Here is a 119,721-nt window from a genome sequence, read left to right as displayed (position 1 = left end):
TATGTGCGTTCAGCAGCACACCGGCAAGACAGAGTTTGCGTACGTAACATACAGCAGCCAGAGCCATTTGCATTTGAAAGAAAGAAGGAGAATTTCTGTAGCAAATCACTTCTTCCAGCTGTGCTTTAACAGCAAAGAGTAAGCCAGTTGTCTGTAGACACAACGTGCACGATGGGTTTCGTGCCGTGAATCCAGTTTAGATTCTTTGCTGAGGAAAGAACCTCAGCCTGGGAGAGAGTCAGGATTTCCAGTGCACTACCTCTTCGGTTCTTCCTTCTGGCTAGGTTAGACATCCCTCCTGCTCTGTGAGCTGACTGTGATTCCCATTCCTGACTGCAGGGCCTGACTGCGGGCCCTGTACAGAGAGGACAAGTGAGCGACAGAAATCTGAAATTAGTGCTGGGAGCTGGACGTTTTACAATCACATACTGATATGCTTTGCTTAAGTCTTTTTATGTCCCCTTGGCAGTATTAAGAGGTTTTGTTTACAAAGAATCAGGATCTTCACATTTACAAGTGCATTTAATAGTTGCATTTGAATGTAATTATTAAAAGGCATTTGAATGTAAATATCAAAAGGCATTTTAGGTTTTTGTATTATATAAAAACTTTTATGGAATATAACAAATTTATGACTTGCCTAAAAAGTTTTTACTATTGGTTGCCTGTTTAAAAATTGTTACCTAGCTGACAAGTCACATTTTCCAGTTCCAGAGTGACGTTTGTTCTCAGTCTTGTGCTGCGGTAAGCTAAATGTGACTTTGTGGCCCTCAGTTCTGCCAAGTGCACAAGCACACAGCGTGCAAACCTCGCCCTGTTTCTTCCTGACATTCACATCTGTGATGCAGAGCAGAGCATCATCACCTTTTAAATGCCTAGCATGACTTATTTCAGTAAACTCTGATTTCTACATGGACTTGAAAATGTGATTGAAATTTGGTGCCTGAATAATTTCAGCCTTGTTATACCACATCTGTATGAAATTGGGAATTTGGCTTACCCCATGTTAGGTAGAGAGGGAGGTGTCTAATGTACCATTGCAGCTAGTGGTGATCAGTTCAATACAGTCGGTGGAGCCTAGGGAGCAATCAATTTCATCCTGAAGTAGACACCTTCATTTGATCATCTGAAAAGCTCTCCAGACTCCGCTGAACTTATTGACTACGTCTCCGTTAGCTGTAATGAGAGCTCACCCGTGGCTTTTAAGTGGGCGCTTACCTTGTGGACTCCCAAAGTTAGGGTGAGCCTCGGGTGTCACGGTTTTCCAAAGTGTGAGGAGTCAGGCTTCCCCAAGGCAGCTACAAATTTCAAATTTAAATCACCTTTATAAAGACAGAAGTAATTATATATAAGTAGAGTAACTTATGTTTTACCTCTGCCTAGCTACACCCGAGCTTTGAAGCGCCCTTGCCTGTGCCTCAGGGCCTGCGGGCGCCGATGGCGCCCTCTGACAGGACCGGCGGCCAGGAGCTGCCCCCAGCCTTACCGCGGGTTAATTAAGAGAATGTATTCCGTCTATACGGGCTCGTATAGGCTCCGCCGTGTAGCGCTGGGGTCAGCTGGTGGCGATCCCCCTCCCTAGCAGCGAGCCCGTCGGGCGGGCGGGGGGGAGGCGAGGGGGGGGGCGGCGGGGCCCGGGCCCCGCCGCCCCCCCCCTCGCCCCCTCCCCGCCCGCCCGACGGGCCCGGCAGGGGGCGCCGGCCGCTCGGCTGACGGCGGCGTTTGGCCCATTGCGGCCGCCTTAGCCGCGCCGTCCCCGGCCCGCCGCGGCTCCTCAGGGTCTGCCCGGCCTCTGGGGGTTCCGCCAGCGGCGCCCGCCGCGGCTGGGCCGGGCCGGGCCGGCGCCATGTTCACCAGCACCGGCTCCAACGGGCTCTGTGAGTACCGGCCCCGCCGCAGCCCGGGGAGAGACGGAGCCGGGGGAGGGCGGCGGCGAGGGGTGTGTCGGCGTCTCCCCCGCGGCGGGTGGCCCGGCCCCCTCCGCCGGGGGACGGGAAGGGACGGGGCCGCGCTGCCGGGGCGGGGGGCGCCGCCGCCGTGAGGGACTTGGCGCGGCGGCGGCGCCGTGACCTCTGAGAGCGCCGCGGCGGGGTACGGGGCCGCTCCCGCCTCCCGGCCTGGGCGCGGCGCTGCCGCCGCCTCCCCCGGGGGAGCCGCTGGCCTCGCTCCCCCTTCCCCGCGGACGCAGCCTGGCCTCGGCTCGACTTTTGGACTCGGGTTTTACCGGCTCTCCCGCTACGCGACTGCGGGCGAGGAGCCGCGCCCGGCGGTACCGGCGTAGGAGGAGCCGTTGCGCTGGTCGCGGCGGTGCCTTCGGCGGCGCTCGGGGGGCTCCGTTTCACGGGCTTTCCTGCCCGGTCCGGCCGGCGCCGAGGGGTTGTGCCAGGGCGGAGCGGTCCTCTCCCGGCACCGCTGTCCCGGGCCGTCTCCCCAGCCGTGTGCGTGTGTATATCGGTATCTGAATATACGGATGTATATCAGAGAAGGGAAGGAATTCTTTTTTTCATGTGAAAAAAAGTTTATTGTTTAAACCGCTTTATTGGTAAGACAGATTAAAGGACAAATACGTTCCCAGCTCTGTTTAACTTTATTTTTACGAACAGCACGTGTCAGTCATTTCATATGCCAGCGTTGCCTGAGCAGGCTTCACAGGCATTGAGGGTTGCTTCTGAGCTTGTTTACCGGACAAAGAATCTGCTGCATTTAGAAACGGCGGTGAGAACTGAACTGGCTGCGGTGTGGACTTTGGCACTACAGTCCTCAGAGCAGGCCGGGACAGAGTCAAAACTTTGCTAACTCGTGCTTCACGCAAAATCCAAATCTGAGTGTGAAAGCACCCTCCGATTAGGGGGGAATAAGGCTGGAATTTAAGAAGAGGTGTTAGTTGTAGCTGTATTCTGTTTGAGGCATCCAAATGAGGGGGGGGAAGTATTTTTGCAGGTGGATCTGGTAACACTGTACTTGATTCGCAGCTCCTGATTTTTAAGTTTTTTTCCCCCCAGTAATAGATACTGTAGAAGAACAACCTTCTGGTGGCATGTGTCTGTGTACAATTCTATGAGAAAGAAGGTGGGGTGAAAAGTGTCCTTGTTTGGCTGAATGGGTGGAAAGTCACGGTCAGTATTTAAAATTTTTCCAAGATAGGTCCATCAGAAGGATGAGTGGAAAATTGCAGTCATAAGAAACATATTTGCGCTAGGAGAAAAACCTAGACAAGATGCCATTCTGCAAAAAGTAATTGTTTTACCTTTTTAAAAATTTTTTCTTCTGGAAAACTGGTACAACGTACACTCTTATTGAACTCACCTGTTGACCTAACGTGGTTTTTCACAATAAAACGTGGCTGGTACAGGTGCACTGACAAACTCTAGTAGAGGCACGGATTTAGGTGGCAGTGGCGTATGCTCACCTAGGGCACAACTGCGGCCATTTAAGATGCCCCTGTGCCCTCAGACTTTTGTTTCTGCCATTGTAGCAGAAGTGGCTGCTGCAGTAGCAGCAGGTATGTAGGTTCAGTCACTGATGTGCAGAATCTGATGGTTTAGGCAGTTAATGAATCAGTGCTTGATGTTGCATCAGGGAAGCGTCCGTGTGCGTCCGTGCTCTGTTCTGCCACTGGGTCTTGGGAGCAGTAACCTCTGGTGGAAGGGCAATGACAAACAATTGTTGGGGCACAGTTGGTGGATAAATGGATCTCTGTCAGAGACCCTAGATAAAATAAGCAGACACCTGGTTCAACAGCGGTAAGAATGATCGTGCCAGGTCAGACTGAAGGCTCCTGTAGCCTGGTGTGCCATCTCTGACAGGCTTCTTAACATCTATAACATTTGGTTAAAGCCATATCACAATACCATTTGGTAAAACTTAATAATACTAAGCTCCTTTTAGCCATGTGTATCTTGGGTCACTTTTTAAAATTACCTAGTTGTTGATTATATTCCTAGTAGATTGAGGGCTTTAGCATCTTCAGACATAGATGCGGTGGTAAAAATGTCGGAGGTTACTGTATTCTTTTTGCCTTGTTTTCACCATTGCCTTGTTTTCACTCCTTTCTGCAGAATTCCCCTCTTCAGCAATGGGAAAACAAACAAACAACAAATTACCCCAGAGCTCTACCACATTTTGGTAATGTGATTCTTACTGGGCTTCTTATGCAAAGTGTTTTAACAAGGGCACCAGAGACACCCTTGTGCCTAGTTTTCTGGAAGCAAGTCTGGGTTTGGCCTTCTCACCTTTTTAAAAACTTCTTTTTGATTTTGAAACTTCTTATCAGAACCTAAATAATTATTTAACTCATTTGAAGTATTTTGGTTCTTATAAATTCTTCTAGTCAGATAATTCTTGAAATCACATTTAATACTTTTCTGAAAGAGATAGGAGAGTCACCAGTGGCTCCTAATGGCAGCAGTTGCAGCTGGTTATAAACTTTTTGCTCCATGTGGTAATACTAATCTAATGAAGGTCGATAGAATCTTGGACAAGGATATTATTGTCCATGTTCTTTGAATTCTTTGTTTATTATTTCTTCTATTAATTTTAGAATAAACCAAAATAAATAACAGTGGACTATATCATATAATTCCAGCAGATTATGGAAACAATATAAAGATTAATTTAATAGTCTGTGTGGTCATTAAAGGTCTAAATGAGGGAAATAACTCAAGAATCCTTATGTTTTATTTGATGCGGTACATAGATCAAATTTGTAATCAATGTCCTATGAAGCCTGTCTTCTTTTGACTGATACTCCATTAGTCCCTTTTCCCCTTCTTGCATCCTGTCTTCTCAGTGCTTCTATGCTGCCTCTCTCATCTCTTGAAGTTTTGATGAAAACAAAACTACTCTTTTAAACTACAGGGAGACTGACATGATTATGGTATTTTAAAGTTGCTTGCTAAATACAAATTTTTAAACTGGTCTTTGACCCTCATCATGTAGACTAATTTAATTAGAATATTAAGTTTTGGGCGTTTTTCATCATACATTATTCCTCTTGCTGTAAAAATCCATGGAACTTCAATTGACCCTATAGTCAATTCTGTCTTTTGTTATGTCCCAGACATGGTAACTGCATGTGCTTAAGAGAAGATAGCTTCTAATTCAAATAAAAAGCCTCTGTGCTGGTTAAAATTAAGTTATTGGTTAATATTACAAACATTTAATATGACAAAATGTGGCAGAAGAGATGACCGAACTTTGGTAGACTGATGCCACTTAGCAGTATACGAATGTACTGTTTCTAGGAAATGTGGGAGGAGGACACTGTAGCTTCCTTTTAGCACAATTTATTTATAACATTTATTTGGGAAAATCTTTGGCTGCATGTATGAACAAAATCTTCAGTGCTAGTGAGTAAATGAAAAACTTGAGTATTTTGATTTCATCAATAAAAGGAATTCAGCTATGTATCTGTGCAGATTACTGAGTAGCTGCATTTCCAACTTTCTAGACCAAGAATACTGTCGGGTTTGTTTAATCTGAATGCATTTTGGTTTTGTATTATAAGGTGGCCCTGACATACTACTGCTGACTTAACAGAGTAAGTTTAGTTATTACTAGCATTATTTACAGTCAGTTGATAAAACGGTCCTAAAAAACATCATCTAGATCTGGCCATAGATGGAGCCCTTGGCTCTTTTTGTGACATGGATCTTCGCTTGGTTGATGGCCAAATTTTATTTCTGCTAATATTCCACTACTATGCTGAACAAACAATATTTTTCAAAGTTGTTAGCAAGTACAAACTGTTTTTGTATTACTTGCCTCTAGTTAGCCTAAAGAGCTAACTTTATGGATCATCTCTGTACTATGGGTGCCAGCGGATGCTGCACTATGTTATGTGCCTACACAGAAAAGTTCAAGTCCTGACTCCGTAGTTCAGTGAGGTGGACGATATTATCTTCATCCAAGGAATATTCAAAACTTGTAAGTTCTTTACCACAGATTCAGCTTCAGGTATTCCCTGTCAGTTTGACCACCTCTATTGAAGTTAGACTTTCTCATAAGTAGTGCATGAATAGCTGGGCCTGTGTAGTGAAGTCCTTGACCTTGTCCGTATGCCTTTTAAGGTGATGTCTCATAACTTTGAGTGCTGCAGTTAAGATGAGTTCTTACATAAAGTCTCTAGTATTTCGTATCCTAATTTAAGAGGTTCCTGGTATAATCCTCCTTCCCACTTCTGTTCAGTACTCTTTAAAATCACATGCATAGGCAGAGAGGTTCTTGAAAAGTGAATAAGAGACAGATACATAATAGCAAACCCCTCCAACAAACAAATGGTCCAATGCTGGGTGCATGTGAGCCAGTTCAGACAAGTAGGTCCTTTGCTAGCAGTGATACGCTGAATTCCTAACCAGCAGTATCAGGTGTAGCAGATGATGACTGTGTTGGGACCTGATAACACACCTACTCAGTGCATGACACACACAATTTTGGATGAGGAGATGTAACATGTACCAGGTATGTTTATTTTTACAACTATGAGATATGGAAGTCAGGAAACAAGGAAGAACACAATTTAAAAGGACGGTTTGCCTTTTTATCTGTTATCTGGAATATTGGAGGAGCTGGTATGCCCTGGGGGGAAAAAAAGCCGATTACTCTGGATAGTAGGAAGCACAGCGTGGGGCGTACTCAAATGATGCAGCAAAATGTTAACCCAGTTGAGTTGACTTGTAAAACAACATCGCAGTGTGTTCAGGAAGCATGCTGCACCACCTGGCTTTCAGGAAGGGCTTGAGAGGTGAGCTGTGGTGCCGGACCCAGACTGGTTTCTTGTGTTGCAGTCTGCCAGCAACACCAGTCCCATGAAGAATGCTGCTGAAGCACTTCAGTGGCTCTGCAAAGGCATGAAGACTGGCACTGGGCTGACTGTTTGATTTATTGTAGTGCTGCTTAGCTGTATTTGCTGCTTGTTCTCCAACATGCTGAGTATAGTAGGGAAACCTATTAAAGCTAGTCTTTATTAAGGTAAAATCTGAGTCCATGTTTTAAAGCCTATCCACTTGCTACATCTGGAAAAGATTTGACTGCTTTGCCTACTACACCCAAGCTACTTCATGTAGTATTAGGGAGTAGAGTCCTTTGAACTTGTGTGCAAGTATTTCTGCAAATGCAACTTATGCTTTTACTTCTCTGTGAACCTTGTAGTGCAGTGCTAGCAATTTGTTAAAAATCCCCAAGGCAAGAAGGGAACGCTGTGCTCCTCTGCATAACCTGCAAGACTGAACTGTGTTGTGCACAGGCATCAGGAAAATAATAAAGGTATGTAATTTTATGCTTTGTGGTACGACTGAAGGGAAAAATGAAGTATGTATTGAATATATGAGACTTCTGTGCATAACAGTATTACGCAGTACAGTACTATATGGGAAAGCAAATTAGCTTGTACATCAGCATGCCACAGTACAACCTGGTTCAAAATGATAGCTTGAGTCCTGGTAGCAGCATAGCTGCATCAGTTCAATTAGCTATGCATTGAACACCACAAAAATGTGGCTATTCTGCTGCTGCTGCAGAGCTAGCTCATTTCAAGCTAGCATGGGGATCCGCACGTGGTGTTGTGGTATAGCCATACCTGATATTTCTGACAGTGTATACAAATAGTAGTATGGTAATATGCTCTGTGGTTGGGAGGAAGAAGAGGCTGCCCCACAAGGTGAGCGTTCTTGTTAACTTCAACCTGTTTCATTTTCTATTTCTTCTCAAATGTTCCTTTTAGAAACAAAGGTTTTCTTCTTTTTTTTTTTTTTTCTTTTTTTCTTTTTGTAGCTCCTCATTCTTTTATAGTTTGTGACCGAGGCTAAACCCAGCATTTTTCTAAACAGTAAATGTATAGGTAACTAGTTTGATTGCAGTCTTACCAGTGCCTTTTAAAAATAGATTTAACACATGATCACAGTTGGTTTCTTTATGGACTTTCTTAGTATATATACTAACGTTATTCACCTCTCAGCTTCTGCATTAAGTTTATAAGCATTTGATGGAAAAACTGTTCCTGCAGTGGTACTCTTATTACTGTGTTCACTTGCAGGCGTCATAATGATTAACCACCAGAGTACGCTGTGAAGTGACAGTCTGAACACAGAATCCCTTTCCTGTGTCTGTGCTCTGTGCCTAGACCAGGGACAAGAGCTGCTTTCCTGACCCGGAATACTTTATGCAGTCATGTAATGCTTTCAGGCAGTGGTAACTTCACTGCTTTTGAAAGGTCCTCTGGTATTGCATGTTTGGGGTTTTTTTTTCCAAAGGATGAAATATTAAAAAAATACTTACACTGGATTTAACTAACTCTAAAAAATCATCCTATGGTTAAATTCCATCCTACCGGTCAGCACGCAGTGTCCTGGTATCTTCCAGATTCCTCAAGCAGTATTACATCTGTCCATATCTCTTGTCATCCTCCTTCCATGGCATGCTCTCATTTGTTCTTGGCTACTGTTCAGGACTCAGTGCATGGTTATAATAAAGACAAACCTTTTACTCCTCAGATGTAGTAAGATTGCTCCAGTCTCCCAAAAGCACACATTAGTGTCTCGGAAGCACTTAAAAATTATTTTTCAGATTTGAATATCTGACAGTGGCTTTCATCAACCATTGCAATAAAGGACAAGCAAGGTTTCCACACATTCAGGAGGAGGTGTTCATGCTGCTGTTTGATGTGTAGCAAACTTGCATCTGAAAGGAAAATAGTAGGCAAGAGTCCTTGAAAACTGACCATTTTGAAACATCACTTTAGGCTGGTGAACCTGCCGCAGGTTCTTGGACAGATCTTGGAATACAATAGATTAATAGCTGAATGATGGCTTAACGGAGGAAAAACAACCATCCAAAGTACAGATTCCATCAGTGCATTTAGGAAGTACTGTGCATTCAGATGTGCATCAGTTATGGTTTAAAAGACTCACAGATCTTGTGTATCAGCATTAAAAAATGGTTTGTGCTTATTTCATGCCATTAGAGTAGCCTCAGCAGTTAATTGGCTGTATGAAAGCAGTGTGTCTGCCTCATAGCAGCTGGGTTTGGGAAGTTTGCAGATGATAATGGAAAAAAAACCTGTTACACAGCATGTTTCATCTGCAGCTGTGGTGTAAGCTCAGTAGGGATCCCCACAGAACATGTCCTGAGCTAATCTGAGCATCGGCGGCCACTGCTCATCAGCTGGCGTGGGCAATGTGGTCCTCTCCCAAGCCAATGCTTGAGTCTCGGGCCCAGAATAGCAGTCCAGAGGGTGAAGTTGTTCCCCGAAAAGCCCTTCTGAAACAGTAGCTTGGTCTGGCTGCCTGTTTTGACATGCTCATCTGCTGTCTCTCTTCACCTGTGAGTGGTGAACAGGCAGGGAACAGGAAATCATTTCAAAAACTGTAGCTGTTGCTGGTACCACAACTTTCACATTCTTCTCACTAGTGCAGTGGTGGCTTCTGAAGCTGCAACTACCTGAGCAGTTGCTCCATAAACCTCCCCCTCTCTTTGTGATGGATGGACACATCTATTCCTTAACTCTCTGTGCCTTGAAAGTGGTACTAGCAGCCAGAAAAGTAGTAGGTTGTGGAAGAAGAGGATTTGTGGGCTTTGTAATGAGTGCAGGGGTGGAATGTGGAGACTTAGAGGTGCTTTTCTCATTCATGTTGCATTTTAGGATCAGTCTCACGTTGCACAGTGGTAGCACAAAGGTTGGGACACTTGCCTGTGAGATTGAGGGCAGTTTTGGGGACAACTTCACCATTGCACCAGGGGGAAGCAAAGATCTGTAGTGAAAGCTAGTTCTTTGCTCTTCATCATAGCGTGGGCACATTTTGCTCGTTATTACAAAATTACCCTGTTCACTTAGATGGGAACTCAGCACGTGTTGCAGCAACAATGCTATTTCTGCCTGTTGTTTGAACGAATTGCCAGTTCAGAAGTACTTTGGGGTTGCAAATTCATTCTGAGGTCTTTGAAGATAGATTATGATATATTTTAACTCTTCAGGGTCAAAATGAGAGTTTATCCTTTCATTCTACTTCCTTTATGTGGCATAGAGGTACTATGGTTTTTCACCTCTTTGTGCACTTTTACATTGGTGCTGCCTGGAGACACTGGTACCCAGTATAGCTTGGTACTACATGTTTCCATCCTGCAAGTGGTTGCAGATCCATCAGACTAGAATTTTGCTTTCTAAATTTTACGTTTGCATTCTAAGTAAGCAATTTGACTTGGATGTCAGAATGCCCAATTGTGCAGTATCTGGGATTGTTAGTCATTTTTGGTCTTACTGGTTGAGACATTCCACAGCAGTGGGAGGGTTGCTCCTTCACTGGTGACCTCGCAGTGGTCCTTGATAAGGATCTATATGCTGTTGAGGGGTAAAGCAAACTACTGCATTGTACAGTGAAACACTTGGAAAAAAACATTTCAGGAGATGCTCTATTTATTTGGAAGGGTTTATCTTTCTCAAGTTTACTGGACAAGAATAAACTTATCAACCGTGATGACGTTTTGAGAAGCTTGAGAGTAGAAGTTTCCGTTACTCATGTGATGTTCCCTGTGGGTGACTGTCACATTAATGGGTTAGTTACTTCTGTGGTTTTTCACTTGGTGACATGCTTAAAAATAAGTACTTGTCCTCTATAACAAGGTTTAAAGTGTCTAAGTTGAAAGCTAAAGAAGGCTTATAATAAAAATGTGTGTTCACGCTTTTGGAGAAAACAGATAGGGTTTTGTTGGTTGGTTACTTTTGAATGCATTCAAATTAGGAATCAGCTTGATAGGATAAAGTATTTCAAGTGTGTATTACCTGTAATGTAAAAATGATCTAATGATATTAAAATTACAGTAAAATCTTAATATAAACATTAAACCTGTATAGAAATACAGAGTCACGGTGGTAAATCTAGTGTTTTGCTTGTCATGTGTTTTGTGGCAATGTGATCCTTATGTGAAAAGTATTACAGAATTAATGAGTTCTTGTAAAAATTTATTTAAACTCATGAAATAACAGAAACGTATTGATAGTAAAATAACAAGTTTTATCAAACTTTGGTTCAGAAATGTCTACTGTTCTGACTACTACTATTGTTCTGATTTAGGCTGTACTTTCAAATATCTGTTGTATCCTGGTTATAAAACTGATCTTTTCACATAAAGAAATGTTAATTTAACTAAGTTAAGTTAACTAAGGGAGCATTGGCTGAGGTTTCAAGTGAATATGTGTGTGCATTGTGTGCACAGTAACTTTCAGGCAGCTCCAGCTTCTTTTTTCCCCCCAGTGTTCTACGGTACTCTGATGGCTTCAGACTTTTTTGAAGCGTCCAACTAAATCAGAGGAATGAACAATTTAAAAAATGGATGTCTAAAGACTGTAGACCTTAGTTTTGGAGAGCAAAAAAATCCAAAGAAAGATATTAAATTGAAAGGTGGATAGTTTTCTTGCATTAAAAAAAATTCAACCAGGCTTTCTGCCCTCCTGATGTCTCACACAGAAAATCTAATCATAAAAGTAGAGCTTATGGTTAGCAGAGTAACGTCAACCTGTGTCAATCCAAGTCACTGCCTAATTTCTATAAAAGGCTAGTTCTTCAAGGCATTAATTGCTTAAATGGAGTAAGGAAAGTGAGTCTGTAAATAATGAACTCAAAGGTATAGATTGTGGACTGAAAGAAGAGTTTTAAGTACAAGTTTACATTACGATACACGTAGGAAGAGATGCTTTCTTCACATGGTGAACATCAGAAGACTGCAGACTTCAAGGTGGTGTGGACTGAGAACAGCTAACAGTGCCCATCAAAGTTGTTCTTGATGTCATCAGTTAGTACTTGGATGAGGATCATGCTTAAATTATGTAGTAAGAACCGTATTTTCGATGGCAGTGGGATTGTGCCATGATTAGAATCTTGGCTTTGGTGCCTATTACCATCTTCCTTTTCTAGCAGCTCACCCTTCTAGTGTGCAGCAGATGTTGATGGAATCATTCATGGTAGTCAGTTTATTTGGATGCGTACTAAATGTTTCCTGTATTACATTTTTTTTAATGCAGTTTTGTTCTTCCTGTGCTCCTGCTCTTTACTTCCCAGCAGTACTTTTAAAGTAGTCTTATTGCTCCTTTTGTTATCTAAGAATAATGACAACAGAGCTACGGATTTCATAATATCCTGCAAAAAAGCAGTTGTCTGAAAATCAATAGGTTCTGTGCAATAACTGAGATGTTTGGAAAGGAAGTAAATGTGATTAAAGTTGCATGTGTGAAAAGAGGAAAAGTCATAGAAGAAATAATATTTCAGAGTTTCTGTATTGGCTTGAATTGTTGGGCAAGAGTTTGTGTTTTGTTGCATCAACTACACCAACAGCTTGGGATGAATTGCTGGGTATACTCCTGCTGGATGTTCCACTTAGCGGTTTTTAGTAAATGTGTATCGCAGCTTTTTCTGTACTCTGCTTGCTTTCTTCTGAGTGTCCTTTCTGAAGGTCATGCTACTAGGGGGAAGGAAGTTCTGATTTCACGAACGTCCTTATTTTATTAATTTCTTTATTAATAATTGTAATGATTGAATGGAAGGAAGATGAATGTCATGTAAATTAACTTAGATATGTTTCCTTGAATGGTGGATCCAAGTGTGGTGAAGAGAAAGTCAATTTATTCAGGACATTTATTCAAGTAGTTCCTGCTTCATAGCCTCTAGAATAAAAGCTAATCTTAATCCCTAACTCAAAGGAAACAAAGGTATTTGTTTTAACTAGATGTGCGTGTATATTTTGCTAGCGAAAAAGAGTGTTTGTTTTATTTCCTGAAACATGATTGAGCTTTAGGAGGGCTGCATAGGAGGGCATGACCTCTATTGGTGCAGAGAGCTTAGGTTTAATTATAGCCAAACAATTAATTTCATGAGAGAATGTTGAAAACAAAATGTCTGATTAATATTTAACTGTCATTAATATCGCCAAAAACTTCCTTTGGTTGGTGTGTTTTTTCTATCTATTTGCAAGTTGTTGAGAACTTGGAAAGTTGTTGAGATAAAAAGTCAAGGTGGTGCTACTGCTATTATGTTTTCCAATCACCTGTTTAAATATGTCACTTCTTAAATATGAGAGACTTTTCTCTAAAATGGCTTTTTGTTTGTTTGTTTTTTGTCTTTAAGATAAAGCACCTTTGTCAAAGAGTCTGTTATTAGTCCCAAGTGCCATCTCGATTCTATTGACTCTGCTCTTCCAACATTATCAGAAGTTCTTTGCATATAACGTACAAGCTATAAAAGAGGATTTTCAGGTAAGAGTCAGTTCATTTTGTGTGGAAAGAGACTGCAAACTATGCTCTTCTATGCAATTTTTTTTTTTCCCCCTGTCTGTTTCTCCTCTGGTTCTTTCTCTTTGTCCACTGTTGTAGACCAGCTTGTTCTTACCTTTTTTACCTTACCCCAGTAGGCCACTTTTTGGAAAAAGTGAGAAAAAACTGACCTGAAACTATATGACCTGAAAGCTATGACTAAACAGCTTTAACTTCTTTCTTTTGTCTGGGAAATGGTTGGGTTTGTATCGTTTTTCCTTCCAGCCACTGGCATTTGGAAGCTTGCTGTGAATGAAGTGTGATTTAACCCATATAATAATACAAGTATTTTGATATGAATGTCAATATCTTGTTGTGCTTAGTTTTTGAGGCTGAAGAGGGCTATTGTGATCAGGTACTCTGATTATATATGATTTATTTTAACAACAGAGGCCGTAACTTTCACTCTGTAACTTCTGTTGTAGTTAGTTGTAGGAAACTAAAATTTGCCTATTGAAGAGAACTGCTGCTTCTAATTCGAAGATTCCAAGTGATGGGGGAGTTTGTCATGCTCGTCAGTAATCTGCTGAATTGGTTAATTATCTTACTAAACATTTCTTGCTTATTCCCAGTTCAAACTGAGATACTTTATCTTTTAGGTATTGCATCTTGTAAGGTTTTGTTCTCAGCTTAATTAAGAATCCTCTAGTATCAGTTGTAATTGTTGAAATAATGCACTTAGAAGTGATTAGATAAGTTTTGTGGGGATTTGTTGTTTTTTTTTTTTTTCTTTTTTGGAAATGGCATACTACAACAGAGAAGTGTCAGCAAATGCCTCTATAACTATGTTATCCCACATGTTTTACAGTTACATCAAAAAAAAAAAGTATGTAGTCAACTTAATGTCTTTGAGGATGCCGATTGTAGCCTATAAGCCTTAAAAAATTATTAGACCTAGCCAGAGATACTCTGTGCTGTTGCACTCTCTGTGATCTTTCTTGTCAAGAGCAAGAGCTTTATTGTAATGATGTAGATTACAACTCTGCAAGAGCATTGCTCATATTTTCCAAGTGTCTTGCTAATGCTGTGCAGCAAAAATATGTCAATTAATGTTTGCCTTTTAAAAACGTTACGACCAAGTGTTTGGGGAGGGAGAGGAGAAAGTCTGAGAAACTATTCAAGTTTTAAATGGAAATTTTGTGGGTTTGGGGTTTGTTTGCTTATTTGTTTGGTTTGCAGTTTATCTTTAGAAGAGTCCTCTCTTTCCATTTGTTTGATCTGCTGAAAAACAGTAGTAGCTGTGTTTTATTCAAAGAAACCATCTTTACTGTGCCTTAAGCATAAACATTTGCAAGTATCTGTAGAAGCTACGATACTTTTATTGTGGTGCACTGTTTTTTTTTTTTTCTTTCCTGAAATTGTCATTTCATTTATTGTCATAGCCTTTGGAGTAAGCTATATACTCTATAATTGTGTACCTCTGAGATCAGGGAGAACAGATCATTTAACTCCTGTCTGATGCTAATATTCAAATGAGAACACTTAAAAGAAAATTTGTTTAGAATAAATTCATCTGGGGGGATGAGTTTAATGGAATGGAATTTTTCCAGGGGCTGAACAGACATTGGATATTAGCACTTGTTAAAGCTGGTAGAGAGCATAGGAAATAAAATGTGCAGTTGCAGAAGAGTGCTTTTGATTTGGAAGGCAAAATACGTACTGTCCAAAACAAAAAGATCCTTGTCTCCATAAAGGGGACCCTCAAGAGCAGTGAAGAAACTGTGTGTAAAATTAAGATCTTGATTACATTAGACCTATGTATTTTTTTAGGCTGGCTAAAGTCAAGCGCAATTAGGCTTAGAAACCTTCCATAGTCTATGCGAGGGCTCTTCCTTTAATGTGTATCATGAAATGTTCAGCTGCAAGGTCACAGCCCTGCCAGTTTGGACTTCAGGAGGGGTGGTACTCAAGCTACTGGCTAGGTTTTAACATTAGGCACGTTGACATGGGACAGCTAGAATGGTGATTTTGATACTTCCCAGTATCAAAGGACTGGGGAAGTTAGAGGATGAAGCATTGGTTGAGGCCTAAAGACCTTGAGAAACATAAAGCTCAGGTAGTGTGTTGGCACTTGGACTTTCACAGAGGGGAGAATGCCTAGCAGGCTGTGGCTTAGGAATGTGTGCTGGGAGAGCCAGAGCTGAGCTGGAAACTAGCGAGGGAGATGAAAGGCAGCAAGGAAGGTTTCTGTAAGTACATCTGTGGCAAAAGAAAGGCTTAAGGAGAGTGTGGGCCCAGTCCTCATTCTGGCAGGGGACCTAGGTGACAAGGGATATGCAAAAGGCTGAGGTATTCAGTTTGTACTAGCATGTTTTGCCTTCAGGCCTCCAAGGTCCCTAAGCCTCCTAGCAGAGTCTGTGAGATTGAAGCAGCATCCACCGTTGAGAAAAATAGTTAGGGATCACTTAACCCAACTATACACACGCATGTTAATGGGGCCAGATGGGTTCATAGAATCATAGAATAGTTTGGGTTGGAAGGGACCTCTAAAGGTCATCTAGTCCAACCCCCCTGCCGTGGGCAGGGACAACTTCAACTAGATCAGGTTGCTCAGAGCCCCGTCCAACCTGACCTGGAATGTTTCCAGGGATGGGGCATCCACCACCTCTCTGGGCAACCTCTTCCAGCATCTCACCACCCTCAGCGTAAAAAATCTCTTCCTTATATCTAGTCTAAATTTACTCCCCTTTAGTTTAAAGCCATTCCCCCTTGTCCTGTTGCAACAGGCCCTGCTAAAAAATTTGCTGCCATCTTTTTTATAAGCCCTCTTTAAGTACTGATAGGCTGCAATAAGGTCTCCCCAAAGCCTTCTTCTCTCTAGGGTTGTCTCTGAGGGTGTCAAAGGAGCTGGAAATGTGAGTCCTTTCTCTAGCATCTTTGAAAGGTCATAGCAATTGGTGGAGGTACCCGATGACTGGAGAAAGGCAAACATCACACCCATCTTCATGAAGGGCAGGAAGGAGGATCCAGGTAACATCAGGCCACTCAGCCTTACCTTGGTCCCTAGGAAGGTCATGGAGCAAATCTTTTTAGAAGCCATTTCTCAACACATGCAGGACACAAAGGTGACTGGGAGCAGCCAACCAAGGTGAAGTGGACAGATCCTGTGGGTCACAATTGGTTGCACAGCTGGTGTTGGCAACAGGGTTTTGGGTTTTGTGCCCATGGGACCTTCTCTGAGGACTGAGGACTACTTGGAAGAGATGGGATCCACCTTACCAAGTGGGACAAAAGTATCTTTACTAACAGGCAGGCCAGGCTGGTGAGGAGAACTTTAAGACAGAAACAACACAGGAGGGAGATGACAACCCACAGTCAAGTGAGGAGGCAGTGGACTGGGTTAGCCAGCAAAAGGTACAGGGTGGTGTGAACAGAAGGGAGCTTGTAATCAACAAAACAAGACTGAAAAGGACCTACTTCAAGTGTATGCAGATAAATAAGGAAGTGCCTACAGCACAGCATTATGTGGAACACTCCCATATGTTTTCTGGGAAATCAGTGTGACTGGGTGCTTCTCTGAAGTGTCTGTACGCTAGTGCATGCTACATAGGGAACAAATAAGAGGAATTAAAGGTCATATACCATCACAGGGCTACGATCTCATTGGGGTCACAGAGATTTGGTGGGTTAGCTCACATGATAGGAGTGCTGCAACAGGCAGATACAAGCCCTTTAGGAAGGACAGGCAAGGAGGGGAATTGCTCTTCATGTGAAAGAGCAGCAGGACTGCACAGAGCTTTGTCTGGGGACATGAGGAAGTTGAGAGTTTATGGGTCAGGATTAGAGGGCAGACCAGCAGAGCCAACTTTGGTGGTGGTGTTTGCTACGGGCCACCTGATCATGAAGAAGTAGATGAGGCCATCTTCAGACACTTGGAAGAAGCCTCACGATTTCAGGCCCTGGCCTTCATGGAGGACTTTAACCATCCTGATATGTGCTGGGAAGGCTCAGCAGGGCACAAGCAGTCCAGGAGGTTTGTGGAGTGCATTGATAGCAACTTCCTAACACAGATGATCAAGGAGCTGATGAGGGGAGGTGTTGTGTCTGGACCTCATACTTACAAACAAGGAAGAAGGACTCATTGGGCATATGAAAATCAGGCAGACTTGGTTGCAGTGACCATGAGATGGTCAAGTTCAGGGTCCTGAGAGGAGGGGACAAGGCAAATTGCAGGATTGCAACCCTGGACTTCAGGAGAGCGGGCTGGCTCATCCAGTATGTAGGAAGTCAAGCAAAGGTGTCAGGAGGCCTGCATGGATGAACGAGGAGCTCCTGACTAAACCCAAACATAAAAATGAAGCACACAAGAGGTGGAAGCCAATCAGGTGACCTGGGAGGAATATGGAGACACTGAGCATGCAGGGATGGATTAGGAAAGCCAAAGACCACCTGGAGTTGAATCTGACAAAGGACATGAAGGGCTTCTACAGGAATATCAGCAAAAGGAAGACTAAGGAAAATGTGGGCCTGCTGCTGCATGGGAATGGGGACCTGGAGACAGAAGATATGGAAAAGGCCGAGGTATCCAGTGCTTGCATTGCCTCGGTTCTTTACTAGTAAGACTTGTTTTCAGCAGTTGCAGGCCCCTGAGATCAGTGCGAAAGTCTGGAGCAATGAAGACTTAAACTCAGTGAAGGAGGATCAGGCTAGGGAACATTTAAACTAACTGGACATACACAAGTTCATGGTACCTGATGGTATACACCCACAAGTTTTGAAGGAGTGGGCTCGTGTCATTGTGAGGCCACTCTGGATTGTGTCTGAAAGCTCATTGTGATCAAGGAAGGTTCCTGAGGACTGTAAGAAAGCAGATGTCATTCCTATCTTCAGGAAAGGCAAGAAAGGAGATTGGGGAACTACAGGCCAGTCAGCATCACCTGGGTCTTTGGGAAGGTGATGAAACAAGTCCTCCTAGAAATCATTTTCAGACACATGAAGAACAATAAAGTGACTGGGGGTAGTCAGCACAGATTTATGAAGTGGAAATCTTGTTTGATTAACCTGATAGCCTTATATGATGAGGTAGATGACTGTCTTAGTGGGTGAGGGGAGAGAAATGGATGTTGTTTATTTTGACCTTAATATAGCTTTTTACAGTCTCTCCCATAACATCCTCAGACAAATGGATGAAGTACAGATTAGATAAGCGAGCAGTGAAGTGGACTGAAACCTGGTTGAACTGACAGGCTCACAAGGTTGTGATCAGTGGCACTTGGAGGCCAGTCGTTAGTGGTGTACACCAGGGATGAATAAGGAGGCCAATACTGTTTAGTGTCTTCATTCATAACCTGGACAGCAGGAGAGTGTGCTCTCAACAAGCCTGAGGATGATGTAAAACTTGGATGAGTAGTTGATACAGCAGTTAGTTCTGCTGCCATTCAGAGGGGAGAAAAGTGTCAACAGGAACTGCATGAAGTTCAGCAAAGACAAATGCAAAGTCCTGCCCCTGGAGAGGAGTAACCCCATGCACCTGTACAAGCTGGGGGCTGACCAGCTGGAAATCAGCTTTACAGAAAAGGCCCTGGGGGTTCTAGTGGAGACCAAGTTGAATGTGAGCCAGCAATGCAGCATTGCGGCTAAAAAGGCCAACAGCATCCTGGGCTACATTAGGAAGAGCCTCACAAGGAGCCCTGTGGGGCGATCCCTCCTCTCTACTCAGCCCTGGTGAGACCACATCTGGAGTGCTGTCCCTTGTGCTGGGCTCCTGAGTACAAGATAGACCTTGACATACTGCAGAGAGTCCAGTGGAGGGCCACCAGTATGGTCAGGGGCTGGAGCATTTGGCGTATGAGGAGAGACTGAGAGAGCTGGGATTGTTTAGCCTGGAGGAGAGAAGTCTCAGGGTGGATCTTACCAGTGTGTGTAAATAACCGATGGCATGGAGCAAAGAAGAGGGAGCCAGGCCCAGTGAAAGGACAAGAGGCAATGGGCATGAATTGAAATACAAGAAATTCCATGTAAAGAAAAAGCTTTTTTACTGTAAAACTGATCAAACAGAGGAACGGGTTCCCCAGAGAAGTTGTGTAGTCTCCATCCTTGGAGATACTCAAAACCAGACTGGACATGGTCAGTTAACATCCTGCTCTAGTTGACTTTGTTTTGAGTGAAGGTGTTGGACTAGATGATCTCCAGAGGTTCCTTCCTACCTCAACCATTCTGTGATTCTATGAAAGCATGTCTGACCAACTGGTTGCTTTCTTCCATGAGGCAAGTGGTGCTACAGACAAGGGGGAGTCAGTGGATTTTGCATACCTTGACTTTAGCAGGGCCTTTAACCCAGTCTCCTGTTGTGTCCTTGAAGCCAAATTGGTGAGGTATGTGCTGAATAACTGAACAAGAAGATGGGCGGAAAATTGGCTGGACTCTTAACAGAGTTATGATCATTGGTGCAAAGTCCACCTGGAAGGTATTAATTAGGGGAGGGCCCCTCAGGGATCAGTACTGGGACCAGTACTATTCAATGTCTTCATTAGTGACCTGGATGATGAGATGGAGTGCACTCTAAGCAAGTTTGTGGGTGATCCAAAATTGGTGGGAATGGTCAATATGTTGGAAGGCAGGGCTGTTATTCAGAGAGATGTTGGCAAGCCCAAGAAATAGGCTGACGGGAACTTCATGAAGTGGAAAGTCCTGCTTCTGGAACAGAATAACCCTAGGCTGCAACAGTGCAGGCTGTGGGGGGCAAGTGCTTGGGAAGTAGCTCTGCAGAGAAGGACCTGTGGATTTTGGTGGACAACAGGAGTCAGCAGTGTGCTCTTGCAGCCAAGAAGACCAACCACCTCCTGGACTGTATTAGTGACAGTGTGGCCAGTAGGTTGAGGCAAGTGACCCTACACCTCTAGCTGACGGTGCTCCAGATGTGGTCTCACAAATGCCCAGTTCTGGGATCCTCAGTACATGAAGGACATGAACACACTGGAGCAGGTCCACCAGGACAGGTTGGAGCATGTGACATACAAGGAGAAGCTGAGGGAACTGGGTCTGATGAGCCTTGAGAAGAGAAGGCAAAGAGGAGTCACCTTATTGCTGTCTACAAGTACCTTATCAGAAGCTATAGAGAAGCTGGAGCCAGACTGTGCTTGGAGGTACACTGAGGTATTGCAAGAGGTAGTGGATGCAAGGTGGAACATGGGAAATTCTGCCTAGATGTAAGGCTTTGATTTATTTTTTTAAATCAAAAATCATCATGGGGGTGGCCAAACACTGGCACAGGTTGCCCAGAGAGGTTGTGGAATCTCCATCCTTGGAGATGTTCAGGACTCAGCTCGACATGGCCCCAAGCAAGCTGATCTGATTAGACCTGCTTAGAGCTGTACATTGGACTAGTTGTTATTTGGAGGTCGCTTCAAAAATTTTTTTTTTCTGTAATTCTACAATTTTCTAGGGTTGTGATTTCCATTTTTATTTGTAAATATGAACTAGGGACATAAAAATGTATTTGACTTCATTTAAATTGTAGATTTATTCTAACAGCTAGACCTCTTCCTTGAAAATACTTTATTTTTAAACTAACTTCTTGAACTTTCCGTAACGTTCTACTCTCTTTATTTCCCTCCTCAAATGTACTGCATTTCTGTTATCTGACTTTGGTATTATACTCACTCTGAGCACAAATTCTGTGAAGAATTTCCTTGAGGGAAGAGAGACTTAACTTGATGATCTTTAACCTTCTAGATTTGGAGACTTGTATGTGGGAGAACAATATGTCTTGATCTGAAAGACACATTCTGCAGCAGTTTGCTCATTTACAACTTTAGAATATTTGAAAGAAGATATGGCAGCAGAAAATTTTCAGTAAGTTCTAGTTACATTTTTTTTTAACAGAAACTGTTTTCTATGCTGTTTAGAATCTTGTAGTCTTGAATTAATATTGCAGTTTTATTACTAACATTTTTGTATAGAAATATATGTTAAAGGGTTCTAAAGAGAATTTGGTTTCCATAAATCTAAATTTATATTGATAATCTCTTTCAATCAGTGGATTATTCTAACTGAAGTTTGCAGCTATATCAGTTGAAAGTTATCAGACCCATAGAATTTAATTTTGGTAACAATCTAACTCTCATTCTTCAGTATCTAGACATGTAGGTCTGGAATTACGTTGTGCTAACGATTTTATTTGTCTTAATTGAATGTGTATAGTGGTTTTCTTGTTTTTTCTTTCATTTTGAGATACATTAAAACTTTATTTTTAAACTGTTGAATTAATTAAAACTCAACTTTTTCTTTCCAGTCCTTTTTACTGGGTGCTTGGATGCTCTCAGCTTTGTTTGATCTTCTCCTTGTAGAAATTGCTGAGTATATATTTGGCATCACCATCAACAGCTTGCCTTCTGGTTTGTAAGTAGTTCCTAATGGGTTGGTTATTTTAGATATAGTTTCAAGGGATTATTTTGTGCGGATTTTAATTTAAAAAAACTTTCTTCGTGTAGCCCTTCAAATTAAATTTAATCCTCTCTTGAACTACAGTATAAAGGTTCTTGGCATAACTATTACATTTTTGAATATCCATTTCCTAGTTGTGATCTGTGGTTAATTAATTTATATTTTATCCATATAATGATTACTTTCCATTCTGTTAGTCCCAGTTCCACTGTCAGCATGACTGAAAAGCCTCTTGCAGTGCACAAATGATTGCCGTATTTGGTTTTGTTCAGTTCAATAAACCTGGTAACTGAAATCAGGTTGGTGCTGATTTTTTTCTTAAATTACAAAGGTAGCACAACTGTAATTCTTATCTTTCTGTTCACTTTTAAATGCATATGCAGTCATATGCATTTCATACTGGTATTTTATATTTGTGTTTCAAAAATGAGTGCTAGAGCATGTTCTTCCTTAGTGTTTGCATCTGAAGTTCTTAAAGCTTTAAGGTATTTAGTGGTTCAGTTTCGCATAATCTGTATTTGAGATTTCTGCACTTAATAAGAGTTGTACGTGTTACAGTAGATCTGTAGAGCTTGCAGAGCCTTTGTGGTTAAGCTTCTGACAAGCAAGATCAGGCTCATACAGACTTGAATTTCCATGTGTCGCATGCTCTGAGGTAATAATAAAAGCTCTTGGAGTGAGATTTTTAATACTAAACACCATACTAGGCTTTTTTTACTTATACTTTTTTAGTGTGTCTCTTGAAAGCAGCTAAAGGCTGATTTAATAAGGAAGAAGCATGTTTGACGTTATAAAGATTTTTTTTTTTTTTTGTAGTGTGTGAGTATTCAACAGGAGTTGAAAGCTTGAGTAGTACTGCAGTTATTCATCATGTTTGCTACCTTGAAGTTTGTTGCTGGGACATAGGCTGCTAGTGTGTCTGGACAAATTCAGTATTTTCATCTATGTAAAAAGATACTTTGTGCAAGAGTAGGGTGTAATAAATGTGCACGTCACAACCACAGGGAACTAATGAACAGTTTGACTATTACACCTTTTGATGGTATTTTTATCTATGACTGCAGAATGTTGTCAGTTACAAAGAAACCTGCATCAAAGAAATTTTTAGTTGAATGAAATATAAATGTTACCTACATATGCTTTCTCTTTAAGTCATGCTAACATTGATCTTGAGAGAATGAAGCTAATTTTAGAAGTGTGGGATATACAGTAGTTTCAGGAGCATTTGATTGTGCCAATATAAAAAATTAATATATACGTTGCATCATAATTCTTCAGTGTTGTCTGCTTTATTATACTAATAGTCACTTTTTCATGTCTGGCAATACTCACAGTCTTTTCAGATGACAAAAGCATTGGAAAGTTTAACACCGATACTAGGTTTTAGTTCATTTCAGATTTACAAAAGCTGTTGAGCAAATACAAAGAGGTGCAATTACTATTCTGCTTCTCTCATATTTACAGTGCAACAAATATATCTGTTACTTCTGGCTATAGAACATTCTTCAGTGCAGTAAAAATGCTAGAATTCAGAAGAAGAATTGCTCGTTTACATTATCAAAGTCCTCTGACGTTTTTTTCTGTTTTTATATCATTTCACTGTTCATATTACTGAGTGATCTTACACTTCCAGTTCTAAAACTTTTCCTGCGCACGCTTCGAAGGTAATTGCGATAAAGGATTACGCTGATGACTCTCGCCTGAAATTGTTTAGAAACAATATAGTACAGTATAACATCCAAGCATGTACTGAGATTCATGAGAAAGGTGGTAAAGGCTGCCCAGGGATTGTAAGTTGTACCTTCATCCTGCAACATCAGGAAGGTGAAGCAAACGTGGAAGGGTACAAAGCAGATGAGTACTTGAGCAATCAGAGTAACTATAATTCTTATGGATCTCTCCTTGGCCTTAGGCTTCAGTTTGGAAGTCTTGCCACGGATGAAATTGTAAATAATGACTAAGTAACATCCCATCATGATAAACAAGGGAATCAAAAAGAAAAAAATCAAGCGAGAAAAGTTCAACGTATTTACTTCCTTTAAATGGATGATATCAAGCATTTTCATGCAGGTGGTGAAATTTGAGGCTTTGTCTGGATCAGATTGTAAAAACAGCAATGGGGACGTTGTTGCAAGGGTCATTACCCAGATCCCAGTGCAAGCCAGCACAGCTTTATTTGTATTTTTTAGTTCTTTGACATGTTTGGGCTGGACAATAGCCATAAATCTGTCTACGCTTATAAAAGTGAGCAACCACAGAGCAATGGCTGGATAAAATACAGTGAAAGCACTGATAATCCGACAGAATGTATCTCCAAAAGGCCATGTTTCTTTCCAGTGGTAGATTATCCGAAAAGGCAAGGAAAGTATAAAAATTATGTCAAGTAATGCCACATTCATCATATATACAGTTATTGTTGTCCTCTTCTTGGTAGTGCAGCTGAAAACCCATAGTGCAGTGGCATTCACCAGCAATCCCACTGTGAATACAAAACTGTAGAAGACCAGTGATGCAATCCTGTATTCTTCAGGGTGGTGATTTCCAGGCATCATATTTTAACTGAATTTAGGAATAGTTGTTGCACTCCATAAATACCCTAAAACTAGATAAAATATGAAAAGTTATTCTCGGTCAAATAAAAACTTTCTTTAAAAACAAACAAGATTGTTGTAGGATGGGGTTTGGTGATGAGATTTTATTGTTTAGCTGTGAAAATGTGCTAGCTTTGTTGCTTTTTCTGACTACAAACACATTATTGTGCTCTGAAGAAAATACATGTACTGTCAGACTTATGAGAAATAGCATTTATAAGCTAGTTTTAATTAAATATTTTTAATTCCTTAAGAGATTTCTTATATAAGGAATCAGCTGGTCAATCTTGACTTTTTACTTTGAGTATGCTTTGGTAGCTGATAATTAGATTGAAACAGCTGTAATTGAGGTAAGAGAGCTATTTTCTAAAGAAAATATTTGTTCAAGTTGTCCCTGTTGAAAAATTAATGACTAAAACTATTTATGAAAAGAAATAAGTGAGCATGGCGTGTAGCGACATTTGGATATGCACAGTGAAGTATTGACTTTGCATTTTATCTGCATAGGAACTACTTAACTCCCAAAAGAATAGGTGCATGCTGTTGCTCATAAAAGACGTTAAAAAGCTATCTTAATAGCTATGTAGCTTCTAATACAGTATTTAATCCCAGGACATCAGAACCAACCACCTGATTTATGAATGAGATGGACAGATTGATAGACTTCTTATTTAAAAAAGTGAAAAGATGGGAAGCAGCGCAGTCTCCGACCAGGGCCTGTGTGAACAGTATTTTTTGGGAGAAAAGTTACTGGCTGGTAGCCAGCTGCTCCAGGGCACAGTTGTGTTGTTTCTCTCAGCTTCTTGGTCATAGGAGTCGGACATCTGAAATGTCATTATGCAGACTAAGGTGATGAGAGCTGAAAGAGATTATCCCCTGCTTTACTTGGGAGCCATCTGAGGATGACAGACCTTACCTGGTGTTTGCATGGGTGCTTTGGTCAACCCTCATCCCCCCGCTTTCCTGGCTCTTGCTGTGGTCACAGTTTCATGACTTTGCATGGGAGGGTTCCTCGTTTGGCCTTTTACCCAACCCTGCGGCAGCTTTGTGAAGAGGAGGAGGAGGAGGAAAGAGTTAGTTGTTTGTCTGATCTTCCCGCTTACGACAGACAGCCAAGTAACTTCTACAGTATCAGGCACCAAAACTGTTCTCAAGAGCAGAAGAGCGCATAGTTCTTGTGTGTTTTATCTCCAGAAGTGGAGAATGCATTAAAAAGAAGTTTATTGTTACTGCTTGTCTGGTTTATGCTTTCACTGTAATATTACCAGGCACTTTTTTCAGTGGTATAGGAATACATAGTGGATTGAACCAGTGTTTATTAATCTAGCATCCTAGTTCGACACTGGCAAATATCAGCTGCTTTTGAGAAGAGTATCCATGGAGTAACTAACTTAAGTATGACCTCTTAAATCTTTCTTCAGGTTAGTTTCTGCCTTGAAATATGAAGTTTGGACTTCTGATTTTCTTACAATTCTCCAGTTTACAGATATAAAAAAAAAAAATTATGCATACAAATATCTAGCCCTAAACTTTTCTCTCAAAGATTTTTTCTTTTTAGCTGTACAAAACAAAAAGCTGTGTTTTCTAATCAGATAAAGTCATTAGAACATGTAACAGAATTTATGTTTTGTATGGGAAAAGCTATGAGTATAATACCGACAAAAAAGAGGTTTGGAGGGCATCTGTATGAATGCCTCTAAAATGCCTCATTGCGTGAAGAACACTAAAAATAAAAAAATTAGAGTGATAGCAGACCTTATTGAAAAGTAGATGATGCATGTGCTACAAAAATTTTCTTTCAAGCATATTTGTAGCACAGTTGAAATATTATCTGGCATACTGTCCCACTTTCATTACTGTTGCACAAAATTGTCCAAATATTGCTTAACACACACACCCCGTCCCCACACACTTTAAGTGTTGGGTTTGCTTTTGTTCGGTTTTTTCCTCTCTTGCTGGTGGTTGTGTATGACATAATGCATGACTACCTATCTCAAGATCCTGACTAATTTAGCAGGTGAATTGAGTAGTAATGTATAGGATAGGTAGAAGAATTCACTTTTTATAGATGAATATTAATAAACAGCATGGAGTTTGGTTTTTGTTTTGCTCTTCTCTTCTTTGGACTTGCAGTGACTGTAATTGTTTCTGGTCAGGTCCTGTTTCTGAAATAACCAGCAGGCTGACGTTGATGGGAAGAGGGGAAGCTGAATCTGGCATGAGCTTCTATCAGGAAAGCCTGTGGTTCCATGCCTTGTTTGCTGGTTATTTCAAGTTTGTGCCAATTTTGAGATATATCAAAGAATGGATCTACAGTAACAAAAAGGGGGGTGGGGTGGGTGTTTAGTTGTTGAAGACACTGTTTCCAAACTCTGTGGGTTTAAATGCATGTCAGTGTTATAATTAGGTATTGCTCCTAAATTAAATTTTTAAGAATCTAAAATTTAACATTTATGTAGGTAGGAAATAATGAGATTTTTTTTTAAAGTGTGTAGTTACCTATCTGCATTTATACACGAATGCAGATGTTCTGCTTTTTCATCAGTACTTGTCTGCATGGAGTTCAGGTTGATATCTCCCAGGTCAGCCCAAGTAGATTTTTGGGTGCCCCTGGGTGGATGGTTTTGCCCCAGTTGCCATTTTTCATAATGGGAACATGTACTTACTGGTATTGATTAAAGCGGTTGCTGAAGAGCCCCTGGAGTCACTGGTTTCCGGATGTCTGTCTGTGTTAATCCTGAATGATTACTCTGTTGTTGGTCCGTATGTTTTATCAATCTGTTTTATTTTTTTAATGATAGCTGAGGTTCTGAATGTCTAATGTGAATTGTGAAGCCCATCTAGGTGCTGCGTATGAGAACAAAGACTTTCAGAACAAAATCAGAATTAAAGCTTTTCCTCCAGATTCTTACTATGAATTACACAACAGTGACTCCATTTAAAGGATTGTGTGTGTATCTCTCTTCCCAATCCCCTTTTTTTTCTTTGGCTGTCCCTTACGTTTGCTCACATTTCCCTGAGGAGGACATGGCTTTCAGTGAAGCACAGAGAGACCAAGCAACAAGATATCCTGGTTTTAGTTTAATGAAAACAAACATTTTTCCTTTAGTGAGAACGTACTTAGCAATGCTTTTAGTTATTGCATATTTTAAAATTTAGTGTTAAAATCCTAAACAACAGTATTTATGGTACTATGCTTTTACAAATGCAATCGTTTTGCTTTAAATGTTATTTATTGCATGCTGCTTGATAGTTTGAAAGTGCATTAAAGAATTAAATTTCTTTTCATTAGTTCTAGAATAAATGCCTGTGTTCAGCTTCTGAAGAAAGAGGTCTATCTTAGCAACATACATAAACATCCAAGTTACTTTGTTGGCATAGCACAATGGATAGTTACTCACCTTTTGTGCACTACAAAGTTTCTTCAGAGATGCTCCTTTCATAGCCCCAAATCTGTAGAAGGTTTAGACTTCCTCTTCTCTGCTCAGCTTCACTTAGCTGAAATAGCTCCTCTTTGCAGGCAGGAAACAATGATGCAATCTAGCTAGTTTGGAGCTGAGCTTTTATTGGTCATACTTAAAAGTATCTTGCTAGTATTTCACGTACATGCGGTGTCTGTGAACTGATATTTCTAGTACCTTTGAACAGGCAAGCTTTTATAATATTTCCAGTGTGGTCAAACTGGGCTGTTGTACTATGTATCTTCTTAAAATACATTTTTAAATGTTTGTGGTATAATGAAAGCATATTTTTGGTTGATGTCTACATGCAAAGGTATCTGCAAGAATACGCATCTTGGTTATGCAAAAGTTTCTAATAAGCACAATGTAAATGTATTTTCTGCAGAGCGTAGTCTGTTTTTTGTGGAAATCCCCATTTTATTTATATTGCCTTGGGTGGTAGTCAGTCTGAAAGTGACAGAAACTCGCTACATTTGAAATGAGAAGTTTGATTCACTTCAAAACAGGGCTTCATTTATGCCTGTACTTACCATATTTTACTAACACAACAGCAATGTTTTTATATTTTATTTGCTGTCTAAAATAATAACATGCCTATTTAAGAGCTTTTTAGAAAAATGCTGTATGAAGAGAGGTTTTAGCCTTTATTAAAATGGAGTAAAATCTCTGAACTGTGTCACTGCAACAGACATCTTTGGTGGGATGAGAGTATTCACAAAGGCTAATAGGTAAAGGAGACTCATTTCCTACGTTTTCTCTTTGTCAACTCGAAAAAAGATCCAAACTTTGAAAGAGCTATTCAGAGAAGGAGATCATTCCAAATTCTCTGTAGAGCGCTTGCTAGCTCCAGGTCTCTGACCATCAGTCTTTGGGACATTGAAGCACACTACAGAGAGTTTGTTACCTCTTGTGGACTCCATTTTTCCCCCCCAAATGAAGCAAAAAGACATGTGTGTTGAGGAAGGGAACAGTAATATTTCAGTCTCCTCCTGGCATGCAGTCAAGAATTTGCCAGGATGTGCACGTGGTGCCAGCAGCAACAAGGTCCTGCAGTTCAGATGTAGCCAGAATCAGGTTTGCTTCTGGGGACATCTTTCTTCATTGACTGTGAAAGTAATGTGGGCAGGTGATTCTCACTTAGTGCTAAAGATAACTTCTGTGAAAAATACCCTCTCTGCTGGAGTCATGTAATTTATCTCAGTTGAATGGGTTTGTGGTAGCGCGTAGGTATTTGCACAGGTCAGTGTGATGGGTGAAGTAATTACAGGGAGGGACCTGGGTATGGTTTTCAGTGTGTAGATTAATAGTATCTTTAAATATTTGGTCTTTCCTGTTTAGGTGAACTAATACCAAACTTAATTTTTATGATCATTCCAAAGACCTCTTAAATGCAATGAGCTGCAAATCCTACCCAGACCATCCTATAGAAATATAAATCTATTAAAAAGTGCTTAATATTTTAGGATTAAGGAGTATCTTAAAAGGACTAACCAGTGTTGAAAACTCTTCAATGGCTTTATCGTTAGCAAAATAATTCTGGAGCATGCTCCAGCAGGATGAGTCACTCATACTGTTTTCAAGTTTAAGTGAAAGCTCATTGAAATTCAGTGACATATGTATTTTTAAAAGGTTTAAAAAAGAGTGTGTGGCTCCTGGAAGAGAATAACTAGGCTTTTGAACTCTCCTAGGCAAGAGTACTTTATTTTTAGCAAAACAATATACGGAAGTCCGTAGGTCCTTTCCAACTTGAACTGCGCTATGAATGTACCGAAACAAGCAAGTGGATAGACAGCGCTCCCCTTAGCTGAAGAGGGAGTACAAAAGTAATTCTGGATTTGGATGAAAACCAGGCAGATGTTGAGGCTGGGATCGGAAAAGCTGTATGCAGTGAACTGCCCCTTGGCTTGCTGTCTTCTTGGGGGCAGGGGGGGTGTCGGAAGGGTGACATTTTATAGCTGTGTCTCTTTTTGTCTGAAGAGGGTGGCTGACATCTTGACCCGACAGGGGAGGTCATGCCTTGTGAGGGCAGCTGGAATCAAGTCACACTTAGCAGTTTACACAGGTGGATAACAGCAGCCCAGTTGAGTTTACTGGCATGTTAGCCATCCAGCTGGTTTGCCATAGCATATACATGTCAGTCTGTGTTCTGCTTGCGCTCAGACTTTTCACATCTGCCTGGCAGAGAAGAGGCAGCCAAACAGCTCTGCTGCTGACAGGCTGGAAGGCCTTCCCTGTGAGTGTGGAGGGGCAGCTCTGTGCGCTGAAAAGAGGTGTTTGCACTACCAGCAAGCATGTGCTCATTCTTGTCTGGGTGCTCAGGCTGGCTGCAGCTGCAGTGATAAACATTTGGATGTGAACACCCCAGTGAAAAAGTTGCACTAACTGTGGTTTGCTAGAGGCAGTGGGCCGTTCTGCTGTGCCGCATTCCCCTGGCGCTTTGGTTTCTGTTGTAGGAAGCACCTGGCTCTATTTTTGTTTTCTTCTCCTTCTGTACTGTTTTATCAGCTAGAGATGAGTGTCTTGCATTGGTTTCCCTCAGATGGGTGAGTACTTCCACCGCTCCAGCTTTTACTGAAATAAATGCTCAGTTCCCTCCAGGGTCTTTTTTTGCTGTTCTGAAGTTTGGGGAGTAAAGAAGATGGTTTTAGTTGCGTTACATTGTGTTAAAGCCGTTTTTGAGTAGTTAAAAGCTAAGCCAATGTACTTCATGTCTGAGGATAAGGCAGAGTGCACATATGGTCTATTATGGCGCCTTCACTAACTGGCGGTAGGTGAGCCTTGGAAGAAATGAGCTTGATCATTTGCAACAATGTGAAAGCGCAGCACTGAAAGGATTGTCTTCATGCTGTTGCTTTTGTAGGAGTAATGTACTGCTGGCTCTTTCTCTTTCAGTGGTTTAGTCATGGTACAGAAAAGTATGTTTTGCCTGTCCACTCTACTGTGTAATGTAAGCTTTGTCCAGCTGATACAGAGAAGTTCTGCACGCGGAAGAGCAGAAGGATCACCCTCTGCTTCAGTTTGGTAAGGAGTAGGCTTGAGCTTGTGTTCTCCTCCTTCCGAACTTTCCATCATTTGGACCTATTGAAAAGAATGAACTGAAGCTTCTTGCACAGTCCAGTGCACCAGTGGTGCAGGAAACAGCTCTCCCATGTATCAGTTTGGTAACTTACCAGCTTGCTGTTGTGGGTGAGTTCACATGCAGTTTGGGTTACTGTTCTCAACCTTGATGAAATTGTGCTTCATTTTTTATTCCCATATTGTGTTGTACCATAGTGAAGGTTTAAGAATAGACTACTGGTTAAAAGTTGTCATGGCACTGAATGCATAAACTTACTGCAATTGTTTCCAGTTTTGCCATATGCATGTTACTCAGAGGCTGTGTCATGGCATAGCTGTCCCTCCTCTCCCACTCCTCAACCTGCAAGTGAGTATAAATGCTGTGTGCAGCAGAGCTGAAGGAATGGGAAACAGAGCAGCTTAAGAGAACTGCAGCATAGTTAGCTGTACCTGACATGTCCTAATTACTGTCACATTTTGCTTTCTCTTCTGTGTTTTGCTAGAATTCGGTACGGTTTGAGGAAGGAGTTCCGGATAGTTTCCTTTTAAAAAAATCAGTAATGAAATTGACATTCCATGTTTCTCCTGGTTTGTTTGGGTTTTTTTTCCCCTCCTTCTCTTGTACAGCCAGGACACACCCTGTGTCACTAAATACCCTAAAAATACACAGTGCATCTGGCCTGCGGTTCATCTGTTCAGCAGCATCAGCCTTTGAAAGAAGAAATACTTCAAAAATGAATTGAAATGAAAGTTGCATCTCTAAGATGTCTGAGAGTGCGGTAGTGGACTGGAGGCAGTGGTTTGTTATGCAGCAGCAATCTCAGAATGTATGTAGTCTAGTATTAGCTCATGGCAAATAGCAGCACAGCTCCGTGCTTGTTGATGAACCCACATTGCCTTTGGCAGATTTCTTAAAATGTTGTATCAGTGTTCTGCTTTCCACCAGTGTTCTGTTGTGTTGGGAAGCAGCTTTTTTTTCCAAAAAGTACAGATTTCTCATGACAAATACTTCAGTTGTTTAAAACCTGCACGAATACTCAGCTTTTTTCTTTTCTTTTTTAAATCTGTATGCGTTGTCAGGAGCTATGCAATGAGTTAGTTGTTCCAGTTTGGAAGTGTCTAGGAGAGCTTTTTCAAATACTCTTTCCTTACTAAGTATGTGGTATGTGATATTTTTACTATTAAGCTGCTCTTAAAAGTCTCAGGTGCGTAGGAGTACTGTTCTGAAACTTGATATGTCTCCTAGGGATAGAGTTAATGTTTCAAGAGTAATGTCTTTATTGGGAGCTGCTTATATTTGATTCTTTTTATGAAGTCTAGTGTAGAAGTAGGGAGAATCGTTTTGACTCCTCCAGAGTTCAGGAGCTTGGACAATCTCTGCTCAGCTACTAGCCTGAGTATATGTAATCAGAAACTAAATAATTAAAAATTGCTACATACGCTTTAGCATGCCAGTGAAGTGTTTAATCAAAATACCTGAAGTGAGAGTGAGCTGTGAAAGTATTTGAGTTAGAATAAGTGCTGTCCTTTAAATTCAAGGGCACCTTGCTGTGTGTTGCATTCCTGTGCGTGGTGCCCAGCCCTGGCAGGTAGCTTGCTTTGATGAAGTGACAGTCTTCTAATGTTGTTCTGCCTGTGCCACCTGTCTCTGGCACAGATTAACAAACACAATAACGTGTTGAGGTTTTGAAGCTTGGTGTGCTACAGTGGAGTTGAGCTGATGTGAGAGGGAGCATTCAAGATGGTAAAGGGGCTGGCATAATCCAGATCAGGACAAAGCAGCTCAATTCCTGCCACATAGCAGTAAATCTGTTTAGTTAAGATCTCTGCAGGGCAGGGTTGCTTGGTGTGTAGGCTCAGCACTGTCCTTGGAGGGAAGTGGAGGAGAAGTTGAGTGTGGGACAAGGCCAGCTGATGCTGTGAGCTGGCAAAGGAAGACAGCAGAGCTGGCTGCAAGCAGATGATTTCGGACAAGTCACTGTCTTTGCACCTGACATACAGATGTGGCATTCTGTCATACCCCTTTGTGGTCTCTCTGCTATGTGAAAAATTCCAAAGCAGGCATACTAGCCACCTGCTCCATGAAGGATGATTATCAGTGTGTCATTCTTTTCTGCTCTTCGAAATGCACTTATCCTTTAGACTTGGAAAGGCAAGAAATAAAGGCCCGTAGCACTTTTTTCATCATATCCCAACTAGGTACAGTGCTGGGTCCTGTCACAGGACTCTATACTTTCTGACAAACTATTAAACTACATACGTCTATATATATATTTTACACACATACTGTAAAGGGAAGGAGCTGAAACTCCTGAACTTTATCTTGACAAGAAGCCTAGCGGAATAAGGCAGGACATAGATTTGAATTTCAGTAATTTAAGCAGGAAGTTTCCTTATGTAGACACAGAAAAAGATGGCTTTAAGAGAGGATGAGCCAGTGAAGCTGAACTGGGACTTGTGTAGCTAGCATTCTCTGACACTTTCATCCTTTGCCTCCAGATCATACTGGCTGTCTGCATTTTTATTTTTGTGCTGTGTGGTGATGTGGGCCACCAAATTCATAGCACTTACCCAAACTGCAGAAATGGGAGGGGATGCACAGCTTGTTTTGAATAAGGTGCAGTGGAAGAAGGAAGGGCCGTAAAGGTGGAGGGATGTGGGACATCTCTGTACTCCTTCTTCTTTCTAATTTGAGAGCATATCGAGGTAACCGTAAGAAATATACCAGCAGCCCATGGCTCACAGTGCTCATTACTGTCTAGATGATGTAGTTTATTTCCAAGACGATGGGGTCTAATCTGTCACAGTTACTGGGTGGGTGCTTGGCGTAGTATCTTTTAGTAGTGATGCTGGATCTGGTTTCTTTTTACCACCAGACAGTTCCTGGCCTGATGCTTATACTGCCCAGTGCTAAGATCTCTGACATTTAAAAATGGGCCTTAGCCTCCAATAAGAAATAGTTTTGTGAAATGCGTTTTGACCTCTGCTGTGGTGAAGATTAATTACTGCATCAATGCTGCCACCTATGGATCTTTAGCTAGCATAGCAACAGATCTTTGGAACAGCAGAAAACAGATATAACAAGGTCATTCCTTTATACACCTGCACTACTTAGCCAGTTGTGCAGGAAAACTTGATTATGAAGAGTGAAAACCACTTTCACTCCCCCATGGAAGGGAGGTACCACATGGCGTGGAAGCTTTGATCATTCCTGTAGTTGTAGAACTGCAAATTCTGTTGTTGCCTAAAGAGTTACGTTTCATACGGGTCTCTCCCTTGCATTTTTTTTTTTTTTTTTTAACAATAAGATACAATTCTGAGAATGAGTTGTAAGCGAAGATTTCCTTACTGTGTATAGTCCAAATTTACCCTGAAAAAGTGAAGAATTAGAAGACACCTAGTGGGGGAAGGAGAAGAAGGACTGGAGGCAACATTTGCCATTCTTATTCTGGCTTTATTATACAACACAAGGATAAAAACTAAAATTAAAAATTGAGCAACCCTGTCTTTTTAAAGCCACTCACCACCTGATTTTGTTGTGTTTTATTTGTCTGATATGTCTCTATCAAAATAAGACACAGTAGCAACAACTTTCTTACCACAGCACTTCATTTTTCTGAAAGAGTGGGGTGTTTGTGTTCTAAAAGTTTTATGATTAAATTATTTCATGAAAATGCCTTCTTTCCTATGTGGGAATAGGGGGCCTCCTTTTTAGGTTAATAGTTGACCCTTGAAGGTTATTTTCAGTCTACGTGGGGATGACCAACTCTAAGAAAATCAGCTTTTCTTTCTGTCTTTACTGGCAGCTTATGTTTTTTTCCCCTCTTGTCTTCCTCTTTCGGGAAGTAGGAACACCTTGTTTGTTCCTCATGTTCAACCATAGTAAAGGAAGACAGGGATGCGGAAGTCCCTTTGGAATTCAAAAGGAAATCCTGCATCTAATTGTAGATGTCTGTGCCAAACAATTCTGTACAAATGATAATTTTGGCTATTGTTTGCAAATTGGCTTACTGTCAGTGGTGCCCCATGTTACTTGATCTGAAGGAAAACAATCTCGAAGTAGTCATTACATCCTAGAAACATCAGTTGTCTCCTATCTGTAGAAGTTCTGCTATGAGCATGGATTGCTACAACATTTTTGTTTCAAGGATCTGGTATCTTTTCATGTAAGGGATAAAATATCCCCCTCCATCGCGGAATGAACTGCCTCCGTTCCAATGATGATCTATGTATCTCTCTTCCTTCTCCTCATATTTGTAGGGCAGCTAATTATTTGATTGGGGTGGAGGAAAAAGGAAGAAAAATGGATGAATAATTCTTCAAAGCAGTTGGAGATGTTATTAGTATGAGGAGATACTGTGTCATCATATTTTTGCAAAATAAAGAGGGTATGATTGCTCTCTTAGGACAAAGAGGAGGAAGGTAACTGAGTAACTTCACAAAGGAGGTCTTGCAGTGACTGATGCTTTAAAGAAACTCCTCTTGATTTACCAAAGTAATGGACAGAAGTTGATTCAGTAAGTTCAGTGGTTTTCTGAGAAGGCACAGTTGTATGATTGAGGCTTTAAAAAACAAATATGCATGAGACAAAAGACAGTGCATATAGTTAGTAAAAAAACTAACGTGATTGCTTCACTGAAGAATTAAGAAATTAGAACGTTTCTTTTTCAGAGTTAAAGGACTTTGCAGACTTTCTGTATAAATAACAAGATTTTTTGGTATGCCTTTCTTTTAAAATTTCCTCTTTGCTTTTATTTTATGCTTACCGAATACTCTCCTATTGTTTAGTCATCACTTTGCTTCAGACACCTTGGTTTGTAGTTGTGAAAAAGGGTTATATGGTGGTCTTAATGGGGAAGTATTTTTTGCAAAGAAATCACTTCTCTGCTACAGCTTTTCTATTTTGTTTCTGTTTTGTCATGAACAAGCTAAACAATTTCCTGCCAGCAGTTTGGGCCTTAGAATACTTACAGAGCTCTCTTTGGAAAAAGGAAAGATGAGCTGCAGCCACAAATCAAAAGAAGGTGTGAGTGGTGTCTTGACCAAAAAAACCTAAAATTGTGGGAAGCGTTTTAATTTTCGAGTATTGTGAAGTAAGCCAAACTGTGTGAGTAAGATGAACATTAAAACCTCTCTTTACTAGTCCTTAGCCTTTGAAGACACGTTATGATGTCCGTTACAATGTACTAATTATAATGTGGTAAAATATGAGAAGAGATTTGATTTTTTTTAATTTTTTTTTTTAACCAAGAATTCAAAAGTAGTTTAAAAAATGGCTCAGCCAAAAAATAATGCATAATATTTACTATAGAAGAGGACTGAGGGGTAGCCAATTACTAGACTGTTCTACAGAATTGCGCTCAAAATCTTGAACAGCGGATATATGAGTCACATTTTGGTAGTTAGTTCCTACTTATTGCCACTTCCATGAAAATAGGTCATAATAAATAAGGCCAAAATAGCTTATGTGCTTTGCAACATAGGTCATCATAAATTGCCATCCTTTGGTTCCATTCTGCGCAAGCTTTACGCTAAATACAGATCCTGATAAAAGATCATTGTTTAGTGCTTACATCAGCAGGGAGCTGGGAGTGAAGACCCTATTCAGCCCATCACGTAATGAGGTGTGCCCTTGGGTTGCTTAGGTGTGGACTGGGTGATGTGCTCCGTATGTGGGATCAGGAGGGTGGAGAGAAACAGGATTTCTGTGCTGCAATGTGGGAACTCAGTAGCACGGTGAGGGATCGGATGTCAGAAGCTGCTCTAGGAAAGGCTGAAGCTCTCATTCACTCGTGGTCCCCACCCCTCCCTCCCCAGCACAGACAGTTGTCACACAGTCAAACTTGTCCATGCAAATGGTTCTGGGAGGCTGATGCTACCCTGTGCCTCTCTCTGCAGCTCCTTTACACCAGAAACATGAAACAGATGAAGTCGTGGGAGGCATAAGTTCAGGTAGGACTTGCACACTTTAAAAAGAAAATATTTCTCACATGAAGTAAGAATGGCTACCAAAAAAATCACGTTCAAAAGCAAATGAAATCATAACTCTTTGAATTCAGGTGCATAACATACCAGGGTCCTGGATCACTACTGATCAAACATATTTTCTCTAAGGCAAGAAGTTTGCAGAATGAAAATTTATGTATTAGATACAGAGCTAAAAGCCAGTCCCTGTTACAAGTTGGTCTATTCCCAGTATAAGGTTCCACTTTTGAGGTTATATGTGTCTCAAGGGCCTCTTGAAGTAAGTGCCTATCTTAAATGAAGTTGCCCATGCTTCTCAGTTCATTAGAGTGGCTCACGAACGGCAGCTTACCAGAATAAGTGTCAAGATCCTTAATAACTGCTAGACAGCTCTCTACTCTTTAGATTCATAAAGATTGAGCTGACCCTCATAGCAACATGAGTTTGATTGCTTCCAGGCTATACCTGTCCAGGCTTGGAGGGCACTTTACACAGGCTGGGATGTATACCCCCATGTCCCTCTGGACTTGTGTAGCTTCAGTGAGCCACTTGGCAGTATGTCCATACATGATGCTTTGCTCATTGCTCGCCTTGCACATAGGCGTAGTTTGAGAGAGCGTACAGTGGCGGTAAGACACACGCCCACAGGCTTATAGCCTTTTGTCTTCAACCATTATCAGATATGTAGTCACAGATTTCTATTACCTAAGCCAGGAACCTTCTCTGATATCTTTGGAGGGACAGAGACCTCGTGTCTTGTGTTTCCCTGTCTGTGTACCAGACGTGCAACAGCTTCGGACTAGGTGGGCTAGGTGATCCTTTTGTCCCTCAAGGTTCAACTTATCCAAACAGTGATAGCTGACGGTATCATGGTGTATTACGCAGACATGAAGGGTGACACATCACACTATTGTTTTTGCTAGGGATGCTGATCAGTTGGTGGAGCTTATTTTACTTATTGGCAAATTGTTGAGTGGGATGTTGAGCTCTTAAGTCAGGTGTGTCACGAGCAGGAAATCTGAGATGATTTCTCAGAGCTATTTTTAAAAATGTTTTCCTCTGTTCTGGAGCCTGTCAGACATGAGTCCACCTTTTCCAATTTTCTGACGTTACAGAGAGATTGGGCAGGATGCAGACGAGTTAGTTATAATGGCACCACTCCATCTGAGAGGCAGCTTTCGTTCAAGACTGTCTCAGATAACAATGCAGTCACCTCCCTCATATCTGCTTCTTTGCTTTCTGTCATTGCTTTCCGGCCTGGGGATAGCTTTTGGGATTGGTAAAGCATGTCCACTAAACCCTGGTAAGAAACAGTCAATCAAGATGAAGCACTCATTCTCTTGCGGTTCTTAAATGGACTTACTTTCCCTGTGGTGTGTGACAAAATAGCTTTCTGTGTTTTAAAACTTTTGTTCTGTTTTTTTACATTTTTATTTATGTCTTGTACACTTAAGAAAATAAAATCGGTTCCATAAAGGGATACTCAGCAGTAATCTCTGTGCTTTTCTGTGGAGAGCTTTTCTGTCACTTGTCACCACGAGTTTTATCAAGGGCTTGACGAGAGATGTGGTTTTGTTTGTTTGTTTTGCCTTCACTTAATGATCCTTTTCCATAATGGGATGTTAGTGTGGTGCGATCTTTCCTTACACTACAGCTCTTTGAGTCTGTGGTCACCAGCTCTTTTCACCTTTTGATGAAAATAGTGTTTTGGTAGCTGTGTGCTCTGCCAGAAGTGTGAAAGAAGATTCAAGCCCATGTGGCTGAAGCAGTGTAATATACTATGCTTTCCCTCTTTTCTTTTTAAGATTCTCCTCAGAATTCATCCCAGATTCCTACATCACTTGTCAGAATATCAGCCTGCTGGTGTTTCATCTAAACCCTCATATTTCTAGAACTGGGGCATCTCTCTGCCTCCTGGACGTCAAAAACACTTTCTTTTTTTTATATTTATAAAGGTCCTTCAGGAAGGTTTCTTGCTTCTTCAGTGCAATAACTGTCTCTGTACAGACTGTCATAGTGAACAGCAGACTGTGAGACGACAAGGGAGCTAGGGGTAAACACCAGGTGTGAGCCCCAATGTCCACAGTGGAATCATTAAGGAATGTTTCCACTCCAGAAGTAAAAACTGGAGTTTTATTTACACCTTAGTGAAAATGGTGCTTTGGCTACAGGCCTGAGACAGCATTTTCAGTAGCTATTGTGCAGTCTGATCTCTCCTAGCCTGAGCACTGCGTTCCTTCTTCAGGTAACTTCTTTGGGCTGCAGTTAAGAGGTGAGTGTTTACAGTAATCCCAGTGAATGTTCATACAAATATTCATTCAAAGGAAAAGAAGGACTGCTTGCTTATACAAGGAGATTGGGATGTGTTATCTATATACATACCTCCATCTTCTTGTCTACCTCTGAACCCCTTCTCTTCTAATCCACCCGAGAGTGCTGAGGGAGCTGGCGGAGGAGCTCGCCAAGCCGCTCTCCATCATTTATCAGCAGTCCTGGTTAACGGGGGAGGTCCCGGACGACTGGAGGCTTGCCAATGTGACGCCCATCTACAAGAAGGGCCGGAAGGAGGATCCGGGGAACTACAGGCCTGTCAGCCTGACCTCGGTGCCGGGGAAGATTATGGAGCGGTTCTTCTTGAGGGCGCTCACAAGGCATGTGCAGGACAACCAGGGGATCAGGCCTAGCCAGCACGGGTTCATGAGAGGCAGGTCCTGCTTGACCAGCCTGATCTCCTCCTATGACCAGGTGACCCGCCTAGTGGATGAGGGAAAGGCTGTGGATGTGGTCTACCTGGACTTCAGCAAGGCCTTTGACACTGTCTCCCACAGCATTCTCCTCGAGAAGCTGGCGGCTCACGGCTTAGACAGGTGTACTCTGTGCTGGGTAAAAAAGTGTCTGGATGGCCGGGCCCAGAGAGTTGTGGTGAATGGAGTTCAATCCAGCTGGTGGCCGGTCACGAGCGGTGTTCCCCAGGGCTCAGTTTTGGGGCCGGTCTTGTTCAGTATCTTTATCAATGATCTGGACGAGGGGATCGAGTGCACCCTCAGTAAGTTTGCAGACGACACCCAGTTGGGCGGGAGTGTTGATCTGCTCGAGGGTAGGAAGGCTCTGCAGAGGGACCTGGACAGGCTGGATCGATGGGCCCAGGCCAACTGTATGAGGTTCAACAAGGACAAGTGCCGGGTCCTGCACTTCGGCCACAACAACCCCATGCAGCGCTACAGGCTTGGGGAAGAGTGGCTGGAAAGCTGCCCGGCAGAAAAGGACCTGGGGGTGTTGGTCGACAGCCGGCTGAACATGAGCCGGCAGTATGCCCAGGTGGCCAAGAAGGCCAATGGCATCCTGGCCTGTACCAGAAATAGTGTGGCCAGCAGGAGCAGGGAAGTGATGGTGCCCCTGTACTCGGCACTGGTGAGGCCGCACCTCGAATACTGTGTTCAGTTTTGGGCCCCTCACTACAAGAAGGACGTTGAGGTGCTGGAGCGTGTCCAGAGAAGGGCAACGAGGCTGGTGAGGGGTCTGGAGAACAAGTCCTGTGAGGAGCGGCTGAGGGAACTGGGGTTGTTTAGCCTGGAGAAAAGGAGGCTGAGGGGAGACCTCATCGCTCTCTACAACTCCCTGAAAGGAGGTTGTAGCGAGGTGGGTGTTGGTCTCTTCTCCCAAGTAATTAGCGATAGGACGAGAGGAAATGGCCTCAAGTTGCGCCAGGGGAGGTTTAGATTGGACGTGAGGAAAAATGTCTTTACTGAAAGAGTGGTTCAACATTGGAAGAGGCTGCCCAGGGAAGTGGTTGAGTCCCCATCCTTGGAGGTATTTAAAAGATGAGTAGATGAGGCACTTAGGGACATGGTTTAGTGGGCATGGTGGTGTTGGGTCGATGGTTGGACTCGATGATCTTAGAGGTCTTTTCCAACCTTAAGGATTCTATGATTCTATGATTCTTTGTGTTGGAAGTGTGAGATGAGCAAATGGGAAAGACAGCGTGTGCTTCACTCCTTCCACATGTTCAGCCAACAAGGGAAGTAGACAGTCAGGAGTCTACCTTACTGGTATTCTTAAGCTAAAAGTCTGTGCCCTTAAGTGCTTAAGTTATGCACGTTCAGACTATGAATGATTTATCCCATCCCCAAAAAATCTTGGGTCAAATATGTGCACCAGTAAACTCAATTAAAGTGATTTCTGCTTAATATAGTAGTGATTGGGAAAAGAGATTGAAGAATAAGGGGACAGGATCAGAAAATGAGACCTAGTGTATTTAGACTCTTGAGGGAACTATGAAGATCTTAATATGTGGGGCAGAAGAGACAGAATAATGGTAGACAAAAAATAGTCTTAACAAATGCAAAGTGACACTTGATCAGTGTAAGGGAGCTTAAGGCACGCGTACTCTGAACAGAGGGCTCTGACTTGTGTTCAACTGATGGAAAGAGCTGGGCTAGTTCAAATCATAAACATAGCTTCCCCAGCTGTATTCTCTACCCCCCTACCAGAGCCTTGTAAAGGAGGCAGCAAGAACAAATGTGTGGCTTTGCTTCACCTGCTGAAGGTGCAGTTTTATAGCAGGGCTGAGCCGGTTGAAGCGTAGGCTGCCGCTTACGGAGCAAGTGCTTGGCCCCAGACTGTACTTTCCTATCTATCACTTGCAGTGCAAGTCATCTGACTTCCTACAGGCAGTGGTTATAGGGGGATAAAACAATGTTTAAAAATAAAACATGTATACATATTTTTTTGCAGGGATCATTTCCCACTGGCTTAAGTTTCTAAACCTGCTCACTTCTGGGTGGATGAATGCCAGCACCAGAGTAAGGAAAGCAATGGGAACGTGTAGCTGGAAGGCAGAACAGGAACTTTCTCCTTCCGTTACTCTGTACTGCAAGATTCACAGTTGATTGATTCAGCCCAGGTTCGAGTGCTTGAGGTTAAGGCATGCATTGCTGTAGAGTCAGTAACCTCTGCCAGAGGAGGGGGGCAGATGGGGCAGAAGGCCATAACCTCTGAACTGGGGTTCTCCACAGTTTATCACACCAAGCCCTGATTTTAATAACTGTAAGAAGAGACCAAAAAGTCATTATCAGCCAAAAGCTCTGCCCTATACAAAGCTGTGCCATCTGAGACACCAGACTATAATAACAAATGGGTAATCAGCTGTTTCTTAACTGGTGTCAGGATTTGCTGAGGATTTTGAGGGTGTTTTTGAAATGGGGCAATGCTCCATTTTCACAGTAATTGGGATACTTACCTCTGCATTGCAGTTGGGATGTGAAGTCTGTCTGCTGTCGCACCTCTCAGATAGGCACACATGCGTGCACACAAAATACACAGTTGGGTTATTTAAGAGGAAGAAAGCAGTGGGAGGTAATTTGACAACAAGTGTTATCAGTGGTTGAATGTACCTGGAAGCAAGGTGGTACACCTTTGAAAGGGCTTCCCTGAGATGAGCTGCCCCTTTCAAACTGAGAAAGTACTAAGTGGCATTTGTAATTGCAGGCTGTCACCACTTTCACACTTACCTTTTTTTAATTGCTTTTATTAAGTGGAAAGTACCAAGCATGTCATTATTAGAGCTCTGTGAACTAAGTGTAATTATTCAGATTGGAAATGTGTTTTTATTTAAGGGGAGAGAAGCTGGTCTGCCCTGCAGCAGGATTAATCTCTGCAGTCAGTATTCTGTAAGCAGCTTATGGAGGTAAACATTACATGTGTCTGCCAACTTGGCTAAATATTGCCAGCTGTCTTAACCCTTTTTAAAGATAAATGAGCTGTAATTGGATTTCTGTACTGGATAATTTTAAACAAGGGCTATTAGAAGAAGCAGTAATTGTTATGAAGAAACTGCACAATAGGCATATTATTATGAGATGTTGCATCTCTCTGAGTGATTTAGTATTTTTCTATCAGAATCAGGGTAGCAGATTAGAGAGAAACGTGCTTTGATGTGGGAATTCTCATTATTCTTATTATGTGTGAGGAAACAGAAACGGTAATGAAGTTTGGGTTGAGTTGGCGGCGGGGGGAGCTGATGCTACCAAGAGTTACTTTCTACCAACATTGTGAACTTTTAAAAATTAAATTGAAAGAAGAGGAAAGATAAATTGATTACTATCTTTTACATTTCTACAAAACTTCTAAAAATAAAAACAGATGCTATTTTTGTCTGCAATAATAGACCTTTAAAAAACAAAATAATTTAAAATTTCAATCAGAAATTGTTTCTCCATACAGCCAGTTTCTCTAGGAGGGAGGTAGATTTTGAAGAGAAAACTTGTTTGTTTCAATAGAATATTAACCACTCTGTTGGTAATCTTTGCTTCATGCCTGTTGAAAAATATTAAAAAGTTAGAACTGAAGCCAAACGGGGAGAGCGAATTGTGATGTTGCCCGCAGTATTTCATTTGCTTGGTGTTGTTACCAAAGGCCGTCAAGTGTTTTTTGAGGAAGCACAGATAAGAGTACTCAAACAGAAAAATCTAAGTTTTCAAATTAAGGGATATTTTTATTTCACCAGTTTGTTTTGAACAAATAAAACGCAAGTTTGTTTAGCTTCTGAGGTATTTGTGGTTTTGTTGACACTAGCATTTAAGCTTTTATGTATGAAGCACAAATCACTAAAAATGGTTAGCCGTTTTTCTCAAGTTCGTGTAGTGTTAATTGGTTGTTATATTTTTGAGTGTTTGTTGCCATCCTAAACACCCTAAAAAGTGGGATTTTTTTCAAATTCATGTTTTAATTCCTTGTTTTCTTACAACCACTGATTGATTACAGTTTTTCTCAGAGGGAGCACTGCTTGATTCTCTCTTACAGATTTTAGGATAGCTCACTGTTATGTTCTCCATGACTTGTAATTTGCTTGCATTTTTTTTCTTTATTATTCTCTGCAAAGCCTTATCATTACTTTGTCTACTTTTGTTCTGCTCATAACAAAAATTCATTAGTTTAAGTTTTTTAACTTAGTCACTTTGATCTTTTTGATTTGAAAGAAAACTTCTTTGTGGAGAAAAAGAATTATGACTTATCTTCTATCCTACTGGTGTTGGCAGTTGGAAAAGTGATACATAAAATACTAAGTGTTTTGCACCAAGGACAGGACAGTTCTTTCTGGATCCCAGTAAGAAAGGCACAAACACTTGCAAGGCAGATAACTATTCATTAATAGCCCAGAAAAACCGATAGCAAGTTATGAAATCTCACGTCTCTTCCGGTGCTGGGAGCCCCGAGATGTTACAGCATTGGCTGGACCTCTGGTCAGGGACAGCATATGGCGCAGATCCCATCCATGGTGAGGCTCACCAGCTCTGAGATCACTAGTGTTCCTCCAGGGTCTTGCTCACAGTACAGATTCATCAGTCACTGACAGAATCAACCCGGGAGTGAGGACTTAGCTTTTAAGACTTCTTTGGACAGTATACTCTCTTATCTCATTAATAAAGCTGCAGTCCCAGAACTGTTGCATGTAATAATTCACATGAATGAGACAATACACTATACGTATACTTAAGATTAAATGCGCATTGACTATGCATTGAGTAATTATGTATTGACTGTGCATACATTGATTAATTATACTATTGATTAGATACACCTTGATTAAGTAGCGGTCACACAGTATCCATGATACAGAGGCATACACCTCGATTAGTGGTTATGTGGATCACTAACTTTTAACAGAATAGTCATCCACTACTGGCTACTACAGTAGATAAACAAATCATTATCGGTAAGGTTATTTCTGCCATTGCAAACATTTTGATTCAGAGTTCTGCTGATTTTCTGTTTTCTTACGGATCGAAGAAGTATTGCTGTTCTAAGCAAAGGTCACTTAACTAAAGTAGAATTTCCTTTATAGTTCTGAGGTGCTCTGCAGTTCTTGGTGCATCTTGTCGGTACGCCCTGACATTCTTCCCTTCCCACTTGGCCACTGCTGTCATCATCCTGTGTGTGGAAGAGTCCTGTTGTGAGCAGTTGGGTTATGTTGTCAGATTAGATGGAGTATAAATCATAGTTCTTATTTGCTTAGACCTTTTTCTGAGGTGCTGACAAAGTTGGATAAAACTGTGAAAAGAGAGTAGCAAAAACTTCTTCCACCAGTGTGTCTGTGGCCAGTGAGGCGCGCTTGTTTCCTGTTTTTCTTTGTAACTAGAAAGTGGCACTTTGTGAAAGAGCATTAGAATCAGATTTCTGAGAAGCAATTTCAGAATTCTTGAAACTTGAATTGAATGGAACCCCCGGTATCAATACAGGCTGGGGGGTGAAGGGATTGAGAGCAGCCCTGCCGAGAAGGACTTGGGGGTACTGGTGGATGAAAAGCTGGACATGAGCCAGCAATGTGCGCTCGCAGCCCAGAAGGCCCATCGTCTCCTGGGCTGCATCAAAAGAAGCGTGGCCAGCAGGTCGAGGGAGGTGATTCTGCCCCTCTACTCTGCTCTGTGGAGACCCCACCTGGAGTCCTGCGTCCAGCTCTGGAGCCCTCAGCAGAAGAAAGACATGGACCTGTTGGAGCGGGTCCAGAAGAGGGCCACGAAAATGATCAGGGGGATGGAACACCTCTCCTCTGAAGAAAGGCTGAGAGAGTTGGGGTTGTTCAGCCTAGAGAAGAGAAGGCTTTGGGGAGACGTTATTGCAGCCTATCAGTACTGAAAGGGGGCTTATAAAAAAGATGGCGGCAAACTTCTTAGCAGGGCCTGTTGTGACAGGACAAGGGGGAATGGCTTTAAACTAAAGGGGAGTAAATTTAGACTAGATAGAAGGAAGAAGTTTTTTACACTGAAGGTGGTGAAACACTGGCACAGGTTTCCCAGAGAGGTGGTGGATGCCCCATCCCTGGAAACATTCCAGGTCAGGTTGGACGGGGCTCTGAGCAACCTGATCTAGTTGAAGATGTCCCTGCCCATGGCAGGGGGGTTGGACTAGATGACCTTTAGAGGTCCCTTCCAACCCAAACTATTCTATGATTCTATGAATTCAAGCTCCATCTTTATGCCTTGCTAATTGTAGCTATTTTGACAGAGGATGTAAATTAACCAGTAAAGATTGCTTAGTCTTAGAAGAACTGATTAAAACATTAAAGACAAATACTACTTTCTTTTTTTTTTTTTTTTTTTTAAAGTTGTGAAGACCTTATCTAGGCCATATGGCAATGAGACTTCATCTGTAGTTAAAATATGTTATGATACTAACTCTTTATTGTTATCTGTTCCAAAAATCTTCTTTATGGACATTTTTTAATTACAATTCTGATCATTAATCATTTAATTTCAGCAGGAATTTGCAAGTTGCAGCACAAGAAGTGCTGCAAAGGGATATATGATGGCAGTGGTGCTTGACTGCTTGAATAGAGATGCTGAGCTGTACAGTAAGTGCCTCCACAGCACCAACCACCACGCTATTAGGAAGGCAAGGCCTTAGCCAGGGGAATTAATTTTTCCAAGTTCAGCTTCCACATACAGTGGAGGAAATGTAAAGAGACCTTTTATGGAGGCGGTAAAATCAGTTCAGACAACAGGAGGCATTTCCCTGACCCTAGGCTCTCCATCTACGGTGGTCTTCAGCTCACTGTTCTCAGCCATGAGCTTAGCCACTGTAGGTTTGCCTAGCTGTGGACAGCTCTCCCTGCACTCCTGGGTGTGCGGGGACTCCTCATGGCTAAGGGCATGGGACATGGGTGCTAGCTGAATGGCTGGAACAGTGCAGCAGAAAAGCAAGGAGGGGTGAAGAGGTGGCCTGGCTGTGCCCAGAACTGGAAGCTGCTCGTTTTGCAGTCATCCCTGGTGTTTGTGGTCACTAGTTCTGCTTGCCAGTGGTGATATCCAAGCATGCTGTTTTAAAGCTTCTGCTCTAGCTTGTGGGTTAAGAGGAGTTAAAGGTGAAAGATCCTTCATTTAATGAAATTAATCTCTTATGCCAGTAATCTCTTATGCCAGTAAATTTGGATGGCTTGATTTTTTTGTTTGGTTTTCTTCCCCCTCCTCTCAACAGAACTGCGATACTTTCTTCCAGGTCACATTTTTAACAGTGACATACCATGTGTTATCTTCTTGCAGGCCTCTTTCTAGATGTCCTTTTTGATCTTTTATGTCATTTTTTGTCTAGAATAAAGCCACTAGGAGAGATCATGAGATGTTGTTAAGTATCAAGGATATGAATATGAAGCTTTTCCCTCTATCCCTCTTTTAGCATAAATAACATTATTATGTATCTGTTCTAATAGGTAGCCCTGACACATTTGAAATAGTTGGTTTGTGCTCATTTGAGTGAAGGAGTGAGATTCTGATGGGTGTTTGGCTGTTTCAAATAGCTGGCATTGTGGATACACTGTATTTATTTTTTTAAAGGCCAAAACAAAAAATTGTCCCGGAGTTGCCTTTATAGTCTGGTAACTTGTCAAGAGTCTTCAGTTGTCTCTTTTGTCAAAAATGCCTCCCACATGCAGCTGGCAGGGGTGCTTCATCTCTTCCTGCCCAACTGGGGACAATGATCTATCATTGTTACTTCTAGACAGAACTACTGTAAGTTTCCATACTTAGAAGTTATGATATTAAGGTTTCATCAAGTTCTTAGCCCCTTAGTATCAGCAGCTGCTGATGAAACACTATCTGCCTGCTTTGTAGGCTAGTAAGTTGAGAATAATCAGTTTTCAGCATCTCTATATTTAAAGTAGGCTGCCTCCGAGTGCCTTCTGCTAACTAACCACAACTTCCCTCGAAAGTTACGTGCCACAGGAAGGATGAAACTGCTAAGTCTAGCTTATTAGAGGGAGGAACATAGCTCTCCTTGTGCATGGTATAAGATGATGTATACTTTTCTGGAGGGGATAGGATAACCACAAATGTTGCTGCCTTCAGAACAGGTGCAAAACTTGCTTTTCTAGTTTAGCCCTTTGCACAACATCTGTCACAACTGAGGAAAGGAAAAGAGGAAGAGGAGAAACTCATATTTTTGCACTGAGGAAAAATGAATGCAGCTTTTTGGAAGATATCTAGGCCATGTCTTGACCTTTCTTTATTTTAGGAGGATGCTAATGACAGCGTTTTGATAAGGCCTTAAATAGAGGACAACACTAGAAGATTTTAAAGTTATATCATTTGCTGGTTTTACTGCAAGGCCATTGAGTTTCATGTTGCTTTCTTGTCTAACTTAATCAAAGTTTTCCCCAAATTTGTTAGTTGTAGAAGGATGCAGGTTGAAAGGAGCCTCTGGAGATCGTCTTGTCCAACCCTGGTAGTGCCAATTTGATCAGGGCTGTGTCCAGTCAAGTTTTGGGTATCTCTAAGGATAGAGATTTCACAGCCTTTCTGTGCAACCTTTACCAATGGCTGACTAACCTCATGGTGAAAGAATGCTTCCTAATGTTTAATTGTTCCTTGCTGCAACTTCTGCTCGTTACTGTGTGTTGCCATCTTTTCTGTACCCCTCCCCATTAGGCAGTTGAAGACAGCGATAACATCTCCTCTCAGTCTTCCCTCTCCAGGCTGAACTCATCTCAGCTCTCTCACCCTCTCCTCCAGTAGCATGTGCTGCAGCCCCTTCATTGTTTTTGGTGGCCTTCGACTGGACTTGTTCCAGTATGTCGGTATCTTTCTTGTACTGGGAAGCCCAAAACTGGGTACAGGACTCCAGGTATGATCTCACAAGTACTGAATGGAGGGGAAAGGTAGTTTCCCTCATTGTTCTTTCTAACACAGTCCCATACATGTTTGGCCATGAGGTCACACTACTGACTCCTCTTGAACTTGTCCACCAGGAGCCCAGACCTTTTTGCCAAGCTGCTTTCTAACCAGGCAATGCCCAGCCTGTACTGTTGTGCGGGGTTATTCCATCTCAGTTGCAGGACTTTGCATTTGACTTTGCTGAACTTCATGAGGTTCCCCTGAGCCCATTTTTCCAGCCCATTGAGGTCCTGTTCTTCTTTCTTTAATGCATCTGAGCAAGGTTATCCAAATCTGGCAGTCATGGGGCAAGATCCCAGTTTTGAGACTTACCTGTATGTTACTGTGGTAGGAAAAGTAGATCAGTACGCTGTTGATCTCCCTGTGTTTAGAGATACCCTGTTCTCTTCCGCCACCCAGCTCGAACACAGTAGGGTTTCCATTCTTTCTCTGCGCTTGCCTTCTTTCCTTCCTCTATAATTTGGATGAAGTGGTGAACAGCTTTGATCTGGCTGTTCACAGGAGAAGAGACTAGATGACTTGAAGGAAGGGGATTTGGTGCAGGTCTGTAAAATCACAAGTAATGTGGACAGGGTAAATAGGGAGTCGCTGTGTTCACTCATTTCTAGTACAAGAAGCAGGGGACTTCAAATGAAACTAAAATGTGTCACAAGCGAAAGAAAATGGCTCCACACACCACGGGTAGTTAGACTGTGGGACTTCTTGCTGCAAGATGCTGCAGGCACAGACATTTTATTTGAGTTCAAAAAGGGACCAGACAGGCTGATGGAAGAAAAATTGATTGAGGATTGTCATGTGCAAAGATGAGACATCTACCTCAGGAAGTCCGAAGTTAGACATTGCAGGAAGCCAAGAGAGTATTCTAAAGGGAAAAAAATTGAGGAAATATGTCTGAGCATTTACTACACAAACAGCAATCCCCCTGTTTTTCTTCAGAAAAGTGTTGCAGCTTGGCTGAGTTCATTTTGTACCATAGCCTTAGTCTGCAGGCTGTAGCTTAGCCAAGACTGTATTAGGAAATATTTCACTCAGATGAATTTGATGTTTTTCTAGTGATTCTTGGTGTCCGTTGACCTTGTCTGTATTGAGCCAGCACAGTGGGATACTGCTGAGATCCAAACCTTAGTTTGTCTTGAGCTTTTCCCCTGCTCAATACCACAGACGTGGAGATTGAAGAGACAGAGTACGTTGCTGCTTTTCAGTTCCTCCAAAACTGGTCGTGTAAGGCAAAGCTTCTTTTCTCCTTCTCTTCAGTTGCACCCTATTTATTTTTCTTATGTTGCAGGCTGTCTCATTGTTTTCTTGGAGTCTATTCATTCCTTGCTTACCTGAAAGCTTTTGAGTTTCAAAATAGTGTTAGTCTTTAATGCAACATCTGTTTAAAAAACAAAACAAAACACAAAACCCTCCATTTTGTCTTTATACTAACGAGCTTGCTGGTTTAAGAGGAGTCATTAACCACCTTCAAGAATCATGTTATTTGTGGTAGCATGTTTACCACTTCAGACAGTTGCTGTTACTGTCTTTTGCTAGGAGATGACCGTGTTGCTGACAGGTTCCTCGTCTGCATAGCTTTCAGGGTCATAGCCAAAAGAGTCAGGCAGCAATGCCTTGGGGAATATCTGTCCTCTTCTGCTGGGACTGTAAGCCACAGGAGATTGTGTTCTTTATCTCCACACTTTCAGTTAGGCTTCAGTATTTTCTAGCCCAAGGTGGCTGTGGGAACCCATCTGAGCACTTGTAGTAATAGTCCTTAGTTTTGCATTCTCAGTGAAAGAAAAGGTGAAGGCACTAAATGCTGTTTTGCTGAAAATGCGTGTCCATTTTGGGATTTTTTTTACATGAAGCATCTTCACTTGGTTATGTGTTCAAGAACAGGTGTCTATACAACTTTCTTTTCTGGACTTGGATAGAGACAGACAAAATGTACCATTTGACCCCCATCATGATTTTTATTTCTATGTGCTCTGTCACATTCCCTACCAGATAAGATTTGAGAGAGGTGTCAGCAGTGGACACGTAGTCTAGTTGGAGTCCTCTTAGCAGCTGCCCTAGCCCTACACTCCAAAGTGTAGAGTTAAAAGATACTCTATTGTTTGTCATGAGCGCAGGTTTTAAGATCCTGACTGGACTTCACCCTCCAAATAGATACCCAGTTTCTCCGAAGAACTTCAGTCAAATCCTCATAATGAGCAAACCATTTGAACCTGCTGCTACTTGTCAGCTGCTTTACTTATATGTGAAAAGGGTGAGTGAGCTCCAGATCTGTATGACCATTTCCCAGCCTTTCACGTAGAAGCGGGCATTTCCTAGAATGTATCAAAATCTTTTGCCAAAGCAAAAGCTCACTTTCTTTTACAAAGCTCATACTGCTTCAGCCACATGTTGCATGGCATGGCATGCTTATGTCTTTTAAGACAGACACATCTGTTACATACTCAGAGTTGGAGAGGAAAAGAGATACCAGGTATGGCTTTACCCCCTTTATTCATGTCTGTGTGGCATGCAGGAGGAGAGGGACTTGAGGTGTGCCACTACAGGTAACTGCTATTGTAAAAATACTCCAAGACTACCAGCAGGATGAGTGGATAAGGGCATCTTGAAGAAAACCAGTTGTTTGAGAACAGCTCTAAGTTTTCAATATTACTGCTCACCCTTGCTCCCATGCAGCAGCTTGTTACCATCTCTCTGGTGATGGCTACCAGCCCCACAGCACAGCTGGTAGAAGAAATAGGACAGATGCTCTCTAAATGACTGCAGTGCAGTGTCCTAGGCCAACTGAAACCACCATGGCTACTTTTGGCAGTTTCAGATAAGCACACAGAAAAGAGGCTCCTCATTGATACAAGTGTGCATGAGCTGTGAGTGCGTGCTGACAAGTAGTGAGGGGAAGCAGTGGCATCAGCTGCCACAGCTATAAATTGTCACTGTCTGTGTGTCTGTGCCTTTAGGACTCTTGTCAGGAAGCTGAGCTTATCTTAGCTTTTAAAGGTTTTTATTGTTTCTTCAGCATTTAAGAAGTATTAGAATAAGGAGAAAAAAACAGCTTTTCTCAAACCCATTATCTAACTGGACCAATGCTCTAAGGCTTATTAGAGCAAAAGCAGTATTTTGATGTAAAGTTAGTTGTTTGAGAGTGTTGATGTGATTTAGAAACAAGGTCTAAATTTGAAAATAACAGGATTGCTAACGTGAGAAAATGGGGATAGAGAAAGATTGTTCAATACAGATCTTCACTTTGTTTCCACCTAGAAGAGAAAAGATATCTGCATTATGTGGTACTGTAATACATATTTGAGTTATATTTTACAGACATATAAAAAAGACTTCTTTCCTTTAAGGTTTTGTAATCACAGTTAGATGAAACACATACCAAAAATAAAAACCAGACATTAGTAGAATAAAATGAGTTTGTAATGGTGTGATGTTAATAATGCATATATTTTATTTCTACAGCTTCTAGGCATTCGTGAGTGGTCTGTCTGTGGTTTTATCAAGTTATTATTTGCTTCCTCTAATAGGAACAAATTCTGAAATAAAACTTTGAAATAGTTTATTAAAAGAGCTGACAAGAACAGAACTGCTATAGCATACAGAATTAAGTAGAACTTCTGTTAAAAATTATTTTTCTTACTCAGTTTTCCTGTAGTTGCATAGTGTCTTTCGTAATTAGAAACTCAATTTTTACAATCTTAAGTGGTATGAAATATAGGGTCTTTTGCATTTTCTTTCCCATAAGAAAGTAATTGTTAATTTAATGTTTCCCTACTGCTGTTCAGATATGACCCTTCCATGTTTGCAGGTAGGCGGAGGTCAACACATGAGGAAGGAAGGAATTGCAAAGATGACAAATGTAACTATGTTTGTTTGACTTCCAGTGCAACCTCAATGCCAGAAAGATACAGCTGCAATAAATAACATTTATTCTGACATCTGGCATAGCTTTTACCAATAATTATCAGGCACTCTTTAATTCTCCTTTTCCATCACAACCTCATGGTGCCATTACCAAGTTGTGTTGGCAGGTGAAGGCATATTAAGAAGATAGAAGACAAAAGAAAAGACAGGGGGGCAGGAATAAAGTAGGGAAGGAAACTGACACATGACGGAAGGGCACAGCAGCAGGAACCCAGGGCTTGCATCCTGGATACTCAACTGGTATTGAGCCGATTCCAGCAGGATGTGTTTAAGTCATTTGGTCTCTTTGCTGTCCCAATTTCAGTGTGCCCAAAGGGATCCCAGATATGCTGTATGAAGGTGTGATGGGAAAGCTTGTTCTTTCCCAGCCAGTCCTGCTGTTCTCATTTATTGATCTCTCAGGTAAACAGCGCTTGAAAAGAGGTGGCCATCTCACACCATCAGAATTAACCCATTAATTTACTTTTTGGTGGCTTCAACGGTGAACATCTGTTCCTCTTTGTAAAACGTTTGTCTTGTGTCCATGTGTGACGTCATCAGAAGTTCTGAAGAACCCTGTATCACTGCTCCTTTAACTGAAATGGTGCAGTTTCATATTACAGTCTCTTGCTTCAACTTATTTTTTGTGTTTATAAATAATTTATATACAACTAGAGTAGAGACTTTTTACAATACACAGTAGAAAGAAAAGTTCTCCTTTAGGAAAAGGAGTAAAGAGATAATACACCTTGCAAAGATGAGTGATTTAACATACGGGAGATACTCAGTGTTGGGGAGAACCAAACAGTTCATTAACTTTTCATCTGTTACATTTGACAATGTTATCTATGTGAATTGTCCAATAAGACATTCATGCTCCAAATACTACAAAATGCAGTTTCCCCTCCAAAGGGCTACAAACTAAGCACTTGTGGTAGTCAAACATGCAGAAATTGTCCATTTTATCTCAAAGTTTGATTTCATTTGCTTGTGTGACTTGGCTAACAAAGCCATTGCTGTAATTGGAGCTCAGCTAGAGGTCTTAAATTTTCAGATGTTCTGGTTGTAGTCAGTCTGAATTGTAAGCTATTTGTGTTTAATCCTTTCTCAGACACCCAAACTGTGAATCAAGTCTTTGCTTGAGTTAATAACATCCAGGCATACATATGTGCAGCATGGAATTTGAACATTCACAGCAGTGCATATCTCCTGGAAAAAATAATGAGATCAGTCGAAATGATACAGCTAGGAAATTATAATGCTGAGTTTTCCTGCTGTCCTGTGACAATTCTTTTTCAGTCCAGCATCACTCCTTGATTTCCTGACATCCTGAGAAGCAGAATCTTACTTAAGCTGCTGTACAGGGAGCACTAAGAGTTTTTACTGTGGGCCCTGGATTTTTAGGCTTGCTCCACTGCGGTGTACTGCAGACTTTATTTTTCAGGTAGCTTTCCATTGGAGGATTTTGCAAGTACCATCATTTGCGTTTCTCCCACGTCACGTGAGCTTTCTTCGTGATGTGACCTGACAGCGCTTGAAATGGATACACTCACTTGTCGTCTCAGTATTTTCATTACAGTTCTCTTGTATCCTTTGCATGCAAAGAAATAGATGAAAGGATCTAGGCAGCAGTTAAAATTCATCAGAAACACGGTATAATGGAGTGACTTCTGGAAAATTTTCTTTTCAGTGCACAAGGGTTCACTCTGAAGCTTCTTAATCATGTGTTGTATGATTGCAACATGATAAGGGGTAAAGCAGATGATGAACACTATAATTACAAATATGATTGTATTGATGGCTTTTTTGTTTATCCCCGATTTTTCAGTCAGTGGATTTTCCTTGGCTGTTTGAAAAAGTTTGCAGCTAATTTGAGAGTAACAAAACAGTATAATCCCCAGGGGAATAAGGTACCCTACTAAACAGGCAGCAAGAAGTATAAATGGTAGATGTGCTATTTTTTCGAAGTTTGGATATTCCATACACGTAGTCCTTTCTTTTTCTTCCTGTGACATGGGTTGTATAAGTAATGGGAAGGTTTGACTAAATACAAGAAACCAGATAAAGACACAAATGCCCTTGGCATATTTAATCCTTCTGATCTTGTATCGGAAGGGGTGGACAACAGCGAAAAACCTGTCAATGCTCAAACAGGTCATGAAGTTTACACCTGCGTAGGTGTTGATATAGAACAAGAGAGCGGTTATTCGACATAACGCTTCTCCAAATGGCCAGTGAAATCCCAGGGCGTAGTAGGCTATCCTTGTAGGCAAGGCGATACAGAACAGGAGATCGGAGAAGACGAGATTTGTTGAATAGAGGGTAGTGGAGTTGATCTTCTTTCTGTTTTTAAAAATGACCGTGAGGGCAATGGTGTTTCCAAGCACCCCAAGAATTAAGATGGAGCTGTAGAAGACAGACAGTAGTATCCGTGCTGTATCTTTGTGCTCATATAAGTCACAGGTGGAACTGTTTGTCTGAGAAGCTGTGAAAGTGTCCATTTCTGTAACCACTGTTGCAGGAAGCTCAGTAGACCTAACATGAAAAACAACAACAAAAGGAAACATTTTGTAATAAATGTAGATAAGCAATTTCTGCATAATGATGGCCACCCTCTGTTGCAAAAAGCAAGATTATAAAAAACCTGAAATGAAACTTCATTATGGTGAAATACTTTTCAAGCCTCCTTCCAAAAACGAACAAACAAAAAGATGGCTTTTTCTGGCTTTTTTGTTTTGATCCCAATTCCTTCTCTTCTGAAAAAAATCAGATGGGGCAAAATAATAAACCAGGGATGTAATATATTTGGAAAGTGAAGTTTATAGATGGTCAGGAGGTGGGAGACTGTTTAAAGCAATCTGAGGGGAAAAAGGAGTCAGAAGAAACCACGTGACAAAGGATCATATGAAGTCCCCAAGGGTCAGGCAAGCAGATAAAATCTTTTAAATGTGTTTCAGTTAACGTTTAGGGAGTTTTTGTTTCTAACAATTCACATTGTGATGGTTTAACTTGTTTAGAGAAACTAAATTTTTTTCAGCACTCTTACCATATTGGCATTATAATAATTCAGCTTGTTTAATACTAGTTTTAAGAATTGGCTTTTGGAATCTAATTCAAATATCATTACATACATAAATTCTTAAGACTACTACTTTAGTCACTCTTTAGTGGTGCTGCAAAAGAGAGATAACCCAGCTGAAATATTTTACACGTTGTCAATTTAGTAGATTTTAGAAATTGTTTAGCCTGCACAGTCAAAAGTAGCATGGAAGAGCTGCAAAGTGGCAGTGATTTGGGGGACTTAAAAATATAAAAACGATACAGCAGATTTTCAGAAACAGAAAGGACCCCATCCTGTTGATATTGCTTCCAGTGCAAAATATTTCTTAGGTGTGTTGTTACCTGACAGTTGCATAGTGTAAGCATAAATGTTAGAAAGGATGGGGCATCTAACATTACTCCTCAAGCAGCTGTTCTGCAAAATGGTGCCTCTTAGAGGCACCATTTATGGATTAAAACAGCAGTCAAAACAAGATTGCTTCTGTTTTAATGCAGAATACTATCTGGAGGTAAAAGCTGTTGTAACCTGAGTTTTAAGTCCGTCTGGTACCTTTAATTAAAATGTCTAGGTTATTTCTGAGGTGTGTGTGCCTTTCAACACACACTATTTACAAACTGTAGCCTGTTGCACCTTAAAAAAGACTTTCTGGAAAATACCTCTCAGTTTTAAGGGGTTTAAGCTACACGTTTTAGAAAGTATTCATTATCCTTTTATTATCTTGTGAAAGCGTTAAAAGGTTAGTATCTTCTTTCATGTTTTGAGGAGATTGTCCTACTTATTTCAGGTTGTTCACAATTAATGTACCTGCAACACATACTGTATTATAAGCCAGTCTGATCAGACTTCTGGCTAGGTTAGCAGGGGTGCGTAAGGTTCTCTGTAAACAGCAAACCTGCGGATAGTGGATGATGTGTATTAAAATACATAAATGAGTTATATTACATATGTTTAAGGAAGAAATTTAGCATCCAGGTAGTATGTTAAGTCCATGTTTGCTGTGTTGCACAGGCAGTAGGAAAGACAGTTGAGTAATTTCTGACTGATAGATGTACAGTGTTCTGATTCTTAGATACCTGTAAAGTACGTCCCATGTGTCAAGAGGCGGGAATACTGCATTCAGGGTTGGAAGTCAAATCTGAAGTGGGAGTTCTGTGGTTTGAATAAGGGAATTAAACTAATATAAAATTACAGTTGCTATTTACATATCAACTCCAGCTGCAGTGCAGATTTAAGAATGTCTGTAATTTTACATTAGTTAATGCCGCATCATTCACAGTATCTTGGTGTTAGTGTGTTTGATGATTGATTAATACAGTACTTGCTACCCTGAGGATAGTTCTGGTACACTTTCCTCCTGTTTCATCTTTTCCCTTATAGAAGCGTGTAGGATGGCTCTTGTTTTACGTAAGTGTAACAGACTGCTTTTTGCAGAAAATGGTGTGGGTTTGTGTAGGCACCTGGATAAGAGTCAGTGAGGTGTTTTGTTTTGTTTCTCTTATTTAAATGCTTCTGATTACTTGTTCACACTCCCAGCATGACATCTATCTTCTACTCATCTCTTCCTTGAAATTTAGGTAAAATCATTTCTTAAACATACGTAAGGAAGAATAATCTAAGATTTATGATAAACAGTTCTATTGCAGTAACTAGCTACAGCATATTAACTGCATAATTTTATTTTCACTGTAAAGTTGTAAAAGTTCTGGTTCATAAATAATGTGCATAATTGTCATGTCCATTAATTTGTCTTTCTATAAATGTTTGTAAAATGTAGAATATCTATTATACAAACACATTTAACTATGGTTTAGGAAAAATTCAGTAATTTCAGTGAAATTTTTTTTTTTTTACATCAAGAGTAGAATTTCATAAAATGCATGTTACCTAATTTTGTGCTATGAAGTTGGATCTTTAATGTAATAAATTAATCTAGAACTTGTTGTTGCTCAAAATAGGATGTTCACCCTCGCATAAAACCTATGGAAAAAAATCATGGCTATATTGAGAAGGAGTCCTAGCCGAGGGAGAGTTTGTGTCTATCCGTGGTGCTAGCATGGGTATGCGTGGAGAGCTGTTCCACGGCAGGACAAACTGGCCACAAACAGATGAGAAGAAAGCTGGAGGACCACAGCTCATGGGCCTTCCAGGGCAGCGTGCACATCAGCTAAGCTGTGCTCCTTAACAGAGGATGTCAGCAGGCTCTTCTGCCTGCTGTGGGAGTCAGCCCTGGGTGGGGAAAGCATTCTTTTTCATCCTCTGTTGTCCCCAAAATATTTTGACTGTTAATGTAGGGAGCACATTTTATAATACTCTAGATGAGTATTAGTATTTTCTCTATATGTAGGTATGTGTGGGCATTTTGAGCAGTCACCATGGTGTCTAGGTGCTATATTACCTGAATATTTTTCATTTTTTAAAAAAACCCTAAGATACTTTATCTGGTTTGGGGCCCAAACAGATGATAAGGTTGCTACCATCTGACAACTTAATGCACATCACCTGAGCTACACTAACTTCTTCATACATCTGAGCTCTTGTTGTTGTTGGATGAACTCCATTCACCTCAGCAGGTATTTTCTTGTCCATCTTGAACAGGGCTGCATTTAAAAACATACTTTCTTCTTAAAAGGTGTCTAGACTATTAAGTAAGACAAGACTTTTTTTTGAATCCTATTCCTTGTGTCAGGTTGCTGTTTATTTCTTGGCAGCAATCCTTAGCGATCAGCTTATTATACATACAGAGCATATGACATCCTCCACAGAATGTATCTGAAAAAACAACAACAGGCCCATTTTGCATACTTTTTGTGTGTTTTGCATTGTTGGAGCAAAAATGGAGAATGTTACCTCCTTACTGCTGCAAATCTCAGACTAGCTGGACTTGATTCTTACTGATTTTAATGATCTGTGTGCCTGAATACCTTATGAGAACATGGTCATTTACTGTCCTGAATCCAGATGCACCATTGAAGCTACACTCTAGAATCACTACCAAAATGTTTGCTCTTCTAGGTTGTTGGATTAAATACCCGTCTCCAGTGGCTTTCTAAGTTTATTAATGATACTATTTTGAAGTATATGCTTAAAAAACCAAACAAACATGAATTTACCTTACCAATTTAATAATTTTAGAAAACATTGCCACAATTTTTTGGTATAGAGGTACATGCAAAATTTTAAGGCATAAAGTATTTAAAATTCCTGTCTTTATATTGGTATTGTAAAGAAGGTTGTTCAGGTTTTTACGTTTTCTGAGTCTACAGACACATGATACTCAGTGACACAGACCTCTTACTCATTTAATGTGACCTCCTGTATAATCCAAGTTATGTTATTATTTTAGTTATTTGCATATGGATTCCACTAACTTTTCATTTAAAGCATATTTTCTAAAGTGCTGTTTGGTCTTGATTTGGAGAACTGAAGAGAAAGCGAATTAGCCATTTGTACTGTAGTTTTTGGTCAGTCAACCTCCCTGTTAAAAAATGTGGGTGTGCCTCATTTAAATTTCTCTAAAATTAATTTGCAATTGCTGTTTTTGTTGAGCCTTTCCCCTTTATACAATCTCATGGTTTTGGCAATTCAAGGTGAACTTCTCAAATGTCTCACCACAAGGCAAAATAGTCCTGTGATGTCTGTTCTAACCCCAGCTTAGTCCCACACAGGAGATGGGGTTCCAGATGCCTCTTGGCATCGGTGTACCTGGAAGCATACTCACCACTACGTCCCTGCTTTTTCTGCTCAGTTGATTAGGTATCTGAGATACAGTTGTGTAGCATTGCACGGGGAGCTTGTGAAGTTCGTTCACTGTGATCCTGGAGTACTTCTCAGATTCACTGTGTCCTAGGATATCTCCAGTCTAGGGCCATGGCCATTGCTCTCTGCTTTCTACCTGGGAGGACCTTATGCCTAAGAAAGTTTAAAATTAATTTTAATGTTATGCCCAGGCTTGCAACCAGTGCAGGTTGTTCTTTATTATCCTCTCACTTGCCATTTTCAAGTCTTAGCATTGTATTTGCTTTCTGACCACCAATGGAAAAAAAAGCTTTTCTTTAGCCAATTACTTTGAGATTTGTTAGCTAACCAGCTTTTAGTCTATTCTGTGTGCTTTCTCGATGTTTGATAGCAATAGTATCCACTCGGGGGAAAAAAATCACAGTATCATGTCAAGCTGCTTACAAAATCTGGCATGTCTGAAATCTGTGCAGCTGCCTTTCTAAGCCGATTTTGTAATTTCATCAAAGAAGGAAAATAAGTTGTTTTAGGAAATTGGTTTTCTGTGAAAATGTTTGACTGGCATTATTCATTTGTTTTACATTTATACTGCAGTACGCAAGAGCCCAGCTCAGAGTGGAGTGCCCACTGCAAAAGGTGTTTGATGAACAGAATGGTGGCTCCAGTCTGGAAGTACTACGTAATCCAAAGCCCTGGTTCATAGAGATGTTCATGTATGATGAGCTTTATATGTAGTATTGTAATGTTACATACATTTAACTATTAACAAGCATAGACTTAAGCTATAAACCAGCAATTGCAGTGTTGCAACCTTAGATTACATGGGTTTGGATTATGTGCACACAGTGATACAAAGCTGTATCTGTATGCTAAATGAGTTTTCTTCTTGTTCTCATCTCCTGCTTTTGCTGAAGGAGCACCATCTGCCTTTTCAGCAGAACAGGGAGCACGTAGAAGGCTTTAACTGTGTATTGTGATCTAATGTGTGATTTGTCTGTCTCCATAATTTTCATTCTTAGGAGATGAATCCCTGGTGCATCTGTCCAGTAGCTAATTTAAGAGGGATACTAATTAAATTCTTGGAAAGGCACGGCAGATCATTAGAAAGATCTCTCCTGACTCTATACATCGTATGGTTTAGTCACTTTGAGATGGACAATATTTCTTTAACAAACAGTATGGGGGAATAATGTTGTTTATGTATGCATAAAGAGTATAAATGATTTAAAAGGAATGGTCGGGAAAGAGACTTCTCGTTCCCTGCAGTACCTGACCTGAGGATTTACTAAGCTTCCAGTCCTCTGTAGGTGTAAGCTGTGTAAGTCTTACAGAGTTTAAAAATAGTAGAACATGGGAAATATGCAGCGCTGTGGTTATGTAGGTTTAATTTTTTCTTTAATCTCTAAAATGAATTGTTTTCTGTTGACCAGTCGTATTTACTGTTTGAATTTCTAATTTACCATACAAGTGATCTTCGTTGTAGAGTGTTTGCTCTGTTTGAGAAAAAGGCCTGATTCAACTAAGTTATGTATGTTAAGAAGTGTGCATGCTAAGTTGCATAGTAGAATGCTTTGTTAATATAGAAAGAACATATACCTAAGGTACCTATATCTAGGTGTATGTATTGGCAGCTTGGGAACTACATGTGGTTTAATAAAAGCTGAGGCAAGAGACAGGCGTGTCCTAAAGCTTCCTGTTTCTTTCTAATACTTTAACACTCATACGCTTCTAGTGCATTATGTTAATTTACCTTTTTTTCAAAAGCTGTTGAGTTTTGTGTCCTAAATGACAATGAGTAGGCCTAATGACCTGAAGACTGAATCCTCAGGTCGCAACCCACAGCTAATTTTGGTGAGATAGTTTCCAGGCTAGTCCTTTTATTCTTCCTTGGTATAGACCCAAATTTGTTGGAGTACTAAAGCCAAATTTGTAAGCCACACGTCAGTATGCTTTTCATGAATGAAATTGTCTTAATCATGGCTATGAAGAATTATAATATTCTTTAACTGCTTAACAGAATTTGCAGATGCACACGCTGTGGGATCTTTATGGTCCTGCTTTTATCTATTACTACAGATTTTGCAAAGTTGTATCACAGTTATATTTGGCGCTCAAAAATAACAGAAGCTACAGTAAGCGAAATGGAAATAAAGAAGTTGAGTTGAAATGCTGCATAACCAGTTAAAGAAAAAGTGGAAGTAATTTGAAGTGTGCATGTCCCGCTCTTATCTGTTGGATCTCTCTTTCCAAATGTGATCCATCCTATGCAAAGTATGAGAACTATCTAACATAAATCATCTCTGCCAAAGATGCCTGTTGATGTGAAAAGCCATGCTGATGCTGAGATGATTAACCTCCCTTCAGTTTACTTGCCTAAGTATACTAAATGTAACACGGAGAGAGCCTAAAATATAGCAAATTAACAAAATAAAAACCTGAGCCACTGACAATTACATTCCTGCAAGCAGAAGAAAAAAGGGGTCAAATAACAATTTGTATTTTAGTACTAGGAAACATGCACACCTTCTATATGTTTGGTTTTTTTTTTCTGGGTGATATGGAACGTGTACAGGCACAGTCTTTAATTTTAGGGATTACAACTTCAGAACTCTAGCTTAAATTTGTTATTCATTACCTGTATACATACTCCTCAATCTTTCAAACAGAAAGGGATGAGACTTGAGCTCTTAAAGACTAATTGCCAGGTAAGTTTTCTGTTCCCTCGTCTCTTCAGGAGGAGCCATGAAAATGTTAGACAGACCTCTTATATTCTGTGCTCAAAGGCATGCATGCTGTCTCTATTTTTTAAGATAAATGATAGTTGAGTTATTGTCTGTTGAACAGTCTATCTGTTTTGCCAGTATAATAGGAAAAAGGGATCCTTTTTAATTGGGAAGATGTATAAAAATTGTATCACTTGTAATATTTCTTTAGCTTTGTGGCATGAAGATCAGTAATAAGGCGAAAGATGTTTGTCGATTGTGATTCAGAAAAAGAATTCCTTCTAAAAACTTTGAAAGAAATGTGTGTCAGAAGGTGAAAGAGGAATTAGCTCATAAAACTTTGAGTTCATAAAATATTCTGTTGCAATATTTAGATGTGAGAAGAGTGACTGAGGAGTTCTTGAGCTGATAATAAAGGCTGTTTCACAGACAAGGAGCGCATGTGATAAAGCTATGTATTCACGACTATAGTACGGATTTGTTTTAAGGCTCTCTCCTACTATTGAAGTATTCTGCAAGGTTCAGTGAATGATTTAAGAACTGCAGTGCTTCCCTTACTACTTGTACAGTAGTTATTTCTGCATTAGTATAATTTAAATTACTATTGCTAAAAAAATTGTCTAAGCTAATGCAGTATCAAATGTTCCCTGTGATTGTCAAAAGGCTGTATTGTAAGAAAGGACTTGAAATAACTTGTTGATGCTGAGGGTCAACAGCTCCTTTAAATAAAAATTAACTGACAGCATATTAATATGTGAACATAAAATATCACAGAATTTCTTCCACGAGCCTTGTCTCTCCCATCCAAAGATCATTCATCCTTCCTACCACATGAAAATATTCAGTGTAATACAAAAAAGAAATAATCTTTGTGGAATTGTTTGCTGTTGTTCAGCGAAAAAAAAATATTTAAAAAGTTAATTCTTTTCTGTACTTACATATCTGTAGCTTCTTGGATCCTCTGAGCAGTTAAGGGCATTAGCAGGATGGCTTGACTGCGAAAGTTTACTCTTGCACATTGTTTTCAAGAGTGATTACGTGAGTCTCTTTTGTGGGAGGGGTCGGTTTTTTCAAGTGCTTAAAAAAAAAAAACAGGTTTGTATGCTGGTCTTGATTTGCTGCCTACTGTTTTATGGGATGTGAAAGCATCTATTTTTAATCCTTTTACAATTAGTCTGTTCAAAGAGAGTAATTAGAAACAACCCTCCCACCTCCCCCCTGACGTTATGCAGTACTGACTTTCATAGAAGGGACTTTACCCAGAGGTTTACTTCACTAATTGTTGACCAACTAAAATCCCTGAGTGAAAAACTTTGTTTATATGCCATTTGCATTTAAAAATATCTTAAATTTAGTTTGTAGCAAAGAGCTGTATGATCAGTACACGCTTTAAAACTGCTTCTTACTGATCAGATCTGACACAGCACATGAAAACCTCAGAATTGAGGCATACTGAGATGCTGTGTAAAAACAGACGTCTCGACAGCCCATGTACATTCCCAGCACTGTTTTAGTATCATAATGATGAGGCTTTACAGAAACGCCCTTTGAAAGTATATGAGGGAGTTGAAGAACTCTGGCGGTTTGAGAGATTAATGAGGATGTGTGCCTCTGTAAGCTGTTTATTGCATTTTGAGCAAGGATAATAATACACATGAAAGGTAAATACATTAAAGATAAACAGCTTTTAAAACACGAATCTGATTCCCCTAAAATGATATTGATAAGAATGGGTGGCTAAGGAATAGGAAAGGAATGAGATGTCAAATTGTGAGATAACCCCTTGTTACCTGGAATAACCTTGTTTCTGGGTAAAGAACGTTGATCTAAGAGTTAAATTGTGTGTTTGTTAAGAGGGTTTTGGAGATCAGAGATAGATGGAAAATCCTGTCATTTGCTGTTAGAGGCTGTGGTTGAGAGTTACCTGGGATTTTCCCCCAAAACTCATACTGATCATTCATGACTGCGAAGGACTATTTATCTTTAAAGTGGCCTCATTTAGTGGCCTGATATTAAAGAACCAGGAAGTAGGCATGATGATGCTATTTTGGGCAGGTCCAACCCATGCAGAGGGTGGAATGCCTCTTTGGAAACGTTAGGGCTGTGTTCACGGCACAAGTGTTTGCTGACATTGCAGTGTTGGAGGTGTGCAGAGATATGATCTCAACTAACATGTCCATCTCATCAGAAAGCCTAAAGTAAATGCAGATCTAATGACAAAGTTAAACTTTACTAAATGTACCTTGTCTTACGGGAAACGTTCTTGCTATGGCAGAATGAAATAGAGCCTTGTGAGTTACTTTTGTGCCCAGTTGGAACATTTAGTTGGCACTGTACGTTTTTGGTTTTGGGTTGTTTTTTTTTTGGTGCTGAATTTCCAGTGCAGACATGACTTGATTCCCCCTAGATGCCAGGGAGCTGAAGGGGTCAGTCTAGGGCTTTCAGCTCCTCAGTTTTTATGGGGCATTTATCTTCTAACACCAGATTCAGAAAGTCTTTGAGAGGACTTACTGGTCTTATTCTGGATTTTTTCCTTTCTTGTTTTTGAATTATTTTTCAATTATTCAGCTTCATCACAGAGTAGAATCTCTTTAAATGAAGTAATGAGAATTAAAGACTGTTTAAAGGGAAATTGCACAGGGAACTTACTTCATATGTACACAAAGTAACACTGCAATGTGGTTCTCTGTCTAGCAGCAAAAATATGTAGTAGAAATGGGAAATTTTGAGATACTACAGGCATGTAGTAGTCTTTGCTCAAGGACTGACATTAGTACCGCAGCTTCATATTAAACAAAATGTTTATTTCAAAATAGTTTTACCATTATAAAATAGTGCCAATATGTGTTTCCTGCTCTGATCTGATAAAATATTGCCTTCCTTTGATTAAGATACATTACTAGATTGTACCTTTTGAGTCACGCTGATGTATTAGCTACCAATCCAGCCTAGCCTGATGTGATGTTAATTGCTTGAGCTAAATGATGCAGGTTGCGTTCTTTCACTTGCTATTTATCCTTCTAGCTATTTGTTTTCTGTTCTTATACAGCTGCTGTTTGTCCAATATCTGTTTGATTGTCCCACGATTTGAACATTTAAACCAAGACATGGCATGTATCAAAAAGTTATATGTTTGGTTTCACCATTTGTGTGCAAAAGCTTACTGTTTTGCTTTTGGCATGCAAGGAGAGTAACATGTAAATTAATATACTAATTTGTTACTTTCAGAGATGGTGACATCAAAGCAGTGCAGTTAATATTTTGACCAGTAGGTTATGATGCCTGTGATGATTTATTTTCTGTCTGCTTACTTAGTCCCTACTCTATTTGAGCAGTTTACAAATGGTACTGGATTTAGCTTTACAATTCCCTATCTAGAGAACTACTACCCAAGGTAAGAAATTACTTCTGAATTACACAGGGTGTTTATGGATCAACCAGAAAATGAAATCAGCTAGCCTGTTTCTTAACTGCAAAACTGCCTTTCCTTCCAAAACTAACTCCTTTTGTTTTCTAGGAGACAGGTCAGGTGTCTAGAACTAATCTGTAGCTGAATCCTGTCTTTTTTCGTCAACGTGATTTCTCAAGTGACTTGAGTTAGAGGAACAGTAAATGATGACTCACCAGTGATTCATGGTAACTCTGCAGAGGCCAAATAAAATGTGTTATGTTAATCTAGATGAAGAAGAAGAAATTAAGCACCCAATCTCAGATGAACTTGGGACGCTAACAATTTCAATACAGCTGTTGAACTGTACCTCCTCAACAAAATACTCCGCCAACTAAATTCCTTCAATGTTTCCTTGTGCCTTCATGTGTCTTCTGCCTAGCTCCAGTTTCTGTGCCAGATTTAGCTGAGTATGGGATTCACTGGGAGCCCCTGCCTTTTAGAAAGGTGCAAGCTCCTCTCTCTTGCTGAACTCAAATTCTGGTTTGGTTAAAATGATCAGTCATGAAATCAAAGCTACCTGATAAGCTGTCACCATCAATCACTTGCTGCAGACATCTGATGCAGAGCAGCAACTGTCAGTGGGTAAGCATGGGTAACTAACTCTGTAACACCTAGTTGACATTAATAACTTATCAGTTAAGGATAAATAGTTGTCCCTGTGATACCGTACTCATTTGTGGCACAGGATTTGGCCAGCCATTCCTATACCGCTCCATCAGTTTCATCTGTATCTCCATAATTTGGCCTTCACATGAATGGCAGCATGCTAATCATATATTAAATAAAGGACAGGGACCTTCATTTAAAAAAAAATAATTATCTTTATAGTGCTATAAGCTGAATAATTCTTTGATGGTCTGCAGTAATTGCTTGCCTGAGGGCAGTATATTGTGAATGCCTAACTGAAGAAATTTTATGTTGTATATTGCAGCAGGCTGGTAGAATAGAAATGGTCAGGTACCATAAGTCAGCTTTGCCCAACAGAGGTTGAGGGGAGATAGGATTAATTGATCTGTTCAGAAAAAGCTAAAGAACAATGATTACATGTGTTAGTATCTTATTAATGATGAAGAAGTTAAAACTGAAATTGGAAGAAGGATTCTTCCAAGAAGAAGAGGAAAGGTCTGGATTAGCTCACCAATGGGAAGGGAAAGAAACTTGAAACTGGTTTACAATGGAGCTGAGCAGTTTATGGAATAAATTGTTGGATAGTCTTGGCATTAAAAAAAAAAGCTTTTTTTAGGAGAGGTAGGTGTCTGACTTGTCTTCATGGCGGGATTGTAAAGTGTTCGGTTGGTTGCTTGGTTGGTCTTATATTTTAATGAACCCAAAGTTGCAGTAATTCTGCTGAGATATCCGTGGACGGGAGGAACCTTTCTTTTCCCCCTCAAGATGCACAACTTCAAGTTTTGTCTTGGGTTTTTTTTTCCCGCTTTCTTCCTGCATTCCTGTGAAATATTGGCAGTTAGATATATGAGTATTGGGTAACGTACCCTAATAGTTTTGCTGGTATTGAGAGGCCTCAGGCACTAGGGTGTCCTGCTCATGTGTAGCAAAAGGGTTGGGTGCAATAGATGGTTCCTTTGAGTGCTTGGCTCCATCAGGCAGAGGATCCCAGCTATCAAGGGTGGTCATATTCCAGGGAGTTACCTAATTTTAAGGAGTGTTATTGAGAACATTTAACATTTTCAGAATGAAGGCTGGCACCTTAAGTGTAATATGGCAGTGTCTAGACAGCGTGTAGGAACACAGAGCACTGAAGTAACTTAGTAACTTGAATTACAAGCACACTGTTTACATATTCTGTATTATCTGCAGCTGCTTTAATAACTGATATTTTTAGTCCCCAGAAAAATACGTGGTTATGAATTTGTCGGGTTGATAGTTTTATGAAGAACTTAAATGAAGAAAAATACAGGACCGCAGTTAGTAAGTGTAGTGAGTCATCCTGAATAAAATAACAGGTTATTTCTGCAAGTTTAATCCCACAGAACTTCCATTGACAACAGCGGATATTTTTGCAGAAGTAACATTTAGCTTTCTACCCATTTGTTCATACATTTTACAACCATTTTTTCAGTATTTTGTGCATATATTTACTAATATTAAAATGTTTTATTTTAACCTGCATTTAATATTCACCCTTTTAAACTTTAAGTAGCGTGTTTCTCATATGAGAAATACTCGCCCCTGATTCTTTCTTCTCTGCCAGTGGTTTCTACATCTCTGGTTTATTTTTTTCAAGGTTATTGTTTCTTCAAGGTTTTTTTTTCTCTGTGCAAAACCAGTCTCCTCTCTTCATACGATGTAGAATGTTCCCATCTGATCTGCTGTGTTTCTTTTTCACTGCAAATGTTGAAATTTAACATGCTCTTGAAATGAGGATATAATTGCTGTAGAGCCTGGTATTACAGTACACCTTTGGGATGGACATGGTGTCCATATAGTGTTCAAACTCTAGAATTTAATCTTTCAGGTCTTAGAGTTTTCTGTTTTGTTTGAAAATTTTATTTTCTAACCCACATGACTGAAATTAATGTCCTAAACATGAAGTGGGCATAAACTCAGTTTAGTGTCAGCTTGTATTTGTGTCTATGGCCCTTCTTTGCACACAGACGTCTCAAGTTTCTAATAGAAGTTAATCATGGCACTTTAAAGGATGTTCCTGATATTCTCATAGTATAATGAACAAAGGGCCGGGACGAAGGTCTCTGGAAAAGGAGAGAAAGTAGAGGAAAGGAGATTAAACGGCATGAGGGGAAAAACAAAAATAAGAGGCAAAGAGGGAAGTGAAGGAAGAGAGAGAATTGAAGTAGTCCTTCAATAAGAGTATGTTTTCCACTTGTAGATGTTGAATCTGACTATATGTTACCAAACAATTAATTAACATAACTAAAAGAGTTAAGAACCAGTCCTTTTATTTACAGTACATGGATGGATGTTTGTACCTGTCGTGGTTTAACCTCAGTTGGCACCTGAGCACCACACAGCCGCTCGCTCACTCCCCCCCACCCGCTGGGATGGGGGAGAGAATTGGAAGAGCACAAGTGAGAAAAACTCATGGGTTGAGATAAAAACAGTTTAATAATTGAAATAATAATAATAACAATAATAATAATACACAAAGCAAGTGATGCACAGTACAATTGCTCACCACCCGCTGACCGATGCCCAGCCAGTCCCCAAGCAGCGGCCCCCCCGGCCGACTCCCCCCAGTTCATATACTGAGCATGACGTCACACGGTATGGAATGTCCCTTTGGCCAGTTTGGCTGTGCCCCCTCCCAGCTTCTTGTGCACCTCCAGCCTTCTCAGTCAGTAGAGCATGGGAAGCTGAGAAGTCCTTGGCTAGTGTAAGCACTACCTAGCAACAACTAAAACATCAGTGTGTTATCAACTTTGTTCTCCTCCTAAATCCAAAACACAGCACTGTACCAGCTACTAGGAAGAAAATTAACTCTATCCCTGCCGAAACCAGGACAGTACCTGTCTAGTGAATTACAGGAACAGAAATCCCTCTAGTGATTATGAGCTTCAGGAACAAGGCTTTGATTATCCACAGAATAATAGAGTAGCGTAGGTTTGACAGGACCTCTGGCAGTCATCTTGTTCAACTCTGGGTTTCAAGCATGTCCAACAAGAAGAGGTTACTTAGGGCTGTGTGTCCATGCTGTATCTCTGAGGATGGACATTCTAGCTCTGGGCAACCTGGTACGGTACTGGACCATCATTACCCCCAGCTGGACTTGCTCCAGTATATCAATGCCTTTCTCAAAGTGAGGAGCCCAAAAGTGGACACAATGATTCAGGTTCAGGCTCAGAAGTGCTGAGCAATCAGTTCTCTTGGCCTGGTGACTACACGCTTGATAATGCAGCCCTGTATGCAATTGACCTTTCCTGCAAGGGTGAACTGCTGATTAACATTCAAAGGATTTTCCAGCTCCTGGTCTGCAAATCTGTTTTCTCACCAGTCTATACCATTGCACAGGGTTATTCCAACCCAGGTGGAAGACTCCACAGTTGCTTTTGTTGAAGTCCATAAGGTTCCTGTCAGCCCATTTCTCCAGCCCATCAAGGAATATCTGAATGTGGCCCTGCTCTCCAAAATATTGACTGCTCCCTCCAATTTGATGTCATTCACCACCTTGCTGAGAGTGCACTCTGTCCCATCATCCAGGTCGTTAATAAAGACCGTAAATAGCATTGGCCCCAGTGTGGATCCCTGAGGGAAGCTGCTAGTAACTGGCTGCCACTTGGACTTTGTACTGCTGGTCAGAACCCTTTGAATCCAGCAGTGCAGCCAGTTTCCCTCAGATCTGCTTATCCAGTCCATATCTCCCCAGTTTTTCTTCAAGGACACAAGAGGAGACTGAGTCAAAGGCCATCCTAAAGTCAGAGTGTACAACATTCGTTGCTTTCCCCTTCCTTGTCCACAGTGCCAGAGTCACCCTTGGTGACTCCATATGGGATATTAGCAATCGCCTTGTCCGTCATGTGGCTGGCAGTGGCTTCTAGAGATTTGCTCTGCAACTTTCCCAGTGACAGAGGTGAGGCTTGTAGCTACCTGAATCCTCTTCTTGCCCTCCTTGAAGATGGGTGTGACATTTGCATTTTTCCAGTCATCAGGAACCTGCCCTGATCACCACGATGTTTCAGTGATAGTAACATTGGCCATCTCCCTCAGCGCCCTGAGGTACATCCCATCTGGTCCTGTTGACTCCTGTATGGCCAGTTGGGCTCAAGAGCTTCCTAACCGTCCTCCTTTACAGCAGGTGTTGCTCCAGTCCCTCAGGAGGCCGAGAGACCTGAGAGGCCTGAGGGCAAAACTAACCAGTGAAAACTGAGGCAAAAAAGGCATCAAGTACCTTGGCTTTTTTCATGTCCTTTGTCGCTAGGTCCCTTTTTCCACCAGGCAGTGGGTCCACATTTTCCTGAGGCATCCTTTTGCTGTCATATTATGCTTGTTGTCATACCCTTTACCATCCTTTACTATGTCAGTCATATTCTAGTATTGTTACATAGATAACTTCTCTGACAGATCCACTGTAGATAAGCAGCATCTCCATATAGATATTCTAAAACAAGGCATGAGTAATGTATAAAAAATTCTGAAGGCAACAGAAAAGATTAACTGAAATTTTCAAAGTAAAAGTACAGAATTATATAATGAAAGTTGAGGGTGAAAGTTTAAAATTTATCAGAATAAATTTTCACATGGTGGAGTTACCTGTACAAATGAGTTTCACAAGATATTTTGAAGGGCACTAGTTTTGACATTTTAAAAAAAAGATACCTGAATGGATATTTGTGTAATACCTATTTATAGTAGATGTGAACTCTGTCTAAAAAACAAAAACTGATGTCTTTGGAGGCATACATCTGTGGTGCCTACAAACTTAACTGTTTTAAGATAAAAGGTCAAGCACTAGGTTTCCTCTAGCTCCTCTAGATGGTCAGATACTGAGCAGTGTCAGACACTGGACTTTGAATTACATGGATCACTACCCCGGACTGAGGTGGTGCTTTCTATGGTCTCTGTTGACGTTAATGGTGAATATTAACATTTAAGGAACCTTTCAACATTCTCTAATCTCTTTTTGAAACGCACTTGCAGTCATGGGAAATTCCTTTTTGTACTTTCCCATTTTATGATTGAGTGCACTCTTGCGTGTGAAATCTCTGTGTCTGAGTCACTGTTTATCACAGGAGGAATAAAACCTGAAAAGCGTGCCACAATTTTGGTACTCCCTCAGGTCACTTGGTAAGAGTAGAAAGAAATAATTTAAAATTACTTTTCTAAGAAGGGAAAAGATCTTGTTTCTTTGTTTTTCTTCTCTCTTCACTTATAAAACCTGATTTACTTCAGTGAATATTGTCTACAGTGGAAGCACTTCTGATGAAGAATTATTTTGGTATGTGGCACTCTTATAGCTGTGCCTATCGACTCCTACAACTGAAATAATTTGAATTTATTTTAAGAATGTGTTGTGTGTGTTTATACAGGTGTTTTTTGTTTATGTAAGAAGGATTATATGCAAAATTGAACATTTTTCAGTAGTTCCTGAGTTAGCATTCTCTATATATTCAAGAGCATCTGACTGTGTGTTTAACGGATGGTACTAAAAATGTTTCTACAATTAAACTGTAGTTAAGTCCTCAGAGAGGAAGCTTTTCAGCAAGCTGAACTTCAAATATAACAAACAAAATGATAACGAAATGCTCTTAAGCCACAGCCCATTAAATGAGTAAAAATAATATTTTAAGGGGTTTTTTTTCATAGCTGTGGGTGTTGCATTTGGCAGTTACTCAGGAAATGTAAGTTTTGCTATTCAGACCATCATTTCACATAGTATTACTCCTATCAGTAGTTCCTCTGGAAGGGAAATGTATTTTTGAGTGAACACTTCAAGTTATTTAGGTCCTGGTTTGTGCTGTTTGCAGAATGCCCGCTGAGTATAAGAAGATCCCTTTCATGTAAAGGCCTGTGGAAACTGCAACTCTTGAAAGTTTTGATAAGCTGGTGAGCAGTGAAAAATTACCCCGTGCAGCATCCCGCGCCTGTCGGACACAAGACAGTACAGAACCACGGGCGAGGATTCAGCTGGGGGAGACGTGCGCTTTGCTGATAGCCTCCCGCTGCCTGCTGCCTGCAGCTTGCTGCCTGGAGGTCACTGCCACCGCAGCTCCGCCAGTGGAGCAGGTCGTGTCTACTCAAAGTGACCTTTTTTTCTTCCCCTTCTCCATCCTAGGAAGTCTTTTTCTTCTAGGATCTCCCATATCCATGCTTTTGGCATTGGTTCTGCTGTGGCCTCTCCTGTTGTCTTTAATACATGGTTTACTTTTCTGGGTGTTTCCTCGTGAGGAACACAGGCTTTGTATCTGTGTATATGGATGAAATGCACTAGTTTATGTTCACAAGTTCAATCTAGGTATCTGGTCATTGTAAAAGGTGCTTGAGTCTTAAATTCTATGAAACTGCTTCTAATGAGGGTTTAGAAACTTTAATAGACATCTTGTGCTGTGATTAAGGTGAGGACCCTAAAGAAAGTTAGTTATTTGTAGGGCCGTGGAAGTCACTGGCAAGGGGAAGTTAAATCAAACTGTCAATATTCCTGCAGTCTATTGGCAATCCTCTAACACCTTAAGCCTGGGTAAATAATAGGAGCTTAACTTCATAAGTGAAGTGGTTTCCATAACCTTTTGGGAAAGGTATAATCCTTACTATTTGTCCATTTGAATCAAAGAGGTTTTGTTCTGATGCAGGAGACTACTGCTGTTCTTTGTGTGCTGTATTTATAGAAACAGTCTGCTACTAGACTAAATATGTTGCCTTCTCTGCTGCCTCTAGTCCTAAACATTAGGAAATAAGATTCTTTTTGTCACCTGTTCTTATTTGCTAATGAATCCGTTATCCTGAATGCCGCAAGTTACCGTGGGTTCCCAAGGAAGACCTTTGTTTGCAAGGTGGTATTACATTTTGATTGTTATGTACTTAGGATTAATTACTTTTGATTGTTTTACACTACTGTCGCTAGTATCATTCTTACTAACCATCTGTATCTTTCTTTTTGCAGCTTGGGTCCTGTGTTTGCGCTGTTTGTACCATTTTATTCCTCCATTCCAAGAGTGCAGGTGACACAAGTATTAGGCCACTTTTCTATCACAAACAAGACACTGGTCTACATACTGGGTTTACAGGTACGGTATGTACTTGCTTGCTCATCTTTTAATGAATTACTAATGTAGTAGTTAGTATTTCTGTATGTTCATCTCTGAATTTTGATGCTTCCACACGTATGATTCCATATATGTTTAGCTAGTGACTGTCCCATCAACTAAAATATTGAAAAATATGTGTTGCTAGTAAGCATTTTTACATGCTGAAGTGGTGGGCAAGTGATCTCTTCTTCCGCGGTCTTCTGTCTTGATTGTCTTGCACAGGAAAATATAATCGACAATTCTACAATTTTTTTTTTTTGGTCAACAGAATGAACTAGATGAAAATAGAACCTGATGCTAAGGCATATGTATCTTTCACCTTTCTAATTTGCTTCTATTCTTGATTTTGTTTATTTTCCCCTTGTCTGTTAGAGCTCAAACAAAGCTATAGAATATGCTATTTTTCTATGATAAGACTGTTGATAAATAATAAAGGTTTTGGCTGAATTCCACTTTTATATAAATTGATATTATTTGTATATCAAGCATTACCACATGACAGGTGATTTAAAATAGTGTAACGTAGAGCACAGCGATATCATGTAGTATTATGTTTGTTGTGGTTTAACCCGGCAGGCAGCTAAACACCACACAGCCGTTCGCTCACTCCCACCCCACCCCAGTGGGATGGGGGAGAGAATTGGGGAAAAAAAAAAAGTAAAATTCGTGGGTTGAGATAAAGACAGTTTAATAGGACAGAAAAGGAAGGGAAAATAATAATAATAATGATAAAAGAATATACAAAATAAGTGATGCACAATGCAATTGCTCACGACCTGCCGACCGATGCCCAGCCAGTTCCCGAGCAGTGGTCACGCCTCCCCCAGCCAGCTTTCCCCAGTTTATATGCTGAGTATGATGCCATATGGTATGGAATATCCCTTTGGCCGGTTCGGGTCAGCTGTCCTGGCTGTGCCCCCTCCCAGCTTCTCACTGGCAGGGCATGAGAAGCTGAGAAGTCCTTGACTAGTGTAAGCACTACTTAGCAACAACTAAAACATCGGTGTGTTATCAACATTATTCTCCTACTAAATCCAAAACACAGCACTGTACCAGATACTAAGAAGAAAATTAACTCTATCCCAGCCGAAACCAGGACAGTGTTAAATATGTGTGGAAAAATATAGGTACTTGGTACAGAAAGGCAGTAGTTGTTCAAAGAAACAACAACAAAAAAACCCAGCAGCCTAGAAATGAATGGACACTCATGTCACAACCTGAATTATGAAACAGGAGATGTGCAAATTTATGAGAAATTATACTCATTTTTATATATTCCAGGGACTCAAAAATAGCTCTAGCACTAGCAACGGAAAGCACCATAGTTATGTGAAGTGTGGTAGAGAGTATTTTAGAATGAATGGTCAGTTTCAGAACATTGACTTGTGCTCCACATGAACATTTCATTCATCCCTTTTGCTCTTCAGCCTTTGGATTCTTTCAATTTCTGCTCCAGCACCTTATTTTCTTGATCTTTCAGAAATCTTGTTTCCTCTCTTCCGAACCCATCAATACCACTATTATTCCAGTCTTTGGGAAAGTCATGATACTGTCTGAGCTCTTTTCCATCGTGTCCTTTGCCTTTTGCTTTCATACACACACCACCTCCGATAAGATCACTGCTGTTACTAATTACTGTATCTTTGCTGGATCTTTCCCTGCTGCGTGCAGAACGGTTGCTGCCGTCACACAGAGGCTGAGGGAAAAATTGTTTGCCTTCTCCTCATTTGTAAACTCTGCCCTTATCTAAAGTCACTCTTTCCGTAGCCAGAAGTCTAGAGGGAAGGTGTTCTCATGATTCAGGCAGCATCGTGCAGAACTTATTTTAGTAACCAGTATCAGTCTAATTTTCAGCTCATTTTTCCAGTTGGTAATAACCTTCTCCAGGTGATTAATCATATACTTCACTAGAAATGATGGGCTGTCCTGTTGGCTTATCAGGATTTTTTAAAAAATTCACTCCGACCTATTTCTGTGATTTCATGTCAACAAATATGCCACTGGGTGAGAACTTTATTTCTTTAATTTTGATGCTCGTGCTTAGTCTCTCCGTGACTGCATGTCTGAGAGCTTCACTTGCATTGGCTGCCCCGCTTGGAACTCTTCTCCTGTTGCTGCTGAGTCATTTCCTTTGCTTCAGTCTATCTTTCAGACTTGTTTTTCTGTGCAGCCTATAACTGACATCCTGTTAATACTTAGTATGCTATATGAAAATAAAATGTATTGTTCTGTAGAAGGAGAACAATTGTTGGATCCCTGTGTTTTTTCCACTTCTGCTACTTCTGGAATACATCTTTTTTTAATGTTAAACTGAACGTTCACAGAGATAAATGTCTTGACTTCTCCCACTGTCATGATTAGTACATAGCCTATATAATATTGCAGCATAGTAGTTCAGACAACAACAGCTTTGTAAAATTAAAATTTTAAATCACTGCTCTTGTCTTCTAGCTCTTAACCTCTGGTTCCTACATCTGGATTTTAGCCTTAAGTGGATTGGTAAGTCTTACTGGTTTAAAAATCATGTGTTGCTTAAAACACTGTTATGTATACAATCAGTGCAGTATATTTGGACTCAAAAAGAACAAAAATTACTGAGTAATGTTTTTATTTGTGACAGTAAGTAGAAAGTTTTCGTCTTTAACTTCCAAAGTTGTAAAGCACTGGCTGGCTGGTGATAAACTGACAGACAGTGAAAAAGCTGGTTAATATTTGCAGGGTGCCATGCTCTCTGACCCCCTGAAATTAATTTTACTGCCATGGATATAGCTTTAGACCCATAACTATAAATGAGACTATTGAGGAAATGGTAGAAATGTTTTCCCTATTGTTTTTTTTTTTTTGCAGTTTTCAGCAAGCCTCAAGTTTTTATTCCAAAAAGCAGCTTTTAAAAAGTTTGCTGTGAGGATTTTTCATGTTTTGCTGTTCTCCTAGGACATCTGTAGTATAGCCGTTTCTCACTATGATAACAGCAGTGAGGGTGCAAAATCACTTTCTTCACGCCAGTCAGATAAAGTCGGTGTGGTCTGTCTTTTTCCTTTCCGACTCTTGTTCTTAATACTAAGGCCCTTAGTGCTAAAACAGATTGTACTAAATCTTCCAGATTGTTAGATACGGATAAGCTTCTTTTAAAATTTTGCAAACTTAGAAATTAGGAGCTCAGACTCGGATTTCTTGGCCCAAAATACTGTCTGCTTTTCAAACAGTGAAAGTGCCACCTCTTCCAAAGAAGCTTGTTATTAAGTTGATGCAATCTTAAGAACTTAAATTGTGCCCTTGCTATTTAGAACCTACTAATTTGAATTTGCAGAACTCAGAGTGAAATGCCTGTGAACACTTCACGTATTGCTGCTATAACTCAGTAGTTTGGTCTCTGACCATTTGCACAGACTATTCCACAGAACAGTGGAAATAGTCTGCAAATTCCAGAAAATATTCTGTGAGCTCCCAGGGTAACTAACAGGAGTGACGGAGCAGTAAATAGTGAAGTCTGCTCAGCAATTTGGTCTGACCATAAATATCGATGAAAACAGTGCAACTAACAAACCAGAATTTCTGTCTCCTGGAGATCAGCCCAAGCCTCTGTGCCCACCTAAGGATCTGTGACTTCCTCCAAACGCACTGCCCTTCCTGTTACTCTTCTGGCTCTTTTAATAGCCCTTCCTTTTGAACAGGTGTTCACTGGGGAGAGGAGAGAGGAGAGGAGAGGCGTTTTAACTCCCTCTTTCCTGGTGGCAGGAACTGTATGTATACTTGGTTATATAGACTTACAAAGAACGGCTCAAATATTTTTTTTTTCATAATATATTATGCGGTTCTTATTTTAATTCCCTTTTAATGTACAGTTTTATTCAGCTGTATAATGCAATTTTCTTAGGATTCTTTTTCATAAATGACTTTTTTTTTAATTGCAGGTTGACAGTATGTTTTACATAGGTATAAGTCCACAGGAATAAATTGAGCTTTCTCTGTGTCACGGGAAAGCTTAAAAAAATCATTTGAAGTTTTCATATTGCTTCAGTCAGCATGAATTAAGTCATCATCAATGATGATGTGTTTTCAGTCTCAATTTTTCCTGCAGCAAGCGGAGAGCTGCAGTCTACCGTTTTGTAGTAAGTGCTACAATTTGGAAAGAAGTTCATGTTATGAATTTTAGCCGTTTTTTGCACAGCATATCTGTCACACTTCTATGAATAAGAAGTCTCGTCTTCTCCTCTGTTAGAAATGATAATTTGGCATCTTTTGAGAAAACTTGATAAAGGAGTAAAGTTTCACAGTATATTAAATAATCTGAAGAGGGATATGAAACACTATAAAGGCACCTTTTAGCACTACAAGTGTAGATAGGTACTTGATAACATATGTATATGTACAATTACAGAAATACGTATGTTGTCAAATCAATGTTAAGTCATTCCGACAACCTATATATTTTTGTAATTCTTACTGCTCTTGACATTTTCTAACATGCTATATCTTTGTTGAATTAAATTTTCATGTATTTGTACAAAAAGGCTGAGGAAATGCATGAATACCAAGTCAGCTAGGTGCAATATTTAGTCACTAGTTCATTGCCTGTTAGACACTTCACTGTCTGTATTTTTAGCTCTAAAGATCACTTAGATACTCATATGACTGTATATGATGCTGTTCTGCAATTTAGCTTTTGTTGCACTTCTGCTTATGTGGACTATTAAAATGGATGGTGCCGGCACGATTTCTGAATTGTTGTCAGTTTCCACTTTCTCTTCACCATGTTCCCGGTTTGGGTTTATTTAAATTCTCACAATTTATATTTTAACATGTAATGAACACTCTTAGACTAAATGGGATCTTACTTTCCAGGTAAAAGATGTGGCACTGGAGATTGATTTCTGTGTTTGTCCTTGCTAATGCTGTTAGACTTCCCTGTGAATTCCAAGCAGGGTGTAGAGCAACTGGGAACTGTACAGCCTTGAGTTCTTGTTTTCAGTGGTTTTGAGTGATGCCATCATTACAGAAATGGGTTTGAGTGTGTGTATGAGTCAATGTATGCAGGTAGGCATTGATGTAATTTGCCTGGTGACAGGGAATTTTAGACAATTTGTAGTTTGACGCTGGATTGTTCTCAGTTATGGAGATTACAGCACGTGTTTTGTTACTGGAATACAAAAGGTCTGCTGTGTCTGTCTTTGCCATAAGGTATATCTTCCTAGATCTCTAATTTTGAATCAACATAGGAATTCACTCTTAAAGGCAGCTTCTTTACTCTCCAGAGGAAACTGGAGTACTTCTCAGTTATCATTCTTTCGGTATGTCAGTATGGGCCTGGTAATTTCAGTTGCTGGTATGTTGTGTAAAACATGCTGTTTAAATACATGATGCTTGTTTACAAAAAAGGGAAAATTTAAGAAGTAGACTGTAAACAAATTCACAAATCTGATTTAATCAGTGATCTGTAATGTTGTCATTCTTATAATTTATGAGACTAATTTAGTTTCTTGTGATTTGTTTTGCCAGGAATATACCATACTTGGTACATACAGTCCAGATTTGTTTCTTATGATAGGGCATTTTATTATGTCATAAAATTAGGAAACTTCATATTAGAGATGCAGGTATATCATGAAAGTCATACAACCTACTTCCATTTGACTTTAAGCCAGAAATTCTTTCAGTAGTTGTTTATGGATAGCATAGTGATATGCTTCCATATAATGCATATCACTCAGTTTAGTGAAGGACAGAAACAATTTCCCTACTATTTTTTTCTTTAAAACAGTCAAAACTCCTTAGAAAATGGTATCCACTTGAATGTTTCATTGGATGCATACATATCAATCCATCTTCTCTCCCTCCCCCCCCCTTTAAAATCTCTTGGGTTCTCAGCTTACGTTTCTCATTGCTATACTCTTGCAGGATTGAAATTTGAGGGGCATGTCAAGGCTCACTCAATCATAGCTACAGCATACCTGCTTCACGAAGTAAGCTCAGGTTGGTACCAGCAGATGAGATATGCCCACTGGGACATGCAGTTCCCACCACTCATTAGTATGATGATATCATCATACAGATCACATGCCAGGGTTTCTGCTAACCGTGTAGCTAGGGCTGTATTTCCTAGGGGAAAGGTATGTTTCAGGCCTTTTCTGTGATTTTAATGTTGTAGCCTCTTTCTTCTTACCTAGTGTCATTTGTTCATTTGTTTGCAAGGTGACCTGCATTGCATAAAGTTCAAAATTTGGAATACCCCAAGGCTTCTGTGAGCTGCCTTGAATTTGTGTAGAGTTCAGTTCAAACCTTAGGAAATTGAAATTGTCTTAACCTTACAAATGCTGAAGTTTCTAAAACCCTGTTTACTTTGCAGATTTCACTAAGCCAAATGCAACAGCCTTCTGCATTGTTTCTGTGCTATACCGCTATTTACTTTTCTCAGGTTGTATGAAAAGTTGCGCTTTTTATACTTTAGATATTGGAAAACTGTAGAGAATTTGTAATTTAGAGCATGCACTTTCAAGTCTTAACGTTAAGATAGAAAGTTCAGACAGTGTTGAGTGCTTGGTTTTAATTTCAGTTCTGATTTTTGAGTGCTTTAGTTCTTATTCATAATTTTGAAGTTGCTATCTGGTTTTACACAGACTACAGATATCTGTTGTTAAATGCTCCCAAGCATATTTTGTATTGTTTTGAGTTCTGTTTGTTAAGAACTTCATTCATCTTTTCTGTTTGTTAGTCGTTCAGCTGAGGTATTTTTCTATAGTGAATTCCTGTCCTTCAGGATCAGCATTTATAGGATAAGACATGATTGGGCTGGGGAGCAAAATATTTAAACCAGACTTCCATTTTTGTTGTTCTTGTCTTAAAAATAACATTATGTAGTTAATATCTGATCAGACCTAAGAATCATTGATTTTCTTGCTGTTGTTCTTCCTCTTCCACATCTTTCTTAAGTGATTTTGAACAATCCTTACTGAATTCTTCTTGTTGTTTTAAGAAATGTTTTGAAGGGAATGCAGAAGCATTTGTATTACCCCACAGTGCAGTAGTCACACTTAAAATTTCATCCCTTCTCCATACTTAAAGTTAGTATTAAATATGTGCTGACTTTCTTGAAGAGAATCTTTGATCAGAGCCTGATAATGTCATATGCAGTTACCTCCATATTCATGTCCTGCCATGCGTCCTCCTTCATCCTCCAGTTAGTCTGGACATCCTCCGGTCATCCACATTTAGTCTTATGTAGATCTTTAGTCAATGTCAAAATATGATATTCCTTGAATTCTTTGTAATTGTGTAACTATAAATGGTGATTCAGGTAAGTCTACTTACATCTAGTTAAATGTCTTGTGGTAGTGCTTTGGTGACACAGAAGAGAGTCAGTCTAATAGGATTGAGTTTGGATAATTTAAAAAAAATATGTGAAAGCTATGTATTAATTGTTTTTTATGCTGTTCATCTATAGCCAAGCAATATTTGAATTGGAGTTCAGGGTAGATAAAAGTTAATTATTTGCAATAACTGAAATCACATTTTTAATTTATTCTTTTAAATTTGGAATTATGAAAAGCTATAGTGAAGGCAAAACTTATTACAAGTATGAAATTTAAATAAAACAATATTAAGAAATAATAAAATAATGTGTTACTGTTTTGAATATTGTTATTGTGTGAAGTAAAATTTAGTGCACTCACAATAACATTAATAGCAATTTAAAAAAACTCTTATTGCTATTTTTTCATCTTGAGCTTATTTTCACCCAAATGCCTGGTAACAGACTACTTCACAGTGCACTTCTGACTTGAAAAATCGGCACAAAAGGGGGGTATTCCTAACAGTATCTTTTAAACTTTAAATAGTTTTATAAGTATATTGTAGCCTTCTCATTGATTTTTTTTTTTTTTTTTTTTTTTTTTAATTTAAGTCTTTAGTTTTGTGGAAACGTTGGATGATCACAGGGGAACATATTTTTGTTATTTTCAGTAGCAAGAAACATAATTTTTAGAATAAATAACTAAGAAAATTTAAATAAATCTGAGAACATAGATTATTTAAAGGTTTCCTGCTGGTGTCTTGTCTTTAATTGCAACTGGTATTTGAGCCTTTGTGTTTGAAATCAGTGTGCCTGGTTGTATGTGCCAGTGGTGCAGTGGGCCAAAACGTCATTTTCAGCTGATTACCCAGTGTCATTGACCACACCATCAAGAAATCCTATTAAACACCCCATGGGTGTTGCTCTGGAGATATACTGGGCTGCTCTGTATAGAGCTGTGCTAGCTCTGCCTACCTCATGAGCTGGGTTTTCTAGCTCAGGCTTGAGCACCACACTAGGGCACTTGCATGTGTCCTGTTTTACCTGTCAGCAAAGGTCCTTTACACCTACCCAGGTAACAAAGCGCTATAGAGGTCTTTATTCTACAGCTAGATCATATTGCACATTACTGAGGATTATGTTCTAAAAACTGCAACAAAAGGTTTTTACTGTATAAAAGATGTGGAAAAAAAAATATTGACCAGGGTAAAATTTCAAGACCTGGTATTCAAAATTAAAGCACTGGTACTACAGGGTCTTTTTTGGATTATATGGATAACTCCAGCTCTTTTTCAGGAAAGTTTGTAAAGATGCAGAAAGTGTTACCGACACTTCTGATTTCTTTTCTTTTTTTTTCTTCTTTTTCTTGTCAGTGTTTCTTGAAGTCCCAGCTCAAGGAGTCAAGAGATTGTTTGGGAATGTCAGCTTTCATAGTAGTAAAATAAGCTTTTAATCCTTGTACAAACTACCACTTCAAAATCCAAAAGAATGTCCCAAAGGCTTAGAAATCATGAAGGAAAGTTTTGTGGGTTTGTTTTGGTTTGGTTTTGGGTTTGTTGTTTTTTTTTAAAAAAAAAAAAAAAAAAACTTATAATTTTAAGACAATCTTGCTAGTGACTTTTTGGAACTTGAGTTGTGATTTCTGAATATTTGACATTGGTTTTACAATGTATGTATCAGTAGCATTGCTAATATCAGTGAAACTACTCACTTATTAAAAATTCTGCCTATGCTTAAGTACTTTCCTAGATAAAAACATGTATTTTATGTGTAACTGGTGTGATTCTCCTTTGCTGATAGAACTCCCCACCAAAGACCAAGTACTAAGACAGTTCACAGAATCACTGAGGTTGACATCTGGTCCAACCCCCCTGCTCAAGCAGGGCCACCCAGAGCTGGTTGCTCAGGACCATGACCAGGTGGCTTTTGGATATCTCCAAGGATGGAGACACCACAACCTCCCTGGGTAACCTGTGCCAGTGCTCAGTCACCCTCACAGTGAAAAAGTGTTTCCTGATGTTCAGAGGGAACCTTCTGTGTTTCAGTTTGTGCCCATTGCCTCTGGTCCTGTCACTGGACACCACTGAGGAAAGCCTGGCTGCCTCCTCTTTGTTCCCTCCCTTCAGGCATTTATATACTTTGATAAAATGCCCCTGAGCCTTCTCTTTTTGAGGCCAAACAGTCCTACTTCTCTCAGTCTCTCCTCATGTGAAAGATGCTCCAGTCCCTTGATCATCTCCATGGCCCTGCGCTGGACTTGCTCTAGCCAGTCCATGTCTTTCCTGTGCCAGGGAGTTAAGGACTGGACACAGTACTCCAGGTGCAGCCTCGCTGATGCTGAACAGAAGGAAGGATCACTTCCCTCGACCTGCTGGCAGCGCAGTTCAGGAAGCTCAAGCACATAGGTTGTGAAGTGCATAGCCTGAAATAAGAAATGGAAAAGCAATAGAATAACAGAGATTAGGGAATGAAAAAGAAGCATTGTCTGTTTGTCTGTCTCCTAACTTTAGGACAGGTGCAGATATCCATATGGAAGCTAGCAGATGTGCTGAATCCCACCCAAAACTAACGTGAGGTATCTGCGTGTGGGCAATGGTCAATATTCAGCTGAGTGACTGTAGGTGACTTAATTTGAGATGAGTATCTCTAAGTCAATACAGCCAGTAGAACGTAATCTACCGGGAGCTTAGACAGCTTGCTCATGTCTAGATGGCTACATGTAAACACATGACAACTGACTAAGCTGACAACACTTAACTCCTGCATCAGCTAAAGCATCTGAGAAGAAACGTAGTTGATTTTTCTGGTATACAGGGGATGTTAGTGTGGAAGTGAGGTTGTAATTGTTTGGGGAGGAGGGAGATGCAGATATTTCCCACTCTGGAAGAAGGAGAAAGTAGTGGGAAAGGAGGGGAGAAGGTAATAATGTGTCATAAGATACTTTCTCTTTTATATCCATGGCTTCTGAGAGCCTGTAGAAAAATGGATTTTAGTTTTCAGTTAGTATTTAATTTCTAAGTTTTCAGTTTCTCTCTCAGATCTGAGGAAAAGTTTGTGTGCCCAAAATCTGGTCTTGGTCAACTGTGCCAACTGGTTCAGTAAGAGGTAGATTGCTTCTATCAAGCTTTTCTAGCCTGTACATGTACACCATCATGGCTACAATGTTACCATTGTTTAGAGAGGGAATCTGTGAGAGTAATTCAGCTGTGTGTGTACTTCGGAGACATCTGCCATAGGATGAGTCACATCTTAACAGTGCCCATTTCTCTCTGTTGACTATGAAACCAACTCTAAACAACCAGCTCGTAAGTAGGCTTTTAAATTACAGATTTCTACATTGGGGCAGATAAATCCAATCATGATCTCTTATGTAAAGAGGTTTGGTTGACGATATGATGATGATCACCTGCAGAACTCTAGCAGACACCCTAGGGAACCTGTCCTTAGGTCACAAGCACAAGTTAAGAATAGATGTACTGTGCTGAAATGGCAGTACAGTCATGCTTGCACATACACAAAGAATGATTGAGATCTGAGAATGATTGCACCTGACCAATGAAGATAGCATTGATGGACTCAGAAGAAAAAAAATTCGAGGTATCTGGGAAACTTATGAGCCCAGTCAACTTGGAAGGAAATTTAAGAGAATTAGTTGGGTATTATTATTATTATTATTATTATTATTATTATTATTATTATTATTATTATCATCATCATCTTATTTTTCTGTCAAGCTAACTATCACAAAAGGCTGTTTATACACTTAGTAACTATTTCCGCAAAGAAAACCCAAACAAAATAATCTGTTGTGTTACAATTACATTGCAGGTTATAACTACAAGTTGAAAATACATGTGTAGTGGTTTTATTTGTTGGGTGGTTTTCACACGACCTCTCTTGGTTTGATAAATGGGTTTCTCTAATCAGGGTAAATACAGAATCTCGACACAAACTCTAACCCCTTGTTTTGATTCTAGTTGTATAGAATTCAGAACATACTAAGGATAAAGCAGATAAAATAGGTATAAAAATGTCACTTCACCTTAAGAATACTGCTATTTGCTTTCAATTTGTTGGTATCTGAAAATAGCGGTCTTGAATACATATGATGAATAAATTATTCAGAACAAAGTAATTGAGTATTTGCTGTTCTAACCATTAGGCAAAATAATTTTCAACATCATTTTTTACACCGGTCTGCCTACTGTTTTTTCCTTTTGATTTCCTTTTTTAGTGTTAATCAGGTACAGTGATTTTAAATATCTCAGTTAGTAGTGGAGCATATGTGTCTTTGTCGTGTAAAATATTGGAGAGCTTCCACATTTGGTTTACCTAATGTAAAAGAGAAACTACAGCTACTTCCTTTTTTCCAAAAGTGCACAACTTTGGAGGGACACGAGGCAAGGGGAGGGGAAGTTGGGCTTTATACAGGGGCGGGAAGAGGTTAGGAAGCTTCATGTGAAGGACCAGTAGTAAGCCATGATGTTAAGAAACTGAAAAAATGTAAGCATGCTTTTTTCTGCAGCATGCCAGACAATTCCCAGCATACTCCATTTCCTCTGCTTAGCATTGTGCCTCATACAGTATGGTCGATGAGGTTGTAGGTTATGCTGGTGTGACTAACAGAAAGCAACTAAGATGCGTTTTATGTTGCCAGCCAAAAATTCTCCATTCTAACAATGTGAACTTAACTGCAACGTCTTTCTGTGGTGACTTTCTAGAGCCTAAAATACTCTGGAGGCTCATTTGTTTGGGGGAAGTAGCCCTTTAATCTGATGTACAGTGCTGAAGTTGGGATATAATGAGATCATCTTATTTTCATAGAATAAACAAAGTTGGTTTACTTTCTTAAATACTGGAAATTCACTACATGTCTGCAACAAAAATGGTGTAAAAAGTTACTTTATACTTTGTCAAAGCTTGGTTGGTTTTTTTTAAATTATATATATCAAGTTCTGCATATGAACCAGCTAAAGAGGAAGCTCTTTGGAAATACTTGACATTAAGATGACTGTATGACACTAAACCAGACTGAATCATGAGATCTATTTTAACTACAAATGTCTCCATTCTGGGTTTATTGGAAATATGCAAATAGGTATCTTTTCCTCACTAGATGAAACTTCTTGAAAATTTGTTAAAACTGAGCACAGCGTTTAAAGTTTCTTATGCTTCCATCTAATAGCTGTATAATTGGAGTAGTAAATCAAGGGAGAGAGTGGCACTGAAATCCTAACAGATGTGGAGGTAATAAGGTGGATTGCCGGTGTACACTTGGTGTTCTTCACCACCGAGTCTGTCCTTCCACCTGTTTATACTTGTGAAGAATTGCAGTCTCACACGATTGCTCTGAACAATTACTGGTCCACGGTAAGTTTCTTGGCAACTACATGTAGAAGATACACTTCTTTTCTGCTAGTCCCACACAGTTTTGTCTTGGTCCTTCACCAGGTGCTTTTTATTTTAGATTTTACTGTGAACTTTGTATTGTCAGACTTATCGACTTCCTGCTCTGTGAGCACAGAAGTCCACACATTTGGGTTATGCAATGAGTTTCTGTCTAAGGCAGGACAAGGAGGGGCCAAGACACTGGTCTGCTGTTAAGGAGCAGCAAGGAGAGAGAAGACAGCCCACTGCAGCTGGTGCATTGGCTATAGACCAGGCATGCTACTCCAGTGAGCTTAGTAAAGCTAGGAAGGCAGGTAGGAGCCATGTGTATGAGTCCCACATGCAGTGCTAAGTGCCATTCTCCATTTTAGCAGTGTCCATAAACTTTTAGCCTTATAAAGCCTTTTCTTCTGATTAAATGCTCTGGAATGACAAGAGGAAGCAGCCTCAAGTTGCACCAGGGGAGGTTCAGATTGGATATTAGGAAAAATTTCTTCACTGAAAGGGTTGTCAAGCATTGGAACAGGCTGCCCAGGGAGGTGGTTGAGTCCCCATCCCTGGAGGTATTTAGAAGATTTGTAGATGTGGTGCTTCGGGACATGGTTTAGTGGTGGACTTGGCAGTGTTAGGTTAACGGTTGGACTCGATGATCTTAGGGGTCTTTTCCAACCTAAATGATGCTATGATTCTATGACTAGCCATCTCCACTTAGAAAAATATGAGAATGCTTTTACTGATGCAGCTACTAGTTGGTGCTTGCAGTACGCTTGCCCTTCTGAGACAAACAAGTCCCAAAGTACTGACAGTAAAGACATGCTGCTGCTATCTCTGCTGTATTTTCTATCTTGAGTTGATAAGAGAATGATTCTGTTTGTGGTTAATGTGTTCAGACGTGTCAAGATTTGTCATACATTCGGGGAGATGTAGATTTTCCTATCACCGCTTGCTTTGTTTTGTTTTTGTGACTTTTTGAACCCATTCAAGATTTAGGGTGACCTGAAAACATTAGACCTTAACAAAGGACTGTAGGTGATAAGAGTGAGCAGAGATCAGTACCTGGGAGGGACATTTGGAAGAAGTGGGGGAATGCCGGTGTGATGTTGGACAAAGTATTTTGAGCGGGAGTGCTTTCCCTGCCTGGTTACACCTGTGCAACAGGAATGCAGAATCCCTGGGACCAAAGAGGGGGCCTGGCTCCATAGCCTAACAATACGAGGTGCGAGGAAGGAAGATAATTTGTAGGTTCTGGTGCTGCTTGCGTCTAGGAAATCATCAGATTAAATGTATATGTAATATTTGCAACCTGGTTCAGTAATTCTTGCTCCCAAAAAAGTGACCTTCCTGGTAGCCCTACAATCTAGGTTTTCTTGAGTGAGGAGCCTAACTACGTAACTTTCTTGGGACCAGGTGGTTAGCTTCAGAGGGACCTTCTTGCTAGGTAGATACCTCAAGTACTACGTACCAAAAGTAGATGAATTGCAGAACTGATAAGAATTTTCCTTCACTAATATTCTTTGGCGATCATAGTTGATGTGCGCAAGTTTTGGTCGTGGGCTCACAGTCATCTGGAACAGTTTCACTAGAGCTGAGGAAGAATTTCTGAGGTCATGAAGAAGCTTCTGTTCCAGTGCCCTGTCATTCCTGGAGTCCAGTCAGGACCCTTCTTTGAATACAGAAAATTTTTGTTAAAGGCAGCCTTCACTATGATGCCAGAGGTTATGGCCTTCCTCTTATCCCATCCTATTTACCTCCTTCCTCATAGCACGAAAAGATTGAAGGGGTTAAGGGTAGTTTAAAACTGTTCTTTCTCATTTTAGAATGGTAGCCTGTGTTTGGTGTCGCATCCAACCCTGAGAGCAGTCATAAAATGAAAGTAGAATGAAATGAAAATCAGTGTTTCTCAAAGCAGAATGTATTTTTCCTAAAAGTCTCATTATCTCACAGGATAATTAACAATAACCTGGTAAATAATCTGAAAAATACCCCCTTCCCAAAGAATGTTGCATTTTCCTATAGTGTCTCCCTTTGTATATGCAGCAATGCATTTGGTATGTTTATACAGATGTCAGTGAGATAAAATAAACATCCCCAAATAAATAGCCCAGATGTGGAGTTTCTACATTGCTTCTAGCATAATTGCATTGTTTGGGTATGTTTACGGTTTGGTTTGGGTTCATATCTCTTCCTGTTCATTTCACTCTGTTGTCATAGCATAATTCTTGTGGCATAACAGACAATAAATAGTCACGAATACTGAAAAGTGGCATAAAGCAGAATGCAGACCCGGCATTTGTGCAAGAACTTTGGCCTTCCTGCTGGACCCCTTTGGGCTCAGGTGCTAGGGTTTCATAATGGGATTTAAAATGATGGCTGAGTGATGACTGTAGATCATTTATGGGGCACATGGATTTCTGTTGCTCCTCCTGAATCTGAAGTCAAGCCCCAAGGCCAGCACGAGTGTGATCACAGGGAATGGGTATTTTTCTTATAGGTGGGACAAGGGCAGCACAAAAACTGGCTTTTTCAATATCGCAGTTTTTAATGAACTGGTTTTTGAACCTTTTTTTTTTCTCCTAGAAGGTAGATGGGATCCTTTTGGAATAAGTCTGTGCATACTCTTAAATTTAACTTCAAATCGGCTGTTTTACTTTTGTTTTTACTAGAAGGAGAGACTTGGGTGGCGGGGGCAGAAGCCTTAAGGGAGTTGTTTTTTTAAGGAGTGTTTACAATGCTTCAGCATCCTCAAGGGCAGCCTTCATCTTCTCAGGTCAGCATGCAGCATACCCTGACCAGTTCTTTTACTAGAAATGAAAATTTTGTTTGAATTTTGACCTGAGAAAGGGTCTCTTGGTTTGGGCTCAAATTCTGAAACAAACAAAAAACCCCAAGCAGCATTCTGAGTCACAGGCAATGCAGTACACAGATTTAAAAAAGTAGTAATCTGTAGTTGTGGGGAAGTTGGAGGTAAAGAAATCCCCTATTCTTTCTCTGATTCTTGACTGAGAACTCTGGGTAAACACAGTAAAAAGTGCTTTAAAAAACAGAAAGACCAACTGCTATCTGCAGCTAAATACGAAGAAAATCTGGCGTATTTTACTTTTTTGGTTTGGGGTTTGTTGGGGTTTTTTTAACATTTCATTTTTGGTTTTAGGTTTCTGGGATTTGCTACAATAACAGTATATTAAAAGTTCATCGAATTCTCTGTGTACCCAGCTGGGTAGCAAAGATATTTTCTTGGACCCTTGAACCAATCTTCTCATCTGCGGAACCAACAAATGAAGTTCGAGTGGGAATGGGAGCAACAGTTGACATCCAGAGGCAGCAGAGGATGGAGTTACTGGATCGTCAAATCATGATGTCTCAGGTTGCCCAAATGAGGCGGCAAAGGCAGCAGCAGGTATTGATAAACGTTCTATAAGGATTATATTGAGTTATGGGAAAAATACATTTTTGGTTCATTTATCTTTTGTGGTTCCTGTTTCTTAAAAATAATGTATTTCTTTATTCTTCTCCACCAGTCTTTCGCACACTGTTGTACTGCTAATAGCCATTTAAGTGTTTTATATAGTTTTATATGTTAAAACGGCTTCCCAAGATGTAGGCAGAATGTCAGACAATCCTGTAAGGATATCGGTACTTCTGGCATTCTTTCACCAAAAATGAGGCTGAAAGGTAAAGTGATTGCCTCTCAGTGGTCTTTAGTAAGAGCCATTGTGGAAAGTTAGGAAGTCAAAGTGCTCCTGACTCTTCTAGTATTTGTATTGTTAGCATCCTTTTCAGAGAGGTTGAAAATTCTACGTAACTCCTTTGTTTGCAGATGTACTTTGAATAAGGCTTGTTTCTTTTACGAAAGTGCAGAAATTAAATTCTCTAACTTTCTTACAGAGGTCAACCACAGGGACTTTCTGTTTGCCACGTTTAATGCTCTTGTTTTATTTCCTTACTGAATAGAATAGCAGAGCCTTTTTATTTTCTCTGTTTTAGTCAAACCGGCAAATGCAGCTATTCACATACTTTGCATTGTAGGGCAGTAAAACAAGGCAGATGGTGTCTCAATTCACTTTTTCCTGTATCTTAGATGTACGTGTCACTACTCTATCAAACCTAGCGGACAACATAGGCCTTGCATTGCTCTGTGTGAACATATATTGCTCATAATTTAATTACAGCCTAGCAATTTGAGGTCTTTACTGAGTTTCCTCTGCCTGAAACACAGCTCTGTACTGATACACAAGTTCTCGTTGTGTTTGAGGTAGTGTAGTGCAAGTAGGTATAGCTATGTTACTGTTAACATTGCCAGAATTAGAGGTGTGATGGCATAAAGCTTTGGCCAACAACTGGACTATGAATCTTTGTTTCCAGTCCCTGATGACATAATTCTGTTTTCCTTGATTTCTTAACATTTCAATCTGATGAAATTGTTCCTCAGGTGGAAAGATCCTAATCTACTTTTCTCTATTCCCATTAGAATGTTAATCAGTTTTAACATAAGAACTGAACTAGAAATTACTCAATCTTTGAACGTTGCTGTTGTAATAGAAAATGAATTAAAAGTGTCTGTTGGGCTACAAGCTGCTGGGAAGAGTGCAGCCAAGTTTCTTCAGATAGGAGGAAGAAGCCATTTCCAGTTATGAAGGACAATCTTTATAATATATCTTTAATTGCAAGAAGTGGTAAATAAGCTCAGAACGGGAAATGATAAAAGAAGAGTTGATAACATTTTCTTCTCATCTTCTCCTTTCCTTAGGCTATGAACAATGAAAGTGGAAAAATGTCTTTTCATGTTTGACTTCAAATAGAGTTCTTTAAAAAGGTGGAGCGGTTTAAGTAAAATAAATGAATATTGTCTGAACATCAGTAAGATGCTTTCCTTTACAAGTTGCCGAAACACTTTCAAGTTACCTTCATGTTTGGCCTTTAACTTGAGCACAGCATTTAGTTAACTAGTAGTGCTAATCTGTGAAACCAGGGATCGGAAGGCGATGGCATCAACGTACGAATGTTTCAGAGAGGTTCTTCAGAAAAGATGTGTCATGAAAGCTTTTGACCAGCCTTTTTTTTAGTGACTCACTCACAGAATTTACTAGCCATCAACTAAATCACAAAAAGCATCATTCACAGATGTTGAGATGTAGTGGTAAAAATGAAAAGCAGGCTAATTTCAATCTCAAAATAATATTTAAAAAATTGAAAACCATTTGCTGGATTGCTGTACTTGGGCAATTCTTTTGCCTTTAGAGGCTTGCAAAGGTATAATTTGAAGAGTGGAGTTGAACAGATCATGTTACAGATGGAATTTAGATGATAATTTTACCTGTGGGAGTGAAGCTGATAAAGAATGCAGATCAGTTTCTTAGGGAGGTTTTTTTGTGAAACTGAAAATAATAAAAGCTGCGAAGTATGTATCAGCCATCAAATATGGCTTTGAATTATATTCTAGGAGAATGTTGTGCAGATTTCTGGAGTCCCAATATGCTGTCTGTAGGTAATGTGCCATAGGTGAGATAAATTAACATTTTCTCTCCTGCTTTCCATTTTGTTTGGCGAGGGAAGTGAACTTTAACTTTCCCCTGTGTGCCGTATTGCAACAATTTTGTTTAGCTGCCCCTTGAGAAGGTGCTCTGCTCATTCCACCTACTCCTTTACTCTTCGGTTCATCTGTTTGAGAAAAGAGACAATGCAGTTTCCCTGTGTATTGGTAGCATTATGGAAGGAGAGCACAAGAACACGATAGGTGGTTTTGATGGTGCTCCATTGTCCGCGCAATGTGGCAAACTCTGTTCTGACCATAAGGAGGCCCCTTTCTTAAATAGATGCTTTTTGTAGTAAACTTACTCTTCCAGTCTTTGCAAAAAATTCTAAAGAATGCAAGCCGACACAAAAAGAGTAAAAGTTAAAAAAAACAAACAAACAACAAAAAAAAAAAACCACAGGGAAAGAAACTGGGGAAAAAATGTTTCTCGTACGTTGTTTTTCCTGTACCTCCAAGATACCGGGATGTAAATAATTTTATCTCTTTTTTTTTTCCTGCTGTTCACTGAGCTCTTTTATCCAAAGCAGAATTCACTTTGGATGCTTTCTACAAAAAAACAACAAAACACCACCCCAGAATTTCTTTGCTGGCATCTCTTTGAGCTTTACCTTTCCCAGTCATTGTCTAGGTGAAATGTTGTGGTCTGGAGGAGCCTGAAGCACAGAGCTGTGCGTGTGAGTGCTGGCTTGTCAGACACCCATAATTTCGAGGAGTAGGTTGAGTATGTGGTAGAATTTGAACATAAACCACCGACTTCGTTACTTGATGTACCTCATTTTGGCCCTTAAATATTCAGTGGTACTGTGTCTGAATATGTTGTTAGAAACTGAAAAAATTATCTTACGTTGCTAGTTTCTCAGGGGAGTGTGGTTACATGGTGACTGATTTTTGTCTTGGTTTCTGGTTGCTGTGGATACAGCCCTTAAACAGATGGTAGTGTGCATACTGAAAACTTTCTGTTCTTTTTTTTCTTCCACGGATAATCCTGAGAAATAATGAACTTGTCACAAATGGAGAATTAATGAGCATCACCTCCATGCATCTTTTGAGGCAGTAGAATAAAATGTGTGCCATATCCATTCATTCCCTCAAAAAATACCAGCTTACTATTTTGTTACTGCTTTTAAAATTTTCGTTTCTTAGTTCCTTTCTTTCCCACTCTTTTGTCGATCCTCTTTTCTAATTTAAATAATTTATCCTATTTTTCTTTTTTTCCCATTATCTGATCTCTTTTTCCCCTTTATATCACTTTCACATTTTTCATTCCCCACTATGCCGTTTTCCTCCCACATTTTCATCATCTCTTCCCCTTCATCTCCATTGTTTCCCATACTTTGTGTTTGCCCCTGTACAAAATTCTTCTTCGCTTTGGGGGAAGTTCTCTCCCATCATGTGTCACCACCAGTAATCATTAGCTGATGCATCATGAAGCTCATAGGATTTTAGGGATGGATGCCTCTTGCCTTTCTCTCGTTCAGACAAGATGTAGTTGAGGTCTTTGGGCACTATTTTACCCTTTCAATACTGTAATAGCGATGAACATTTTGGTCTTCCTCTCCTGACTTTTCTATTTCTTGATCTCTTTAATTTCCCAGCATTGTTCTAAAGTTTATCTTTCTGTAACCCAAATGAAAGTCCTGGTGGCAAAAGGGAACCAACTGCTGCATCTGTGCACCAGTGTGTAGCAGGGAGTCAACTTGACTTTCACTTCCTATTGAGAAACTTGCAGGAAGGCTGGCAGATAACCAAATTGCAAATAGATAAGGGAGGAGTCCGTGCCTAGGTATTAATTGACAACACTGTTGTCACTAAAGACGGATATGTGGAAGGTAGTGGAAAGTTGCAGAAAAGGTGGTCAGTGCCTTCTGTTGGCAACTAAATACCACTTCTCCTTTGAGCGCTCATCCCTGTGCCCATTTGGGAGGCGCGGTGTATGAACCTCAGTCCCTTCATCTTGAAAAAATGCTTTCTGTATCCACAGAGCATTTATTCCTTCATTCATGCTGAGCACGTTAAAGACACCGTATTGCCTGCTTCTTGATTTCTCTTAAGTTTCTTGGCTTGGAAAAGAGCTTCACCAGCTTGCTCCAGACTGTGTGATAAGCCTACAGCCATATATGAAAGTCTTCATTTCACCACCTCTTTTCTGCCCTGTCCTCCACTTTAAGCTTATTTTGCCTTTTCCCTCCTGTCTTTTTGTTCTTCTGTTCCAGCTGCCATTACTTTTCAGTGAGGCCAGACTCTCCTTTGATTCATATCACATGGTATCTCTATATGAGATTGTGCTGCTTGCAAAGACCAGAATTCTTCTATAACAATGTGACTTCCTCTAATTGTTCATTCGTTAGATGTCTTTCTCCTGGGACACTGGAGAGATGCTCTGTGGGTAGGCACATTGAGTGTCTTTATTGTTACGGGGAGTCTCATATCCTGAGAAATGTGCAAGTTTCACATTTTGTCAACTAAGGACTGTGAGGCTAGATTGCTGATTTACCTTCTGGTTATATCTAAGCGGTAAACTCCTGACCTTGGAAAAAAATAGATTAATGGAGCGAAGACTTTCCTGGCACAAGAATTCCTCCTCAGGAATGTTATCCTCATTCACGATGGTAGAAAAAAATCCCTTAGTGAATATATGCCCAGACAGTCCATTCCTGCTTTCTCAAAGAAGTGTTAAGAACCAGACCTGAGCATATTCTTCAGCTCTCCCACTGGCACCAAGAGATACCACTTTGACGAAGTCGTCTTGAATAACTTCACAAGTTTCAGTACCAAACCCAAGTCCTTCAAATAGACATTTTGAGCCCTGAAGACCTTCTGCAACCTTTATCCATTGCCGGGTCCATATAAACTCTTGCTCTCACAGCCAGGACTTTGAAGCAGCTCATTCGTATTGTTCCACAGATGTATGTATCGTTGTCAGGAAGGAATCTACCAGACTGTTTTACCTGAATAAACAGGTGAGATTTTCAGCCAAGTGTTACACAAAGTCTTTTTCTCTAATTAGGTTTCCATTCCAACCAGTCTGTGTTACCTAAGGCTACTTTGGGATTTTGTGACATAATTGAATACAAACTGCCTTTAGCAACCTTGCCTTAAACTTCAAAGACAACTATACATAGGGTACCAATAGGATAAAAAAAGTTATTTGAGCTCAGACTCCTGAGAGATGTGTGTGTACAAGATTTGACAAAGAATTCTTTTTAAAGAATTCTGTTAACTAATAAGTGATTTATGGGTTTATTTCAGCCCACGAATGAAGCGCATATGCTGCAGCAATAATCATTGTGGCTAAATTTAGACTCGGTATTCCTTCATTCTTCCCTTCCTCTGCGTGCCGATGTACATGTGTGGACACACCCCAAGCCTTTTTTGAAATCACAGACAGCTTCCATTTTTGTAGAGAAAACAGTATCTTCTCCTTCAGACCTCAGTGAGTCTTTAACTCATCCTTTGCTTTTTGGCACTCCTCTGGCATTTGCAAATCTTGATTATTCTCTGTAATTGTTTAATAATGTTTTCTTTGTGTTGAGAATAAGCCTGTTTTTATTTCAGAAGGGGAGCTTTACTCTTAGAGGTTGTTGAGTATAAAAACTGCATATACTGCTGATGCTGGCCTGTGTGAACTCTGGTTTTTTACTGTTTCATTTCAATAACATATTTGCAGCAGTTGATAACCCACTGCTATTTAGATATTGCCATTTTCTTCTTCTGAATAACTTTTTTCATGGATTCTAGGTGTGAAATTAAAAATGTTGAATTTCCAGGGTGCTGATCCAGGTAATGAACAGTTTATGACTATTTCCTCCACAGACTACCACTTTATTTTTCTGTCTTTTCCATGGAAATTGGCAATTCCGCCAGCTGACAGACACTAGTAGTACTACTAGAATAAGCTGAATGTGTCTCATTAACAGCCAGTTGTCACAGTCACAAGGCTAACTGTCTCTGACTCCTAGTCCTCGATAGCACCCCACTCACACATTGAACTATCACATTTTTCTTGGACTGGAATTATGAAATTCTCTTTCTGTCTGACTTGGCTTTTGAGCTATAGCCTTTGAATTTGGTTTAGTGTTTGTAATCAATTTCCCTAGAGAAGCAGTGGTTGATACAGTGGTTGGACAACTTCCTAAAGCAAAACACTGTTTTATTTCGAAGCAAATAATTTTTTGAGAAATACAGTATATTTGTTCTCCTATGTGACTGTTCTATATTATCTTCCTCTGACAATTTAACTTGAGGCAGTTCCCATAAAAAAAGCTCCTGGCGTACAAATGTCCCCAAGCATTTCCAGAGTATTTAATTCTTTGTTGTCTGAACAATTCTTGTTTACAGAAGGCAAGTTTCTTTCTAGCTGTACCTGTCCCTTCATTTCTGGCTTTGAATATGGGGCAAATAAGGCATCCAGTTTGGGGGGTGGTCAGTTATTGGATTCCAGGGCTGCTTCAGTTGTCCTTCCAGCCTGCACTGAGAGAGTCTTGATGGGCCATTTCTTCTTCCTAGTGTCATCTTCCATAGCAGGTGGTAAACAAGAAGCATGTAGTTCAGATAGTAAGTGGTCCATCTTAGTATCCAGGTTTTCTGATTAGAACTCTGATATTAGCACGTGACAACTGCAGGCCGGTTTCACCGATTGTTCCTTAATGCACTACCTTAAGAGGCACAATAGATACAAAAGTTTCGCCAAACAGTGTTGCAGGTATGACACCTTGTATGTTGACTTTGGGATGTCAACAAATGAAAGCCCCTCCTATTTGCAACCTAAGACAGAACTTGAATCTTTACATTCCAAAATGAGATGCTAATCTGGTTTGTTTTTTTTTCCCTACGTCGTCATAGACTAGCCCTTTATATACTCAAGTATGTGTTTATGCTAGTATGTTGGAGAATTTGGTTTTGAGTTTTCTTTGTGCCCAGTGTTTGTTATCTCAGCTTGTCAAATCAAAACAATTCTGGAACTCTGATTTCTCACTTTTGTTTCGGCCTCTACTTATTCCTTATTACTCTCTGAAAAGGTTTGTGCACAGGAGGTGAATGAAGGATTACCCATCTAATCGTCATGCTTTAATAACAGTCTACTGTCAGCAGTCAACATCCAAAGCGCTATGTAGTAAGGATTAGAACTGTGTCTGTTTTGTGTAAAATGTCTAAAACAGAGCTAACATTATTTCCTCAAGTACAGACTCCATGTTCATGCTGGTGAACCTGCCTTCAGCATTTGGTGCACTGCACTCCCTGCACGCACGCACACACACACACCCCCACCCCACCCCACCCCACCCCAACCTGATTCTCTCACTCAGCAAGTGTTGAATGCCATACGTAAGAACAGTTCCAAATCATGTAATTCCTTTAAAATTCAGCTGGTGATTATGATCGACAGCTTCACCTCTCACAAGGCACTCACTTATAAAGATTAGTTTTTAATAATGGGAACGTACTTTTCAATATATACCTGAGATTTCTGTGGGAAAAAGTGACAAGCCCCACTGCCAATAGTATGACATGGATGTGTGTTTTCAACTGATGTAGCCGTGACTGTATCTGTGATGTCACAGTGCCAGCAGGAGCCCAGTTTGGATGAAGAACAAGCAAGGGAAGCCGGGAAGTTGGGAAAAGGAAGTGCTTTGAAAAGGTGTTTGAAGACCTGTCTCTGCTGTCTAGAGAAGATCCAAATCCCCATTTATTATTGCAAACAACGTCTGAGAGTCCTGCTCAACACTTCCCTAATGTTGGACGAATGAATAACAGCAGTTCTCAAAAATGCCATCTTTCAACTTCTGCTTGATAGGAAATACCTTTCTTTCTTTCTTCTTGGCATAGTGATCCAAGGCCAATTGTATGAGCTTCAACAAGGCCAAGTGCCAGGTCCTGCACTTGGGCCACAACAACCCCATGCAGCGCTACAGGCTTGGGGAAGAGGAGCTGGAAAGCTGCCTGTCAGAAAAGGACCTGGGGGTGCTGGTCGACAGCCGGCTGAACATGAGCCGGCAGTGTGCCCAGGCGGCCAAGAAGGCCAATGGCATCCTGGCCTGTATCAGAAATAGTGTGGCCAGCAGGAGTAGGGAAGTGATCGTGCCCCTGTACTTGGCACTGGTGAGGCCGCACCTCGAATACTGTGTTCAGTTTTGGGCCCCTCACTACAAGAAGGACGTTGAGGTGCTGGAGTGTGTCCAGAGAAGGGCAACGAGGCTGGTGAGGGGTCTGGAGAACAAGTCCTGTGAGGAGCGGCTGAGGGAACTGGGGTTGTTTAGCCTGGAGAAAAGGAGGCTGAGGGGAGACCTCATCACTCTCTACAACTCCCTGAAAGGAGGTTGTAGCGAGGTGGGTGTTGGTCTCTTCTCCCAAGTAACAAGTGATAGGATGAGAGGAAATGGCCTCAAGTTGCGCCAGGGGAGGTTTAGATTGGACGTGAGGAAAAATGTCTTTACTGAAAGAGTGGTTCAACATTGGAAGAGGCTGCCCAGGGAAGTGGTTGAGTCCCCATCCCTGGAGGTATTTAAAAGACAAGTAGATGAGGCACTTAGGGACCTGGTTTAGTGGGCATGGTGGTGTTGGGTCGATGGTTGGACTCGATGATCTTAGAGGTCTTTTCCAACCTCAATGATTCTATGATTCTATCCATCACTTTCTGGCTGAATTACTGCATCACAGCAGTAATGAAAAGTGAATGTTACTGTGATGCACAGTTTGGTACAGAATAGGTATGTACCCTTACTGTAACAGGATAAAGGCAGAGTAGTCTGACTCTTTCAGTGTTCTGAGCTGACCACCAGTTTTTGGGAGTACCTATGCAGCTTTTCATTTACTGCCAGCCAGTCGTGTGTCCGAGTCAAGTAACAGCACCCCTTACTGTCCTGTGTGACAAGGCCAAGTGCTTGCGCATGCATGAGTACACAAGGAAGCGTTCACAACTCTCTGCACGTCCCTTGAATGCAGTAGCAGAAGCAGCCATTCCCACCTCGCCTCCAAGGAGCAGATGTGCCTGCCTATTGCCATTTCTGGCTTCTGCTACTATGAAGGCATCGTGCCTGTGCTGAAATCCCTTCCATTGTCTCTCAGGCAGCTTCAGAGGCCAGATTAAGGTGTTCCTCCTAGATTTCAAAGGAAATAGCTGATCAGGCTTCAGAAAAGACCACATGTGGATTTCTGAACTTCTGAGACACATGAGCTCCTCTGGGACAATGCAGGCATCAAAGTTCAGGATGCAGCAACTAAGAGTTGGAGACAGAGCCTCTTGGCTAAAGAGACTTGTCTGTGGGATAAATTTCCAGAGGAAATTGGAATATCATTAGAAATTGCTGGAGTGCTTTCCTTGGTGAAAAATTCTTTCCATCATTAAGAACAATGCTCAGAACACTAATACTGTTACATTTCTACCCCCTTTCAAAATAAGGAAGTTATTTACTGAAGGTGGTGAAACACTGGCACAGGTTGCCCAGAGAGGTGGTGGATGCCCCATCCCTGGAAACTTTCAAGGTCAGGTTGGACGGGGCCCTGAGCAACCTGATCTAGTTGAAGATGTCCCTGCCCACGGCACGGGGGTTGGACTAGATGACCTTTAGAGGTCCCTTCCAACCCCAACTATTCTATGATTCTATGATTAAAGCAAAAAAAACCAAAAGAAACCCAACCAAAAAAACAGAAGAGTTTTGTCCTGACAAAAAGAGGCAGGCTAGACATTTGACTAAGTCTCCTGGAAATTTCACCATTGCCATTGATCTTTCTTACGCAGTGTTCAGGGCAGCAGGTATCGTTGTGTCATTCATGGCTATGCTTTTTGTTTGTTAATATCATCAGTATGTGTATTTAGAGTCAATAATTTGTAGAAAAATTTATGTCTGAAAAGCAAGTGTTTCTTGCTTTCAGTACATTTTTTAAAATGAAGCTTTATATGAAAGAAGTAAGACAATATTTATGTCTGTACCAAGTAATGGCTCCTATGCAGAGCAGCAGACTTTAAAAATGTTACTTTAAAAGATGAAATGCAAAGCAATTTCCTTTTTTTTTCTTTCGCTGCGGTTGTTATGTTAAGAAAAGGTGAACAGGACAGATATCAGGAGGTGCTTCCTGTTTGTGCAAACAGATGGCGAGTTGGCATTAACCATATACATGAGATAACATTATCAAAATATCTTAACCACATGCCTCACTTTCAAGAGGACTTTTATAAAGCATTTTCTTTCATTTCTTTTGAAATTATCGAATTAAAATATGTGCAGATGTGACAGCTACTTAACTGGACATTTGTTAATTGTCCATAATACAATATTTTTAATTGTCAAGCTTTGGATAAGAAGTGCTTTTACAAAATATGTCATGGCAGGTACGTATATGGGAAACAGGTAAAGCTGCTTTTCAAAAAGAGAGGAAGGCGATTACGTGAAAAGAAACGGCATAACTGAGGTTTTAGCAGGCTGTACAATCAGAGACATTTGCTAGCTCTAGATATCTCTTCCTTATTCTGTAAGTAAACAGTATTGTCCCAGACACCATAAAAAAGAAAAAAAAAAAACAAACCAAAAAAAGACATCGAGGATGTGACCTCATAAGGCACAACTTCAGTATGTAAAGCCCTGGCAGCTATCCAAGAATAAGTCATCAATATGGCATTTCCTTACAACCTTTTCTCCGATGAAGAGCTGCTATTTTCCCATTCCCTTAATCCAGTCTGTTCCTAAATCTCATTTTTTGGTCATCTAAACTTGTGACCAGTTTGTTGTCTTCCTGTAACAGAAGTTCCAACATCACCAGTGTTCTCCTAATCCACTTCCAGTAGTGATTTATCAGAGACCAATAAAATGGTCTCTTTGGTATGTTTGCCTCCTATCAGGCAGTAACAAAGAATTTACAGTCAACCAATTCACCCAGTCTTTGTGCTGCTAAACCAAAGGAAACTGAGGTTTTCTTCAGTCAAAAAGTTACAACCTAGGAGTAAGGGAGGGGAAAGGCTTATAGGCCTTTCTTAGGTGTGTCCATCACCCTTCTAGTCAAATAATTAATGAAGCAGTCTTTTTGTCAAGTGTTTTTCATGATAACACGTGGAAGACTACGTTGCGGACAGAAATAAGGGCCCAATCACCAATTTGTACAAAGTATTTTTATGAATGATAGTCTGTAGACTGAATTTTTCAGTGCTTGTCTCTCTCTAGTAGTGCAGCAGTCAGGACTTCCCAAACAGAGTTTCTGATTAACACCATGAAAACAAGCATGACAGCTGGCAATGGAGACTAGAAGTTCCTCGTAGCATCCTACTGCAGAGACTGGGACCAGTGCATGCAAGTTGATGGGAACCTTCAACCTCTTGACTACAGTGAGCTTGGTGCTGTTTTCACGCCATAAGCAGAGAAGGCCTCCTCGAGCCTGCAGCACAAACAAAGCAATGGAGGAATTAAATGTGGAAAAAAAAAAAAATCCTTTTGCTGTAGTAAATCTTGCAGCATTCACACAATTGGACATGGAAAAATTGGACTAAGGAAGCAGACAAGAAATCTTACCTTTGCGTAGATAATGTGACAAGGGGCTACTGTCCAGAGCACTGAATGGGGGAAGGCGTTGGTTTATGTCATGTCCCCGAGTGCACCAACAGGCTCTCTAGAGGTTTGGCTACCTGTGCTGAGGGCCAGCTCTGGTATAGTACAGCTCTTCAGCCTTGGAGCAGACTTGTGTGAGAAAGAGCTGTGGTTAGAAATACCTGGTAGAAGACTTGTTGGGGCCTCGCCCACTTTGACTGGGAGTTGCTTTTAAGTTCAGGTCCTTGCCCTTGGTCCTTGCTGAGCTTTGTGGATACACATATGCCAACTGGTGTTTCTCCCTCCCTGCTCCTGACCCACTGACTTGCCTTCTAGGCTTGATCTTATACCTGCCTGGAGATCCGGACTTCTGGCTGACCATGGTTACTGTCACTGGACCTGCTTTGCTCTTCTCACTTGGATCCTGTGGGAACACAGCACATTTCAGTGAGGCCACTGCCTCTGCTTGCCTTGTTGTCACCCTTGGTTCTCAGCTTGCCTTTCCTCTTGGAGCAGCACCTGTGCTTGCTGCTCCCCGACACCTAAGATTCAGGACAAAGAAAGAGGTCGCCTGAGATAATCTTGGTGCAAGATAGCCTGAGTCTGTCAGTTGTGGAAACTGGCTCTGGTTTAATGTATCCTCCTTACCTAGTCCCGAGTCATGTTAAGTCCCAGTCCCCAAACCATTTAGTATTAAACTTACTTATTTTTATAACAGACCGACAAACCAGAATCACAGAAGAACTGCCTGGATTTCATTAAATGGGTTAGACTGGCAGACACTTGTCACTGAAGGTGCTGCTCAGGAAAGGAGCTTATATACTGGACCCTTGATCATCCTCACTGCTTAATTATGAGCTCCTTTTCTGCCTCTGTTTTGGACCACTCCAGAGAGCTCTGTTATCTGAGACAAGGCTCCTGTGGAGGGTAAGGAGATGGGTGTGAGCTCATCTGTGCTGTTGGATGCTGGTGCCAGGGTTCAAGTATATTGTGAAATGCATAAATATTGTTTGCTAATTCCCCAGCAGGGACTCTCAGATGGTTTAGAAGCATCACTTAAATAAATTCATCAGATTGGATATCTTCATGTGAAATCTCCCTGACTTCTCACAGAGTAAGTGTGTTGGCACGATCAAAAACCACTGTAATACAGAAATCATCATAAAATTATGAAGGGGAGGTCTGCAAAATAATTTCTGTAAGGCAAGGCAGAGTATTGGTCTGGAAATCTCCTTCTGCACATTTTTTAACTGGAATTTGTGATATTTACTTAATTTAAGACATTTTTTGCTGTTTGCTTTGGGTCAAATTAAAATTCACAGATCTTCATGTATTTCTGCTGTGATAGTTAAGGTTGTCTGAAAGTCTTTACACAGTCACCATCCACACTGGAAATTCATAGCCTTGATCTCCATCTTCTGTGGATCTAAGACAATAGCTGCGCTTCCTAATTTTTCCTTACCTTTAGTCTATGGGATTGGCCACAGTACCAGTCCCATAGTTCCTGCTGCAGTTCCCTGAATCCCTGCTCTTCAGCCTGACTTTGTGCATGTCTGTCATGTAATTAGAGGCAAGTCTGTGAGGGGAAAGCATTTTCTTGCAGTTAAGATAAAGAAGCCTAACGTGCCTGGTTTTGGTGCAGTTTGTAAAGTAATACACAGATGAGAAGTGGACCATAATGTTGGGATTAATCCTAAACATCAGTGTTCACATACCATTAAGAGTTTCAGCCTTTAATACTTACTGTTGTCGTATGTTGGATGTTCTTACCTCGTAAATATAGTTAAGAACTGATGGGTTATGTTTGTCACAATTTCCAAAGGTAATTGAAACATTCTGAGGGCAACTGAAAAAGATCTTTTCACAACTATTTTGATCTAATTTGTCTAGTCTGTTATTTCTGGGAAAGGGTTAGCAGTCTTCACATGGAACTCTTCTGAATACATCAGTTCACATCTGCAGTTTATCAAGATATCTGCTGTAAACCTTCAAAACTAAATAGTTAACCTCTGTAAGGTATTTTTTTATTGAAAGTAATGAATTCTGTGTACGTTAATTTAAAATGTATTGTAAGTTTAGAGTAAGGAAGTAGACAAGTCTCTTTGTAGTGTTAGGTGACAGTGCCGGGACAGGGAGGATGCAAAACCAAACTGGAACAAGCAGCCAAGTATTGAAGCTGAGGGCACAGCTGGAAAGGTACATTTATTTCAGTCTTCAGATACACGGGAATACTGCTAAATTAATACATTTATTGTAGGTTTTATATTTCATATACATTATGTGTATATGAACATCTGTGTGACTTCTGGTGCTTCAAAGGAATGTGTCATAGTCCTGTTGGCATTTTTCAATTCACCAATTTAATGTGAATGACCCGTGGAAGCATTATTTTCTCCTCCTCAGGTCTTTTCAAAAGAATAAAAACAGGCAAAGCAGCATTAGCGCAATGTTCTTGCTAAACTATAGAGCTTAGTAGACTTTCCAAAATTCAAAGTTACTGAATTAAAACTCAACGTAATTCTGAGTTAGGGGAAATTATAGATGGGGAAGTACAGGACACGTGATTTTTCCAAGACCACAGAGTAGTGTGATGGTGTCAGTAGGAGGTCTGAGATCCCTCTCTGGGTTTAAACTGCAAACCAATTCTCCTTTTTACTACGCCACACTGTTTGGCTAACGCAAGGCTTATACAGAATCCTTTGGTTAAAACCTCACAACTTTTAAGCAAATGTCTTATACAGTATGCAAAATAGAAATGTAGATACAGAATCATTTTTTACATTCAGAAATCACTAAGTGGAAACTATGTCTTGAAAACCAGTGATGACTCCTAGCTATTGCACATCTTCACTGGGAAAAATGCGCTGTAGTTTATAAGGGACTGGAACACTTTACAAGCTAGCGTTTCAAATCTCGTGACTCCCCAAATGCTTTTTTAAGTATGCTATTGCACTGCCCCCTGTGGTGTCTGGGCTGATTGGGTCTCCTCTGGAGAGAAAGGAAGAAAACAAAGGAAGGGGAAGGAAAACTAAATACATGATTTTTTTTTTTTATTTTTTTTTTTTTTGGTCTAGGAGCAGGTTTAGCTGCTGATGATCTGATTGAGCAGAGAGCATTTAATGCTCTAGGGGTACATAAAGGCAGGAAGAGCCCTTGCTGAGAGAAGAAAAGAGAAAATTCTCTTAAGAGGAAGGTCTTCTGAGAAACGGCAGTATAGAACTAAAATAGAGCAACTAGAGGAAGGAAGTCCATGTCCTATATATACAGAAAGGGAGGGGGATCTTCTCCATAGTAACGGAGGGAGCAGGGGAGGAGGAAAAGGACAACACGAACTGCAAAACATGTTTTAACAAACTGTATAGAAAAGAGAGATTTGGGGTTTGTCTTCTTCCCTGCCTGCAGGGCCTGTGGTTTTGGTGTGATACAAAATCCCTTAAAAAAATGTTTGTTTAAGCTAGTAAAATGAGGATTCATTATTTCTGGACAATTATAAAGCTTGTACTTTAGTATTTGTACTTTATATTCTAAACATCTTATTATTACAAGACTTGAAGCTTGGTTGTTAAAGGAAAGTCTCAGTTCTGTGGCTTACACCGTACATACGTTACTACTGGGCATTTGTATTATTACTGTGTAGTTACAAAATGTTTTGGCGCTGGAATATGGCCAGATTTTGCAATGGTATTTAATGTGCAGAAGTTAGGTGAGGTGGTCTGTGTGTCTGTAACAGTCACGCTGGTGTCACAGAAATAATCACTTGCAGGGAAATCACAGGTATCCTGAAAGTTGGGCTTGTTCTGAGTTTCCTGATGTGGTTTTGCTGATGCACTGAGAATCCATTTTTGCTTTTTCCCCCCACTTATTTCTTGCGCTCTTTCCCTGGTTAACTCCAGCGGCAGTCTTGCCAAAGCACTTGCAGGACCCGCTGTTGCATCTCTTGCCAGGCAAATCCCTATCAGTAAAGAGAGCGGTCCTTTAGCCTCAGAAACCTAGCACTGTAGTAAACCAAATCTCTCACAATGGGTGTGAAGCATCCTTTCCTCCTTCTGTTAACACTTTTCCTTAATTTACAGTGGTTACTTCTAATAACTAGTAAAGCAGTAACCAGTCCCAATTTTGACTTCATAAGAGACTGCAGCAGTTTTTGTTGTTTAAAATATTGTACTCAAACATTTGCCTTTTGTATTATGTGGGATGGATGATCTTTTTGTTTAAAAATATCCGTAGTTCTTTTTGCAAAGACTGACAGCAGTGTCTGGTTTCAGGGTGGGATGATTAACTGGAATAGACTGTTTCCTCCTTTACGTCATAGACATAATGCGAATTATCAAGATCATCACCCGTCTGAACAAGACACACCTCCACCTACCGAGGTTTCTGAAGAGCAGGTAAACATTCTTCTGTTTTAAAATGGCATTAAAAAACTGGTTAGGAATTACCTCTACTAATTTTTTATCATCTGTTGACACAGTTTCTTAAACGCTCTCTATAGCAGCACAAATCAGAATATCAGATAACGGTCACAATACAGAGACAGCAAACTGTCATTACCATCCGCAGACGACTTACAGATCAACTTGGGAGTTTCTGCTTTTATGTGTAACTGCTTGTCTTCTGTATTTAAAGATGAGACAGTTTCACTAGTGGGGGCTACTCAAATCTGATAAAATAAATGTGTCAAAGAAGGAAGAATGACAAATAGATTTCATTATTTGTCTTGTAGACATGCGAGTTTTCCTTCACTGAGGTCTCCAGCTTAAGTTTCCAATTCAGTCATGTTTTTTGGAAATAAGAATGTTATGCCAGCTGTGGACTGCAACACACACTTGGTCTGAAACTTGGATGTTTCCCTCAATAATGTGGTTGACTGATTTCACATACTGATGCCACAGAGAAGTTTGTGTCTTTTCTGTCAAGTGTAGATTTAGACTTACTGTATAGATTTAGACTTTTAGATTTTTGTTGATAGTTTTATTCTCAAAAGAGAGGATGTTTTACTAGGAAATATAGGAATTTAAGATTAGTCTTACTTCTGTATTCAGGATTTATTGCATGCAATCAAGTTTTCCAGGTGTAGCCTATCTGCAGTTAGCTGCATTGGCCATTTTATAGTCTAAGGTCTCTGCTACCCTTGAACAAGAGTAGGTTTCAAGGGTGAGTTTTTCTTTCCCTTTTTCCTTTTTTTAGGGAGATAAATCAACACTTGCTAACACCGCACTGTCATTTCTAGTTAGTTTAAAATGAGCTTGTCCCAAACAGAAATCTTTGCTATGATCCGATTTCTAGTTTTGATTCAATGTTAGATTATGTTCAAAGTGTTCAAAATTTTAACTGCACTGGTGGTTTTGACTGCAAACCTGCTGGGCTACATCCAAAAAGGCAAAAAAGCCTCAACCAACAAAAACAAACAAAAAAAGAAAGAAAAAGAAAAACCCCACACCAAAGAACACCTTCTGAGACAAAACCCAGAAACTTAGTTTTGGCCAGCCTGAAAGCCTACTCAGTGCCAGGTATGGGGTAGACCAAAAGATTTCCCTGCTGGGTTGGCCTGTTTATTTGTTTTATTGACAGATTCTGCTTATGGGAACTTTTATTGTTGGGCTGGAACTAATGAAATAGTTATTAGTCTGACTTACGCTGGATTCTTACCCAAAGCCTTTAGGTCCAGATTTATGAAAGCAATACACGCTTATGTTTTCTCATGCATTGAAGTTGTAGAGCTCACCTGATTGCTGTCATTTGCAATGCTGTCTAGTTACCCTGCAAAGAAAAGTAATCTAAGTACCTTTGATTTCTCAGGACTGTAGTAATAACTGCACGAGTTGTCTTAGAATAGCACAAATGCAAGGTTTTCTTCTGTTCTTCAGATTAAAATTTGCAAGCATTTGCAATGCTTTGGGTACAAAAATCTCTGCATTTCTTGTGGGTTTTTTAGCACCTTAAATTACCGTTACCGGTATACATCTCTGTTTCCTGGAGCTGGATTCAGTTCCTGTGGTTAAAATATACTCAGATGAAAAGAGCTTTTTGTTGTTACAATCTATTCCCCACGATGCTCGCTGGATATTTCTGTAAATGGGAACATTGCAATTCCATCCACCACTTCTTAAGGTTGGAATTCATGGCAACTGCAGTAAAAACCTTTCTTCTGAAATGTATTTCTGTGGTTAGCTTTTATTCCACTGCCTGCCCTTTTTCTAATTAAAAAACACAATCTTAGATGAAAAATCAGACAGAGGAAACTTTAGAACGTTAAGGGTTATGAAATCCAGTTTGAAGTTACACTATTGTTGCAGAGGTGTCAAAAGTAACAATTCATTTCTCTCTCTACAAGAAGGTGAGAAACCGACATTGGGCTGTAAGCGAGGGGAAAAAGGGGGAAAGGCACAAAAATTATCAGTACCGTATCTGATATTCTGACAACCAAGGTAGCTGTTTTGAAACGTTCTGTGACAGTGTGTTTAGATTAAGAAAAGGAGGACCCCCACCTCCGGGCATACTTGGCAGTAGTATATTTCTCAGTAAGCCACCAAAGCAGAGAAGATTAAAAATACTGAAAGTTCTGGAGGTGTCTTAGAGGAAGGAGAGGTTGCTTTTAATGGCACCTTTCTGTTAAAAGGCATTTAAAGTACTTTCAATACTAGCGCACATTGCTCTTGCACCCTGGGAAGATTCCTCCTGAGATGTAAACGGCCTCTGCTGCGTTCCTGCTCAGCTTCATTCTGCTGCTGCAGGCTCCATACGAGCAGTGGAGGAGCAGCAGTAGCTCTCAGGCAGCTCCTGTAGCCCAGGATTTCCAGGTTCAGGAGCTGTGGTGTCTGGCCACAAGGCCATTTGGAGCAGGATGGGGAATGCTTTATGCGGCCGGTGGCCACAGTTAATTTCACGTGCTGCTCCCCGCCCCTCCACACCTTGTTTTTCCCCTCTCTAGAAGATTAACTATAAAAGTGAATGAGTCATATTGTGACTTTCAGTCATACCTAAGTGAGAATTGTAGATTTTAAATGTACTTTAGATTGGAATTTAACCATAAATTAAATTCGGTTGTACATACATTGCTTTTTACATGTGGTAATTTGAACATCTGTTAGCACAGAGCAAAAAGGTTAGGTGTCGAGTACATGATTTATAAAGAGGGATGGTCAGGGGGTTATTGATTACCAAAATCACTGTCTTAACGTGCCCTTTTCCAGGTAATTCTTCCATCAAGTGTCATTGACTTATGCTGTTTTGAGAATACGTAGAATCCTTCCAAGAATTTTACTGAACCCATTTAAGTATTGTACTGCCTCTGTTTTAGGGCTAACTTTCAGGTTTTGGTGAACGGTTTTGGTTTTTTAACGCCCTCTGGAGAAGTAGGTCTTTTCAAGGAAAGTAGAGCTAAGGATGTCTGGACAGGTTTTTGCGTCTGCTATAAAATTCCCTATTTTGGTCAGTGTTGGGTTCCTGAGGTCCTATTTTTGTCGAGAGCAGCAAGCCCCAAGGTCAGATTGTAGTTTTCATGTGTGGTGCCATACTTTCTATTTTAGTCTTCTTTCAAAACTGGACCAGCTAGGAAAATACAGGTGTGGCATTTTCAGCAAACAGTTGGGTTTGAATAAAGTATCAGAAAGCAGTCATCTCTGTGGCAATGTTTTCAAGCATGCTGTCCCAGATACATCTTTGTGGTGGTGCATAGCCATGCTTGCTTACTCTCTGGAAAGGTAAGCTTTTGAACAGCCTGATCAGTGGAAAAGTGATCTCTGACACTGTTGACATGACTAATGCGCACAAAGTGTGAATAAAACTCTGGTTTTAAAGCGGTGTTACGTTATTTCTTTTCCAGGTTGCACGACTTATGGAAATGGGATTTTCCAGGGGTGATGCTCTAGAAGCTCTGAGGGCTTCAAATAATGACTTAAATGTAGCCACTAATTTTCTGCTGCAGCACTGATGGTTTTCTGCGTGAAGGAACTTCACTTGATGGGTTTGTACACGTCTGAAAGAGGATCAAAGCCACCTGCTGGACAGACTCATGAAGGTCATCCCCCCAGGAGCGTCGGAAAGGAGAAACTGGCTCCGCGTGACTGGTGATTCAAAGTGATGTTAATGAATGACGTGAGCTGTTCCCAAGCCTTCAGATCACTTGATGGTTTCTAGTCTGGTTATCCTTTTCAAAGTAACTTTAGTTTCTACTTATTACTGAATATCACCTAAGTTTATTTTTAAAATAGGTGGTTTTTTTCTTGTAAATCCTTGTTAGACATGTTATCAGACTTAATGACTAGGAAACGAAGCTCCAACAACCACAACGACTAGATTTACCTATCAAGAAAAATCGTATTTTCTTCATTTACCAGTCTGATTTCTCTAGCTTACATGTTATTTTACAGTACTTGATTTTTCATTACAGTAATAAGAGGGTTGAAGATCACTTCATTTTCAACTCAGTAAAGGGTTATGGGACTACTGTGTCATTCTTCAGAAAGTTTTATTAATGCCTGTAGTATTTTCTCTCTTGAATTCCTTTTTAAATAAAAGTTGTCATTCAGCACATAGTACACAGATAGGATGCGAGAAAATTCATGTGTGTATTCCAAGCTATGGTAAGTGGCCACTGTAAATTTAAATTTTACAAACCGAGTAAATTGCCATTTAGGTACAGGTCATGAAGATGCTCACTGGAAGCAATAAAGGTGAATCGAATGATCCATTAAGATCAGAACTGAGATGATTCGAATTACTTCAATGTCTAATTCAGACAGACTTCTGTAACGATGGATGTGTGCTCAGTGTCCTGTGTGCTGGTTTCATTTTTTGAGCTGGCTACATACTGTCTTAAAAGAAAATTATAAAAAGCTAACTTTTCTATATATAGTTCTAGTTTTCTACTGTCAGAGATGTGAATGACCCTGCATTTGCTGAATCCTCACTGTCTGAAGCAACTTACTGTTGATCATAGACTGGAATATTAACCTTAAGGGTGATTCTGGCTAACACAGGAGGTAACCGGACGCTAATGCCAAGGTAGTACAATATTGGTTTTGAAGTTTAGACTGATAAATAAACTCACTTGGCTTGACTCGCAGAAGTGCTCAGTAATAGCACCTTAGGAGTTTCAGGAGGTGGGGTGGAGAGAGGTGAACATCTCTATAAAACCAAGCTGAAGTAATACGAGATTCCGAACTGTGACTACATGAAACCAATCTACTCATGTATCTCAAGCATTTAATGTATGTTTCTGTATGTACTTTTGTTTGTACATTGTGTATGTATATGTCTATTTATATACACACAGGCATATTTAATACATGCATACATAAAGAATAAGATAGAGGTCATCAGAAGCGTAACAAAGGCAATAGCAGGTGCCAAGGGGAGGAGATGAAAGAATACAGGAGAGAGAAGGATGTTTTGAACATCCAGATGAACACACGTGTACCAAAGTACAGACCTGCGCAGTCTCACTTGGCCTGGAAAATATTCTGGGAAATTACAGGACAAGATTTAGGGAGAGGGAGGTACCTTTCTTTTTTTCTTTTTCTTTTTTTTTTTTTTAATTGACTGATAAAACTGAAAAAAGTCCTTTGGGCATACAAGTCCTTATCCAGAAATGACATGAAATTTGTGCAGCTTTCAGCACATGACATAATTTCTAATAAAGTCAATGTCCTGTATGTATTATTTAGTATTTTCCAGTGGGTGAAATAAGGGGTTTTTAGAATGACCGTGTGTTTTCCTGGGCACTGATCAACCTCGTTCAGGGTTTGGCTTGCTGCTATGATCACATTATTTAGGCAGGGTCTGCTTTTTAATTGAAAGGTTTTGTTTGGGTGAAGCTCAGTGGCTCTGTGCATGTGTAGGCTAGGGACGTTTCTGTACCCAGAGAATTCTGGAAACCTGCTGTCTTACAAAGGAAAGGGCAAGCGTAAGAAAATTTGTATATGTAAACTAGTTAAATGTTTTGAAACAAGTACAGGTTTTAATTTTGAAACATACAGATTCTTCCTTCACAAATATTTTATCAAAAGTAGCAATAAAGACTAGTGAATTACTTCAGAAGTCAAATTTTGTCGGTAGGAAATAAAGGTCAGCCTAGCCCAGGGTAAATTAAATATGACCTGTGCCCTTTCAGGCTTTGCCCTGCTCTAGGGACAAGCAAAAAAGCATTTATTCCTTGGAATTCTAAAACATACTGAGTGGCACCCGAGACATGTAAGCGGATATCCTCCAAGTCTAAATCCTTTCTTACTGTTATCTATACAAGGGGTATCCAAATGTCACAGTTGTTTGGAAAACCCCGTTTTGCTGGGCATTTCACAAAATGTGATCAAACATAAGGCGTAAAATTCAAGTCTTGGTGATGTCAGTTGAAAACTCCCCTTGACATCTGTGAGAACAGTTTGTGCTCAAAATGCTTCCAGGGTTGTGATTTCCAAGTACAAAAAAAAAAAAAAGAAGTGGTAAAAGGAGGGGTTTCGGATGCCGTTGAACACGGTTCTTGTTTCGTACAAGTACCATAGAAGAAAGATTCACATGTTAGAGCTAGAAAACAGCTCGGTTTCCACTTGATGGTGAAACTTTCATGGACCGTTTCTGGGAATGCGAGGAGCGTGTTCTTCACAGCCTGTGCAGTGTTTGTCCAATACGGTTTTGAACATCTCATCGCACAGTTTCTATTTTGTGTGTGACCCAAAGATATTTCTTAGGCAGCGAGAGAATGCAGAATACTTCTCTATGGAGAGGATTTTAAGTCCCTAGGAAATTCACGCCGGTTTCAGTAAAGCCAAGATTTGGTATTTTGAAATAAAAGTAATTGCTGCTGTTAAAATTTCTCTACTAGACTAGGAATGTTGTCTTTTGAGACAACATCGGAGTAATTTACTGGGGACTTTCCGAGACGGTTATGTGATACTTTGAAATACACCCACAGCGAGGTTTGTATTTGTGGAAATCTGCCTGATAAGCCGCCAGGTTCTCAAGCCTTAACTTTTTGCTAAGATGCAGAATGATTGGGCTCCGTACCTATCAAAACCATTTTCCTCTCCCAAAACAAGTGTTAAAGGTTGCCTGCTACTTATGTGAGCACGTGGGCTGTCGCAGTTGCTTCATGTGCCGACCTGTGCTGCCTAGCGCTTGTCGGTGCCTTTGTGAATATGTGATGGAGAAAAGTTCTCGTTATTTTTGTCTGAAACAGAAGAACAAGCAAGCAAAACATATTGCAAGGTACTGGGCAAATGGCAACAGTTTTGGCTCTCCTGTTTGTGTATGCGAATATATATATACGTATGTGTGTATATGCATATATATGTGTGTATACATATGTATATATACAGAGAGTGACTGAGAATATTTATGTATTGGTTTGATGAATCTAACTGGAGCTAAGAGTTTGTTGAAGAAAATTAAAAGTCTGTATTCCAAGACTCCCATCTCTCAAACACGTGTGTATTTGGAGTATATATGCAGTTGCAAAGGCACCCAAATTTGAAAACACTCATAACTACAACGCTCATGTTGGAGGGGAACTGCATCTGTTTGAGGATAAATAAATGCAGTGTCTTCCTTTGAACGAATAGAGTTTTTTGATAACATAAGTGCAATTAATTTCTTGTGTGTGTTCTTCCACAAGAAAAACCTCGATGAGGTTAGCTTTAACTGGGTAGCCATAGTACTAAGTATTTTACATAAAGGAGTGTAAATACTATTTTATTAGGAGAGTCACATGAACACACAAACACTGTATGTGTTTATATATATGCACACATAAGCTTTTTTTTTTTTAAATATATATGTGCTGGGTTTGATTTAATTTTTAGTAGGATTACATTCCTCCTGTTTCCATATATAAAGGGATGCTTTGACTATAGAAAGTCCACTCTTCATCGAAAATCAAAGAGGGTACGTGCTACCAATAGTTTTCAGTCCAAATACAAGGTGATGGGAGCAGAGGAACGGTACGACCTGATGAATGGGTGCGACTGGTGAGGATCTCAAAAAACTGATAGTTCAACTGTTGTCATTTGTTTTTTTCCAAAGGAGAGTTTTAAGAGGAAACGTGAAGTTAGCTGGGCTCGCGTGTGTTTGTAGGGGACCGTTTCCAAACCTGAACGGTAGCATTGGAGAAAGCGGGAATGTACATACTTTAAAAGTGGGTGAAAAATTCTGGGATCGTGGCTGAACAGAAAGCAGGATTTGGCCTTTCGACCGGAGATAAGTAGGGACCATAAATGTCATTTAAGATTAGCAAAGGAGAGGACTTGGGGGAGATGAGGTGGAACTGAGCAAAAACAAGAGTTTAGAGAAAAGGAGCAAAGTAGAAGATAGACTGCAGAGAACAGAAAAGACCTGCTGAGGGAAGGGGGGCGGGATGTCACATTGCGCTTGGTTCAGTTTTGAAAGAATTCACAGAGATTCTGTGTGGAAAATGCAAATACACAATATTGTGGCTAATCTCGTACTGAAAATCCACTCTTTTTTCAGGGGTGCCCTGAAACACCTGTTGGTCAGTTTTCCATGAGATGGTGCATGTAAGCAAGAGAGAAAACAGTGTTATCCCAGCAGCTCGGCAGTGAAGCAAACCCTGGAGTCACCACAGCATGTGAGAAAGCAGATGTTTCTGGTTTTCAAAGCACAGTTAGTCCTGCCAACCTGACTCTTCTCCTAGCACCCCATCCCGACTGCGAAGAGACCGGCTCCAGAAAGGACACAGCTCCCCCCAGGTCCCACCGCTTTTCCCACACAAGGTTATTTATAAATCCCCGTGCCGTGAGAGCACATGACCTTCCTGGGGAAACAAGCGTCCTGCGTAAAGGAGGTGGATCGAGAGCTTGTGCTTGTCCCTCGCCGCTTCTGAGCATTTGCTTTGCTTGCAGGGGGGAGAGGCACGCGTGCACCTCTCAGAAGCCAACAGTTGCCCACGTCACCCGGCCCAAACAATCACACCGGGGCTTGTTATGTGGCAGTGAGAAGCTTTTATTTTAAGTAGATATGTGCATTTTTACATGACAATATTTTACTGGCTTACAAAGGTGGATGTCGTGACGTGCAACGGCTTCAATTCAGGGCAATTTAAAGCACAGACCGAAGAGGTGTGTTGTACGGCCCAGGTAGTTTGCTAACAGGTAATGTGTAACTAACCAGGAGCTGTTGTCCCCCAGCGCTCTCCTGGAAATTTGTGCTTTTAGCTGAAAGTGTTAAGTTTGGAACCGCTGTTAAGGGAAAAGGGCAGTGCCGTTCGAGCTCCGTGTGCTTATTTGCCGTGAAGATACGGCTGCTCTCCAGAGATCCTGTCTACCTTCTGTGCTCCATTCGACTGCGTGAGCTAATCGCCCTTTTGCAGAAGTTCAGGAGAAATCTGAAATACGTGGCGTTAGAGGGGTTTGGCTCACAAGGGGGTTTGAGCTACAAGGGTCACAGCGTGAGTTTGCTAAGGAAATCTGTTTGCACCACGTCACGACTATACACAGGCATGGTAGTAGTGTGTGACCGCAAAAAGCGTTCTCACTGCCCTTAGATGCAACTGCAATTTTCCCTTCTTAGAAGGCGGTACGGCAAGAGGCTGCAGCCTAGGGTGAAGCCAGAAAGGCCCGCATACGGTGCAGTAATAACTCTCCACGTGGAAAACCATCGGGGATCCCGGTGTGCCGGCGCGTGCTTGCCATACGCTTCACAACCACCCTCCTTATCAAACGCACCACCTTCCTACGCGGCGGTGGACGCCGGGGGTGGGGGGCACCAGCTGCACCTGTGATTTTTTTCGGATTCGTGGGCGCGCTGTGAACCCCGGGTGAAGGTTTCAACTCCCTCTTCCGGCGGGAACCGGCGTTGCCCCTCTCCTCTCTGCAGGGTCAGCGCTGGGGGGAGCTCCGGAGGCGTTTTGCACCGCCGCGGGGGGGGGGGGGGGTTGCCGGAGGCGGAGCAGGAGGGGCGGCGGGCGGGCGGGCGGCCGACCGGAGCCGGTAGCGAAAGGGGAGGCGGTGGTTCTCGGCGGGGTTCGCCCGTGGGGGGCACAGCGAGGAGCGGGAAAGGCCGCCCGGCGCCGGGCGTTAGCGGCTCGGCTGGCGTGCCGGCCGGTTGCGGCAAGCGTCCTGCGGGGAGCTCGGATCAGGCGGGTGAATGAAGCGTAGAAAAAGTATTGCTGTGCCTCTAGGCAAAATGCTCTGTGCGGTTTCGCTTCGGTTTTAGTGAAATGCTCCGTTTTCAAGCAGCCGGGGACACACACACACACACACACACACACACACTCCCCCCCCGGTGGGCAAGCTGGCTCGGGCGATAGGGGGATTCCTTAGGCAGTTCTCCTTTGCCCAGGCTCCTTCTGACCTGTTCTGCGCAAGTCCCTTCCCTCTCCATCCCTTGGGTGTCCCCGCGGCCCCAGCTCGTTGCCTGCCGTCCCCGGGTGGGTATTTTCAAAAGCAAAGGGCCCCAGGCTGGCATCAGTGCAGAGGAGGGAGGCTGGATCCCTCCCGCGTGCTGCCATTTTGCAGCGCTACCCGCAACTGTTCACCTATTTCCTTCTCCAAAGGCTCTTACTGGTGGCAAGAGGTCGAAAGGTGGGAATACCTTTATTAGTAAAATACTTTGGAGAAAAAGAGACCCCAATAAAGAACAAACGAGGCTATGTTTATACTCCGCCTTTTCCTGAGAAGGCTTCGTCACAGATTTGCCTTTGCCTCTGCCATACGCTCCAGCCTGGCAAAACATCTCTGTGCCTTGGTCTTGAGAAGGAGGGTTGGCCGCCGCTGCAGACCTGTGCTCCGGTGTTCATGTGGAGGCTCGCTGAGACCGATACCTACGTACCACTGTTTCTCCTGGCAGCCCCCACCACAGTCATACGGGAATTTGAGTTACAAAGATGACAGAGCCATGCTCTTCTCAGCCCGAGTAGGTGATGTTAGGGGCGACAGCCACCAGCTGTGGATGGGGAGGTTCAGGCTGGACAATGGGGAAAATGTTTTCATCTGGAGGGTGCTGCAGCACGGGAACCGTCACCTCGGCGGGAAGAGCCTCCTTGCCTGGAGTTTCCAAGCCTTGGCTAGACGAAGCCATGGCCAGCCTGACATCACGCCAGCCACGGTCCTGCTTTGAGTAGGCTGTTGGACGAGGTGATGCAGAGAGGTCCCTTCCAGCCAGCGCTTCTTTGATAAATTACCAGTGCACCAGAACTGTACAGCAACTACCAGCCCAGCCGGGATCCTTTAGGGTGTTCAGACCATTGATATCCTTATATTATTGCATACCAGCTCTTCCTTGTCCATTGTAACATGCTTTTTAGGACACAGGCTCTCTTCAGGCCAGCACTGAGGAGGGCTCAGATAACCTCCCGAAAGGACCTACTGGAGTCCCTTTCCCACCTGAATTATTTTAGGCATCCCTCTTTGTCAGCCTTCAGGATGATACAGTTACCCATACCAGAAGTAAAACCATAATCCAAAAGCTCATTCATGCGCATTTAAACAATAAAAGGCTGCACATGACACTATTATTAACTTTCTAGCCATAAAGAAAAGTTACTACCATAAAGAATTATTAGTAATAATCAAAAGTGTTTGTTCATGAAACTTCTTCAGTTTTACTTTTCAGCAAAATAAAGCTGCTTTTTTCTACTCTTCATGTCTCTGTGTGTGTCTCTGTCCCTTCCAACCTCAAACATAAGACCAGCCATCCCAGGAACTGTGAAATCCCACGTGTGGTTTTTTATCGTAGTCCAGCGACTTCAGAAAAGGGCCGAGGAAGGAGGTCCTTGCTCCTGCCGACTTTCTCCTCATTGCACAGGCTCAAACGTCGATGGGAACTCGATGTCTCGGGGCTCCTCCTCTCGCTCTGGCAATCGTCATGCGTAACCTGCCCTTAGCAAGGCTCTCAGACTCATCAGGGCACTGGGTTCAAGCAAAGGCCAGTCAAGGTCACATAAGGCCACCCTCAGTCCTCGTCCTCTTGTCCCCTTTCCTCCACTCCCTTCAGGTTAATGAGGGGTGGGAAGGTTTCCCTGGCGAGCACCCTCAGGGCGGGTTTGCAGCCTTACAGCAGAGCTGCAAGCTAGGCCAGGCCCGGCATCCCCTTCCTGGCAGCGGGTCCCAGGGCGACCGCAGTGCCGCCAGCTGCGAGGAAGGGCACCCTGGGGAAGGAGCAGCTGCCTGAGCAGCGGATGCAGGCAGCAGCACTCCCAGGAGCTGCAAATTGACATCTTCGCCACTCTCCCTTGAAGAAGGGCTTTACTGGCAGCTCCCCCGTGCTTACTGCTCACCCATGCGGTGCCTGGGTGCAAGAGCAGGACACTGGGCAGGGGGAGAGCAGAGCTGCCGTTTGTCAGTGCAGGGAAGGAGCTGTAGGTGACTTTCTGCATGGAAGTAACATCCCAGCCTGCTCCTGAAATATCCCGAGTCTGTGCGCTCCATGCCGGCCGCCCCGAGCCCCATGGGGATGCTGCCCCAGCGCTCCAGGGGCAGTGCAGGGGATGGGGACAGAGAGGGAGGGACAGCCATGGTGGTTACTGGCAGCCATTGGCCCCGCAAAAGATGCGGGACAGGTGTGGGAGGGTGGCGTGGTGCGGTGCTGGGAAACCCTCAGCTGTGTTTGCTAGCCAGAGCGGTTGCATGAGCTGCCTCCTCTGGGGTTGGGATGAAAACGAGCCTCTCCGTGCTCCAGGACGGTGGGTCCAGCAGTGCTGAGAGCAGAGCCAGGCGTGCGGAGCCAGGCAGGGCTGTGTCCTGGCCAGGTTGGCTTTGCAAGAGCCCTCGGCTCCAGGCAGGGGAGTGGTAAAGCCTGTCAGAGGTGCTGGTCCTGCTCTGCAGCCTGGCTCCGGTTCCTGCCGTCGGGGATGGTCCATAAGCTGCAGGCCAGAGCGAAAGGGAGGGGGCTGCGCTGCTAGACAGAGACAGAGCCAGGCGGCTGGCTGTTGCTGTTGCTCTCGGAGGGGGTCTTGGCAGTGGAGGAGGTGGCCATCGAGCCGCTATTCCTGAAGATGCGGAGCAGCCTCCGTTTGTAGCCCCGGAAGGCGAAGAAGTAGATGATGGGGTCTATGCAGCAGTTGAGGTTCATGAATGCCACAGTGACTTGCAGGGACATCTTGAAGGCTTGCTGCTCGCGGCAGGACGGCTGGTAGAGGATCTTCCTGACCATAAACTGGACGATGTTGAGGTGGTAGGGGCTGAAGCAGAGCAGGACGGCCAGCAGCACCACCAAGATGACAGTGAAGGTCCGGCGGTGGTGCCCGTTCTTCACCGTCAATGGGTTCTCCTTGGCTGTCTGGCAGAGCTTGAGGTTGATCCTCACATAACACACCAAGATGATGCCCACAGGCAGGAAGAAGCCAAGCACGCAGGCCCCCAGGAGCAGGTAGGGTAGCTTGGGAATCTCCTCGAAGTTAAAGTACTCCATGCACGTCAGCTTGTCCCCCATCCTCCGCGTCATGGGCCGCAGAAGCAGCGGCGCTGTCTGCAGGAACACCAAGGACCAGATGAGGACGCAGACACCCCTGGCACGGCTCATCTTCCGGATCCTGCCGGGGTGCCTGGTGCGTACCACGGCAATGTAGCGGTCCACGCTTATGCAGGTCATGAAGTAGATGCCCACGTAGGTGTTCATGTAGAAAATGAAGGCTGTGACCCGGCAGAACCAGTCCCCGAAGGGCCAGTCAAACTCCAGGATGTAGTAGGTGATCCTGCCCGGCAGTGCCAGGGTGAAGAGGGCGTCGGAGAGGGCCAGGTTCACCAGGTAGAGGTCGGTGGAGTTGAGTTTCTTCTTCCTGCGCTGGAAAGTGATGCAGAGGGCCAGGATGTTCCCGCAGGCACCGAACACTAGCAGGGCGGTGTAGAAGAGGGAGAATGTGACTTTGGCGGAGAAGTGGTGGTTGTGCACATTGCAGCTGCTCTGGTTGCCGGAGGTGAGGTTGGCGGGCGGGAAAACGGCCTCCGCAACAGCCATTTCTGTGGTGCCTCGCGAGCTCTTGCCCTCTCCCTTGGAATAAGAACAGACATGAAACTTGCAGCTTATTGATAACAGGAGCGGCACCCATAGGGCCGGCCCTCATCACGAAGCCAAAGGCCTGTCCCCTGCTCCCTGCCACCTCCCCGGCAGCACACAGCTCGAGTCATTTGGAAAAACGCATCTCTTGTGATTTCGGTGCAAGCATCTCAACAAAGGCTGTGACTCATTGTCTTCTTCTTGTCACCAGCTCCTCTTATTTTTGTTTTTTGCAAGTCCAATCAATACCAGGGGGCTGGGAGGGGGAATCGCCTGTCACACAAACAAGGTCCCAAACTCATCCGGCGGCAGCGATGTCATTTATGCATCACCGCGGGATGGGAATGGGGAGCTTCACTGAGAAAATGCCCAGAAGGCGGTGGGGCTGGGGGGCGCGGGAGTGGGGCCGGAGGGGCCGGCGGGCAGAGGTGCCAAGGAGCACCTTTGCAACCTTCGGGCTGGGACCAGAGCGGAAACAAAACCGAAGAAAGTCGAAGAGAGGAAAAATCCCAGCCTTCCCCAAAAATCCCGTGCCCCACGCCCGTCCGAAGCGGGGAGCGGGGAACACCCCGGCACCAAACCCCCGCGCCCCGCACGCCCTCCCGCCGCTCGCCCTGCTTTGGGCCCCGGGTCCGCTCCCCCCGCCGGGACGGGGACAGCGGGGCCCCCTCCGCCCCCGGGGCTGCAGCAGCTCCCGGGGTGCGCGCCCCGGCCCGGCCGCGGGTCCAGCCGGGGCGGCCGCCGCGCCCCCCAACTCCGCCGCTCACCGCACGCTGCCGGGCTCCGCCGGGCTCCGCTCCGCAGCCGCGGGACGGGGCGGGACGGGACGGGGCGTCCCGGGCACCGCGCTGCCTCCCGCCCCCGACGGCGAGGACCCCCGAGGGGCTGCGATGCTCACACGCACACTCACACGCGCACGCACGAAAGAGAAATCAGGGGCTCCAACCTGGGAGCGGCGGTGCCGCCTCCTCCTCCTCCTCCTCCTCCTCCTCCTCCCGCCCTTTGGTGGGGCGGGGGACGGCGGGCGCGGAGCCTCCGTGCCCGCGCC

The 119,721-nt window shown here is 41.3% G+C and overlaps 4 protein-coding genes across 5 annotated transcripts; 1 reads left to right on the top strand and 3 right to left on the bottom strand.

Moving 5' to 3' along the window:
- Nucleotides 1-1,758: 1,758 nt before the first annotated feature.
- On the top strand, nt 1,759-112,132 carry UBAC2 (UBA domain containing 2). Its single transcript, XM_076361690.1, has 9 exons — nt 1,759-1,877; nt 13,113-13,240; nt 20,972-21,091; nt 21,531-21,637; nt 72,859-72,982; nt 75,455-75,502; nt 88,831-89,076; nt 104,993-105,115; nt 108,553-112,132. The coding sequence occupies exons 1-9, from the start codon at nt 1,847-1,849 to the stop codon at nt 108,658-108,660; spliced, it is 1,035 nt and encodes a 344-aa protein (XP_076217805.1). The 5' UTR covers nt 1,759-1,846; the 3' UTR covers nt 108,661-112,132.
- Nucleotides 22,953-27,732, bottom strand: GPR18 (G protein-coupled receptor 18). Its single transcript, XM_076328931.1, has 4 exons — nt 27,675-27,732; nt 26,940-27,120; nt 25,190-25,316; nt 22,953-24,284 (listed from the first exon to the last, which is right to left on the bottom strand). Exon 4 carries the CDS (start codon nt 24,232-24,234, stop codon nt 23,269-23,271), a length of 966 nt encoding a protein of 321 aa, XP_076185046.1. The 5' UTR covers nt 24,235-24,284; nt 25,190-25,316; nt 26,940-27,120; nt 27,675-27,732; the 3' UTR covers nt 22,953-23,268.
- Nucleotides 51,769-62,827, bottom strand: LOC143172347 (G-protein coupled receptor 183-like). 2 transcript variants are annotated; one of them, XM_076361666.1, is made up of 2 exons: nt 62,773-62,827; nt 51,769-54,850 (listed from the first exon to the last, which is right to left on the bottom strand). In XM_076361666.1, the coding sequence occupies exons 1-2, from the start codon at nt 62,811-62,813 to the stop codon at nt 53,749-53,751; spliced, it is 1,143 nt and encodes a 380-aa protein (XP_076217781.1). In that variant the 5' UTR covers nt 62,814-62,827; the 3' UTR covers nt 51,769-53,748. The 2 variants fall into 2 exon arrangements, with proteins under 2 accessions (XP_076217781.1, XP_076217792.1); XM_076361677.1 differs by lacking the exon at nt 62,773-62,827 and adding an exon at nt 59,095-59,235.
- Nucleotides 112,133-117,575: 5,443 nt separating the features above from the next.
- On the bottom strand, nt 117,576-118,634 carry LOC143155968 (G-protein coupled receptor 183-like). The gene has a single exon (XM_076328930.1). It carries the CDS (start codon nt 118,632-118,634, stop codon nt 117,576-117,578), a length of 1,059 nt encoding a protein of 352 aa, XP_076185045.1.
- Between the last annotated feature and the right edge of the window lie 1,087 nt (nt 118,635-119,721).

This window comes from Aptenodytes patagonicus, chromosome 1 (genome assembly GCF_965638725.1).
Source record: "Aptenodytes patagonicus chromosome 1, bAptPat1.pri.cur, whole genome shotgun sequence".
Taxonomy (NCBI): domain Eukaryota; kingdom Metazoa; phylum Chordata; class Aves; order Sphenisciformes; family Spheniscidae; genus Aptenodytes; species Aptenodytes patagonicus.
The sequence above is the reverse complement of the archived record's forward strand: the minus strand, read 5'-3'. Positions and strand labels throughout refer to the sequence as shown.

Coding starts and splice junctions, on each gene's coding strand:
- UBAC2 (XM_076361690.1), top strand. CDS start 1,847: ATGTTCACCAGCACCGGCTCCAACGGGCTCT. Junction 75,503..88,830: donor TTTTAGCCTTAAGTGGATTG/GTAAGTCTTACT, acceptor TTTTGGTTTTAG/GTTTCTGGGATTTGCTACAA. Junction 89,077..104,992: donor GGCGGCAAAGGCAGCAGCAG/GTATTGATAAAC, acceptor GTCTGGTTTCAG/GGTGGGATGATTAACTGGAA.
- GPR18 (XM_076328931.1), bottom strand. CDS start 24,234: ATGATGCCTGGAAATCACCACCCTGAAGAATACAGGATTGCATCACTG.
- LOC143172347 (XM_076361666.1), bottom strand. CDS start 62,813: ATGCCCTTAACTGCTCAGAGGATCCAAGAAGCTACAGATAT. Junction 54,851..62,772: donor ATCCAAGAAGCTACAGATAT/GTAAGTACAGAA, acceptor TTTTCATGTTAG/GTCTACTGAGCTTCCTGCAA.
- LOC143155968 (XM_076328930.1), bottom strand. CDS start 118,634: ATGGCTGTTGCGGAGGCCGTTTTCCCGCCCGCCAACCTCACCTCCGGC.